The sequence below is a fragment of the Vanellus vanellus genome, assembly GCF_965231255.1.
Source record: "Vanellus vanellus genome assembly, chromosome: 11".
Taxonomy (NCBI): domain Eukaryota; kingdom Metazoa; phylum Chordata; class Aves; order Charadriiformes; family Charadriidae; genus Vanellus; species Vanellus vanellus.
The window spans coordinates 5892780-6036958 of record NC_138916.1 but is presented as its reverse complement, the minus strand read 5'-3'; the positions used below and the strand labels follow the sequence as shown (position 1 = coordinate 6036958).

The 144179-nt window shown below is 37.2% G+C and overlaps 1 protein-coding gene across 1 annotated transcript; it reads right to left on the bottom strand.

Annotated features, from left to right (window-relative positions):
- Positions 1 to 28623: 28623 nt before the first annotated feature.
- Positions 28624 to 129508, bottom strand: VPS13C (vacuolar protein sorting 13 homolog C). The gene is made up of 85 exons (XM_082488820.1): positions 129325 to 129508; positions 127470 to 127513; positions 123405 to 123447; positions 122561 to 122656; positions 121723 to 121824; positions 119496 to 119558; positions 117339 to 117404; positions 115076 to 115185; positions 114163 to 114222; positions 113489 to 113548; positions 112685 to 112765; positions 108439 to 108496; positions 107986 to 108113; positions 107003 to 107109; positions 106139 to 106310; positions 105627 to 105689; positions 104312 to 104447; positions 103641 to 103735; positions 101291 to 101433; positions 99792 to 99984; positions 99525 to 99639; positions 99067 to 99203; positions 98223 to 98349; positions 97462 to 97579; positions 96976 to 97105; positions 96518 to 96596; positions 95017 to 95153; positions 94271 to 94424; positions 93765 to 93841; positions 93553 to 93612; positions 91695 to 91848; positions 90247 to 90363; positions 88855 to 88958; positions 88377 to 88544; positions 87279 to 87583; positions 86819 to 86966; positions 85870 to 85978; positions 85301 to 85434; positions 83893 to 84049; positions 83084 to 83163; positions 82170 to 82229; positions 80881 to 81046; positions 79789 to 79905; positions 79144 to 79247; positions 78534 to 78701; positions 77789 to 78093; positions 77259 to 77403; positions 75965 to 76121; positions 74924 to 75051; positions 73172 to 73341; positions 72389 to 72627; positions 70653 to 70882; positions 69863 to 69955; positions 68538 to 68903; positions 67174 to 67263; positions 66591 to 66746; positions 65303 to 65567; positions 64309 to 64469; positions 63717 to 63838; positions 63177 to 63471; positions 61525 to 61914; positions 60390 to 60494; positions 59431 to 59595; positions 58936 to 59064; positions 57680 to 57813; positions 57190 to 57316; positions 55516 to 55751; positions 55054 to 55204; positions 53642 to 53782; positions 52506 to 52587; positions 52337 to 52406; positions 51117 to 51228; positions 49980 to 50093; positions 48188 to 48324; positions 47854 to 47935; positions 47351 to 47464; positions 47023 to 47098; positions 46216 to 46379; positions 44938 to 44983; positions 43778 to 43901; positions 42971 to 43085; positions 34828 to 34919; positions 33680 to 33803; positions 33338 to 33421; positions 28624 to 30374 (listed from the first exon to the last, which is right to left on the bottom strand). Exons 1-85 carry the CDS (start codon positions 129422 to 129424, stop codon positions 30273 to 30275), a joined length of 11283 nt encoding a protein of 3760 aa, XP_082344946.1. The 5' UTR covers positions 129425 to 129508; the 3' UTR covers positions 28624 to 30272.
- Positions 129509 to 144179: the final 14671 nt, after the last annotated feature.

The following is a 144179-nucleotide window of genomic DNA, read 5'->3' as shown; positions in this document are numbered from 1 at the left end:
GACTTTGCACCCTCAAGGTACGAAACAAATTTTGTCTTCTAGGAGCTCAAGCAGTGTGACTGTTACAAGCCTGTCAAGTAAACAATGCCTGAACAGGGCATTAAAGTTTTATGTTTCATGCAAAAGTTGCTCAACTAGTTTAGCTCACAATAGTATGTCAAAAGAAAACAGTGTCCTTTTAACTAGATTTTCTATTTTAACCAAATGCTCCGTGAACACAAAAGAAATACACTATATGAAGAGTCACTACCACTTCCAGCTTACATGGAAGAACTTATTTAATTTGTCATTTCTGAAAAGAGATCGGTTCTTCTACTGATTCTAACCTCCCATTTTTACCAGGACTTTTTTCTTTTTTGAACAATTTTGACAAGAAGTTTGAGATAGCTGGAATCTGTGGTGCAGGTATTTCCTTGACCTCCATCAGTTTGTTTCAGGATTCAAAATGCAGTACAGAAGCTATGCTATGAGATAAAAACCTTTTCTGGATGAATTATTGCTTCCATCCAAATTACACAATATTTGCTAGTGTCTCTAGGAGAAGGAAGATGCATCCTTCCATCTCCACAAATTTGTGTACCTCTGTAAGCTGTTTTTGAGACCACTGTTCCTGCCCACTTCACTGGTAAACCTGTAGTCCACTGCAGGAAAAACACAGGAGAGATTCCAGACCTGTTTTAGTACCTCGGAAGAAGTGGTATTCCAAAGCACAAGGAGGCCAAGTGACAGCTGACAGCTCAAGTGTCTACAATTCCTAGTTCTACCTTTCTCACACTCTAATCAACTGGAGAGGTAAAGAGCATATCAAGACTGCAAAGGCAAATAGAAGAGAAAGGCTGAGAAGTAAGTACTCAGAGAAGTATTCAAGGAGTGTAACTTCAGCCAAGGGTGGCTCACCAACCTAATGCCACTTCTGTAATCAGTGCAGTTCCCTCCTGAGGCCAGCAGGTTATAACAGACACAGTTGATCCAATTCATTAGGACCAAGTAGCTGAAATCATACCTAGGTTCTTCACTATTCATCAAAATCCACCTGCAGAGAGCCTGCTCCTTTTCACAGCTGCCTCTTCTGCCCCACGCCCACCACTAGGCTCTGGTCACTCGGCAGTCCTACCTCAGGTTCAGAGCCTGTAGAACACAGCATGTTGACAGCTCCAAAACCTTCCTGCGAGGATGCCACAGGTCCTGCCAAAGTTGGATCATACTGAAGGACAACACACCCTTGAGGAACAGCTGCTTTCCTTCTTTGTATCACTATCAGTTGGATTTCTTCATCAGCTATAGAAGAAACCTAAGGAGACAGCTTCTCGAGCCTAAACAGCCTTTGTGAATACCTCCATAAATATCTTTGCATTGGCTCAATGGAAACCACATCTGGTAGCCTGCAGAACACCCTGCAACATGCACACCCGTTCTCCAGCTTCACTTGGAAGAAGCCTTTGGCTGATATGCTTTAGGAGAATAGACTCCAGCATAGGGGCTTTTTACAGAAACGTAGGCAGAGATGACCTTGCATTAGGATCCCCTGCTGTTTGCAGCCATCACTTAGAAACGGCACTTTTAAAATTATGTGGCAACATGGCACACTAAATGCAGCTGAAAAGGAAAGATCATTTATTTAATTTAGTTTATTTACTTAAGTTGACCTGCTGAGGGATGCAGTGGGACAGGGAGAAATGAAAGAAGGAAATGGCAATGACCTTGTATTAATGAAGATCACACTCTACTGGAAAAATAGCCAGCATTAGTAGGGGCTTTGCTCTAAGGAAACCTGCAGCTGCTGAGGCTCACCAATACTAATGACTGTCATTATGCCCATTTGTGAAAATAAGCCAAATTTTAGACAAATGAATGAAAGTAGATGGGGCAGAGAGATTTGGGATGTAATCATAATATGCCAGACAGAGTTAAGACGAAATGTCACCTCAGTATCACAGTTAGCAACCACTGCTAAAAAAACTCTGACAAAAAAAAAACAGCTCCGACAAAAAATTCCTCTGTTATCGTGATTAAAAGGCAGATGCCAGATGGCTCAACATAGCAGAATCCAACACAACAGCCCAGGTAAGGAAATCAGTTTGGGTTTGGTGTTTTGGGGGGAGGGGCAGTTGAGTTTTGGTTTGGGCTTTTTTGGTCAACACCACTGGACAAGACCTGCTAATTTAGCATTCTACTTAAGAAACTCTCACTCAGATTGTCTATGCCCATCAGCTGACCTAGAGGTAGATAAAATATCCCAAGTCAGAAATAACTATGCAAATGACACGCCAGCCAGGCTGCGAGTCCCTTACAGTGAGCGTGCAGCCTTATTGATTGGGAAATCTATTTCAGCATTACTAGGAAAACTTGGGATAGTCACAAACAATTAAAAGTTTATACCTAGCCCAATCACAGCGTATAGAAATGTTTTAGCATTAACACGGCAAAACCCTTGAAAACCATGCTCCTTGAGTAACATAAAATTTTGGACAGTCTTCAAGCTAGAGGCTAAGCCAAAGGCAAATAAATTTGCTGTGGGCATTATTCAATACAGATTTACAGCTTTTGTTAAAGCCAAAGTAGAGCAGATGTTTAATTTATTGCATCTGAAAATTCAAAATATATCTGGGAGAAAACTGTACAGTAATGATTACAGTAGTGACTGAAGTCACCGAGAGTATTTTTACCTAAGATTCTCAATCATGAAGCATAAAGCTTGGGTAAGCCGTTTCCCATGCAATTTAATATACTGCCATCCTACAGTAGAGAAAAGGCTTCTGGGTATTCTACATGAAAAGACAACTTGTGAGATAAGAAATTAGAAGTTTTAAAACTCCTCATATATCCTGTCTATTTCCACTTTTTAACAATATTTCTTGAGACAAACCAATGATAACTCTTGCAGAGAAAGTTAGCCTACTTGCAAGTTAAAAATTCAAAGCCACACAGTCAATTAAATTATTTTTCTATTTTACTCCATTTTTACACCACTGGTCCCTCACATTAAAGAATGACACTTAAGATATGAAACCGCTTTGAATCAGAGACAAACTAACGCTTTTCTTCTAAGAACTGTAATTATTATAATTATAAAAATAATCGGTAAAGTGAGGACTGAAACTTCTTCAGTTTTGATATCTGATAATATTTTCATTCACTTTTAAAATATAAGTACAGATTCACACAGAGAATTGTTAGTTTAACAAACACCCCAGAAATCTAAGTAACACATTGCTAGATGGTAGCAATATTCACGTATTTTTAGATCTCAGTCCAAGATCTTTTCATAATAAAACATTCTACAGGTAGTTTGCCCATGAAGAGATTCCTGTAATCAGGCTGCAAGGATTTTTATTTAAATTAAACATAAAAGAAAGAAGTAACAATATTGAGGGTTGATTAATCTCAGCTCTGAATTACTATTCTGGACTAGTGCTCTTCCCTGAAAGTGGTGATGTTTGAGGACTTCTTTAAAATTACTTTCTTGGTTAATTCTCACTCCTATCTTTTGCAACTACACTAGCGACAACTTTTGACATACCTTACAAATACTTCTGAGCTTACAGGCTCAGGCCATCTCCTGTTTCTCGTTACTTCAGCATACCAGGCAAATACGCCCCCTCGGTGTGTTTGCATGATACAAGTTCACAGAAACTTCTATTTGGGACTGTTTCTGTCAGTTGGAAGAGATCCCTGCCTCCCTCCCCAGGGCTCCTAGCAACACCTCCTGGATCAACTGTATTACTGCAGCGAATGCATCCGTACAGCTGCCTGCCATATGACAGCAAACAGCAAGGAGCAACTCCAACAGCTTAGAAAAAAGTTTATCTCTAACTTCAAAACAGAATTTCATAGGATGCTTGCTACTTCTGGCATGCAATTTTGCAGTGCAGGTTAATTCTAATGTGCATGAGTAGGCAGCAAGCAGTATCACTTCATACTTTGGTTTTCAGTTTAATCGAATCACTGGTTCTTCTGCGTGTGGGTTATAACATCCCTCACAGACAGCCAAGTTCACTTCAATATCTGTATCAGGCCAGCGCAGCTCCTCAGGAGCTTTGCTTCTTTGATTTTAAGATTGGCACAACTATGAGAAAAATCAGGCCCTAGGACACAGTGTGCTCTGCCCTCCTCCACTTCCAGAAACCACTTTTCTCCCTCCAGTTGTGCAACTGAAGTAAGAGATGTCTTTCAAATTGTGTTTGGAAGAACACTGTATTAACAGTCACTAATAAATACTTCATTTATAACATCTTATTGTCTTCAAACATTATGTGGCTGGTCATAATAAGTCATTGAACATGTTTTAATGTAAAAAAATATATATATATATATATACCAGGCCATAGCAGCACCATCACTAGCGAATGCAGTCCTTACTGAATTGGATTCCTTTGCTCAAGCAAGTAGAATCGTATACGTTATTTGTAAACAAATAAGAGCATATCAAAGAAATGTCTGACAGCATTGCTACTTTGTCTTGCTCATCAGAAATGCAAAGAGAGACTGCATTTTGCTTAAATCCCCATCTGGGGAGAGAAAGAAAGGAAAGCCTCACGACACATACCTCAGATGTGCGCAAAGCAGCCTTCCCCTTGTGTTCTATGGCTCTGTTTCTTTTCAGAAAAGGGAACATTGTGTAAAGCTACCTGCAGTCTGAATGCAAGGACAGGTCTATGCCTTCCGCTGACCTGTCTGTATCCAAGTCTGCTTCCCTCATGTACATGCAGAGGCACAGAATTGAGTTTAGGCTCCAAACTAGGTTTAAAATATTAGCTTGTGTGTGAGCACTAAGACACCAGGACAACTATTTTTTCCAGCCTTTCTTGATTTTTCATGTAACTCCTATTAGCAGTAATCGAGAGTGCATGCACACTGACAAGATGCTTAGCCACTATATGGCTAGTTAAGGTTTAATCTTGGTGTTGCGTGGCACATAAGATGGCATCATTTATTCCCCAAAAGACCATAAATAGATTACCAGCTCTCTGCCACAGTAACGTATTTGGGCTCACATTTTTAATACCTATCTTTATAAGGTTATACTCATATAGGAGCTTTGCATCACCTCATTTATGGGATATTAGCTGTGAAACAAGTCAATCCTTTGGATACCTTTTGGTAGGGGATGGTCGTTCCTTGTTCTTGTTTGTAACTGTCTCTAGTCATCATGACAAATTCATACCATTCGGTATCACTATGGGGTAACGACTTCCACTGGGGGTGGATTACGGTTGGGTGACTGAAGCTGTACCTCTGCCACGGGTTCCTGTCACAACAGCAGTAATAAAATCAATTCTCATTTGGTAAAGTACCATTCACCAACATCTCCCCACTAGACTCTGAAAACAAATTGCGTCAGTTTGCTTGCTTTCTCACTAGCATCTAAACTACAGCACAATAAAGACAGCTGAAAATAGCCCTTGTCAGCTTAACAGATTCTGAGCATCCGACATAGTACTGTAAAACCCTATTAACGAAATAACTTTTAAACAGAGAAGGTAGAAGAGTGTTTATGCTACATCTTCAGCAGCCTTTTTGCTGCTCGTGGAGACAAGCAGAAAAGGAGCAGAGAGGACAACTGATGACAGTAACAGCTACAGTCATCTGAATTTGATTTGCTGCTGAACACAGAAAAAAAATATAGTCTTACTTTTTCAGTAGATAGCCAAACATGAATTATGGCACAGGTATGACCACGCTACAAGTGAGCAAGGCTAAAATTCATTGGGATCACACCATTGCATAAGACCTTCACTACGTGCATCAATTCTGCATGTACACAAATAGCTGGAATATGAGAAGTAATAATCAAGAAGCTGGAATATGAGTTAAGTAATAGATTACTACAGCTACAAATCATGCTGTTTCCAAGTTATTCACCTCTGTCATCCTATCAATCTAATTTAAATATATATTTCAAATGTGTATTTTCAGTTTAATCAGAAATCAGACATGTCTCTTGCCAGTTTCCACACCAGAGTGCGCAAAAAAAATATCTGAGGCAAGTTTCCTCCAAGAAATTGTGTGTTAGACAGGCAATTGGGTGTGTTGTGACCACAGATGATTAGTCTTCATCCTACTGTCGTCTTACATTCCTCCATCCTGTCAACAGCTATATTATCTTTTGTCTTACTTTACAGACCAGTTAGAAGATGTTACCATTGGTGCTCTTCAGCTTTGGTTTACAGTGGGTTTGGACTTACTGGAATTGTCAACGCTGTTGAATATGATATTTATGGCATACTTCAAGCCTATGCAAAAAAAATAACAAGTCATGGCAAGTTCTGCCTGTCTTATTATTTACACTGATGCATATTCATCTCAACTTGTACAGGAATGCATCAATTTGCAGGGGCAAAATTCGTATTTCTTTGCCACAAAAGGTGCAACATATTGCAAATTTTCACACTGCAAAATGCAGTATTTTTTTGTGGGTAGAAACATCATGGTTTGGCTTCCCTGGTGTCTCTGTATCTACTAAAATACTTTCAGTTCATTGACTAGATCCTTACGTTTCCAGACATATTTTTTTGGGCTCTTTTCTCCAGTTTCTTGCTTTAATTAGTTTTGGGGGTCTTGCAGTCTGTTCCCACTAGGAGAGAACAAGAGCGAATCTGGTATTTCTCTAATATATGAGATCACTTACAAAAAAAAAAAAATTATATATATATATATATATATATATATATATATATATATATACACACACACAGTACCTGTGTTCCTAATTATGGCTGATTAGGAAAACAACTCATCACATACCAGAAAGTACCTTTGTACACAAACCAAAACACTTTAACAGGTCGTGCTTAAGGTACGCTTCCAGACACCATTTTCATAGCCATACTGGCTTAAGGGTTTCCAACTGGCTGCTTGCTTCTGCCCTCAGGCTGCCCATTTGGTTGTGCTGCTACAACTGTCTGCAAGACCAGACTGTGCATCGGATACGAACATTGACCCAGGTTAAAAAGTACTTATTTCTTTTTAACACTCACTTACTTTGTTCACAAGCATAGCTGCATAAACAGCGGTGCTGCCTCAACCAAACAAATAATGTGGGAAAACATTTAGCTAGCATCAGCAGCAGGATAATTACTGAAGCAATCGTAGTGTTAACTCACATGGCCCTTCGCGTACCAGTGACTGGCATATTTGGTAATTGCCAGGTATCTGCTATCAATTCAAACTTTCCTGCGAAGTTGCTGGGGTTTTTTAGTGTATTACTGCCACTGACAACTAACAAAATAGCTAGTGGATACCGGTGAAGCTGAGAATGAAGCAATGTCCAAGAAGGACAGTAGGAAATAGAAAAGTGGCAAAACTACGAATAGAAAGCAGAAGAAATGTGCAGCAAAAGCAGCCTGCAAGGACCAAGGAAAGTCGATTCTTTATAATTATACAAAGTACAAAGAACATGCTGACCCAACTCATACTGACCTGCTACTGACACTAAAGCAGCTGTGAATTTTGAATCTCAGGTTCTTACCTATAACAACGCAATCAGATTCCAGTTTAAGCATTATGCCTGTCTTACATCCTTCCTCTCTACCATGAAAACAACACTAGCAGTGCAGTTACAGATCTCAGACTGAGATCAGCTTATGGTAGCTCAAAGTGCCAGTGGGCAGCACGGTGGGGGGGGAAAAAAAAAAAAAAAAAAAAAAAAAAAGTGTTTGCATTTAGTTCAACAACCTTCAAGGGCTTCAGCAGCACTGCGAGACATTCAAGTTTGGTCAGCTATTGAGTATATGTCTACACATCCCTTCATAATTAATGAGATCATTCTGGAAACTGCTATAGCACCCTTTTTCACTTTTATCCAAACCCATGACTACCTTTTGCATCAAGCTGTAAACATTTTGGGTGAAAAAAAAAATTGGGTGAAAGTCCAACATGTCACAAATGTGGAACCTGGCATTTTAATGTCTCCCATACAAGTAGTTTGGAGGTCCTCAAAACCAGTGAAAATTCTGACCATTTACTTTTCTCAGCTGCGATAACAGAAAATTCAGAAGTTCTTTCTGAAGCAGATTAAGCATCAGCTAATACTGAAACCTTTTATGAAATTTAAGTAGAGCATTTGATTTACTACTTAAACACTCCAGTCATGTTTCTAGTGACTTGTAAAGATTTGTACAGTGATGAATGTATACTCATACCTAACCTGGTGCAGTGTCACAGCTCTGATGTGCTCGGTGTACATGAAGGACTTGCTGTCTTCCTAGAAAGATTTCTCTTTTCTCTTTTTTTAAACTATATCTTGCTCACCAGAAACAGAGTAATTATTCACAAAGAAAAGTGTTTTTAAAGTTCAACTCCATTTTAAGTAACGAAATCTCCAAACCAGTGCATGCTCCTGTTACACAAAATTCAGCTGCCACCACTGTAACAAAGAATGGTTTATAAGCCATTCTTGCAGAATTGGCTCTTGAAATAGGGAAATTCTTTATGGGTTTTTAAAAGCTCATATTCACAAGAGCCCAGTCAGTATGCAGTCCTGCTTTCACAGATTTGCTATAAAACTTACTGTTCATTTCACTGAGATCAAATTGTTACAGTCTACTAATTAGGCTCCATGAAATAAACATGAAGATTAAAAAAAAATGAACCAAACAAACAAACAAAAAAAAAACCAAACCAGAACTTAATTCCTCAATCCCTGTAAATGGCACCTTATTGCTAGCTCCTCTCCTGTGGCTGATCCAGGATGCAGCCCGGAAGGTATTTCCTACAAACAGATCTTTCCATGTAGAATAGTCTCTCTAAGACACCTTGCATCCTTGCTGCTTATACTCAACCCAATTGTTGACCTTCACAAATAGTAATGTATTATTTCACATCACTTCACATAAAATGATGACAAATATTTCTTAAACCAACTAGGTAGTGCTTTGCCTAAATCCAAAGTATCAGCCAACTCCACCGTACTCATAGAATAATATAGGATAAGGGATTTTACCGTAGCAAACTCAATACAAGCCTTCTCAAAAGGTCTGTGTAAAGCACGCAGCATCTCAAAATTTTCAGCAAATGAGCTTGCATGAAAGTTATTGTTTCTGCTGTAGTACAATGAAGGATGAATTAAATTTACTATGATTTGAATAAGAGGCTTTATTAGCCATCTTCTCCAGATAAACTCCAGAACAGGCAAGTTAAAAATATTTTTTCTAAAGAATTCTGCTATAAATTCACTAATAGAAAAAGAGAAGAAAAAACTCAACTTAAAAAAAAACAGCCTCTTCAATTAAGTTAAAGTTATATAAGCAGCAGCTTAGTTGTGTTCCTCAGCATGAAAGCTAATGGGAATCCCTCTCTCTGACATTACTAATGGACAACAAACTGAAGAAATTATTTACTGGGCTAATAAGCAGTAATAAAATAAGCCTCAGAGTCAAAAAGAGGGACATTTAAATATGCTTTACTTTATATTTGCCAAGAAAAGAAACATAGAATGGCTGTGTAAGTATAAATAGAATACACCAATAATACAGCAGTCCTAAAGAGTTTCCAGGAATCAATTTTCTAGAATTAAGATGGGAGTGTTTACTGTATCTTCATTTAAAAACCCAGCAGGTGGCAGTGTCACTGACAGGTAGTATTGAGAAAATGAGTATTAGCAAGAAAGCAGGAAAACTTTCCTGCAATCCAACATTTACCTAACCACAATGTGGACAGTTACGTATCTAGCCTTTATTTAAATGCCCTTACTTGAATCCTCACTAACAAAGAAGTTCTGACAAGAAAAGGTTTTGTTCATTTTGAAGTGGATATGTGTTATAAAATAGATGTTCTTCAGAAAAGGTCACACACTACAGGGACTCGATCAAATTGATTTGGTTTTTTTTTTCTGTTTGTTTTTTTTTGTTTGTTTTTTTTGTTTGTTTGTTTGTTTGTTTTTTTTAAGAGAGATACAGATACAACAACATCCCAGACATATACACACAAAAACCTTTTGTGGGCCTTTTCCAGCTGTTCCATGAGCATTCACTGATTTAACCAAAGTGTGCTCACCCACACACGTGAAAGATCACAGGCGTCACATAGCAACGCTCCATTCCACCCCAAAGGATCTACCATTGGATCAGTACAAAGCGAGGTGAGGCCAGCTGCCTTTTTCCAGGTCACTGCAGCATTATTGGTAACACATGCTTCCTGCAGCATTCATTAATGCAACCAACACACACAGGCCTCAACACAGGAAAGCAAGATTTCCTCTCCAAACCATCCTCAATCCTTCTATCTGGTTTTGCACACTTTCTGGCCCCTGGGCTCCAAAGCAGTTGCTAACCTCCGTCTTTGACAAATATGTCATTGCATTTACCCTGCAAGCTCTTTGAAAATACGCAGACCCAACCATTTTTGTACGCATTGTATTACTACCAGGTCTGTACAATATAAAAATGCGCGCCACGCCCGTAGAAACCACGGCACGCATCTTTTCTCCTGAGACTCTGACTTCCTATGCACTAACGCTGGTCACTGGATTTAGTCAGTGCGTGACTTGAGTCACCATGTTAGAAAAACTGATATAAATCACTTGGAGGAGGAGGATCTTAACTTTTCAAAATATTCATTTTGACTGACAGGCCAGAACTATTCAATCACACAACTGCGTATTAACATCCTCTCATAGTTACAGAAATCTTTAGGGTTTCAACTAGTTGTTTAGAGAATAGTGCAGGAAATGACAGGTTATAACAACAATACAGGCCTTTTACTAAAGTCTGTAGGCATTGTTGTAACGGTTCCAACAAGTTCTACTTCATCTTTCCCCAGAACATCCACTAGAAGAGAAAGAGTTCATGTAATGGTAGATAAACAAGAAAGGAATGAAAGAAAAGTGAATAAAATGGGGCCACTGCAAACAACCTTAAGGAATAGCCTCAATTTTTCATTGTAGTCTGTAAACAATGTTTTAATGTTTTCCATGAAAAGAAACAGCTGTATGTTAAACATACCATTATTCATCTCTTACTGCTTCAGACTAGGCACTTGGTGGGGTTTATTGTTTTGGTTTGGGGGGGTGTGTGGTGTGTGTGTGTGTATGTGTTTTGGGTTGTTTCTTTTTTTCTTTCAGAAAAAAAAAAAAACAAACCTCCCATATTATATTGGTACCAACGATCTTGTTTTAATTATTAGGCAGGAAAAAGGAAAAAAAGTGAAATGAAATTCAAAATTACAAGGCCAAAACCACATGTAATTAAAAAGGACACATAAATTAAGTGTTTAAGAAAGAAGTAGTGAACATCCTTTTCAGACGAGAAGTGGAAGCTTCCAGGTCTTGGCACAGCCCTCCTATTTAGTTCTATAGCCTTAGAAACCTGGTTTTCAGCAATCTTAGAGAACACCCGATCTCATTTACGTAAACCTACCTATGTGTTTGTTCCTCTGCTTCATTGCTTTCTTCAAATATATAGAATTTACATTCTAAGGAACACATTCGCTCATCAGAATCACTATGGCAAAAATAACTACTCAGCAGTTGCTTCTCTACGGTACTTAAATTTTAAATAAAGATAGGCCAGAAGGAAAGACAACTGTGTGCTTTCTCAGTGCTTCTGGATTTCCTTAGATGAGCCACTGCCAAGACATTGTGGTCTAGAGTAGAATACAAATAGAATACAAGAATCTTCTCTGTAGGAATTTAACACCAAGCCAAGGAAAACTTCTTTTTAAAATAATTTATTATCAGGTATCAGCCTCTCCATAGGCTTGTTCGGGGCAAGAAAGTTTTAGTTTCTTGCAAGATAGTTACAACTTAACATCACAAGTTCTTTCTTAGAACTGCCAGTGCTGATACTCCCTAGATTCTAAACCACTGAAAAACACCTACGTGGTCAACAAGAAAAATAAACACTGTGTACAAAATTAGCTTCAGCCCAAAGGAGAACCGGACCCAGGACTAATTGTTCAGACTTTGCTGCACATATAACCTGTTTGGACAAAAAACCCAACAGCAACTGTCAGCTACCATCGATCATTTACATTATGTTTGGAGTGAATCTTAAATCATTGTCTCTTTGCAAAGAAAGAGAAAATTGAGATAGATACTGAACTGTCAAAAGCAGAAAGCTTTGTAATTGAGGGCCTTTCACAAAAACTTTGAAGTCAACCAGGGGCTATGGAAGCTATTGAGCTTTTAAACATCCTGATGACTCACTAATGAGCACATATCTGTAGAAACCCTACACAAGACAAATGCCATAAACTTCACAGTGAACTAGAAATAAGAGTCTTGGGAAATCTATGCCTAATCAGAGCAAAAGCCAATTTTGTTATATTATGTATTAAATAAATGCCTTAGAAGGTGAATTTCAGCAAGTAGAATCTGATTTGAGGTATTATAGACAGTGCTTACTGCTTCAGCACTGACAACAGTGAAGATATAGAAATGTAATAAGTAATTTGGCAAAAATTTTGCTTCAGCTAAAATGAATGTGTGCTCGCTATGGCTTCAGCTAAGATGGGTGCGTGCTTGCTATGCGTTTGGAAAAGGGATAGTGTTAAATAGGATATCAGATAAAAGCAACAGTTAGAACTACCGATAATTTGCAGAACAAAGGGTGGTGTAGTTAGCTAAGATAACCACAGGAGTGTAAAGAATGAAGAAGCCACAAGAAGGACATGGGCATAAAGACTTCAAGCCTCCCTCCAACGACTACCAGGAAGACCCCCGAAGAAGCATAACACCTGCACCACTAGAAGGGAGGGGGCGTGCTCAGGGGTGGGTTGCATTCCAAGAACTCATTGATTATGCAATTGAGGGTGGGTTGTGTTCTGAAAACTCATTGATTATGCAAATTATGTTCCAAGAAGAAACATGAATAAGTATAAGGAATACAAAATAAAAACAAGCGTTTGTAAAGGAAAAATGAGCCACAGGAGGAAAAATCCCCTGTGTAACTCCCAGCGCTGTAATAAATATTCTTTGCTCCACCGAATTTGCCCCGGACTAAAATTCAATAGAGTGAGCGCGTTTCTCACAGAAACAAGTAAAACACAGAGGATCAGCTTATTTTTGTTTTGCAAAGTTTAAGGCTTTTTTTAAACTTTGTGGAAAATCTTTGAGGAATTTACTTATAGTAGAGCTACCATTTTAACTAACTCAACGCAGAGTTCAGAACGCACAAAGTACATACTTCTCAATTTAAATATAACCTAAAAATATTCGCTCCTTTTATTCACAAACCTTCTAAAGTTCTTAGGAAAACTCTCCAGATAAGCATAATATATTTTGTAAGAAGGAACAGCTAGCCATCTGAATTTCCTCTGTAGATTAGAACTCTGGTTTAATTCTCAGGATTTATAGAAATATCTCGCAAAGAAGAAAACAAAGTTAAGCAGTTTCCTGTCCCTACAGATGGCCAATTCAAATGCTCAAACACCCACATAGGAGAAATATAGCTCCAGCCTCTCTAGAATACTGATATCTCGAGAAGAAGTCAGCATTGTCTTGTGTTCTCCGTTCCACAGTACTATGAGAGGTCTGATGTCCTCAGCAGACATTTTTTTTTCCCCTCAGGCTTAACAGGACAACATAGCAGTACCAAGTTGAATTTTAAATCCAGGTTAGATTCACAGCTATGAGAAAAATCTGATTTCCTGTTCCACTAGCACCTTTTCCACTTTTTCCTTCATCACCCATTAGGACAAAACCACTAAGTTTTGAAGGTTTCATGATACAATCAAAGAAAGGAAAAAGTTTCATCAGCATATGTTTACCTGGAATGTGGGAGACTGGTGCTCACACCACCATGTTACTATTCTTAGCAGAGGGAAGAGGAGGGAGAAGTCTCTTGTTTTGATTTCAGTTTTTAACTGAATCTGAGCAACTTCCCTTCAAGTCAGTACGTGTCAAAATATTTATGCTTTTAATTAATCTGCTTTCCCTCCCATTAACAAAATACTCTGTTTATGAAAATTCAACAATAACTCTTTTTCCTAAACTTTTTTGTATAACATTATTCAGAAGGCTAACAAGCCAGTATGTTTAATTTGTGTGCTCTCAGAGTTTTGGCTCAATGCATTCATTCGATTGTACAAGAAATTCTTAAGTTGTAAACATCTGTTTTCACTAGGATTGAAAACACATTTCAAAAAAATGTTTAAGAATAGTGTGCTGCTGTAATAGGCAACTAGATCTCATCAAGCAATGAGTAGGAGGGCTGGATAGCAAAGGATCAGTCTGTCTGTAAACCCATTTCTTATAAAAAAAAAATTAATTCATGTTTGACATAATCCAGCGATTAAGGTTTCAGTGAATCGATACATTTTGATTAAAATATTGTTCAGCAATTCCTATTGTATTTTTCCAGTGCCCCACAAGAACTCTCCAAGTAATTGCTACAGAAGTGAAAAGCTAGGTGTACAAAGAGGTAGACAGAATTTATTTGGCATGCTTTAGTTTAGAAGCATCAGCCAAAATGAATGTGTGTAAAGGGATTAATATTTTCTGATGTTTATAAAACATCAAAGGACCACCAGAAATCTATCACACTTTGTTACTGACAGACTTGCACTGTCAATGCCTAGAATCACTTAAACAGAGATTTATCTTCAGTTACCAGTTTTAAATAATTATATTTGATTACTTGACAATTTTAAAAACATCAAATATCAGCCAGTTACAAAAGCACTGCAATCCTATTTGCCAGATAGGAAACTGGAGTGTGGATGCTTTAAAAAGCACATAAGAATTCGATTGCAACACACACTAGAAATATGGGACAGTGTTAGTAACTGCACAACAACCCCAAACTACAACTGCAATCCCCAGCTCATCCTTCCTCAATGAACAGCAAATGCCTTGGTGAACCAGCTGTGAAAGGAAACTTTAAATTATTTTTATCAGTGTATACAATATTGCTCCTAAAGTGGCTAAGATACCTTTAAATGACCATCACTTCCGTGTGTTTTGTTGCAGAAGTCTGCTACTCTCACAGCATTCCCATGTTCCAAGCGGAAAATGTTTTTTATGCTCCATAATAGACTATTCTTGTCAGCACTTCTTTGGAGATCTCGGCTAACTCATCCAGTACATCACTTAGCTCGTACAAGCTGATAGGATTGTAAAAGACATAAAATTCACTTAATTTCATATTCTAACACTATCCCTATATTCTAATACAGACCATACAAGTAGTACTCACTAGCATACAGCACCTTCATCACGCACGCAAACGATCTTTTAACATTTAAAAGGTTCATCATAAAAGTAATTTCCTCTATGATCCACTCTTACAATACTCATTGTAACTTTGTTGAAGAAATGCAAGACTATATTGGGCTTTTTTTTGCCCTCCTCCTTCCCAGTTTTAGTCCAGACTGAATGCTGGAAGCAGGGTTTGTAATCACCTTAATTATAAAGGTTTTTCCCAAATGGGAATGCATTGTTCCTGAAGACTTTATTTCCTAGGCCTTATCACCCGTAATAGAATAGGCCTAGTGGAAGAGTGGAATGATATATTATGCATGCACTCACTTATGCTATGATCTCTATCTGGATGTTTAAAAGAAGCATCTTTTTTCTTCAGAAAAACTGCTAGTAGAAACATTCATCTGTGTTGAAAGGGCAATGCTTTCATTCTGCCCTGCATTGCTTTGTATCTCATGAACTGAATCTATTTCAGGTTCCACCGAAAATGCACACTAAGGCTCTTGTCTGAACTGCTAGAAATTCAGGTGGCCCCAGTTCAGACACACGCTGTGCTCTCGCACCATTTTCCTTGTGTATTTATAAACTTGAAATGTTAAGAGGTCTTTCTTCCCAAAACTCCTTGGAAAGCACTATATTCTTGTGGCAAGTGGATAGCTGCCCTGATCCCAAACACGTAGGTATGCTCGCACCTTTGATGGACTTCATCCTGCAAAGCTTTTATTTCAATTTATCTTCACTACGTACGCTGGTGACTGGATCCTAAATCATGCCCTACTTATTGCACGCTGGCATCTGTTTGACTCATGTTGTTGGAAGGATTTGGAAATTTAACTGCCTACTTGTTGCTCATCTGGCATAGCCCCTTGAAAACATCACACACTTGTGTATCTATTGGTGGATTAATCAATTGCCTGCCTGCCTGCCAACAGCCTCTCTTCTAGAGTGCACACTCCCTTCTTTGCTTTGTGCCTCTGGGTTTGGGGCATTTTGTTGACTCCACTCTGCCAACGTGAGCATTATTCATGTGCTCCAGAAACAAGCCACAGACCCCAGCACACAGAAAAGAAGAGGTGATGAAGCCACTGCTAACTTTTGGGATGAAGCTGAGCCAACCTAACAGCTTGTCATCATCCAAAGGGCACAATTACTCCCCTTCTTCCCCTTTCCTTCCCTGCTCTGGGTACTCAGCTGACTGTTAACCTGGCAGAAAGTTAATCCAGCATAGGAAAAGTGCAATATGCCTTTACTAAACTAATCCACGCCAGATAATTTTGTTGATTGTGTTTAGGTATTGGTATCACAGTACTTAATATATAGGCAGAGAGTAATGTTTAAACATGTATTTCCCACCTTTCCATTGTCTGTTTGATCTCAAAGTTACTAAGACAATTGGTACCGTTTTAGTTTCTTCCCAACATTGAATCACATCACTCATTTGAATTTATAAGCAATCTGTGTTTGAACAAGCAACATCTATGTTCCCTATAGGGTACAAGAAGCTGAAGAACAGCTAAAGCACAAGTCTTCTATAGCTGTCCTCTGATTAATCAAATATAGGCCGTGTCAAGCACACCAATGTCTACTGGATTGTAACCATGCAGCGGTACACACTATACACATATACCATGTAGTGATATATGAATTTTGGTGCAACTTTTGCCGAGGTGAGAAACGCAGGGCTGCCTTCTATTTTGCTGAACCAAAACAGAGAAAAGCAATCATTTAGCACATAGACACTTTGACTGCTGCAAATGATTGAAAGAGAGGAGGAAGGTTGTCAATGTGTTGTTAACTACTGTATTGCAGTAACCAAAATCCTGAAATACATGGATAACTGAGTAGTTAAAAACTCCAAGTTCTCATTTTGATGTACATAAGTATGACGTGTCAGAAGAGCAAGCACAAAACAAGAGCTACTTAGGCTAAGTTTGTGATTTGATGCTACAAATCATTTGGTGACAATCTCACTACTTCCAACTGCTCAGTCCCACCACTGACAGGTTTCACTGGTGTTAAGCCATGTGAGTTTCCTGATCTAATTTAGAGTTCGGTTTGACGGACAGCTGGATTTACTCAACGGAAGGCATGGCACAGAAACAGGAATGAGTGGCTTGGATTGCCTTTGAACTTGCCAAGCCAATAATGTTGCTAAGTGCTTCATATTGTCACACAAGGGCCTGTTCCACGTGCCACAGTCCACAGAAGGGTCAAAACAAACAGTAAGGCAGACCCATGATGAATATCAGTGCCTCCCCTTGCCAGAACTGCAGCACTGGTAAGACTGCCTGCCTAACTGGCTTTAATACTACTTTAGCCACATTGTTTAATGCTTATTACTTGCATACATGTCCCTAAATGTGCTTTCAGCTAAGATATATTTTCCAGGTCTACAAGCTTGCTTAAGTCCTTAGATTAGGGAGGGCTCCGACATATGCCTCCATATAGGAGGGCATACAAGAGAATAGATGGTTAGCTTTGGAAATGAAGTTTTGAGCTCACCAAAAAACCCCCAAACTCTATCTTGTTAGTAGCCCTTTGAGTACTTCCACGTATTCTTATATGTTAGATCTATTTTCAAAGAGGTGTGCAAATAGTTCTGAAGACTTGAAACTGATAACCTGCAAAATCAAGAATGTGGGTGCTATATACAGGTACAATTTATAATTAAAATTGCAAATTTGCAAATAGAAAAGAAACAACTATTAGTGGCAGAACGTATTATAAGACATCTACAGAGGAAACTTCAAGAAATCCTCCACTTACTCTTATCTAAGACAAGAATCAGTGTTATCTCAATCTAAGAAAACTTTTAAAGAACTCCTTACAAGTCAAACATAAGTGTTATGACAGCTAAGTTACACAAGGATTTTAAACTTTGTGACTACAGATCACAGGAAGCAAGTACTGGAGTCAGAACATGATTCTCAAGTTTCCCAGCCTATGCGGGTTTCTCCATTCCACTTTTTATTCCCCATTCTTCCTTTGCTCTAAGCTCCTAAATCCTTCAAATACCTCTACATTAGTCAGGCAGGTGCCACAAAAATGACTAGAAAGACTTGAGAGGCCATCCAGAATTTGTTACTCAGCATATCTGAAGTGTGTCAGTGCCACCGCAGCCAGCTCAGTTTGCCCTTCATGCCAATGGAAGCCAGGAACCCTCCCCTGAAAAAGGCTAGGTATTAACCCAGGACAATGTCTAGCAGAATTCCAAGAATAAAAAGGCTAAATTGGGAACTAAAAACCAATCCATGGATTGTTGGATGATCCATCCAGTGAGGAGCCCAGTGCTAGGCACTCACCCCGCCGCCTCAGGTCTTCCTCAACCAAGAAAGAAAGGAAGGGAATTGTGGTAGGTGACTCCTTTCTGAGGGGAACAGAGGGCCCTATCTGTAGGCCGGACCCATCCCACAGGGAAGTCAGCTGCCTCCCTGGGGCCAGAATTAAGGACATAAGGAGAAAACTCCCTTCCCTGGTTAAGACATCAGATTACTACCCACTACCGATATTTCAGGTAGGTGGTGATGAGGTAGGTACCAGAAGGCTAAGGGCAATGAAGAATGACTTTAGGGCCCTGGGACGGCTGGTTAAGGGACCGGGAGCACAAACAGTGTTCTCCTCTATCCCACCATTTGCAGGGGTTGACGAGGGGATAAATAGGAGGAGTAAGGAAATTAACTCCTGGCTCCGAGACTGGTGTATCCGGCAGAACTTTAGCTTTTTTGATCATGGGCTCATCTACAGGAAACCAGGCATGCTGGCAACAGGTGGAGGAAGCCTAACCCGAAGGGGAAGAAAGATCCTGGGACAAGAGCTAGCAGGGCTCATCTATAGGGCTTTAAACTAGGTTTGAAGGGGGATGGGGATGAAACCAGGATTACAAAAGTGGTGCCTGGGAGAAGCGTACCAGTGCTTCTGGGTAAAAGTGTTAGCAAGGTCTTGCAGCCTGTCCCAGTGATGGTGGGGGATGGTGAATTGTGTGACAGCAAAGACATGAGGGGTAGTGATAATTTGGTAGCTACAGTAGTGTCTGAGTATGATCAGGTGTGAATTAGGGCTTGTCCCCCCAAGAAAGTGGCAGGACAATTAGCCCAGCTGAAGTGCATCTATACTAATGCACGCAGCATGGGGAATAAACAGGAGGAGCTGGAGGCCATTGTACAGCAAGGAAACTATGATATAGTTGCCATCACAGAAACGTGGTGGGAGGACACACACAAGTGGAGTGCTGTAATTGATGGCTACCAACTCTTCAAAAAGGATAGGCAAGGAAGGAGAGATGGTGGGGTGGCCCTCTATGTTAGGGGCAGTTTTGAATGTCTGGAACTTAACAGTGTGGATGACAGTGTTGAGTGTGTATGGATAAGAATTAAGGGGAAGGCCAATAAGGCAGACATCGTGATGGGAGTTTGTTATAGACCTCCCAATCAGGATGTAGAAGCCGATGAAGTATTCTATAAGCAACTGGCAGAGGTCTCACGATCATCTGCCCTTATTCTTGTGGGGGACTTCAACTTCCCAGATGTCTGCTGGAAATACTACGCAGCAGAGAGGGAACAGTCATGGAGGTTCCTGGAGTGTGTGTAAGACAACTTCCTAACACAGCTGGTGAAGGAACCAACTAGGGGAAGTGCCCTACTGGACCTACTGTTTGTTAACAGAGAAGGTCTTGTGGGGGATGTAAAGGTTGGAGGTCGCCTTGGGCAGAGTGATCACGAAATGATAGAATTTTCAATTCTTGATCACGTAAGGCGGGGAGCCAGCAGAACTGCCACCTTGGATTTCTGAAGGGCAGACTTTAGCCTGTTTAGGAGCATGGTCGAGAGTGTCCCTTGGGAAGCAGTTTTGAAGAGCAAAGGTGCCCAGGAAGGCTGGGCATACTTCAAGCAGGTGCTCTTAAAAGCGCAGGAGAAGGCCATCCCCTTGTCTCGAAAAACAAGCAGACGGGGAAGACGACCAGCCTGGCTAAATAGAGAACTTTGGCTGGACCTCAGGAAAAAAAGGAAAGTTTACATTCTCTGGAAAAGGGGGTTGGCAACTTATGAGGACTATCAAGATATAACAAAGCTATGTAGGGGGAAAATGAGAAGGGCCAAAGCTCAATCAGAACTCAGCTTGGCCACTGCAGTTAAAGACAATAAGAAGAGATTCTTTGAGTACATCAATAGAAAAAGGAAGACTAGGGAAAATGTAGGCCCACTGGTGAATGAGACAGGTGCCCTAGTGGTGGAAGACACAGAGAAGGCAGAGTTACTGAATGCCTTCTTTTCTTCGGTCTTCACTGCTAAAGCTGTCCCTCATGAATCCCATACTCTGAAGGCAAAGGGGAAGGTCTGGAGAGAAGAAGATTTTCCCTCAGTTGAGGAGGACCGTGTCAGAGACCACTTAGCCAAGCTGGACATTCACAAGTCCATGGGCCCTGATGGCATGCACCCACGAGTGCTGAGAGAGCTGGCGGATGTTATTGCTAGACCACTCTCCATCATCTTTGAACGGTCATGGAGAACAGGAGAGGTGCCTGAGGACTGGAGGAAGGCTGACATCACTCCGATCTTCAAAAAAGGCAAGAAGGAGGACCCAGGGAACTACAGACCAGTTAGTCTCACCTCTGTCCCTGGGAAGGTAATGGAGCGACTCATTCTGGATGTCATCTCCAGACACGTTGAGGAACAGGAAGTTATTGGAAGTGGTCAACATGGATTTACCAAGGGTAAATCATGCTTGACCAATCTGATAGCTTTCTGTGATGTTATAACTGGTTGGCTGGATGAGGGGAGAGTCATGGATGTTATCTACCTTGACTTTAGCAAGGCTTTTGACACTGTCTCCCATGACATCCTCATTAGGAAGCTGAGGAAGTATGGGCTAGATGAGGTGACAGTGAGGTGGATTGAGAGTTGGCTGCGGGACAGGACTCAGAGGGTTGTGGTCAGCGGCACAGAGTCTAGTTGGAGGCCTGTAACCAGTGGTGTCCCCCAGGGGTCAATACTCGGTCCAATTTTGTTTAATATTTTCATTAATGACCTGGATGAGGGGACAGAGTGTATCCTCAGCAAGTTTGCTGATGATACCAAACTGGGTGGAGTGGCTGACACCCCAGAGGGCCGTGCTGCCATCCAGCGTGACCTGGACAGGCTGGAGAGCTGGGCAGAGAAGAACCTAATGAGGTTCAACAAAAGCAAGTGCAAGGTCCTGCACCTGGGGAGGAAGAATGCTAGGTACCAGTATAGGTTAGGGGCGGACCTGCTGGGAAGTAGCTTGGGGGAGAAGGATCTGGGGGTCGTGGTAGACAGTAAATTATCCATGGCCCAGCAATGTGCCCTTGTTGCCAAAAAGGCCAATGGAATCCTGGGCTGCATAGGGAAGAGTGTGGCCAGTAGGTCGAGGGAGGTCATTCTCCCCCTCTACTCTGCACTGGTGAGGCCACAACTGGAATACTGTGTCCAGTTTTGGGCTCCCCAGTTCAAGAGGGACAGGGAACTGCTGGAGCGAGTCCAGCGAAGGGCAACTAAGATGATTAAGGGCTTGGAGCATCTGCCTTATGAGGAAAGGCTGAGAGAGCTGGGACTCTTTAGCCTGGAGAAGAGAAGGCTGAGGGGAGACCTTATTATGACGTACAAGTATCTCAAGGGTGGGTTGAAGGAGGATGGAGCCAGGCTCTTTTCAATGGTTCCTTCCAAGTGACAGGACGAGGGGTAATGGGTACAAGCTAGAACACAGGAAGTTCCGTTCAAATACACGGAAAAGCTTCTTTACAGTGAGGGTGCCAGAGCACTGGAACAGGCTGCCCAGGGAGGTTGTGGAGTCCCCTTCTCTGAAGATTTTCAAGACTCGCCCGGATGCAGTCCTGAGTAATGTGCTCTGGGCAATCCTGCTTTAGCAGGGGAGTTGGACTAGATGATGTCTAGAGGTCCCTTCCAACTCTGAAAATTCTGTGATTCTGTGAATCCATGTATTACTTACTGGCTACCCAGGATGTACTAGATGGGACAGAAAGTCACAAGATCTTGTCTTCTCCTGGATAGGATGAGAGTAGCTAGGCAGAAACTAGAAAAGGAGTAAGGCAGCAACGTTGTTACAAGCGCTGGCAGTAAGGAAGCGCCTTTGCTCCCTCTTTCCTTTCTTCTCCTCATGTCTCAGGCCCTGCCTGCGTGCCCTAGATGCTACAGGGTTAGGAAATTGTGAGGGATGGCAGGAGGAACTGAGCAGCCCTCAGAAGCTTGCACAGAGCACTCTATGCCTGATTATACTAGAAACAACCTGTTCTAAAAGTATTGAATTCCCCTACAATGAAGATTGTCTTTTCTCCCATATGCCCTCCCAGCATAGATTTCTGTCATTAAATATTTTTTGCCAGTAAAAAGATATGGCCAATTTATTATTTTTAAACATTTAGACAGCATTACCTACTTCCTGTTTTAGGTATTTCTTTCCATAGAATTGGCAAGAGAATCTTTAGAAAGCAGGAATTGGAAAGGATCCTAAAAGCAGACAAAGAAAACACTTGCAACCAGCAATACAGACAGAAAAAGAGCAAATGGGCTAATACATCTTCAACTCTTGCACACTGCAAAGGAACATACATGATATTCTGCAGAGTTCTGGAAGCTCACAAGTGTAAGAATGGCTCCTACAACTTGACTATGGAAGTTGCATGAAGACTAGTTCTCTTTAGCAGCAGCTCATAGTGGCAATTTCTAAAGTAAGAAGTGGCAGTCATGACCCAAATATAGAACAGTATTGCTTATTTTTTTAATTTTCACTTTTTTTGCCAGTCTTAGATAGTTTTTAAGTACTATTTGAAATAGGTATAATATCCACCATAATCTTTCCTGTTTAGAAACATTAGATTTTTATTAACTTTAGCTAAACAGGTGCAAGAAAAAGTACACAATCCCATTAAACAGTTCTGAGATGGCTTCTTGATCTGCCTCAGATCTCTCTGAATTTATTAGATACACAGAAGAAAAACAGGACATACCTTATATCACACTGTTACACAGCCATCTTCAGATCAATTTCTGCAATTCAACAGTAGCATTAGCAGAATAAACACTTGAGTAAAAACCACACAGAAAGACTTTTACTCTAAAAAATTACCGACTAAAGAAATTTGTGCACATGGCAATCTGCACCAATTCCTATAACACTATGTACAAGCAAGAAATAACATGTGAAAGATCATTGTAGTCTATTTTTTCCAACGCTTTTAAAAGTCCAGGCTTGGATCTACAGTTTGTATAGCTTCTGACAGCCTCTGATTTATAGCTCTATGCTCTGCATTGACCATATCAACTAGATGATTTTAGCAGTATGGTATCCAGGCAGGAGGAGGGTGGGCACGAAAGCTGTAAGACAACAGCAGTAAAATACAAAGATTCATTCCCCCACCTTGTGGGTAACTACTGAAACAACAATTCACAGTAGCATCTCATCATTTGCAACCTAGACACTATAAAATTTCACACATGGATTTCTGCTATACCACAGTGGGTCAAACTTAAAAAAATCTTTGCAGTTAACTCAAAGTCGAAGTAATATGCTCTGTTTTATTTTCAAAATTCCTCAGAAACTTAAGAGAATGTCTACTCTTTTGGTGCTTATCAGCATCAGTAATCAATTACTCAAGGTTGGTGTGCTCTGTTGAAGTGTGAAGACTGTCTTAACAGTGTACAGAAAAAAAGGTAGCTAACTGGGGTTTAAATTTAAGAGAAAAGTTTCTCCAGGACTGTCCCTGTGACAAGCCTACTGATACTATTCGAATTTAAAAACAATTGTACAATTGTTCCCCAACACGTTTGTCAGAATGTCATTATACTACACTTTCATTTTCTCTTGTTATTTGATTACGTATCTTTGAAGACAGGATGAGGTCTAAAACTGGGTTGCTTAAGTATAAGTTACTGACTTCATGATACTTTCTGTTCTGCTTTTACTGATAATTAACCTGCAACGTTCTTATGGGATCAGTTGCAGAAGTCTTTTTGGACTCCTTAAGAGCATCTTAGCCCAATGTCATAGCTTTTTAAAAGTCAACAGCAAATTTCTTTCCAGCAGGGAAATGGAAAGTGCAGCCAAAGGCGAAGACGACAATAAACACAAGAGGAAGCTTTATAAGCACAATACAGTCCTCATACATCAACTAAGTCAAGGGCGGATTCAGGGCCACATTTATCAGAGCAGAGACTAGGACCTGCACTGTTCAGTGATTTACCTATAAAGCTTTGATTATGTATGAGAGGAATTTATGTCATACCCGATGGGGAAATGTTTCAAACCCCTAGAGGTATGCTACATTATACAGTGTATAAGCAGCTTCCCTATTTTTCAAGTCTTTGTTTTGGACAAGCATTTTTCAGAATTATACATACTTACTGTGCTTACCTTTGATAAACAGCAGAGTCCAGAAGCAACGTGGACACAACACAAGATGAACAGTGGAATGCGAGTGTTGTCAAATTACCAATAAAGAGAATTTTCAGTGTTTGATCCAGTGCTGAATCCAGTAAAGTGCCTGGTAATGGCTCTTGCCTCCCTGACAGAAATCCAAACAAAAATTTCTTCTCCTTGTTTAAAACTCAACACAGTTATTGCTTTCAAGTAGCACAGTTTGTCTTCATAACTAGAGGTATTTTCCCAGTTATTGATATAAAAGGAATTTGTGGCAGGATTTCAATATATCAAATTAACTGTTTAGCAATTTTTTTTTACTTCCACTGTTAACTGTTTTACAGATATATCACCATCCTGCTTTCACTTTCCTTCATTCCCAACCTACAACGCCAATATTACAGGGTTCCTCCCACCTCCCTCTCCCCCCTGCCCCAACGCAATCTGAAGACTAGATCAGGATAGACAATGAAAATTGTCACTCTAAAACAAATAACAAAGAATATAAAATAGCTTCAAAGTAGAAGTTTACCTGTTGACCTGTAGGAAGGGCAAGGATACAATGGACTGAATCAAGTTTTAAATTCACATGTTCCTTTGATAGGTCAACTCTTTCCTTCTTAGAGTTACTTCTTTCATACTTCAGCTTTGCTCCTTCAGACAAGTCAGGTGACTAGATTAAGCTACCATTTTAGCTGCTGACAAATATCTTGAAAACTCCAGAACAGGACCAAATTGCAGCACAGATAAATGCTAAAGTCTGGAGATCTGTGTATTTGCATCATTGTTACTTTTGCAAATCACATTCATAATCCAAGGCAGGCAATTGCATCAGGATCATTAGTAAACTGAACAATATTCATATACTTGGAACAAATTTTATTTTACATCTAGATGTCTAAATTTTTTTTTCCTTCAATCTGCCCTTAGTGTGCTGTGTGGCGTCATCTTTTTAACTGATAACTGCCCTCTCCCTCAAAAGCATACCTTTGTCGAGGAAACTTTAATAAAGCGACTAAAGCTTTGATTTTTCCAATGGAACCTTAAGTTGTATACGCTGATTCTCAAATCCCTCCACTTGTTTCTTATATTAAGATTTCTCTTGAAGTGGTCAGTCCACTGGCATCTATTCCAAATTAAGTCTTCATACTCAGGTTTGACTAAATGCGACTTTATAAGCTGTCAAAAGAATTATTTTGTCAAACAAATGCTAGCTAGTTTCAAAAGATTTCATAAGTCAGTTTCCACTTTTAAAATTAAATCCTTTTTATTTTACTTTTAAATACTCTGAGTAACCCCTTACAAAAATACTCCTTGTTGTCAACCAAAGACCAAGATTAGGATATACCAAGTGTAATCACTGTGTTGCTCTACTACAACAAAAGCATATTTACTGCCACAATGGTAGTGGTACCATTAAAATAAAATATTGGTACCTTGATTGTTAAAGCTGAATTAATTTATCCCCTCCTTCAGCTTCACAATTAATCCCCTCTAAAACTATTTAATCTCATACTACTAAACCACTCCCTATTCGGTGTCTATAATAAACCAAACATTCTTTCAGACTATGCAACTGTTGAGGAAATGGTTAACATGATGGTGAAACGTGTAATGTTCTTTTGATGGGTATAATTTAAATTAACCCAGGAAACGCAGAACCTTACAACTTTGGGTTTTTTCTTTCTTTTTTTTGGGGAAGAGGGGAGTATTTTAGATTTCTTGTTGAAAAAAAAAAGAAAAAAATCACATAACAGCTGGGGGAGGAAAATACCTGTTGAAGATTGCACAGTCCAACCAGTCAGCTAGAGCAGGTTGTTCAGGACCATGCCAACTCAGGTTGTTAATCTCTACAAGGATGGAGATTCCAGTCTGAGTGTTTTTAAGAGTGTTGGGTGGGGTGGTAGTGGTATTTGCTACTTTTAAAAGTTCACTTTAGTTTTAAGTCACTGGCTTATTGTAATTCTGTATAGAATGACTGGTAGTGTAAACTTAATGAATATAGGGTCCTTTTAAGAGGAAAAAGTCTGAATTCAAACAAATTAAATTTTCCATTGAAAGAGATCCTAAAAAATCCCTCTTAACAGTTAACGCAAAATGGACCAAGCTCGTGCAGTAAGTTAGTCAAGAAGCTGATTGTATTTTCAAAATACAACATTTCAGCATGTGAAGACTTACTAGTCTCTAGATTGGACAGTAATTCAATGAAAATTATCACAGTAAAACACTCCCTAAAAAAAAGCCCACATTGCAGTGGAATTGTTAGCACCACCCTGTAAAGAACCACATATACCCATTATCTAATTCCATAAATCCTCATGTCTTTCTCTTTCTTTTTTAAGGCATTAGATGGTTCTCAAATCATAAGCAAAAGCATATTAACTTGTTTTTACATGAAAGAGTTTGACTTTATCATTTGCTGCTACTGTCCTTCAAAAATGTTACTAGGTTGCGATAGATCTCCATTGAGGAAAGACATACCATTCCCTACCTAGGAAGCAACTGAGCATGCCGAGGGAGGGATGGCATGACAGAAAGGACTGAAGAAGTTTCAGAAAGGAGGCCACAGCTCAAGCAAGAGAGTGAGAAAACAGTTGCAAGGACTAAACATGCATCAAGGTCTCAAAAAAAAAAAAAAAAAACAAAAAAAAAAACACACCAACCAAAAAAAACCCCAAAACAACTTAAAAATGCTTTTGAAGAGCCAGAGAAACCTACGGTGAGCCAGAAAGCAACGGAGTAACTGAAGCAAAGCAAGGACCCAGGCCCAACCAAAATGCTTGGAGTTCTAATTAACAAGCTAGCATTCCATGTCTTACATTCAGTAAAATTTGGCTTTTGGAGAAAGCAAAAACTTCTGGGAGATTATTGTAAGGAAAGGTCTAGGAAGATCCCAACAGTTTGGCCAACTTGTGTGCTCAGTAATACTGAAACTCTAGAGAAACTCATAGAAACATACAATCTTAATGGTATGGGAAATCACTTTGTTGTGACACAATTAAAAAAAAAAAAAAAAAAGGAAACAAAAGCCAAAATCCTTGAAAAAGATCTTCCACTTTATATTGCAGCACATAGCTGAAATTCATCACTAAAGACTGTCAGAAAATGCACTCTACCCCAACAACGCCTCATCTACAGATCATCTAAAGAGGACGTAATGCTGCAGTTGTTCAATACTGCTGGATATATACTTAGGGGCTAGACAAGAGACCCTCCTTGTCCCTTAAGTCCCTCGGCCAGCACTTCAAGAAGATGCACTAGCTTAAGCAAAAGAGCAGAAAGGGAACCAGAAAGTTGCCAAAGTCAGAGAGCAAAGCCTAGGTACAGCAAATGGCAACTGCAACCAGAGAGAATGCAGCACTGCAAAAGGCTGGATAAAAAACAAGAGCAAAAAACCAAGGTAAAACGGAATGGAACACTTGAGGAAAGCAGGACAAGCACTGGAAACCTATTGGTCCTGAACATCTATCTTCATTTAAGCAAGAAACGGAATTCCTTAGCGAATGATCTCTCTCATGTTCTCTTGAGTGTTGATCCAAGTGGTAAAGAAGGTCATTCGTTACTTCTTCAGCCAGAATTTTAGTGCCATCTACCAGTTCAAATTCAGCTAGCAACCCAAACTGCAAAGACATGCATTTCAAGATAAAAAATTGTTCTATAGAAGCCTACTACTTCTTCAGACTATTTTAAATATGAAGCTACTTCATTGTACCTAATGACATATAAAGTGAGAAAATAAAATATCCACTGTTTATAATTCCAGCCAGAAAGTTTACAAATAAAAATGAGGAAGTACAGAACTGAATCAAGCAGAGGATTGGAGTCAGAAATGTCATCAGAACTGCTTTAAGCGCCAGTTTTCCATCTAGGAGACCAAATAGGCACCTACCGAATAGGCACATGGTCTCATCTAAACATGGCCTGAGAGTAGACCAAAATGAAATCTGTTTTAAACTATAAATTGAGAGGCAATACACATACAACTATCTCTTACATGCCAGAAACGAAACTGAAAGAAAAACTGGGCTGTAGAAAGCTCTTCTGCAGTATGCTAGTACTGCAATAAACAACATTTCAAATCATAGCAGAAATAATTGCATATAAAAATTTATTGTCTTTTTTTTATTTTTAAATACAGGCTTGAAATACATACAACCTAGACAGCTAACTTAGTTAACGTTGAGCAGAACTTTCTGGAAAATAGGCACTATCAAAGAATTAAAGTTGAACCACATTTTTTCCATTGTAGCAAACCAGATTAATAGCATACAGTAGCAATAAAACCATGTTTGCAGATGCTCTCTAAAAGGTCTGTGTTTGGCAGCTTACTTTCAAATATCTTAAGCTTTCTATCTTTGCTGAGATCACAGGTACAGGTTAAGAGTACGTTTATAGAATCCACCAGCCCTTAAGTATAAAGAGAGTTTAAAAAAGCCAGGCCTAGTTCTCACGATTGCTCCACTTACTGAATAGATCTATGCAAGAATATTGCCATTTTTATTCATTGAGTGAGTTCATATCTATAGCTATTATCTGGTACAAAATTAAATAAAAAAAGAAACAGAAATCATTCTTTCCAAGTGAAGTAAGTTGGAAAGAGCAATTTTTCACAAGTAAGTATTTGCAAGGTCACTTTATATCTTGTTCGAGAGCCAAAGAATGACAGCAAGAGCTCTTAGTTCACTGATCACTGAACTCAAATCTGTTTGCTCATATAGTCCTTGACCCAGACACTTATGTATATGCCTGGTCTTAAGAACGGAACTTGTCTCAATGAAGTTCATGGGATTATTCATACTATTAAGAACTAGGCATATACGTTAAAATTGCTTAAATGTCTTACTAAACTGCAGGCTAAGAGTCTTCAGGAAGAGAAACTGCAACAAAAATATTTTAATCAGGAGTGACTTTTAGCCTGATGAGGTGGCATTCTTCCAGTGGAGCAACTATAAACTGAAGTACAGAAAGCTAATTACTTTGATTTAAGCTTTTGCCATACAATGCTGTCTAAAACCAGCGTGCTTTTCCTGCTGGAGAAGTCTTTAAGCTACAGTGAAACAACCAAAACCACATACATGCATATGATAGGTGAATAATATTTTCCATTTTTAAAGTGCAGATTTTCATTTACAGTATAAGCAACAACATTCCAAAGTAAGCATTTCCAGACAACAGCCGCCTATGTCTTTCATACACATTCATTCTTATGTTGCTCCAGTGCAGTATTTTCTAATACTGAATAGACAAGGATGAAATTATAATAGCTAAATTGGGTACACTTATTTTTTAATTCAAAGAGAATGCTGCCTAAAATAGAAAGAGTTTTTAATCAGTTTCAATCAGTAACATAAGTACTTTATTCTGCAAAACACTAGAACCACAATTACTACAACCTGTCTGTAAACCATAAACTTATGAGTGCAAATCAGATAACCCCTTTATTTTAGAACTCATTTACAAAAACTCCTGACATGAAGAAGAGTAGAAAAGAAAATTTCAGAGTGGGAAAACATTTTCGCAAAAGTTGCAATTTGTAAACTTAAATGCATATTTTAGAATAATAAAATCTATAGTTTTAGAAATAGGCATAGCTTCTTAAAATAAAGCATTTATGGCTGTTAACTTTGAAGGAAGCCCTCAGATATTTCATCTTTACTTTCTGCACAATGTTTCCATGTGCTGCTTCTAATCAATTTTAGTGATAAAATTGCATACCAAAGGTTAAACTCGATAAGTCCTGCCATTATCAAGATAGCATTTGCGGTTTCTTCAACTGCAATGATGCTTGTTTCACCAACTTCTGTTGTTTTCTTGTTGCCTGGGCTTCCTGAATGGCACAACAAATCCTCTGTAGAGCAACATATTGAAAAAAAGATAATTAAAGCACGCAATCTGCAGTTTTCTTCCATAAGATGCTACTAAAAATAGTTAATTCAACCAGCATTAAAACCTACATATACACCGGCTAGTTTATGAGCCTTAAGTTAGATACATAGCTTCTGATTCACATGCATAATATTCAACCCAGAAAAAGCTTCAGTGATATTGTCAACCTACTCCACATTTTCAAGTTGATGATGTTATTCACACTTAACTAGATAAACTCTCCTCAGGCAGCACCCCAATACAAGTGATCTAATTTTAAATAAGCAAATGAAATTTCCAATACTATAAGCTCTGGAGGCTTTCAAAGTCAGGCCATTTAAACAGCCAGCATTAAACTCATGTCCAATCAGCCTACACAGCTGGGAACTACAGCCTGGACTGTTAACACATATACACTGTAAAACAGCAGTTAGCATTTAAATAGCCATTTCACGTAAGTAACATTCAGTAACACAAATGTAAGGACGCATTCCTTGTGTCTTTGCTGAATTTTCAATATTATGGGATCAAAGGTCTCTTAAATTAATATACTGATCAAGTACTGCAACATACTAGATCCATTAATCAGCACACATCAACTCTTGACATCCTCTGTTCCTGCTGCTGCACATTTTTTAGCAAAAGTTTAAATGCAGTAAGTATAAGGTGTTTTGAGGAAAATTTAGTATCAGATCAAATTAAGATTTTTTTTCTCTTCTAAAATTGATAGAAAAGTCTTGAGAGTCTACAACTACAAGATTCAGCCTGAAGTAAAGTCCCTCAGAAGAGGACTACCTTCAGTCCAAACAAGCAAGAGGTTTGCATTATCTGGAAATATAAGTGAATCAGTCACGATAATTAAAAGACGATAGGAATGACAGCAGGCATTTTTGAAAATATTTACAATGAAAAGCACTCGCAAACTGGATAGGTAGTTGAAATCAACAAAAGGATAAATTAAAATAGAACATAACAGTAATTCTCAAATTAGGAACAACTTAACTGAACAAAGCAGTGCAACTAAACCAGTCATTTTTATTTCATTCCTGAATCCAAACAATCTAATAGTTAAATCAACCCCACGTCTCAACTATCTAACATTAGACACATTGTACATTATGCATAAATTGTGCATACATAATATTAACACAGTGATACATCTCTAGTCTGAGAAAATTAACATCAATGTGATACGTGTAAATAGCTAGGGGAAAAAAAAAAACACCAAAACATACTGGGGTAGCTGGGATGGTCACTCCGATTTTACTTGAGTAATTCCAGGATACAGTGAGAGCTGAAGTGTTTGAAATGCTTGTGAGGGCTTTCTTTTATCCATGATTTCATTAAAACTAATTTATACAACAATGAATATTAAAATAAGGAATAACTTATGCATGGCATTTCTCCATCCAGTTTCAGGTGTACTTGAAGTATTTCAAACACTTATGGATTTCTGATAACCCATGGAGGCTGGAGAAAGACTCAGAGGACTAAAGAGGGACAAACCTAAATGCCTCGTTTGTTTTTTAGGGGAGACAGAAAGAACAAGGAAGCTACAGATAACTTTAACCTGATCCTAAAAGACATTTGTTTCACGCACATACAAAGGGCACCACAGAAGTGATTATTTGTGAAGCGTACTTTTTTTTGTGTCTTCCTATCAAATTGGTATAGCTTTACAAGTGGGATCTATGCAAAGAAGGAAGATGCAAAATAAAGAGTAATATTGATAAACTCAAGAAACAGAAATCCACGGAAGGTAAATGGGTAGTGTTGCACTTCAGGACAGAAAAAATTATTTTCAATGTATACATACTAGCATAAACACTAGCAAAGGAGCATGCAGTCAGGCAATAACAGAAAAAGAGAATTAAACACAAAGTATCCTTCTAGGGTAGCCTTTGTGCTTTGTACAATGTTCCAGCTTTGGCCATGACACTAAGATACAGAAAAACTGCAAGGATTTAAATTAGTTAACTAAAAGTGTGATTTGGAAGACATGCTGTAAGAAAAAGCTGAAGGAACATTTTCTTTAGACAGCAGACAGTAAAGAAATAATATAGACTTCTAGTAGATAAAAAAAAGTGCCTCAAAGCAACAGCAATTTTTTTTTTCTCTTCCTAGTCTAACCCATTCTTTTAGAATGCTTGATCAATGTAACAGACGCAATTTGGCCCCTATTCTGATTCTAACTGCTGACTTGCCATTTACTGGAGCTCCGGTTTCAAGTACACTTCCAGGATGCTGTGGATCTAATTGATTTCACTTTTGGTGTCAGGGAGAACTCCTCTTTCATCATCTGATACAAAACTACAGCAAGACACGTGGTTTCGTAAGTAAATTTTACTATTGTTGAAGCACCTTGGAATTCATACAAAATTCTTAGTTCAGCTTATACGAGTTAGCTACGAGACGCAACCATCCAACAGAATAAAAGCTTCAAAAATAAATCAGCCTCTCCAGCTTCAATATGAATATTTAGAGATAAGTGGTAGAAAACCCAAGTGCAGGGAGGGGGGAAGAATCTAAGTAAGCTTTTTCACACAAGGTACACTTCTTGGGTTAGTCCAGTGATCTTGAAATAATGAGAAAGTAGCAAAATTCAGAGGTATGTTGAATCCTGCAGACAATAATGAACTTAGCCTAGTACTTCAGGTATTTGAATTATTTTCCTTTAATGAGTTTTAATATACAAAACATAAGACCATGCAACCTCAACCTTAAATTTCTGCTAGTTTTTGTCTCTGGAATGCTTTAGACTATCTTCTCTCATTCTCCTGGTTAAACTCATTTTTAACATGAAAGTATCATAAACAGTCCTCAGGCACAGCAGTCTATTCTAGACTGGGTCTCTGAACATTCCCATCTTTTTTTACATGCTGAGTTTCAGCAACTGTTAACAATATCATAAAGAAAGATGATGAAAGAATAAAAAAAAGAATATACCCTTGCTGTAGTTTCATCCTGAAGCTGAACTGTCTTTACACATTCATGACCTGTACTGTCCTTCCTTTGGAACATCCTTTGATCCTGTTGCAGAGGGGAACAAAAAGGTTCAGATGACTCACAAAACAAGAAATCAGAATCTGATACTTAAATGGCTTGAATGTCAACTTCAGGTTAGATTTCAATGTGGCCCCTGTCCAAAACAACTCATACTTTCAAGAAATTTTAAGTAAATGCCATCTCATAGTCCCACAGTTTGCAGTTAGAACCATAAATAAGTTAAGAGCATGTTTGGACCTCTTAAGAGTGTTAAATAAAAAAAACTTTTCAAGTTATTCTTACCAAACCAGCTATTTTTAAAATATTTCCTTCGTAGGAGGGACAGCGTGTGAAGTCTTCAAATAAGTAATCCCACTCTGTGGTTAAATGGCCTAAGATTTCTACTTCTTTTACATATATCACTCTCCTGTTCAGAAAAAAAAAAAAAAAAAAGAGTTAATAATTTCTCTGTGGGACTGGAACTTTGCCAGAATAACAAAACAAAGAGATTTGTTTGAGAAGGCATTTTCAACATATCCACTCAGTCACAGTGGAACCATGTTGCGTTAACATATATTCCAAGATAATCACTTTGTCCCTAAGACTCCAAGATGATCTATGATATCACATAGTATACGCAGCCCAATTTAATCAAAACCCACCCAGCCCTCCAAATCCAAACATTTTACTAGAGTTAGATACTAGAGGGTCATCGGTTAATTCAAACCAGTTCCTCAGAGCCAGTCTTAACATTAACAGGCTTTTTCAGGATCTTGAAAACGCTTGTTCAGCTGCAGTCTGAATTTTGAGGTGTGCTAGTCTTTATAAAACAAACATGGTGGAACGCCTCCTATGGTGTCATTATGGATAAGCCTATCTCATATACTCAGGCAAGGTGGAAATTGGTGACATTTGGGATGTGGAGATGATAATCCATGTGTTCCTTCTCATTATCTAAATTTATTTAGAAATTTTTGAGTGCTCAAACTGTGTACCAAAACTAGCAACATCTTGCATTCTAAAATTTTTCTGATGAGTTTAATATTAATTTTCATACTCATACAAAAACTTAAGAATCCATTTAGAGTATCTTTTAATAAACAAGATTGCAAACATGTGCATTATCAAAATGCTGGTTTGACTGCAAACACTTATCATCGGCTAATTCGAAAAATTAGAAACAGAGGGAAAAAAAGAATATTTCCCACTAGTATGATGAAAAGGTCACTGACCTCAGAGCACACTGTCTTCCTAAAGTAGTAACTGGTATTGACATCATTACTATATTACATTTTTCATGAAGGAAACAAAATAAACTATAAAAAAAAAATCAAGAACAAAATGCACAAGGAAAGTACATATGCAGAGAATAGCAATCAGGTTAGACTTAGACATCTAATCCCCAAGTTGAACCCAAGACAAGCCCTTAGAAAGCCTTCAAAACTTAATACCTATTGGTAACAATAAGGTTTGCTCTTCTGCCTCTTGGAAGTGCACAGTGGTATTGATACCTCTCGTTTTCCAGCTTTCTGATGTGCAATTTCTGAAACAGAAATAGAAAATAATTTTGGGGTTGTGAAAAGAAAACTCAAAGCAGTGTTTTCATTCAAAAGACTTTTTAAAAGTTACCTCATTGAACTAGTTCTTTAAAGGCAGGTTCTCACAGTGTTCTCACTCCTGAAGCTGAGTCACTGAAAGGTCTGATCCGTTCCACTCGAGAGGTGGAACAGTGACACTGCAGTATCAGACTATTTCTTTAACTTCAATTTCCTTTCTGTGCTAATAATTGTTTAGTAATGTTCATTCTGTTACACCCCATGCTGCAGACTTGATTCAAGAGTGAAAATCCTGTAACAATACCTTTGAAAGCGGCAGCACATGACCCAAACCCTTAGAAACAACTATCAAGTTACAAATACTCAAGGCACCTCAAGGTCAGGCTTCTGAAGCATTGAACATGCCTACTCAATATCCAAAATAAGAAGGTATATAAAAGGTGAAGAGTAATTTGATCTTCAATTTCTTCTATCACGTTTCTGGTAGACAACTGCAACTCAAGTGATAAACTATGAATAGAGAGGTTAAAAAAAGTCTCAAAATAAAGTACTGAAGTGCTTCCTAGTGCCTTTTTTTTTTTTTTCTAGTTCTTGATTATTTTTTTGGTTACATATTTTTCAGATTTCCTATTCTGTACATGGTGTTTAACTGAAGTATAACATTTTCTAAACCACGTCACCAGGTTTGCAATATTCCATCAACTCCAAAGAGCAGCAGGGAAGATAGTCTCCCTAATCAAGTGAGACTTGATTAGTCTCCCTAAATCAAGCTCACAACAACACTGGCTTAAAGGCAACAAAATTCACAGAGCAAGACATCAAAGTATTTAAGGGAAATGGATACTCATCAAAACATCATGTACAAAAAGATAAAATTGTGAATTGAATAACGTACTACCAAAATGAACTCAACCTCAAATTGGTTATGAGAATAAATCAGTGCCAACCACTGGTTCTCCTGCTATGAATTTGTCAGAAAGCAGGTAATCTGTTTCTGTCCACCCTACTTTGCCTCCTGCTTGATTAACTAACATAACACATTAACTATGTGTTACAGGTAAATGTAGTTCATAGAATCATAGAATGGTTTAGGTTGGAAAGGACCTTTAAGATCATTCAGTTCCAACCCCCCTGCCATAGGGCAGGGACACCTCCCACTAGACCAGGTTGCCCAAGGCCACGTCCAGCCTGGCCTTGAACACCTCCAGGTATGGGGCCTCAACAACCTCTCTGGACAACCTGTTCCAGTGCCTCACCACCCTCAAAGGGAAAAACTTCTTCCTAATGTTCAATCTGAACCTGCCTCTTCCAGTTTAAAGCCATTCCCCCTCGTCCTATCACTACATGCCCTAGTAAAAAGTCCTTCCCCATCTGTCCTGTTAGGCCCCCTTTAGGTACTGGAAGGCCGCAATAAGATCTCCCCAGAGCCTTCTCTTCCCCAGGCTGAGCAGCCCCAACTCTTTCAGCCTCTCCTCATAGGAAAGGTGCTTCAGCCCTCGGATCATCCTTGTGGCTCTCCTCTGGACACACTCCAGCAGGTCCATGTCCTTCTTCTGTTGGGGACTCCAGAGCTGGATGCAGTACCCCAGGTGGGGTCTCACGAGAGTGGAGTAGAGGGGCAGAATCACCTCCCTTGACCTGCTGGCCACACTGCCTTTGATGCAGCCCAGGATACGGTTGGCCTTCTGGGCTGCCATCACACATTGCTCGCTCATGTTGAGCGTCTCGTCAATCAGCACACCCAGGTCCCTCTCCTCAGGGCTGCTCTCCAGCCATTCCCTGCCGAGCCTGTATTTGTGCTTGGGATTGCCTCGACCCAGATGCATGACCTTGCACTTGGCCTTGTTGATCTGCATGAGGTTGGCTTGGGCCCACCTCTCCAGCCTGTCCAGGTCCCTCTGGATGGCATCCCTCCTATCTAGCATGTCTACCTCACCAAAGAGCTTGGTATCATTGGCAAACTTGCTGAGGGTGCACTTGACCCCACTGTCCATGTCGCCGACAAAGATGTTGAACAGTACACGCCCCAGTACCAACCCCTGAGGAACACCTGAGGAAGTTGGGTTACTTGTTTGAACGAATGTTAGTTTTCAGGACAGAAGTGGTCTGCTAGAATTAAATACATGTTTCCTGTTATAATCCTGTACATATTTAGTAGCTGCAAGGTTGCTAGAATTCATGTTTAGTCTGTAATTACCATGTACATGGTAAATATGTAATTGTTACTGAAGGACGTAATTGTTACTAGAGAACCTTACCTGTAGACAGCTTGTATTAAATGCAGAGATCGCAAATTCTCTGGGTAGCAAACCTACCATAGTAACAGTGTCATATCAGACAACTTATCTAAAACCAACTACCAGCAGAACACTCCAATGGGAAGCTCCTAAAATACCCATGCCTACTGTTCTCTTTGGGGAAGCCGTACGTTGTTACATTTAAAGATGAAAACTCTTGGCATGGAAAAAAAAATGAAACAAGGAAAATACATATCAGGTTTAAAGCTAGTTCTGCATTTATTTTAGACTGCAAAGCTAAGTATAGTTGTAATATGCAATACATACATTCCTATACCTCAATCATCTCACATCTCTGAACCTGCAAACCAAAGTGCCACTGATGTTGGAATTCTGCAAAGTTATTCATAAGCAGCTAGACCATGTTTAGAAGCCAGCAATACTGGTAATCGTAGAGCAATTGGATTAGGTAGCCTGAACCTTGGAAACAAGTGTTGGAAAGAGGGTGTGCATACCCAGGACTTTGCCCTAAGACTCTAGCCAGCAAAAGCATATGGGTTTCATTTATACTCAAGAAGCTTCTAACAAACATAGGGCTCCAGCACAGTAGTCAGAAAAGCCTGGTCAGGGACACTAACCTAGTTATGTTCTTTGACAACCATAAGCTGTTTATATTTAAAAATTATGGTGGTCATCAATTGAGGAATTCACAGAAACTCCAATTACTGCAGTCTATGTCACAAAATAAAACTTACCATTTATTGCTAGGATCAAAAGCTTTTGACAGTCACCACAGAGAAAAGTCAACTGAAAAGCTGAAATTCAACCTATAGTGCATGCATCTCAAACACCTACTCTACCCTCTACCACTAAGAATGTTAAGTCAGTGTAAAAAGTCTTTTATAAAATACACATTCCATTTGTAAATAATGTTTACTTTGTAAAAATGAATGAAGACTGTTCATATGCATAATGTCAATGCATGTTAGCTTTGTACTCCCTGAGCCAGTACAACCGCCTTTTTTATCACACAACCTGTTTTAATGGAAAATGTGCAGCTCCTGTGGAGGAACATGAGGAAACATAAGGAAGAATGAAAGCCATATATGCTCTGTCTGGATGCAGAATCCATGCACCTCAGATCAGAGTTTAGCAAGTGCCTGCAACTGGATGCCTCAAGATTGGTTGGATGTTCTTCGTAACAAAATAAGATGACCTTCAGTTCCTTTTACAGCTGTTACTGTGGAATTCAGCCTCTGTATAACAGCAAGTTTCTCCAGTTATTTCCAACAAACTAGTGAGAACAAATTAAGGAGGGAGGACTAAAAATTCAGTATGTGTTTAGTAATTCCTTGTACAGATACGTTTCCTTCTGCATTTCCATGGCTGGATCTATAAAACTGGTAAAATGACAAGAGAGGTAAACTTGACTCCACATTTATCTGTCTATGATCAACCACACAGGCTAAGAACTCTATATAGTTTAAGTAACCAAAATGAAAAGATCCTGTGTCAACTTATCTTAAATCAGAATCAATTAATAAAGGCTTCAACATTTATTTATAGTTGCATTTTATTTTCATCTAGTTAAGAAGTTCAACAAATGTCTTAAAATATCATCATACATTGCAACTGACCCCAAAAATCCTTTAAGCTCAAGAGTGGCTTACTATTCAAGAGTTTAAGTCAACAGCATAGTGTTTTCCTGGATTTTCTCCTAGTGATGTGATGCTTTGAAAAACATTTTAATTTGGCCTTTTCCACCAACTGAAAATATAAGGTCTACATCTTTTATAAAAAAATATCACTTTCTGACCATCTTAAAGATTTCTGAAACTGTGAAACATACATGAAAAGAAGAAAATGCCAGAAAGACTGCTTATATCTCAAAGTCTTTTCAAAACATCAGAAGAAAGATGGCAGTGTAGGACTAAAATCAAAATACGAACTCACATTTTATACCTAAACCATAGCTATTTTAAAAACAAGAAACAATTCTAGAAATACAAAACCCACCACCATGTAAGACTGCAATTCAAAGGCTGCAATCCATAGTCTGAATCCTTTTGTTGGCTATGCAGAAATGAGACATGCCACATATTTAAACAGATTTATTCATAAACACGTTCCTCTATTTAGACTCAAAGCTTTGGAGAGAAAGCTTGTTTCTCGTAACTTCAGAAGCAATCCTAATAGTATTTCTAGATTTTACATGCAATATATTACTAAAGTAAGGGTTCCCACTGAGCTCTGTGCCTCCAAGATGCAATATTTCTCAGAGCTATTCTCAATACACCTGATAGACATCAGCACAACGGTGGTGGCATTATGCAAAAAGGGGGTTGCACTTACTCCATGATCTGCACACTCTTAAAACTCGGGCATTTTTATAAAAGCTTTTATTTTTATGAGAATACTAGAGCCCTTTAAAGTTCAATTAATTCTTCTTTTATGTGGAAATGAAAGAACCAACGCAAATTTACACAGCAGAACACTGACTCAACTAGGAATAGAATCTGCAGTTTCTTGAAACCTAGCATAGTATTTTCTCTGCCACACACTGTCTCACCACCATGTCTCAATTATTCATGGAGTGTTCTGCATTCTTTATAAAGCTCCATGCTTTAACTGGGAAATGAAACAAAGTAAAGCCATAGACACTGAATAATGTATAACTGGCATCATGTCAGACCCTAAGTGCTGGGGTTAGAAGACAGTCTCCTCACCAGAAAAGGCAGCATATTAAGTACCTGCATATTAAAAGGCAAAGACTAACAAGGCCAAAAGCATTCATCACCTGTTTTAGCCAATCAACTACAAACAGTCCTCATATAAAGATTAAAATTCACGAGAACTTATTCCTTGGAAAAGAATTCTCATAAAGATGCCCTATTTGCTCTTTGATTTCTCCAGCTATATATACTGTGCATTTATGTTTCACAAAACACATCCTGTACTACTAATCCTGACTGCATAAGCTAGAGACATGGCCTGCAAGACATCAAATCTGACTTTCCAGGTTTTGAATTGATTGAGCAGATTCCTATATAGTCTGTATAAATTAGATCCAGCACTTCTGGGAAAATGCAACATGTAAACAGGTTTACACAAGTGAACTGATCTACTCCATCTGGCTACTGTCCTCACTCTGCACAAAAAAAACCCTTCCGAGAAGAAAACAGTCACTTGCCTTTTAAGACCTACATATACGCTCCTCCTAAGCTGCGCTCTAATGTTTACCAATGTCTATATTTCATATACAAGTGAGTATTTAAGTGAAACGTTTTTTTTTGTCCAAGCACTGGACAGTATTGAGGCATCCATTCCTCAATGTAACTTTCAAGGTTTCAAACTTGTACCCGTATATTTGTTTTAAAGGGACATACTAATTAAAGTTAGTTAAAAGATGAGAGGGTGGGGATTCTGGTTGAACTACTTGTAAGGCTGGTTCAAAACTGGATCCAAAAATAAACAGCACTAGTACCTATAAGTTGAGTTGTTTGCAATTAAATTTGTAAATGCATATAAAAGTGACTTTCTGACTCATCTTCCTTGTTAAATATCCTGTTTCCTGTGAAGATACTGTCCCCCTCTTGCTTCTAATTTACTTTAGAAAACAAAACCTTCCCAACACTAACCTCTAGCATTATAATCAAAATCAATTAGTTAAAAAACACCAAACAAACAAACGAAACACAAAAGCACCCTGTATTCATTTAACCGACTTCTGAAAGGAAGAAACCCTATTTAGTGAACTATACAGAGGATTCACTCCTGGTTAGTATACAATTCCAATTTACAGAATTTAGATCTAAGAAAAACACAAATATTAGCTGTGCAGGAACTGCATAATAGCCAGTATTCAGTGTTAATTGCACTACCTTTTCCTCTTAGATAGATGGAAAAAAATATAGTGAAAAAAAAATCTGATTACATGAAGAAATTTGGTTTGCTTAATTAGTTAAAAATTCACTAAATGTTTTATTCTTTTAAGTTTTAAATTAAATAAGCTGACTACTGACTACTAAATTCTAAAAAGGCATTAGCAGCAGAGAGACATCTCTGTTCAATGTTTTTTTTCATGTACGATAGGCAATTTGCTCTGAGAAAAGCTTGTTAAGCTTAGCTTGTTAACTTATGAGATTCTGTATTAGAAACTAAATTTATGGCATCACTTAATTTAGAAATATATATATTTATATATTTATGTAAATTCATGTTAACAGCTGAAAGTTTACATTTAAGTATGTTGAACAGCAAAGCCCCAGAAGATTCTGTAGAATGAAATCAGAGTCAATTGGCCTGGCTATATTTTTTAATTGATAAAATTTTCATAAAGAAGTAGTAGGAGTAACTTGAAGCGATAGTGGTTCATGAGATGTGTGACAGGCCTATGGCATATTACAATAACCACAAATACAGGTTTTCTCAGCATTTATATGGAAACAGTTTTTCTATAACATGAAATTGTAAGCATTTTCACAGAAGACAATTCCATTCAATATCGCTGTTTTAAATTTTGCACTAGTATCAAAATGTTGCTTTCTCCCTTCTTCCCAGCCCTAGCTCTAAGAGAACATTAATGAGTAAATGAACTCTGCATCTACCCTACCATGATTTATTTTTCTTCCAAGTGCCTTCTGTTGCTGCCATTCATAAGGAGTTAAGCATCCTTAGAAAAACAAATGTACAGGAAACAAGCCTTCCCTGTCTCTCTCATCTTACTCACTGATCTAATCTTACTGAAGATGCTTATTCAAGTTTGTTTGTTTTCTTAGCCTGGACAACACGAAACACTGTTTTATTCAACTGCAACACAGAGAAGATATGAATGGGGAGAGGACATGTTAAATGCTAATTTAAATACTTAAGGCAGATAAAAAGACCGCGACAGAGAAGAAATATGGAAAATGTTTACTCCGTTATTCCAGTTCTTGCTGCGTATGCGAGGAGAGAAAGAGAAATAAGAGAAGCATTAGAAATAAAATAGGAATTGTGGATCAGAAGAATATCTAGAAAGAAGTAGCACATATGCAAGTTTGTCTTGAGATGTTAATGTAGACCGTTATTTTACTTTAACTTTTTAGCAACAAAAGCAGCACTTTAGGGTAAGTTTTAAGAATGTGAAGACTGAAATACAAATTAAACTGGATTCTGATTATCTAGGACTTGAAAACAACTGTTATTCATCCTCCATATGTTAGCCACATCCAGATGTAGAAGCAGGCTAAACGTCCACAATGCCTGTAGCTATGACATATTGATATTAACAACAACATAAGGAAATACCAAATCGTGGTATTTGGAGAATTAATGCAGTTTTTTCAACTGCTGATACCACCAAAAAAAAAAAAAAAAAAAAGAAAAGAAAAGGAATTTCAGTAAATGTTTTATATGCCAAACAATTCCTCTATTCCTATTTAAAAGTTGCTTACTTTGTAAACCAGCCTCAGCTTTGTTATTAAGAACATTAGAACCAAGCATCAAAGTGTTTTCCTTGTTTCCAAATATTCAAATCTTAATCCTACTAATTCTTAATCCTACAACCTCCTTCCAGAGCATGAGATAATCAATTATGGAACATGACATCCAGAAGATCATTTAACAGCAATGTCACATTCAGCTTACTACAAGCACTGGGTCTCCTCTGCTATACAGGCTTGCCTTATGAAATAGGCTGGGACAAACTTTTTCTACAGGTGACAACTGCCACGGATCCCTGGCAGCTTTTTTGTAACATAATCCTTTATGCAACCCAGTAGGTTAGCGAATTTTAACTGTATTCACAATGCAAGTCATACCTCAAATAAATCATAACCCTCGGCTTCCACCCTATCGTACGGCCGGATGATGCCATCTTCGTGAATGAAACGCGGAGGACGGAGATTAGATACTTCTTCAGTTGATTCTGCCACCCTGCCATAAACAGTGGAACAGTATTCTGGTAAGCTTACTACAATTCTGAGTTTCACCAATATAACTTTAAAAAGTCACGCTTTCACTTCCCACGTATCCCACTGACACTTCCTGGGTACTCTACAGATGTAGATAGTAAAGACTGCTAGTAATAAATCCAAAGTAACATTAGCCAATTAGACAGCTACAGAATAACTAGGGAGAAATCTACTCCCATCTGTGGGTAATTTACTAAGGGTTCTCATGTTTATTAACTCGCTTTCCAAAGGTCCCCTTGAAACACAAGAAGCCCCTGTTGTGCACTGCTAACTGAATTTCAAACTGGCAAGTTTTTCTCTGAAAATTTCAATGGTCTATTTTTTACAGTAAGTTTAAATGACATTTAGATTTGCATTCAACAGTACACAAACATAACTCAAAAGTAAAATTTGCACAATCTTTTAATTACTTTCTAATCAAATTGAAAGGAGAAAATGGACTCGTTATCATCTACCTGAACTACAACACAGCAATTTCCAGAGCTCATCATAAAACACACTGATTTCATTACAGGCTACTAGGTATGTCTTAACCCCATATATCCTGCTGCATATTGTATTTAACACAAGTAATTGTGTGTCACTACTGGACCACTTTATCACCTGGTATCCAACATACAGAGAGTACTTCAGTACTTCCTCTTGACATTTTACCTTTGAATTCCCTGGAAGGTACTGCTTGCCATATCTACGATGCCACCTGTCGGGCGGGCTACCACTCCTACAAGCCCCTTTCCAATTCCTTTAAAGAATCCAGCTGCACCTTCTTTTTTAGCCCCTTTAAAAGAAAGGGTACAGAAAAGGAAAGTTTTAATGACTCACCTGAAGACACTAACCACAGAATTAAGCCATTAATGCTCCAGGCTGCACTAGAACTGCTTCGTATTGGAAAGAGCCCACAGAAATTGATTATGTACAATCCACTTATTAAAAAATGTTCTCTATGAAGAGTCAGACATTGCTTCCTTGCCTGTTCAGACATGTTGCAGTTCACTCAACACCTTACCAGTCTCCAAAGCCAGCATAACTGAGATATTAACAAGAGTCTCCTTCTCACACTTTCAGTCTGGACTGTAGGTCAATATATCAGTTTTTATAGGTTGATAGTAATAACAAAATAACCTGAAGACTCAAAGTTGCACAAATATAAGGGAAATTACCTATTTCTACCTCAAAATGACATGTTTCTGGTTATACAGAACTCTGCAAGAGCTAAGACAGCGTTTAGAAAGCACATGAGTTCATCCATCAACGAGTGAAGGACTACACCTCAAAGTATCTGCCGGTAACCCATAAAATACACCACAGTAACAACTTCCAACATTTAAATCACTGTTACATGAATTTTAATAAGAGGCATTTTATCTTGGATTTGTTCATCATCTATCATGCTGATAAAGTGACAGTCTTCACAAAAACAAATATTGATCTCGGGCATAAAAACAAATTTGCTTTTTGGGATTTCTCCAACTTTTGGAGTCCCAAAAACTTTTTCAATTGCTGCTTTTTAATTTATTATTTTTAGTATCTTTATTCTGGCTTTAAACAATAAATCAGGTACTACTGCAGGCTTAAAATACATCATGAAGACAAACATTCCTTAATTCATACAAAGGCTGAAAAGTTGGTAACCCGATAACAGCTACAAATATATTTGAGTAAATCATCATATAAGGTCACATTTGAATTAGAAATATAAAAATAATCTTGCTTAGCCTTCGCATCACCACACTTTGTAATTTTAAGAAATATCAAATTGAATTGTAAAGTATGAGGAAACCATTTAAACAGTGCAGTACAATCGTGGTGTTTACCTTCTACAGGTTTAGTGATTATGCCTGTCACACCTCCAACGACACCCTAAAAAGAAGAAGAAAATTAAATTCCTACTTAGAAACAGGAATGTTACAATCTAACTGGACAACAAGTTGTCTCTCATCCTTCATTTTAAAACTTTATAATGAAGTTCGCTATTGGAAACACTTTGGCTGGAGCTTTTTGGGTTTGTTTGGTTTTCTTACTTTAAATTTTTAAGAAAATAACTGAGGGAAAGAAGTGGGGGGGAACCTAAGATGGCTGAAGAAACATTTGTACTGGCAAGACAGACTAACAAATCTTTTGTAATCAGTCTTGTAATAATTAAGAATGTCTCTATTCCATTACTAACAGGAAGCTGAGAGAATTCCCAATCATGAGTGAGCAATACCAAGTATTCAAGATGAATTGACATCAAATAACTCTCTGGAAGACTTTAAAGGTCAAGTAGTTCAATGACACTAAGGCAGAGGAATAAAAATCCACTGAAGTAACTTCCAAATTTTCAGCAAATGGTATCAGAAACAACTCTACAATGTTTATTACTTACAATTACTTAGAAATATGTTCACTGTTTTTATTTTGAGTGGAAAGTGATAGAATACAGATCTCTTAGTAATGGTTTACACGAGGTTTGTTTCATACTTAACACTTTAACTAGAAATAGACATGGTCTTCCAGCAACCAGAAAAGATTCCTGATTTTAGATTATAAAAAAAATATAAGGGTCACGCAGCTTCTACTTCAGAAAAATCTATCCAGCCTAATGCAGTACTTACTTTTATACACATTCTACTTGCTTTATGTTCACATTCTTTTAAGTCAAGAAAACCCAGCAGCTTTTATAAGACCTCAGCATATAGAAAGCCATTTCTACTATGCAGCACATGGCCTGAGTTCATAATTCACTGGTTTTAACGACAGAATTGACTGCGAGGTAAAATAAGGGCCCAGTTACTTTAATTAGATAACACATTTGTTGAACATGAGTATTTGTTTATTTGCATAATTCACAGGAAAAAAAAAAAAAAAAAATGTTACTTCCTACACTTTTCCTTTCCCTCTTTCCCTTCAACCTTCAGTTACTCAGGGTGGCCAAAAAGATGACCTCAAACACTGAAGCTGATACACTATACTGAATCTCCTATAAACCAACTGCCTGTTTGTCTCTTCTGTTTAGTTCATGAACTGATAAAGATGACAACAAACATGCGTGCACATATTTTTTGAGCATGCATTAAGAGTTGCACATCATACCGTCAACTTCAAGTCCATACCCGTAACAAGCCTTTTCCTCCTTTGGCCAGACTGTCACCAAAGTCTTTTGGCTGCCGACCCATTTCCTCTCTCCGTTTCTGCTGAAATTCTTTATCCATGGTAATAGCAGCCAAGCCTTTTCCAACAGAACCAGTGATCCTAGACACCACCCCTGCTGCACCACCTGATGGAACAGGACAGAAAGCAAAAGTTACTGTTCTTTCACAATTTAACAGCAGACAACACACAATAAGCCACAAAGTTCATAACAATTTCCTTTCATATTCAGTTTAGATATTACGAATTTACACAGTGTGACTACCATGTTGTCCATGAGAAAACTCTGGAATCTGGCCTGAAGAGTTACCTGAAAGGTAACTCTTAAATCACTTCGGTACATGTTATATAGCATATTGGATGGAATCGTATTCTCTGTAATTACTGTAACACATAGCTAAACAAAAATCTAAGGTAACTGTAACATTAACAGGTCCTAAGAACACTTCTCAGGCCTCTCTAGACATTTTAGGACCTTCATTATTATTTTCCTTATTCATCCACGGCATGTTACAAATTCAAGTATACATGCAATGTAGACTGAGCAAGCAAACTGAGAAACAAAACAGACATTTAGATGGTCTCAAGTAAGCTAGGTATGAATGATCTGTATCTCGAATACCGGCAATAGTATCTGACAAACTTGTTCAAGAATTACCCTGTAGATATTTTAAAATTATAACTTCCCCTTCAAAATAATAAGAAAAAAAATCTAAATGCAGTCCATGAGTTAACCTAGTTTATTAAAACGGTAATGATATGATACATACCCACTGTGTGTCCGAGAAGACTTTTAACACCAATTACAAAGCCTTCAGCAAATTCTTCAGGTCCTTGAACAGCACCCTAAAAATGAAGCTTATTATCAATACCAGAAAACTATCTATTTATGCATCCATTTCAAGAAAAACTAGCAATTCCTTTACTTTCATCAGTGTAAGGCCATTTGAATATGTTATTTCTTCAAAGTTAACATAAAAAATTACTGCTTGCTTAACTGTTCAGGGTGTAGAGTACAGTGACAACAAAACTACAACCTTACCGGTATATTCAATGAGCCTACTATTCACACACAGTTGAAGAATCGGGAAGCCATACCTGGAATGGCTCATAGAAGAAAGCTTCAACTCCCTCAGACAAGCCTCTGATTAAGCCGAATGGATTTCCAAGAACGTCTAACCCAAGCACAAGAACATACATCTGTTTCAGGAGCTAAATAACAAGGCCGGGGTGGGGTGGGAAAAAACAAGGTTGGCAAATTTTTTATTTTACTAAAGTAAGGTGTTAAGGTACTCAGCTAAGTATTCCTACTAGAATAAAGACAGGCTCAGGCAAAAGATGCAGTATATGTATAGATAACTACTAGAATGCTTTGGAGAAGAAAAACAAATAAGAACAGAAGCAATCACTTAAAATTCTTAACACACATTTTCAGAACACTTTTGTATCTACATTTTCATAATGTGCCATCAGATCCCTACTTCAGTGTTATGAAATAAAAAATTAGTAGCTTTTAGAGGTATTCAACCTTTTCTTTCCCATTTTCTGCAGTCTGTAAGATACTCAAAATTTTACACAAAGGCTTAACTAAATAAGCTTACCTGTTCACTATAATGTCTAACAACTCTCTTCATCAGTTGGTCTCTCTTGTAGAACTGATATTTAATTTCAAAGAAAGCAAGTCTGAAAGACAAGTAATTACACTTTAGTTATAGATATCCTTCCTCCTTCTAAACATCCTTCAGATAGCCCTGAAGGGTTCTCTTAAAAAGGAGCCCAAAGCCCATCTTCCCTCCATTCCTCCCTTTCCCCAAAGGCTGATTACATTTATAATAGAGTCAGTCAGCAAAGTTTACCATGGACCTGATTATTAAATGCATAGTAGCTTTATTCAAAATATTTTAAAAAAAAAAAAAAAAATCTTTATTAGCTTACTTGAAAATAAGATCATCCACATCTGTCAGAGTAGCTCCAATACTCTTCAACAGCAAATTCAGAGAATGGATGGCTATCATTTCTCCCCCCTTATCTGATGCTTCTCCACCAGAAGCCAGAGACAAACTCAAATGCAACTATCAAGACAGAATTAGTAAAACAACACAAATCAAGACAAAAAGAGACACACACCAGACAGGCTGTGCGGTGCACCTGTAAACAAACCAGTGGTGAAACAGCAGTAAGCATATTTTTACTCACTTTGAAAAAATATATGATTTAAACAAGCTTGCTCAAACTCACATTGGTATTACTTTGGTAACATATCTATTTATTCATATTTCCATATAGAGAAGTGTCAAATTGCCCTAGACATTTAACTTTTGTTATGTCTACATCTGTAAACTTCTGTGTAAAGTAAGAGAAATAACATGTTAAGTAGGCGGAGCTTAATTCCCAGTACAAGTTAAATTTCATGTTCTGATTTACTTAACTAGCTCGTGTGTATTTTTGCAACTAGTCACTCTTTTGGGGAAATGCATGAACATTAGAGAACTGTCATTAACACTGTAAAATGGGACTGTTTAGTGTTGATAAAACACTTGAAGAAATCCACACACTTTTTTTCTTAAGGGTGGAGAGGGCAACAGAAGATTATTTGCCTTTTCCCTTGTTCACCACCATAACTAATATCACTCCCTTCCACGTGCTTAAAAGAGTGCATAGCAGTTAACCTGTATGATTTGACTTTCTCAAGATTCCCAATTTTCGTTTTTGGTTGTTTTGGGGGTTTTTTTTGTTTGTTTGTTTTCACCAAAAGGCCACACAGCCATTTTCATGGTCTTCCCACCTTCCAGTGGTTTAAAATATTGAGATGAGTCCCTGAAGCAAGGTGAAAAAAAATGGGAGAGAAAAAGCAGCCCTTTCCTGTACTGAACAGACAGCACGTCTAGACATTTCAAATAAAGATGCAAGAGAGACTTATAATATAATATATAAGGTTATAATTTTAACCGTTTTTCCAACAACTTTAACCAGACTAGCTAGAGGATAATGTTAAAACATCACAATAGTGCCTTGTTCCTCTAGTGTTTTCCCTGGCTTCACATTCATATAAGTTTATAAGCACAATCATATTAGGGGGAAAAAAAAAAAAAAAAAAAAAAGATTCTGAGAACCAAAGTGTACCCTAACAGGTACCTAGTGAAATAAGTAAAAAGTTGAAGTAAGTGCCAGAATTTAAGCACTTGTATTGGGGTTTATGTCCATCTTTTTTATTCAGTGGTTCGATGAGAAATAGAAAGTAATTTTTTTTTCCTCTAAATTCTTATTCAATCTGATAGCCTTCGGGCAGCATTCTGTTGATTCAGAATAATGTATAATTACTGACGATCTTTCTTGCCTTGTTCCGAAAAATCTGACTGGTTCAGGAGAGACATGAAGACAAGCCCTTGAAAGTGTATTTATTACAATTTGTCACGCATTACTTGGATACCTTCAGGTTTTAATTTTTATATATATTTTATCTAGCTTTCCTCATTATTATACCCATTGACTCTTCCCCCTTAGCAATGGTTAAGGGTCTGTTTGCACTCATGGGCAACACGGGCAACTAAGAAAGTTTTCCAACAAGGTATTAAGTTCTAGAGAACATTAAAAAAAGCCCCATTAGGAAGACAGCATGAAGACCTCAATTACACAGAAGGTTGATCCGGGGATTTATTTAATATAAGGAATTAAGACATCACTGATATCAAGTAGCTCATTAACCAAAAGTATCTCTATTACGTACCTTAATTGGAGAAATATGGAAATGCTCAAAGAAGCTTAGCATTGACAGGTCTGTTAGGGAAGCCTCCATTAGCTCAGTGTTAAGTGCATCCACATCTTGCTGAATTAATTTAGTCTGGTTTTGTTAAAAAAAAAAGAAAAAATAGAACAGAAGTTTATCTCATCAGCATATATGTAATATAATTAATAATATTATATAGAAACACATGTAAAAAAATATACATATAAATAAACAGCACAAATAATAAACATAGTCAAATGTAATAAAACAGTTAACTGGTTAAATAGCCAACACCTCCAAAACTGGAAATAGATTAATTTTGCATACCAGATTATAACTGTGCTAATACATTTCTTTAATCAAGGGTAAAAAAAAAAAAAAAAAAAAAAAAAAAAAAAACACCAAAACACACAAAACACCCAAAACAAAAAACTCCAAACACAAACCACAACAATTTCTGGTGACTTGTCCATTCATTTTATGCTATCACTTGGTATTGCCTTAGATTCCTCAATCACTTAAGGTATCACTTCTAAATTAATTTAGAAATATCGGTAAAATAACTAACTTCCTGAGGTTCTTTGCAGTTCTGTATTTCCTCACAAAATCAGAATTTTTACATAGTACATCTGAAGATATAATTTTTAAGAAAAAGCAACTTGTAAGAATGACTCTCCTAATGCACACTAGAACCAAACGTGATCTTTCTGAATACTATCCAACTATATAAGATTTAAATTAGAGCCATGAAAATCTGCTCCTTCTGCACTCTAAAGGCAAGTGACTGTAGACTAACAGACAATTAAAAGTCCACTCTATAAACCCTAACCTTATTTTGTCTACCACCCTTAACAATTCATACCCACGGTTGAAACAATTGTGCCATCAATGAATGAATCATTAAAAAAGCAGAGGAGTTACACATACCCAAGTATCAGTTACTCAACCTTGTCAATTAGTAATGCTCACAGCCAACGTTAACAGAAATATCATTGTTTCACTGAAAATTACCTTACCATGTCCATTTATTTGCTGTTGTCTAATGCAGTATTCACTCATTTAAACTGAAATATTCAGCAAATCACAACACTTATAAAGGCCCTGTTCTTGCAAAAATCATTTTGTCTCATACATTACCCTTTGTTTTTCAGCTTCTGGGTCTGTAGATGGAGTGAAAAGTTCACTAAGTGCTCCCAAAAATCCTTGATCAATTTTCAGTGCCATTTCCTGGATTAGAACCATGAAGTATCTAAAATGGGAAAACCAAACCGTGTATACTTGTAGAAGTTAAATATCACATGCTTACCCTACATAATTGCAGTTTTGTTATGTAACGTTGCATATTAAGACTTACAATCTACAATATCAACTGCCTATTTACAGTTAGAAGGGCTTACCACCCTCAAAGCTATACATTATTGTAATGTTGTAAATAAACTACAAGTAAACTTGTAGTTTATTCATATCTTAACACTTTCAAAATTTACCTAAAAATATTAACCATCACCAAATATTTTTTATATTCGTACATTATGATTCCACATGCACCATGGATGATATCACCTAAACAACATATTATTCCTCTGATCCAAGTGCCTCTCTCCAAAAGTCACATTATTGAATATTTATTTTATTAAAATTCACCATCCTCAAATATATCCACATTCATAGGGTACAGATACTTGCATTAGAAACCATCAGTGTAATGTTTTTTTCTCATTTTTAGTACAAAAACTCAAGACAGACTTATCAACTAAAGGACATACATTTCACAATACATGAGCTGTCTGTTGTTAGAGCACCAAATAAACCCAGTAGTCTAGAGCAAACAGGCAGACATGCAACTCCGATGTTGTATTATAAGAGGGAAATAACACTGATTACTAAGGAATTTGCATAATAGTCCCTTCATGTGGTTAGTCCTTACTTTCTAAAATTAAGATTCCTTTAGAATGATGATTTTTCACTGGAGATGTTTAAAAATTCAATCCAAAGTCAAAACTGTTTGGATAGGAGAACATGAACTTTAAAACAAAGTTCACAAGAGGTAACGGGCACAAACTTGAACATAGGAAGTTCCATCTTAACACAAGGAGGAATTTCTTTACTTTGAGGGTGGCAGAGCACTGGCACAGGCTGCCCAGAGAGGTGGTGGAGTCTCCCACTCTGGAGACATTCAAAACCCGCCTGGATGCCGTCCTGTGCAACTTGCCATAGGTGACCCTGCTCTGTCAGGGGGGTTGGACTAGATGATCTCCAGAGGTCCCTTCCAACCCTGACCATTCTGTGATTCTATGATTCACTTCTAACATGTATTAAATCTTCGAAATTTTATTACAACACACTGTTAAACTCACTTGAATTGCAGTACTTTGCTGTATTCGTTGAACCTAGTGATAACGCTGATGTCAATGAAGGGTTTTGGTTCTAAATAGAAAAAAAAATTAAGTATATGTAAAAAAGAAATTGCCAAGTTACTACTTTCAAGGCTGAATAAATCTGGTATTACTAAAGGCCTTCTCTTACCTGAATCCAAAGCAATCGACTTGGGAGGGGCTACAGGGTGAAATACAACAGGAAACATCGATCCTGGTAACTGATTATCAACCTAAAAAAATTATTGCATAATCAAAGACCATTTCCATTTTAGAAGGCTTGAGAAGCTTTTTTTATAGATTATGTTTAAGGAGAACGGGGAAGGAGAAAAGAGGAAGAGAATTACTCTGATACTATTTTGGAATGTTATCTATTTAGTTACAAAAGATCAGATGGTTGGAAGTATTGCACAAGGGATGCTTCCACAGGTTCACAGTCACAAAGATTCGTTTAGAGGGTCTGCAGCTGATGGCATACATTGACTGTAATAGTGAAAACTACCTTCAGGAAAAAATAAAAACAGAACACCAAAGATAAAAGGAAAGAGGAAACTTCCCCACCACTTAGTCAGGAAAAGCATGAAGAGGGTCCTCAATGAGCGCCATCCCCTGGGGGACTCTGAAGCCCAGCAAATGCAGATGAAGATGGCAATGATGATAATGATTTCTCACCATTTTTTTCCTCTAGTGCTAAACGCTTCTCACTAGTACCCGCTCAAGCGCTCTATTGGTTAATTTAGGAACACTAATTGTACTGACTGGAGTATGCTAATCAGTTGCAAGTGCTGCACATTCATTCACTGTTGAACTTTCAGGCTGATATATTATTGCATACTGGTTTTGAATATTTACATGTTTAATACCTACTTCCGATTAGACAGGTAGGTTTGTACTAAAGATCTCTGAACCTTTAGACACACTCTCTTGAATAATATGTTACATGACTATATGCAAACAGTAGTAAACAAATTTTGAAAGAGCTTGAGGGTTTTGTTTCTTTGTTTTAAAACATCCAAACACCTCTTTTTGGAAATAAACTTCCCACCATAGCACCCTACTTTACATTAACCCACGATTTTGTGGAATTTTTTCCATACTACTTGCAAAATCCTGGGATGGCAGTTCTGCAGTACTTTTCCATCAGTGAAGCATTCATAGCACTTCTGTTACTCTGATGTAGTGAGCAGAGTACCACATATATAAGTTTTGGAGCTTCTTCATATAAATGAATAAAACAAAAGCCTTAAAGTGTGCATTTACTTTATAGAACATGATGAAAGATGGTACCTGCAGCCAATACAATTGAGCTCGTAAGCTTCTTTGGTGAGGTGACTGTTTGAATTCAACCTGAATTCCTGACAGAAAGTTGCGTCGGATGCTGCATCTGACTGGGAGACGCATTTCCATTGGAATCTTACTAAAATTCACCTGGAAATGCAAGAAAGCAGAGCTAACTTACAGTTTAATTAGAGAAATAATAAAACGTTATGTTACTAGTTAACAGACTAGCAAATAAAACTTGCATTTCTTCCTGTTTCATGATCACAGGGCTATTGAATTACTTAATCCAATTATCTGCATGTAAAGTAACAAAAACCACAAGTTAGTCTGATAAGCATATTGCATTGCAACTTCAGTTGCCCCAAGCGGGAACCACTGTGTCATCAGAGTAACTATTTCTTCATGAGTTATACATTACACTGGCATAATTAAAGATATTTACGTGCAGCTGATTACTTTTCCAGCTGATGCTTTTACCCTGATCCTGAAACATTTAAGTTATGAGAAGCAAAAGGAAAAAGCTCTTCCTTATTCAGAGTCAAATGTAAAGACTTACAGATACAAGTTTTTGATACCAGCTACTTTAAATGCACTACTGCAATGTACAATACCTAAGTATTCACTCAGCTGAGGGCATGTATGTTTTTCAAATGAAAGGCTGATATAGAAAACAAGCCTGGTTATGGTACTACAAAATGCCTGTATTTTGCTTAGCCATTTCACCACATTAAATGTGCATGTGGAATACAGGTATGTATAATTACTGTCTGAAAAAAACTTCTTCTCAGTGAGGGTGACAGAGCACTGGAACAGGCTGCCCAGGGAGGTTGTGGAGTCTCCTTCTCTGGAGACATTCAAAACTCGCCTGGACGCCTTCCTGTGCAACCTCATCTAGGTGTTCCTGCTCCGACAGGGGGATTGGACTAGATGATCTTTTGAGGTCCCTTCCAATCCCTAGCATACAAATAAAAAAAATAAAAAAAAAAAAAAAAAAGCTCAGGTAAGTGAATTAATTTTGACTGCTACAGGCTCCTTTATCATATCAAGTCATGGGAACTGCAGCTTACTAAGAAGTTAAAACCAAGATTTCTGCAAACAATTTAAGTTACATCAACAAGACTATGTTTGTAACTAACATGCAGACACCAAGCAGTCTTTTCTACCACAGAAAAGTAAAATCCTTTGAGATTCTTACTTCATAATACAAGTCTGGAGACTACCTCAGTACTGCCTCAGCATTACCTCAATACAAAAACCTTCTACTGCATAAAATGTGAAAGTATTAAAAAAAAAAAAAGCTTGCTTTTTGTTTGTTTCTCTTAACACAGCATTTATCCTTACTCAGAAAAACAGAAGTCTGTTTTAACTGTTGCTTATATTCTGCAATCAATTTAAAACACTGAAACCTCAAAACATACCTCAGTATTGCTGTCTAGTTTATGCCAACCTGGACCTTGGAAGGCACTCTTAGAAAGATACTTTTGATAGGCTTGTTCCAACAGGTTTATTTGCTTTTGATTAAATGGTTTCCATTTTTGCCTTGGTTTCAGTTCCCAAACAACACCAGAACTGCAAGACAAAAAACTAAGTTAACAATTTAAAAGTACTCAAAGATATCTTATACATGCAAACCATGTAAAAAACATCTCAAAAAAAAGGTTTTTTTTTTTAATACAAGCTAAGAAAGGAGGCAGTTAAATCCTATTTATTCAAATTGCACAATAGGAATAAAGGCAGAACTTAATTTTACTTTAAAAGGTTTCACTTATGTTAATTTCATTTGAAAGATGTCCCCTTCAACTCAACTGTATTGCTAAAACTATACTATGCTGTCAAATTTCGATTATTCAAAGGAATATTTTGGCTTCCATGTGCATTACCTAGTAATTCCTATATAAGAGATTTCTTTTTTATTTTCATTGTTAACAAGAGAAAGTCCAAGACTATGGATCGACAAGTTTATTTCCTGATCAGGTTGCTCCAGCTCCTCTGCTTGCCGTGCTTTAGAAACTAATGCAACGTCATCTGTGAAAAGTAGCACTCGTTGACGTCCATCCAAGAAAGACACCCAGTGTATTTGAGTATTTGCATTGTAAGGGAATTGGCCACATTCATCCTGTGTTGAAGGGAAAAAAGAAAAGTAGGTAAGTATATTACAGGAGTAAATCCATGATGTTCCTGTATGTTTATATGCAAATTTAATGGCACACATAAGAAAAATACTGAGTTCTGGTTTCTGTTTGTTCAGCTTACTGCATCGTACTGATTTGGTGGCGCCTTGTATCCCAACATGGGAAAGAAGTTGAGGGTTGGGATTTATTTTTTTTCCTCATTTTGAAAAGTAGGCATTCCAACAATATTTGTGGGTGAGAATAATATTGGAAATCATTAGGAAACAAAGGCTTTCCCAGCAAAAGAAAAGAAAAGATTTAGAAACGTAGGTGATGGGGGAAGCATTAAATCATGAACCACAAAACAGTAAAATGAGACAATGGTTAAGACCTCTGCTCTTATTTGTTATTCCTTATTTGTGAGTTTGTGAGACAAAACTGAGATAGTTAAAGCCCAAAATGATCATGAACGTAACCATAATTAAATACTAAGGAAATCAGTTTCAAACTGATTGTTAAATGTAAAAATTTTGACCCAAGGAAGTGCTTATACAGTAAACCACACTGTAATTGGTTAACTGTCAAGAGCTCAGCTGTGAGAAAATAAATCCATTCCCAGTGTAATTGAATCACAAACTTGCTTTCCTGTCCCTACTGTTAGCTACTAATTTTTTTTTGTTTTCTTATCTTAACTCTATGCCTAGTCAACAGAAAAACCAAGCCACTTCTGAAGAATTCAGACTTTAGTAAAAGGTGCAAGAGGGCTGCTATTTAGAGACAGACACATAAGACTTTACTCCGGCTTCATACCAGTAAGGTGAGAAAAATCTTCCTCCATCAATGCGTGCTTCCACATTCTTTAATGAAATTCTTGCCCAGTCTTTTCCTAGATTTGCCTCTGCTTCTAGTTATAGTTTCCCTCTTTCCCCAACTCACTTTCCATCTTGATCATTGTTATTTTGCTCCCAGTTCACACATTTTCCTATTTTAATATTGCATGAGTTACAAACACCAAAATTGCTCTTAGTGAGCAACTCAGAATTTTCTGCTCCATGCAAACATTTCCCATAGGAAGCGAGAGTCACAACAGTCAGAGGTTTTCTCCATCTTTAGGGAGATACTTAAGCCCAACGCAGCACTGACAGAAAACTGGTGAATTGTTCATCCTCTGTACTATTCAGATACGTCCACAGCTCATACACTTAATTTTCCTTCTTTCATATCCAAGAAAACCATAGAGAAAATGCAGGTTGGAGTTTGTGTCCAATCCTCCCATTATATTAATCTAAACATCTAAAATCTTGCTACTTGAGAGTAGGCTGAAAAGTCTCTTACAGGAAAAGACAGATGCAAAGTTACTGAAAAAGCTTTCTCCCAGATAATTTTAATCTTGTGATAGTCCTGGATTGGTTCAGCATTTACTTCTCTCCTTCTGAAATTTACCTTAAGCAGGTCGTGTTCACCAAAATTTTGGGAGTAGCCCCAAATCAATTTTCTTGTTTTAGTTGGATCTGTCCATGCAAACAGGCATACTTGGTTTGGTTTCAACTCCATTTCCTCTTGTAATCCACTGTGGGTTAAAAGATACGGAGTAAAATGACAGCATTCACTGGCTAAGATCACTGATTGAAGTGGTGCAAGCAGACCACGGTGCTACATACTCCACCCCTCCAGCAGTGAGGCAAGAAGGGCCAAGGCTATCCGCTCCAAACTAGTCCAGCTGTAGCTAGGCTCTTGGTGAACAAAGATCTACACTCCCACTTTATCCTCTCCACTATGAAGACTGATTAAAGTAGACAAATACTTCATTAAAAGAATATGATAAAGAAAAGGGGGTTTTCTGTTTTTCAAGGTACAATAAAAGAGAACTATTTCCTTCACAAAGGATATCCCCTGGTTAAACAACCAACAGTGAATTGCTTCTTTCACATACCTCTGTTTAAATCTGAGAGAGTCCCATGGAGTATGGTTAACAATAAGAGCTGGAGCAGCTCCCTCATGGTAATCCGAGAAGCTTATAACAGTAGAATGCTCAGAAACATTCACATCTACCAGCAAGCCCCCATTCTGGAAAGGAAGTTAGACAGAAAGTTCAATATTTGTTCTATGCATAAATTAAAGTTAGAACAGACTAAATTGTTATTTTTAGATTAGACTTTCATCGGCCTCTTACAAATGAAAAAAGGAAGTGTACTTTACATTATCTAGTAACGGTAAACTCAAACACATTGGTCACTGGCTTACGGCAGACATCAGTAGCATTCACAAACTATTTGCTGATTTAATTTAATGGAAAAATTATATTCAAACTACAACATTTGAAAGAATTACTTTATTTGCCTAAGTTCAGTAAAAAGTATTGGCAAGCATTCCTTTCACTTCCTGTTACAAAACTTAAAGTTATATATAAAAACTGCAATTTCCTGCATACTCCTTAAAAATCTGAAAGGCTACTCTAGAAAAATGTACTAAAGTTTGTAAAGGTATGACAAATACAGTAATAGCGTATTAGCAAACTCATCACTGAGCAGAAAAGTTATGTTGATTAAACCTCTGAACAAATCATTACGCCTTTCTTCTAATGGCTTTCAAGGTCCTGCTTTCTTCCAATATATTTGCAAGATATTTCTGAGATACGTTAAGCACAATTTTTCTCATGTGCTTATACAAAGGGAGCACCTCATGCTTTTCCTTTTAGATGGTATCTTCAGATAGCTTTCTCAAATGCTTGTCTAACAAGATAAATTGATGGTTTTGCTATGCTGTAATGTCTGGCGAAGAGATGGGAGGGGACACATCTACCTTTGAAAAAGAAAATTTTAACAGATTCTCCAGCTCACATCAGAGGAATGGGAGAAATCACGTTTAGCACTCTACACAGTAGTAGTAAAAACTCACTACATACAAGACTAGAAAGGATTGTCTTGCAAAGCTGAGCCATCTGATATCTTAGAACAGTGAAGCTGTTCAGCTTCCTATAAGCTTATAAAAACTAAGTCAACTTGAACACCACTGTGAAAGCACTTGATTTATAACCTTTTTTACGCAACAGAATTGAAGTGCAGTGCACCAACACCTTAAGGCACAAGGTTTCAATCTTGATGATCTTGGGGAGTCAAGCTTTCCTAAGTTCAATACCATAAGGCTAAAATGGAATATTAGGAACAGATCACACAAAGTCAGTCTCACCAATTCTTCCAGCCTCAGCAGAGTACCATTATCCTGGGTTTTATAAAGGAAGGGTTTGGATGAGCTTTCATAGCCAACTACTCTTACACAAAGTTCACCAGATGAGTTTTCAGGCCAAAATGGAAGACACTGTAAAATAAGAAATACGCATGACTTTAACAGTTCATATATGTTCAATATACTAAGTCAGCAGTAAAACAGTCTTGTGGGACGAAAATGATTTCAAATGCCTTAGTTCTTACCCCAGTATCTACTGATGAACGTCCCATCTACGTTTAGTAAATTATCTAAACTGAAGTACTTGATTAATTTACCAACAAATGCAACCTGTGCTGTTCAAGTTGTCCTGAAATGTGAACTATCCACGTCATGCCATCAGACACCATAGAGCTTCTAAGAGAACTGCTTTTTCCTTAAGCGACAGCTAGAGACAGCTTGTCTACAGTAATATCCAAAGGAAAAAAAAAAAAAAAAACAAAAACCACAAAACTTTACCTCTGAAGCTGAGATATAATTCCATTTATTAGTTGGAAAAGAGCCATTAGGACCAATTTCTCCAACTTCTAGTTCCAGAGAAGATTTGTTTGCTATTGTGTAGAATGGAGTGAAGGTAACTATCCTGGTAAGGTTAAAACTGCTCATTTTGATGCTAACTCCAACCTGTTGAACAAGGACAATTTGAGCAAACAATCAACAACAAATTCAAGAGAAAAGTCAGGGTGGAAAAAATGAAAAGTTAACATTACTGTAATTACAAAGGCTAGCACACAACACTCCTGTTCTGAACATCTGCAATGAAAGAACCAAACAGCATGCTGTAAAAAATCAGCTAACTACACAGCAATTAACACAAAGGTAAAGCGACAGTTGTAGCTGTACCATTTTGTAGCTGTACCATTTGCGGGGAAAATCCAACAGGAATCCCGCTACAGTAAATAAAGAAACCCTAAAATGATCTTATCAGATATCAGTTAAAGAGTACATGGAAACACAACTCCCTATATATCTGCTTATTATAAAGTGTATTATTTATTCTGCTTAGTTGTGGAAATGTAGGCTTAGACAAGGCTGCTGAGTGAAGATCTAAACACTTGCAAACAATTATGAATTTTGAATGCGAACTCTGATCTCCATTATGCGAGTTCACCATGGTATTTCTCAACAGCCTAGTACTACACATTTGTTATATAAGCCACATCTATGAATTACACTGGAACTTCTGTAGGCTGGAAGTTCTGTTGTTCTCTTGGAAACTACTCGTTGCCAGGTGCAGACTTGAATAGCTGGGGCATAAAACTTATTACCCTAGATGTTAATTTTTTAAATGTTAAACGTTTAAATATTTCCATGATTTAAAAGCAGCATAAGTAGTGAAACAAAGGCCTTAATGAGAAAAAGAAGTCAAGCCAAAAGAACCCCAAGAAAGCTCCACAGAACACAGAAACCTTTCTTACCAGATAATCCATGTTATTAGCTGAACATCTGACACATCCATAGCTTCCTACAGTATCAAGGGAAAAGCTACTGGACCAAGTGCTAGTTGAAATACATAACTGGATCTACACACAAAAAAAGAATATAGAAAGTACTTTAATAGGTTAACTTTAATTTTATAGTTCACGCATTATGGATTGCAATTATATCATATATAGCAGTATAAAGACAACACTTAAGCGCTTTTAAAACCTTCTATAAGTTAAGATAAGCTTAAGAATGTAGTATCACTCTTCATATTCTGATTTATTAGTCTGTTCCTGAGTTCTGGGAATGAAGTTACAGTAAAAGGCAGCAAAATAGAGGAGTCCTCATTGACTCATGTTCATGACAGCACACGCATAGACAGGAAAAAAGTTACAATTCTATGTTGCTACACAAACTTGAAGAGGGGGGAGGAAATAATCAAAAGAACACCTTGTCACAACTGTTTCTTTAACCATCTCTTCAACTGTTGTTGGGTGAAAAAAAGATATTTAAAAGGAGGATTTTTTCTGAAGTGGCCCTTCTTTCTACTATAGTACTCTTCATTTGACCACATAAATATCACATCAAAACAAAATAAAAACAAAAGAAATATGCTTAACATAGAACAAAATCTTTACATTGTGCATTTTAAATGCCAAAGTACCTAGTTGTGTAAAACACAAGCCTGTGATTTCTCATTATTCAGTGCAAAATGCCTCCACAGGAAGATTCAGCACAGCCTTCCTTTTCACTATAAAGGGAGTCCACACTCTTAATGTACGTATCTACAATAAATTCCTTTCCCAAGGAAAAAGTTTTCTGGTAGGGTACCCACTGGGTTTTCGGGACATAAACTCTATACTATCAGCCAGCTTCTGGTCAGGATGAAAGTTAGGCAATAGGATGCAGTGCAAGACATGGGAAAAGTTGCAATAGACTTTTTGTCTACCTGCCTTCCCTTTTACTTATAATTAACAAGAAGAAAGCAGCAGCCAAATGAAAGCCTACAGATTTAAATACTACCAAAAAAAAATCCTTAGACAAAATATGCATCTGTGTGTGGTTGTTCCCCCTTAGAGCAGGATTTTAAAACACTATCACAACAACCACCACCTAAAATAAGCATACCTTATTTTTACTAAAAATATTTTTCTTTTTAAAGGAGAACAAAACAATATCTCTGTAGTCTGCTGGATGCTTCACATGAGTGTCTTCAGCTTGATACTGGAGAATACGGGACGTCTTGTTTATTATCCAATAAGGACTGAACACAGACAGGATCATACGACTTGCAATTCGCCTAGTATGTATGCAAATATCCACTGTCATCACTTTTGCAGAATGGGATGTGAAACACACAGAAAAAAATTCAGGCATCCCATCACGAATTTTAAGATGCCCATTCCAGTCTTTGCCTTGATATTTTATCAACACAAGCTCCATTATTTCTCCATTGATTCTGGAATGAAAAACATCCGCAGCACTCCCTTCTGTCAATTCACGGGCTTCTGCTGTTCCCTGTAGCAAAATTAAAAGGGGCAAATTAAGTTCTTAATATATACAATTTAAGTATTCAAAGAACAGCATTTTATTCTCCTCTTGCAGAATGCACACGTTTCAGATATCTCAGGTACCACATGTCCCAATCTCCAATCACTTTCATTTGAGCCCGATCCTATGAAAAATTTGATATCAACTGCATTTTTCTTGCAGGACAGTAAAGACTGCTTAATTCTGGATTTCAAAGCAGCAAACTAGTTCCACTGTATCCCCTGTCCCTGTTTCCTCCCTCCCTCATAATTTCCAGTGGATTTTGGCAATGAGTTCTTGTCCATATACTTACAATACTGGATGCAAAACTGAACTGGGACCGTGCTGCAGATGTACATCCCAGACTTTTCACATTAAAGAACACCCAAGGCAGAAAGCCAGCAGCTGTGCCATACTGTTTGGTAGCACAGCTTTCCTCGGGCAGTAGCATCCCACAACAAAAGCTTTCCTATTTTTTACTGAGAAACAGTGTATTTTACTGTATTGAATAATGGCCAGGCTTGATTAGTCAAGCAATGTGAAGACAATAAGCACATAACCATCTACAGGTACAGTGACTTCAGAAATAGATTTGAATTACTAGTTTCTAGCTCCTCGGTCAAGGCAATGGCACTCTGTTCTACATTCTGAGTAGAAACTCGGAGTGACTCTGAGTACTGCAGTACAGTGAAGGTAAGGAAAACTGGAAATAGTGCCATTGGGATGTAAGACATAAGTGAAAGAAAGACCTAAATGAATGCCACAGCCAGTTATGTGAGTAGGACAAAACAGAACACATTAGGATGATGGTTCTAAATCCTCACACCTTTTCTATTTACTAAAAATCACTCAGCTTTCATGAAGAAATACTAGATAGTGAAAACACTGAAAGAAGCAGAAAAAAGTCTGCGTAGCATCCTGCAAAGAAGTCTTCCTATTTGTGCAAGGGAGACCTCACAATAGCCCTCAGTAAAGAATTGTGTTTTCTACATAGAAGAACAGCTCCAGAAATTTCAAATGCTTTCTCTCACACCTCTCACTGTGAAACAAAAGATACCTTGCAAAACACAGGATCTCAGAAGAATGTAAAAGAGAAAGACCAACCCAATACAGGATTCATATTGAAGCAGCAAGGCAGAACTGGCCAGGTATACCCAAATTAAATCCATATAGTCCACCCAGAATCAATCCATATAGTCTTACTTAAAATCAAGTAAAGCATTTACAAATAAAACCACAAAATAACTTACCTCAAGTAGATACCTCAAGGAGTATGGTAAAAGATTCCTCACAGTCAGTGTCGGGTGAAGGTGGATAATGTAGGCAGGATCCCACTCCTCTCCATAAGTTGAAATAAAATTCAGTTCATCAGGTATAGCTGTTGAGCTGATTATTAGAGGCAAGAAATTTGTCTCAATGGCTGGGCACTGTAACAAGCACTTCACTTCATTGCTCCTATGCAGCTCTTCCCTCCAGGCAATGTAAGTTGTGGACTCTTTAAACTGACCCTCAAACATTCCTGTTGGTCGAACATATAGATGACACCTACGGGAAGAAGAGAGGTAATGGTACACAATAGCTTTCCATTGACAGCTAACTTCACCCGTTTTTAAATTAATTGCTAACATTCTGAAGGGGTTTTGCAGCACACTAATTGCCAAATAAAGGTAGCATTTTGGTTTTTAGCCCAGTCGGGAAGAGTTCCAAGTGCAAATTTAAGCATCCACACTAATGCTGTATTTGTGCATCAGTCTCACAAAGATTAGCCCTACAGAACAGAAAGAGCGTACCTGTATGAATGTAAAGGAACATGGAATTCCTCTTCTGGCTTGGATATGCCAATTGGCTCCAGTGACTTGGAGTCTCTAGCCAGTTTATAGATTATAAATGGGATTGAGAAATGGTTCTTTATCTACGATCAAAATGCATAGTTTTCATTACACTTCTATGATACAATTTTCTAAAGGAATAATTATGAATACTAACAAGGAAAAATAACATAGTAAATCTGGATAAATAACACAGTAAGAGAACACATGTGAGTAACACGTGAGAAAATTATGCTACTTTTAAGTTCCATGAATTGAAAAACATGCTTAAAATGCCAAGTCACATAAAAATTATATATTCCAGCCTCAACATTGAAGATACTAGAAAGACAAAAGTTAAAAGTAAAAACCAAATTTTTCATTTATCAGGAAGACACACCAATCAGAACACAGACAAAAATTCATGTAACAGAGTAAAATACTTAATAATTTGCATTTAAGTAACTCTTTGAAAAAGTATGATCTCAAAAACTGCAATAAGGAAGAAAATTGAAGTCACTCAGAGAAGAGCACTTCTTTCAGGCTTTTGGTCTGTCTCGTTGGTTTTTGTTACCTGCAGAGGAGATCGTAGAGTAATAATCTTATTTCCTTCTGTAGCATCTATCTGTACAATGACCGAGTCTGAACGATCAACAAGAAGGTTTCTTATGTTATACAGTCGTCGACCTGGTTTGGTTATGGGAATGTTTACCACTTCTTTATATCCTTGAAGTTCTAATTCATAAAAAAATACAAAATTCTTAGTTAGGCAAAACAAATCACATCACCGTTTTCTATTGGAACAATACTTTAGCATCTCTAAACTCAGCAACAACCAGAATCAAAGCACTGTGGCAAAAGCAGCTTGAAATGGTATTCAAGCACCACTGAAGGAAAGCTTTAAGGTCAGAATATTCTTGAAGACCATAACTCGAGAATATGATTTATACATAGCCCAATAAATACGATGAACAAAGGTATTTGTTTGGTCAGTTAACAAAATGCAACACAGAACATGATTTATCACGGACGAGTACCTTAAGATGGGATGGGATGGAAAGGTAAAAAACAGATTAGGTAATTAGTAGTTACTATATCCTATTCATCTAGAACTATTTTCTGGCAAAGCTCAAAAAACAGAAAATTTGTAACTGCTCTCAAGTAACAGGGTAACTACATAAAGCCGAATGGTAGTAGGGATATGAGTAATGAGGTCCTGCTTAACAGGAGGTGGAACCCACAGAACTATGTCCCAAGGGTTTATCAACAGACATTGATAGACCATCTGATCTATCAATGACTCCACTAGAACGTCCTCCTCTTCTTCCCAATGGGGAGAAAAAATATTGTACTTTTCACTCTCTGAAAAACTAGACAGAAAGAATTTTACATCTTTTTAAGAAGTCTAGTAGCTGCTTTAGTTTTTTTTAATTGCCATCAGTATTCAAAAGTAGTTTCAACACAATGTACTTCACCTGAATTTTGATCACATTGAATTTAACCGTGTTCACTCCCCCATCTTCCCCTTCTCAACACTTCACAATGCACAGCGATCCCTAGCATAATACCTAAATTTAAAGAGAAGACGGAGCTTTCTTGTCGGTACAATGCAGACAACTTTCCTCGTTGGGGCGTTTCAAAAACAGAGTATTCCAGTTCCATGTTCTGACCAATTTCTACATCATTTACATTTTCTTTTTCACCTGAACCAACGATCTGAAAATTGGAGCTAGGAAGCACTTTGAGAGGAACACCTAGGGCATTTTTCACTATGAAAGGTGCTGTCTCTTTAAAGGAATAGTCAAACGTGGATGCAGTCCCTTCTGAAAATGCCTGTAATTAATAACAGATATAATAAATCATACATAAATAGCCACAATAACATATATAAAGGCTTTAAAAGACAGTTCCCAGCAACTACCATTTTAAAGAAAAGAAGAAAAAAAGAATATATATAGCAATACCTATGCTATTATTCCAGAAAAATTCATTATTACTCTGTAATTTGCAGCAAATGTTGATGCTACAATTAGCATTCATGCTTCTCATAACGGAATTTTTACAGTTGTTGGGTTGTACGAGAAAAATAAGATCTTGGGACAGAAGTCCCAAGCACATTCACCATGTACATACTTCACATTCAACCACAACTTATGCTTATAGACATTTGTTTGACTACCTAAAAGCCATGGTAACTGACTGCCAATATAGGCTTACAGGATAATTGAGTACTAACTTTCAGAACTGTTGCTCATTTAGAATCAAAAAATAAATATGCTTAAGTCACATTCTGTAAAAATAGATTGATTTAGTAAGCAGAATTTCTTCCACCCCATAAAAAAGGCAGGAAAAAGACTAGGACATTCATAAGCACACCAACTATCACAAGAAAAATAGGGAAAAAATATTTTTCAACACAATGGACGTTGTACTTCTACAGTTTGAAGGCCAATCCTAAAATGCATGCTTTGCTCAGTATTCTATTAAGGAGAAAAGGTGGAAGGGAAGTAAATTTCTCTCTTAATATTTCAGAAAAAGAATTGTAGGAAATAGTTGTGTTTATTGGAGAAGTTTATTTTCATTAAGCCCGCCTGGAGGGCTATTCCTTAAGTCCTGCATAAGCACATTTGTTCTTCTAACACAGTAATTGGCTCATTCAAAAGCTAGCACCACTTTTTTGTTAATCCTAAAGGACTAATCACAGTAAAACTCCTCAGCCCTGCTAGATAACATTTATTAGGGCTGCAGAACAGTCATTGGCTTGTGACTGGCAGCGCTGAAAGTTCTTTGAAAAAAAAAAAAGTAGAACTTTCTACAGAACCACATAATTCGGCACCTTCTGCCTGTTAGAACTACCTTAGCTAAATTACTGAAAACAGCAAGACAACATTTGGATATTGTTATATTCATTGTATCCTTCGAAGAGATGTTAACTGCAGTTTGTGGCTCAGGAAGAATAACGAAATCATCCCCAGGCAGCAAACTTCTCTCTTGGACAGGGTTAGTCTTCATCTAAAACAAACAAAAAAAAAAATCATTAAGCAATTATGAACACGTAGATTACTTTCTCCTATGTTATAACAGGGAAAAACTTGACCTACACTTGACAATTTCAGCAAGCAAAGGAAAACCTACTTTACCTTGTAAATCTTAGATACCTTACATAAACACAGAAATTTTATAACAACATTAAAGGCAAGCAAGTTATTTTCTTTCCTCTCTGTATGTGTGGTTACACCCTACATTTTGCCTGTGCAATGGACAATTAACATTCTTCAGAAAAACCTTGAGATGTCTAAAGACTGATGGTTTTTTCATGTGAAATTGCATAGTTCCCTCAAAGCAACAGCATTCAAAAGGTCACTGTTCTGTCACATAACATTTTTAAGAAATAGCTGTCTATCCAAACTATTTCAGAGTTTCAAGTATGTTTACATACTTCCAGCTTTAAACTCCATTGCTTCTTTCCTCCTTCAATTCTTTCAATAAGCGGCTCCCACACTGCGTAGCTTTCATTGTAATAATGAATCTAAAGAAAGAATCAAATTAAATCAGGCATCTAAAAATAAAGGTCAGAGTTCCTTCCAATAGCATTTAGTATGAAAAATATTAATAAGAAAACAATCTTAATCTAAAACTTTGGAGCTCTAGCATTAATTTTTAATGGCTTTGAAATCTAATACACAGAAGTGTAACATATCACACATTTTTCATAAGTGACAACATTTTTGAAGAACTGACTACCTGGTTTGCTTTTAGAGCAACCAGAGAGCCTGGTAACTCCGTATCTTTTTAACATCTTCACTTAATATAATGCAGTCTCTATCTTCTCCTACACTGTTTGAAAGAATGACTTTGAGATCAAAAACTTCAACGCTGCAAGTACTTCATTGTACTATGAAATAACAATTAGTCTGAGCAAACTTTAGTCTGAATCTGGTCTACTAGAATATTTCATCTAACTCATAGCCTACAGCAAGTTTCTACTTGCCTTCAGCCATGGCAAACCTGAACAGAAGGTGTGGACCAAATAGCTCTAGACACTCCCCCTTTCAGCTATCTTCCTCATTCCTCCCCCTTTCTGAAACCACAGTGTCTTGCCCCAGTTGTATATTATTAGGCATGCATCTTCCATACTCTATTACAAAATGCACATCTAGCAGTGAAAGAAGGCTACTTCTATATCTGGTACAGAACAGAGTAAGAGGCACATTTGGTAAACCGACAAAAGGTAACTAAGATGTAGTTAACCTATTGCACAGTGCAGCTGCACATCCAGTTGTATGACATTTTAACATGCTGCCTCTGTAAGAGACTTACACCATCTTGGAATTTACCATATCTTGGGGAAAAGAGTTGCAATGGCTGGCAAAACAAATATGGTGTGATTACAATCCAAGATTCAGAGAAGATTTTGAGAAAACAGTTCAACTTCTATCTTACCAATAAACACAATGCTAGAGAAACAAAAAAAGGTGGGCAATACAAGTTAAATATGAATATTCAACTAAGCCAAGCTCATTGTTCACACAGAAAAAAATGAACATGCAAAAATAACAGAGAAACAGAGAGTAGTAGATGATTTCACAGCAGCAATTCCCATTAAAATCTACTATTGACTGCAAAGTATCTGTGAAAACCACGTTATGCTTAGTCATACTTGCCTGACTACTAAAGAAACAAGAGCGTTACAATTTAAACCTATTATTAATTTAGCACATAGAAAGTGTACTAAAAAGTTACTTGAACTTTATGAAATGCACAGAAGTGTTTTTCAGCTGCTAACAATTTGATTCTACATACCTCCAGTGACATGTCAGCAGTGACCTCCATCAGTGAGGACCAGTTCTTAAGGACACCTGAAAACACAGATTCTACTAATAATAGAGGGACAGTACGATGTCCCAGACCACACTCCAAAGTGATCTGAACTGATTTCACTACAATGTCAAATTTCTCTTGTTTCAGAACATGTTCACGGTCCTTAAAAGTTTCTGTTGCTTCTGTGGCTACATCAACACCAAGAAACCAAGCACTGCACTGATCTATAGGCTTCACTTGCCACAAATTCTCAGAAATTTCAGTTGGTCCTCTAGAATCCTCCTCTGTTGTTTTGGGGTTTATGGCAGCCATAATGGTCACCACAGTGTTCAGAATTATTGGTGAGATCTTGAACAAAACAAAAGAAAAGATCCTTTAGAGCTTAAAACATTTTAAAACTGATTAACATATAAAATACATGACAAATGGAAATGGCAAGTAACTCTTGAGTTCCTCATACAGATACACAGCATTAAAGGCCCTTGTGAGAGATACAACTTAAATTCTAAGATAAAGAAACAGAATCCGTTCATGGAGCTCCTCTTATTGTCCTTTCCTACAAAGTTTCCCAGTTCCTCCCCCACAACCCCACAGGCTCAAGAACAAAATTCTCAGATTGGAATTTTTACTGATATGTGGTACTCCCTTAACAGCAGTCAATATCAACCTTTTCCCCACCACATTGTAAAACATAAATTTATTTTTTAAATCTTCACGGTGTTCAACAGAGCGCATTTGCAAAGTTATGTACACCACCATTTCAATTAGCAGTACATCTGTCAAAACCTTTATGCTTTATGAACAATGTACTACAGCTTACAAATGCAAATTTATTAACTTTTTATAGGAGAATTAGCAAACTATATTCAGAAAGACCTTTACTACAGATGCAATTATTAATTTCCCTATTAAGAACAGGGTATTTCACATTGTATATCATTCTGGAAATCATGGTAACAGCCTTAAGTTTACATGCACTTGTGTGCGTGCTCCTGCTTATAAGTATCTCTGAAGAGAAAAACAGTGGTGGTGGCGGCAGGGGGAAAGATCGTTTCATAAATTTGTAAGAAACTGGTAGGAAGAATCCTAGTATCTGAAGCATTTAAATTAAACCTTTTGTGCCAAGAGATGGCCAAAACAAGGAACATGTAATGATTTTTCCCAACACAGAGCAGCTCTAAAAAGGATTAATGCTTATTTTTGTATTTAAACTAATGGGGAAAACATAAGTTTTAAATAGCAATATATAAATTAAAAAACCCCAAGCTACAACTCGAGAAACACACATGTTTTTCCAAAAATCTTACCTTTATAGTAAGTTCTTCTATTGTTACTACCACAGTTTGTAACCCTGAGACATGCATCATATTTTCCATGACTAAAGAACATGGCCGTAACACCTGAGTGAAAAATATGATTTGATTATTAAGGTAACTCCTGGAATCTAACATCTTCAAATGGACTTGTATTTTTTTAATCTCATAGGCCAAAGGGATGCTGATCCCATAAAACAACATGCATCAGAGTAATGGCATTCTTTCCATAGCATTACTGTGCTTCATTCCAGTATCCAAGTTTACACAAGAGCAATTTTGTACTGGAAGGTTAAAAGTTAGTGAAATAAAAGCTTTTCACATGAGGCTTAAAACACAGACAAAACAAAAACCCTAAACACAGATGGGCTGATGCTATAGTCAAAAAAAAACATGAATCCTTAAGAAAACTAAATGCATAAGGAAAGATACCATGTGTGAGATGAACCACACAGTCCACCTTTGCGGCTCAATGCTCCCTTCCAGAAATGAGAAGTTCCAGACAACACGCTCATCAGCACACTCTACTGCAATAAGTAAACTGACAGGCAGTAAACAAAGTTGCAGAGAGGTACTCATAGTCTTCAAAACCCCACATATCATTTCTTCACTAAGAAACTTTTACTTTACAAATGCACTACACAGGTTTTAGACAGCCTTGCACCTACTGATGAAAACTGAATTTTGAATGTTATGTATATGCCAACTAAAGGACATACCAACTAAAGGACATGCCTACCAACAATTCAACGCTTTTTTCTTTATGAAAAACAAGTTTTCTTACCGTAGTAACACTCTTGTCTTGTTTTTCTTTGAGAAAGGCACAGGCCAACACTTTGAAACCCTTCACTTGAGCAGTCATCCTTTGTGCAAGCTTTCCAGATGTCAGAGAAAAGTCACATTGGAAGGAGACTTTCAAGGCGGGGGCATCAGCATTGGTCAAATTAGCAACAAATACAATTTCTGGATCCATGATCACAGCTTTTACTGTCATATTTGGCCGTACAGATATTTCTGTGAAAATAAGTGAAAAAACACCCTTGAATAGAAAAGGTCTGAATGCATTATTATGTACAAAATACCTAAACCATGCACAAAAATTGCTACATGATTTTAGAGGTACAAATTTAACAAATAACGTCTCAATTTTTACAGGAATACTTTGCTGAAACACATCACACAGCATCCAGAAATCAGCAGCAAACTGGCCAGAAGTTTTCTTTTGAAGAAACTGTTTCAATAGTGTAAAAGAAGACAGTACTAGCTCTATATACCATAGTCAACCTAAGCACCAGCTCTACAAAGCCAAGTTGGAAATTGTTATCTTCTGGCTCGATACCAAAAGTAACTAACTTCTTTAGAGTGAAGATCTACTAACTGAAACCACATTAACAATATACAGTTTCTTGTCTGAATGCCCACTCAGTCTCCAAATTGAGAGAATCATTAAAACCAAGACTCTCTAACCTAGCAATGGATCAAGTCATTTTGGTTCTCAATGACAGGCAGTACAGTAGTGTGTGACCCTCCTGCACACTAGGACTCAATATATGGGTTACTTGTGCCTAACAGTTGCTGGAAATACTGGAGTATCACACCTATGCAGTGGAACAGGTGCCAAGTTGAGGCTCGGTGCAGGACAGGAAAAGCAAAGCAAGGCAGGCATCATGGGTTGCAGCCAGCAACACGTTTGGGTAGTCCTGAGCAGCCCCTGCAAGTGCCATTTTTCTGGAGTGTGTACCACCCCTCCCTCATCACAGGACTTGTGCATATCTCCAACAAGGGAAGAGGAGAGGAAGTGAACTGCTGACACCACTGGGACAATTCATAAAACCTAAGGCTCACTCCTAGCACTCTGCCAAGTTCCCCAAAAGAAAGGGAGGGCTCTTGGGAACCAGTTAGACAACACAACCCACAGATTAGGCCTGACCACAATGCAGGCAAGCCTAGCAATCACTTAAAAACAACCAAAAACAAAACCCCCAAAACAACTCAGAAGTGGTCTTTCTTGTCCTTGTTTCATCACGCTTTACCTTCAGCCTTCAACCAAGAAGAGGAAAGCTATTCATCAAACACTTTGTTTTCCATATCTGAGCTGAAATAATAATATACAGTTTCAAAATACACGGCTTGCAGAAATAAGTGTAAGACATTCTTTGCCGCTCACCTTTAAAGAGCAAGTTGTTCTTTTTACTTCCTTAACTACTATCTACATGGCACTTTTTACCCTAAGGATGCTTCCTTTGCAATATTACATAGGTAAAAATCCTGTTTAGCATGACTTGATTTTCAATATTTAGCTATGCCGGAGAGGGCAACTCCACTGCTTAACACAGCAGTTTTAAAACTACTACTGCTTGCAACAATCTATAGTATCAGTGGCCAATTTACACATTGTGAAGAATAAACTCATTTCTTAAGTCTGATACCAAGATAGCATCTTGAAAACTTTTGGGTGATTTCTTTTCAGTATGAAATCTGTAAAGAAGGGGAGTTGGGATGGAAATCAGTTTTACAGACCTGTTTCTGGCTTGGATTTTCCAGAAGCACCATGCTTAAATTGGAACTGTGCAGATCTTTCAGTTGAGGACACTGGCATTGAGTTAATGAAAAAATCTGCTACTGCCAACAAAAACTCCATACTGGCACATACATACAGCTTGTCAAGGACAGCAATGACTTCAGTTCCATTTTCATCCTGCTTGTAGCTTATATCTATCATAGAACTGTCATTTGAGTCATCTTTCTTGTCTATCATTCTGGAAAACAAGTTTAATAAGAAATATTTCAAACATCATCACATGTTGATATAGGAAAACAAGGATGCATAAGCAGTGCCATTTTTTCCTCCCCGTGACATTTATAATACAAGCAATCAGTGTTTCCTCCAGAAATAACAGAAGACTAATTTCAATTTAAAGTTTGTGTGCTACAGTTTTGGAACTATGTATGCAGCATTTAACAATCAGACTAAATTTCCAGTGTATAGAACTGTCTAGGTGACACTGGTTGCTCTCTACTCAGCTGTCCCTACACAGTTTACTGTAATACTCAAGACTCTGAGGTGTTTGGGGTTTTTTGTTGTTTGTTTTGGATAATATGGGAAATCAACATATAAGAGAAGAAACTTACTTAACATTATCAAATCATAGAACTCACTGTTTTTGTGCACAGTGTGACAGCCAACAACTGACAGCCCTACTAAGTTTTTGCAATCCTACATGAAGCAAAGTATAGAACAAGGAAACAGTCTTCCTCACAAGCTGCATGGAGTTTTTTCATTTCTGATGCACTCAAACTTACCTTGCAGTCACATTCTGAATTCCTTCTCTGAGATCATCCAGGGTACACGCCTTGAGTTTAACATTAATATCCATTGAGCCATCTGAAAACATCTTCACCGATGATGCCATTAGATGCAGTCGGAGTTCACCAAGGCGTAATTTGTCACTATGCAGCGAAAGCAGAGATTTCTACATAATGAGAAATTGTAGAACTAGTTACCATAGAACAAAGTCATAAGCATGTTTCCCTTGCTGCTAGTCACATGCATTTTGATGCATGATTTGAAGGATCTGATTAGCCTGTTGCTGTCATCAGTCCTTCAATCATAGAAATTAGTCCAAGAAATTCACTGAGAAAACAGAAGAAACAAGTTGGGTTGTAGTAAAATTTCTTCAACACATTTCTAGCAGTTGTTCAGAATGCATGACCAAAGGATAATCCATCTGTACCTCATACCAGAAGATCTCTGCTCCCATCACACTAACTCATTTACAACCAGGGCCTCAGCAATAAGCAGAGAGGATATCAAGAAAAAGTTAAAATAAAATCCCATTACATGTTTTTTCCCCTTGAAACTCATTTCACAATAACTTTTTTAAATAATACACCCATCATACAAAAAGCACCACAAATTCCTGCCTTATAGTTATTTTAAATGCAAAGTTACCCCATGTTCACTATATACCAAGACTTATGAAACAAGCACCTTCACATGTGGACAAAGCATATTAAGTCATAAAAACAAAGCAATATTACACATCTTTCTCTTCTGATTTCAACACAGGCAGGATGCTCATTATTGCTCACACTCACGGATATGTAAGAGGGACCTATGGGTCATGTACACCTTGGGTCTGCTTACTAACTATACAGGCACCATGCATAGAACTAGTATCATTTACGCTAGTAATTCCTGCTTTTCAAATTTTCATTTTTATTTTGGATATACTGGAATCAAAGGTTTGAATGACCAGATCAAATGGTGGGTGGTTTTTGTTGGTCAGTTTATTTTTTTTTTACTGTGAATTTTAGAAATGCACTTATGTCCTTCAAATTAAGGACATTCTCTGCCCATAAAACCTCTGAGTTCCAGGATAAATTGCATAAGCTCCTGTCCTGGTTTCAGCTGGGATCAAGCTAATTTTCTTTCTAGTGGTTGCTGTGTTTCAGATTTGGTATGCAAAGAATGTCAATAATGTGTATTGTTTTAGTTGTTGCCAGGTGGTTTATATTAGTCAAGGACTCTTTTCAGCTTCCTGTAGAAGCTGAGAGCAAGCATAGACAGAATAAGTTGACCAACAGAATATTCCATACCGTAGACATCGTGCTCAGTATATAAATAGGGGTTGCCTGGAGGGCCAGGGATCCACAACTGATGCTTGGGGTGGGATGGGCAACCGATCTCCAGGTTGTGAGAGCTACTTGTGTTGCATTACTTTATTTCATATTTTCTTCTACTATTATTGTTATTTTCCTTTTCCCTCATTGTTCTATTAAACTATCGCTATCTCAACCCATGAGGTGGGGTTGTTTTCCCCTTTCCCCTCTTTTCTCCCTCTTCTCCCTACACTTGGGGTGGGGTGTAGAAGTAAGTGAGCAGCTGCGTGGTCCTAATTGCCAGCTGGGGTTAAACCATGACAACCCCCCATAAGGCAAGCATTACAAAGCCAACACAATCGATGAAACTCTTCCTTTTATTATCCTGAGTTCTGTCCATGTGAGAAGCCTATGTTACACACCCATCCATATGGTAAAATCTTTGTCACAAACCTGGTTCATATCACTATTGTAGAGAGTTACTGAAAGTGACTCAAAATTAAAGTCAAATTTAAGCGTTGCATAACATTCCTCAGAAGACTGAACCGTAGAAACTTTTTCTTGTCCAAATGCGAGAGGACCTGCCAGTGAAAAGAAAGTAATTTTATATTTCTTTAGAACACTGGGCTTGGGGTGGTTTTCTGGATTTGGGGTTGGGGTTTTTGTTGTGGGGTTTTTGTTTTGTTTGTTGTTTTTGTTTTTTCTTTGGGGTTTTTTAATTGAGATCAGAAAGTCACAAAAAGAGGAAAGCTCTAAATCAGGAAGACTACTCAAAAATTCACATTTTCATTTATTCAACATCACTTTGTCCTATTCAATGCATGCTAAAATTACCTAGCACAGAGTGGTTTAAGAACCTTAAAAAAAGCTGTCATTAATTTACTGCAGTTCTTCATTCATTTTAATGAAGAACCAGAGGAAGTATGAAGACTGTTGAAGGAGTTTGCAATACTCTTCCTTCAAGTTACTTCTCATACTGTAGTAATTCAACTATCAGTTGAACAGGAATTTTTTGTCATTGAGAATGTTAAGTTTTGGACAAAAAGGGTTTATCCAAACCAAAAAAATTTTGGCAAAGGGTTAACAATATTTCATCCAGAGACATACACTGTTTACATTAACACACTATTTGAATACTAATAATGTCCTAGATGGTTATTATTGTGCATTAATATTCTAGGGAAGTTGGTCTGGCTTTTTTCTTTTTTAAACCACCTGCAACTTGTAAGTTGCACTGATACAGACTGAAGAATACTATCCTATAAAAGATGAATCACAAAAAACACTACAAAAACCTTTGATTATCAACAGCTCACACAACATTTTTTGTTTGTGTGTACATTCTTATCTGTAACTTTTCCTGTACACAAAACATATGTTTAAATTAAGAAAAACAATTTATTTACACACATTGGAGTGCTTCAGATAAATACGACATTTGAATTTCCACATAGACCCCTGCCTAAACATACTCAGCTTTTGATTTGAACATACCCTCACAGAAATCAGATTCATTTGGAACTTTCCCTTTTTTAAGTATCTGCATATCTTCAATGTTCTGTTGCACAGTATTTGGCTGGGAAGTAGCTCCTCCAAGGTTTTCAAGTAAAATTTTCATGATAACAGTTAGATCCTCTTCACTGAGTGCAATCTGTAAAGTGATAAACCCACAACTTCATTTTTGGTGACAGTATTTCTTTCCAACAAACCCCCCTCTCTTTATCAATAGTATGCAAATGTTGAGGAAAAACAACATGCTGCTTCCACCGTAAACAAGCTGTCTAGTCAAAATGATCCTGGCCAAAACACCATAAGTAATTTGCCCATTTTTCCTGAAATATCATTTGTTAAGAACAGAAGTTACAACAAGAACTAACAGTCTGCGTGATAAACACTGTCTAGTCTTGTAAAGGCTCTTCGTCTGCTAAAAATATGAGTAAATGATGATCATGAGCACTTGTTAACAATTCAGTAATCCAGAAATGTAGCCAGATAACATTAAAGCCAAGACTTACATTGTAGACACTAAAGCAACTGTCATTCAGTACGCTTTTAAAGAGTTAAGGAATCTGAATCCAGTTATAACATGACATGATTGTGAAAAAAACAAGCACTAAGTGACAAAACGCAGTCACTTAACCCATAGTCTTACAATATTTTTCTCTAAATTTATTTTTTTTTTACTGGTACTCCTCAAATATCTTATTGTGTGGCTACATTTGGCCACAGCACAGACACAGAAATGAAACAGGGCTCACAAACAACTAAAAGGCCCCTCAGTTTTTTTTTTACCCACTTACATCCATATGGTTAATGTAGGAAAAGAGAAAGTAAAGCACTCACTCTGCAAAGATATCAACTATAATTTTGAACTGTTGTATATTAGAGATCCACATCTAGACTTTTAATCTCTAATAAATCTACTAAACACTCAAATAACCTGAACGTTACAAATCAAACAATTTAAAACCTTAAATCTAGGTTTTAAATGCTAACTCAACAGATAACCTCAATAACTTTACTGGCTGTTGAATCAAAAGATAGGTCCAATAGACCCTCGGAAAAATAAAAATGGGTTTTATTCCATTTGTATGCAGCTACACAAGAACTATTCATTATGCAATAGCAAAACTCTACCAGATCTATAAACTGGACAGTCAAGCTGGAAGTCTTAACATTGCCTAAAGAATACAAATTGCAAGGAGTTTACAAGCTCTTTAACTAGGCTAAGTACTACTCTGAGAATATACATAACTTTTGAAGTAGCTCTGACTTGCCATGATATTACCTGCATTGGTTTTAGGTCTCCTTTGATACCAATTGTTGGGGTTTTATGATACCAAGTTGCAGCTAAATTTCTCTGGACCAGTAAAGTCAAACTAACAGGACGGAGAATTTCAGAATCTGGTTGAGATTCTGTGGATATAATACACCTACAAAAGAGAGTGGAAGTAGCAAGGAAAAAATATTTAGTAGTTGCAGAATCCCAAAGAACGTCATACTAACCTAGCAGAATTATGGGTGTACTTATTTTTAAATTGATAACAATGTGTGCTTACATGCACTTATGCACAGGTACGCACTTGATGAACTCAGTTACTGTCCTATTGTTCCTTTCTTTCCAAGAGTGTTTTAGAGATTGTGGACATGTGTCCTTATCTAAAAGCACTCCTAAACTTGCTTTAAGGTGTTTTTTGTTTGGTTTTAGTATGTTTTCATTGCCTATCATCTTTAAATAATAGAACAATGTTGCATATAGAACATGGACTCAATTTCGTTACGAACACTTTTCAACTCAGAGGAAAATTCCATGTATACCTTGATAATTTCAAATGAGTTAGCTGCACATCCATGTTGTCAATGACTGGAGGAAGAGAAGATTCATCTGAAGACACCAGCTTGAATTCATTCTGAACTCTGATTAAGCCAAGATCAGCTACCAAAGCATTATTTGAAGTTGAAGATTCAGGAACAACTATAACTGGAGCTTTCAAGTTGACATCCATTAAGAGGCGGAAGCTTTTTTTAGCAAAGTCTTTCATGCTGGAAGCTGCCATTTCAGCTGCCTGGACAGTGACTGCAGTCAGGGCTTCTTGTGCCGTTTGGAAATTGTTTAGGAAGTTCTATTGATAGGTAGTGAAAAAACGTAAGAGTTCTATGAGAGCAAATAAGCCTCACAAAAAAGGCAAGCCCCAGTCAAAATGTAAATTTAAGTAAAATAGTACAGCTGTGGTAGAAATATGAAACTTCTAATTCACCCATTCTAGTTTTGAAAGAGAAAAAGCTTAAAATCATAGACAATCTAAGACATTTCTTACCTATTTAATTTTAAGATATTATTAAAGCTATCAAGTCAATTCTTTACTTGTTTTGTCATCCTTATTTGTCATTCTTCTATAAAGCAATCCCCTGCTTTAAGTGACACTTCATCAGCAAAATAGTTCTACGTGCTTGTACATCAGCTCACCACAAGGTACAAGTCAAAGAGCTGATTCCTTTTTTTTTTTTTTTTTTAATTAAAAAACTTTTTATGTCAAGAAAAGAACTGAAACTATTGTCTTACCAAGAGAGACATAAAGAACGTATGTAGGTAAATAATTTGGATGCAGCCCACTTTCAGAGACATTTTACCATCCACCCTTGACATATCAGCGTAGGCTTCCCCTGCAGTAGCATCCGGATAAAGTGACATGTGAAATCTAAACACTTCATCTCCCATTATGGAGACAGCCTAGAAGATTAAGTCCATATAGTTAATACTCCCAGGCTGTAATCTCTGATAGAATTCTTGCTTAAGTTATCAAACAAGAAATACCTCCACAAAAACATCAACTACAACTTATCAGCAATACTTGGACACATATACGCTAGGCACAAAAGGAAGTCAAATGACCTGGTTTATGGTATGTCTCACTTGGTTATCTACAGTCCATTTTATATTTAATCCATGCTACTCAGAATTAAAAACATCAATGCAACCATGATTAAAAAGAATTAAATATTGAATGGAAGCATGTTTTGCTCCCCTGAAATAAAGGAAATTAACCAATGAAGTTTTTCTTAATATTTGGTGCATTACATTGTACTTAGCGTTATACAACACAGGAAGCCAACTACAGCACTAAGTAACTTAAAGACCTAGGTCTCTGTTTACAATCTGTACAACACATCACCTTTTTATGGAGTGTTTTTGGATCAACATTTGTAATTACGATATCCTCAAGCCTGGAGAACACTTTAATCTTTTTTGTTTTCATAGCTACAAATGCATCCATTCCTGATTTGAGACAAAAGGAAAAAGATAATTAATGCACTTTAACAAATTGCTAAGTAAACACTTCTTAAAAAAGAAGCATTATTTATTACTGAATATTAAGAATATGAATAGCTTAGAATCCAGCATTCTACAACCAATGCTTAGCCCAAGACAAAAGTCATGACCTTACTACACATGACAAATTTGCCAACAGAAATGGACTCTAAGGCTAGAGTAAAAATTCCCAGCACTATCTAGGATCTAGCTATTAAAATATGGAAGCTTGTGTTATTTATAATGTACTGCCTTCATTTCTTTTAATTTTACTCCACTTAGAAATTAATTGCCTTCTTTTTCAAAGTCAAATATTTTCTTCTCTCACAGGCATTTAGGCTCTTAAAATACTTAACCACAACCATATCATACAATCAAAATGTATTCAAACATATGTTACAGAGACATCGACAGTGCACACGCTAGCCTTTCAGAAAAGAATGAATGGAGGGGAATAAAATATTTCTTCCTATGATCAACTGATCTAATTAAAATTAAAACCCCTTACCTTGTATTCTAATGTCTGCAATGCTACAGGTCTGATCACACACTGTAATATTGAATGCATTTAGCTTTGCAGTGAGTTTTAATTCACAGGTATCATCATCTGCTGCATTACTAGACACTGGACAGGAAACAAAAGACATACAAGAACTTCATTATAAGTCTTTTTTTAAAACACGTTAGATTATTTGTTTTGTACATATATGAACTATTCAGAAAGCAACGTGCAGTTATTCCCTTAAACTTACTACTAATTATTAGTCAAGACATGAACGAAGTCTTTTATTAACACAGTTTTCTTCTGGCACAAGAACAGTCACCAACCAACAGGGGCAAACAGCAATCTAGATGTTTTTTCTCATTAATATCTACTTTTCATGCAACAGTATGCTGAATACAGCGTGCATTTTGTTAATTGAAACACTCTCACATGAGAAATACTCATTTCTGTATAGAGTAACAAGGCAAATTTAGGCATAGTAGGTGAAAAAAAATTCTGCAGTAAAATTTAAATTGCCCGCAGAACACAAAATGCAACAACCAGCCACTGTTAACTCAGTCCCAATAGATTTAGGATTAGAAAACCCTGCATTTACCAAACAACACTACAAACACAAGAATCAACCACACAGGACCTGACAAAACATTCTGAAGGAGTTTTCACACAAAAACTCTATTTCAAGGTTAGTTAGAGATACCAATTATTAAAATAAGCACAACACCCTTCAGTTCAGAACTTCTCTTTGCTTCTCCAGGGCTCAAGAATGTTTATTTTTAGCAATGTAAGCACTCTTTAGAGCCTTCAGATTGGAAAGCAACACAGTTGTGACACTGATGCTTTGGAAAGGCTGTGGTACTGTTCACTGCAATATCATTTATTTGACTGTTACTACACCAGTCAGACCACTATCTAGGAAAGAGTTATATTGAGTAAGGAGAATTTGTAAAATTAAGCAATAGCAAAAATATCTGGCTTTTAAATGAGATTTTCTCCCCACGTAGTTGTGCAATGCTGTCACCTGAAATGGTATCCTTTGAAACCAAAGGCCAGCCGCTGTTAAGCGACAAAATTATGGCCTTTCTAATACCCCATTACCTGGTTTAAGAGTACTTTCTTTTTCTTGTTCTTTTACTTGAGGCTTGTGGTCCGATGCTTTATTGGTACTGGGAAGACCACTTGATGGAACACTGAATGTGAGAAAACTCATGATGGAAAGCAAAGCCTCTGTGTGAAGTACTATATTCAAACATGAAAAGATGACCTAAAATGAGGGCAAGACGACAAAGTAACATCGTTATTTAATACCGGTCCATTGTATAACAACTCAGAGTTCCTGTCACAGAATTGAGAAAAAGCGCCTTGCTGAATTTTGCCAGTATCTCACCCCTTCTACGTCCTTCAACTTAACACCACACAAGCTCCAGAACAGATGAGGGAGTTGTGGAAGGACAGCTTAAAACAGCCACAGAGGAACTGTGCCAATCTAAAAACTGACGCTTCATGTGGTTATGCTTTTTCAGTAAGCACTCTTAGTTCTGATGCATGTCGTTGTGGACTACATAGCACCTTGGTTGACATCTTTCAGAACCATGTATAGAGATATTTTGGTATGTATGACACAACAAAACAAGATTAAAAATTAGCAATCAGAACAGAAAGTAAAAGAGTAGCAACTACTGTAGCCAATATTACTTAGCGAAACCTAGCATCAGCTAGCCAACTTTTCCCAGCCCAAAGCAAGTCTTGGTAGATACTGGTTTTACTGATACATTACCGGATGTCGGCTTTCTTGACTCTAAAGTAGTCCAGCCACTTCAAATTCCACATACGGCTGTCAAGAAGCAAACTCCACCCACCACTACTACTTTAAAGGAAACATTTTAAAAGCAAAATGACCTGCTTACTTTTGAAATAACTGAAGCCATGAAAAACTAAACATAAATAGTTGCTTTCCAGTGAAGTAAAAAAAAGGACTGATTGAACACAAGACCCCTAAGAAGGCTTGTTTGACATTTCACCTTACATCTCAATTTCACTGTTACAAACTTTCAAGCTCTGAACACAAGGCCTTCCTTTCACACTGCTTAGTGTGTCTCTCCAGAAACAAAACACATCCAACAGGCCTCAGTTAGAAATATGTCCTTATAAATTTTAACTAGCTAAACAAGTACAGCTCCTAGTTAAAAAAAAATTAATACACTAAATACTTCTGTAAAAATATAAAGCAGTAATGTTTAATGATTAGAGAGCCAGGGGGTAGGTTTTCTTTTTTTTGTTTGTTTTTATTTCTCTTCAATAACAAGAGAGAAAGTGAGCAACTAACATGTTTACATAGCTGTTACTATTTGAGAAGCGTAAAAAAATTAAATACACCCAATACTTACATTGATGTTTTGCTTGATGCTTCTATAAGTAGTAGCAAAATCTGGTCCATCAGCATCAGCCTAAAGGAAGGGGAAAAAAAAAACAACAGCCCAAGCAGACAGTCAGTGTCTATTGAATTAACTGAATTAATTGAATTTACCACACACCAGGGTTACTCCCATTGCAAAAGAAAACAAAGGAAAATAGTGAAGCCTGAAAAAAAGTTCTCTAAATAAAGCACACAATCAAGGCAACCAGAATGGGGTACTCGCTATAATCTGCTCAGTGGCATTTAATAGCACATTTTCTGGAAGTTCAACGGACCAGTTACAAAACTTTCTCTTACCAAGGATCTATTTACACTGGATCAATTTATGCTTAGTACTTTGTCAGAACAAATCAACTTGTTTTTCTCCATAAAAATTATATCCTTATAGGTAAGAGCATGAGTGGTCCACTGGTTCTACAACCTATCAGATTCCCAAGTATTCATGCAGTTTTTGAAGGGTGCTTTTTTTTTTTTTTTTAAATAAAAGCTCAAGAACTCTAGCTACCAACATATCACTCCTCAAAGGCTAGTTTTACCACCTGTAGAGAGGCACCAATCACTTACATAGGCAAAGACTATCTCACCTATTAAGTTTCACAAGGGTACTAATCTGTATTGTTCACAGAGAAGAATGTATACAAACATTAGGCTTCACCAGTGATTTCAGTAATTGTGTTGACTAATGAAACAAGCCCTTTTTGGAAGTGGCGGGGAGTTAAATGCAAAAGTAAGTTGAAAAATGGGTATTTGGGAGCAGACCTAAACAAGTTTTAGATAAATCCTACAGGTTTTAAGCCAAGCCCCCCCAAAAAAAGTCTAGCACAGGCTAGAGTACGGAAGCCTTATTTTACTCCCCATATAACCTTAGTTAAAAGGTATTGAAACCTTGATGTATTCCATTTTCAGAAGATGCTCGTCTGTTTCACTTGAAGAATTAATAATGCAAAGAGGCTCTCCTTTTGAGTCTGCAAATAAAGAAATAAAACTATGAAGTAGTTCCACTCAAGCTTTACTCCACCTATGGAATACCTCCATGCTAATTCTTAATTATATACTACTTATATACTATTGTTGCTGAAATAGAGAAGATAAAAATCTCTTTTCACTGAGAAGCTGGAGAATAGGTGTTACTTTGTGAAAAGCTGCATTCACTTTTTTTTTTAATTAAACTTGTCAAAATTAACTTATCTTGGTCCTGAAAGAAGATTCAAAATTGGTAAGTTATTTGCATTCCTCAATTAGTTCTGCATTCCTATCTTTAGATTTTTCTATTAAAAGCCATAGTTTTCTATTTTGAATACATGGATATTTCAGTTATTACTTCAGCATCGCTTCAAATTGTTACCTGACCAATCAAGGAAGCATGCTGGATATCCAGTGCTGCCAGAACCAGTCATAAAGTGCAGATTCAGAAGCTCATCAAAACACTCTGAACAGACAGAATACTTCTCAAGAATGACCACTCCTACTTAAAGTAGGCAACTAACTCAAATAAATTAACTCAAGCTAACTCTAGCAACAGGAGTAAAACTTGGTGTCAGGTAAAACAGATTACTTAAGTGCATCATTAAGTGAATTTGGCCTTCCCCCTCCCCCGCCCCCATTATTATTATTTCTGACCATGCTATCTTCTTGCTACAAAAGCTAACTGCACACACTGTACTGACTGCATACCAGTTTTCTAGAAGACTTACCATTTATTTCAATGCATCTCATCATAATTTTTTTGAGATATGCTGCTGCAGTCAATTCATGATTTCTAATTTTGGTTTCGGTCCCAAGCTGTAGCACAGTTAGAATATGTAACGGATATCTCTCCTTCTGAACCTGCTTCATCAAGGTTATTACAACCTTGAATACAGAAAGGGAAATAAGTTCACTATTTCAGTAAAGCTGTCCAGATACTATGACATGCAGTTATAACTGCATATTATCTCCTCAGCTAAGCTTCAAAAATAGTATTAATCTAGACATTTTGCCTTTTTACAAAGAGAAACTACAACACCAGTTTTTGCCCCCTTCCCTCTCTGTTCCTCTTGGCCAAACAACCAATCACTTAAGTCATTCAACAACAAAACAAAAATCTCAAGTCTGTTAGTTTGGCTAGAATTTATTTTTGTTGGCCTAGCAGTATATCTTTACCTTGTCAAGCTATGCTGTAGTTTTGTCATCAGACACTACAGTGCTACATACAGAGTCTGAATATGGAAAAAACAGTTACTGTAAGTGGTACTGGTCTGGAATGAAGGGCAGAGAACAAATAGCAATGTGAATCAATCTGAGTATCTGATGCTATGCGAATTATAATTAAGGACACAGAATGTTTCAACATTACAATTCTTTATATAGAGAAGATCTACACTGATTAGAATGCTGAAAGTGAGAAAAAATTTGTGTTTCTAAATGTAGTTGAAAATTAAAGTAGAAGAACTAGACATAGTTATTAATGAACAATGTTAATTTCAATGCAATTATTTCACGAGGCAACTACCTCCCATTCTTGGGAACTCAACCTGTTTGCCACACAAAGAATTTAAAGAATTCAAGTTTGTCAATACTTTGTCTGCATCATTATGTGGCATACTCTTTGTACACTAACAACTTAGCATCTTATCATTGATCACCCAACATAAACAGTCCCCAAAGTGGCCGCTACCTTAGTAAAAAATTTCCGTGTGTAAAACTGTATTAAACAAGACAGAGTTGTTCATAAGATATATTAAATAAGACAACATGAAGCATTAGAGGCTAGCCTGTAATACGCACCAGTCCCAACATTAAAAAAATATTCTTTACAGCCAAGACAGCAAATCTGAAAGTTAGAAGCTGCCAAAAGGTACTAGTTCTAGCTTAACTATTTCAGCTGGTGTGTTATTACAAGAATCATATGCCGTGTTATGAAGGATTAAGGCTAGGTGAATGTAGAACATCTAAAAGAAGTCTAGTTTTCCCTGTTAGATGTATTGTGTATGTTAAATATTCTATAAGTACAATCTCTTATAATACAAACAAAATAAAACAGACAAAGAAACAGCTGAAGAATCTGGGTTCTGGGGCTTCAGTAACAAAAAATTTTACAGATAGATACAGACAGATACATACCTCTTTGATTTCAAAATTAAGTAGCATATTGATTACATCTTCATTTAATGTTCTTTTTCCTTTTTCAGACAGCATTCCTTCTGGAACACTCTTACCCTGCATCAAAAACGATTTCTCCATTTCTTTGGTTTTATCTGAAACATTCAATACATTGGTTAGCTTTTGAAATTGCCACCATTTGCTTAGCTCAAGAAACATATCCAATTCTTTTATTCATTTAGATGGCTTACATTCACCTAAGGTAAGATAGCAACATTTCCACAAGCAGAGCCTTTAACTTCAGAGCACGCAAAGGAAGCGGAAACATGTTCTGGCACTAAGACTATTCTGACATCTCCATGCCTTGCTACTTCTGTGACAATTTGGCTAACACTATCACCAAATTTTGTCTTCTAATGTTTCCATTTTTTTAAGTATTAAAGTATGAACACTATCCTTGCAAAATTATAAAGAGTTTATCACTTACACATCATACTCTCAGATCTAAGCTTGCTTTCCAGATAATAAATGCTTTTCATTATTCCTCAAAGTTAACACACTTAATATTCATTACAAATCCCATCTCTGACCTTCCTTTTGCAGTGCTGATTTTGCACCAGTTTGTGTTTCTTCTGCTTCACCAAGGTTTTCCGCCAACACTTTGAGAAAGACATTTAAATCCTCTTGACTTAACAGGACCTACAATATTGCACATGAGAGTTCTCAGGAAAAACACATTGTTCTTTAAACTTATCACTAGCTAGCAAAGCAGAACAATATTTCCCGGCAAGAAGAGTGCTTATTTACAGGTATTTTGTCAGCAGCATTGTCCCTTAAATAACACAGTGAAATTTTTTTAACTGCTTACTGTTAAAGGATTAGAAGATTAAAGAAGGTTATGACTTGTAAAGCTGTTTATTTAGCATATCTATGCTTTTAATACTTTCCTGTAAATGACATGCTACTTCATGATATTTTAATTCCAGTTTCACTCAAGAGTACCTGGTATTTTCTTTCACAGTCTATGAATTGCCACAAGAAACAACATTCAAGAAAGACATGAAGTTACAAAGCTAGTGTTACTAAGGCAAATATCTGCATAAATTTAAATTCCTCTCAAGAAGATTCTGGTTTTTGGTTTTTTGGTTTTGTTTGTTTATTCAGTGCTTTTAAAAAAAAAAAAAAAAAAAAAAACCAACAAAGACTCGCTCAGAGAACTGATCCCAAAAACATTCAATTTAAGTTGATCTTGCCAACTTAACAGTGAATAAACAAGGCTCCTTGACATCCCTTTCAGTTTTCTCTTTTCTTTCTCTCAGTTTAATGAATGTACACTGCAATTTGAGTGTTTTAGATGACACTTTCAAAACTCTACATTCACGCAGGTAGGTTAAATCCTGTTGACATCCCTGAAACTCACTCCACAACTACTACAAATTTGCAGCTTGTTGCACCTTTGTGTCCAGAAATAACATAAAGGTTAGTCTTACATTAAGTATTAACATGAGCTTCTCACTACCTCCTCTTCACAAGACTTACATTCATTGTATCCAGATAACCCGTGACCTCCAATACCGGTAATTTGTGAAACCAAGCTGCAGACAGATTTCGTTTCACAGATAGGCTTAAATTAATAGGGTTTAGTATCTGAATGTCTGGATGCGACAAACCTGTCTCCATAGTGGTCCTTAAAACAAAGGGGAAAAAAACAAAACAAAACACATGGCGAGGAAGTTAGAAGTTAAGTAATATGTTACACTTTCGAAGTAACATCTTAAAATCTCAAGTGTAATATCTCTTTAGCCTTAAACGGCTTATTGAGCAGAACAGTATCTTATTTTACTACTGATTTATTTGCTCTTAAGAAAACAGGTTAGTATTTTAACACCAAATATTTGACACTGTCACCAACCATGGTTTCTGAGCAAGTAGATTAATATCCTACAGAGTTTTAATATTACCAATTAGCTAAAGCATTACTTAGTAAAGTGCACTTTACCTAGATAGTTTCAGCTTTGTCAGCTGCACATCCATTTTATCAATGACTGGAGGGAGCGAACTGCCTTCTGGAGACACCAAGCTAAACTGGTTCTGAACCTTAATCAAGCCAAGATCTATTACTACAGCATTGGGGGAAACTGAGGACTGAGGAATGACAATAACTGGTGCTTTCAAGTGAATGTCCATTGCAAGTCGAAAACTCCTTTGAGCCAGGTCTTTTACACTGGTAGCAGCCTTTTCTGCAGCTTGGACTGTAGCAGCACTCAGTGCCTCCTTAGCTGTCTGAAAGTTGTTCAAGAAGGTCTAGAATAAGCAATTGAAGAGAAAGGAGAAATGTCTGTAAACAGGTTTTTAATCTAACTTTCTCTCATTTTACAACAACAGCTACAACCAACATCAAACACCAATTATGCCGCCTACTGCGTAAAATTTTTCCTGGGGAAAGATAACTGAGTGCCTTATGTGATGACTTCTAATAGAGAGTCAAAAATGTACTAACCCGTACAATCCACTCATTTTCAACCCATCTCTAATTTTTCTTCCTTCATTACCTACAAGATTCCTTTACCTCATTAGCTTTTGGGGAAACACATCATTTTTAGAGCCCCTCTTTACCCCCAGTGAACACTATTCAAGCCAGACTGAATGACAGAAAACCCACTAGTGCTTTACTGAAAAAGCCAACATTAGGCTACTTGACGGAGGCAAAAATATTTACAGTGATTAATTTTACAGTCCTCATACCATCTCACCTTGCAGAAAGTTTTGCCTCTAATCTTAGCTCAGGTATGCTTGTAATGAACTCAGGTTTTTGCCAGAGTGGAGAGTGCAGTGAACGCAAAACCGGTGAAATACCTTAATAGCACCGAGCTTTTCTCAATTTCCAAACCAAAGGGTGGAAAGTGACCCACTTGCCTTGTGTTAATTTTTTGAAATTCAAGCCAGTTAAAACTAAAAGTTTCTTAACAGTACACATGAAAAATTAAGTCTATCCTTCCTCTTTCAGAAACTTAAGTTATCCCTTGCAATGAGGACATAAGCAAGGAAGATAAATTTGAGAATGCAGCAGAAACATACAAAGGAAAAAAAGACTTACCAGAAGAGACATGAGAAATTTGTGAAGGTATACTATTTGAATACAGCCTACTTTCAAAGATACAGTACCATCCACTTTTGACATGTCAGTGTAGGCTTCTCCCTCAGTAGCATATGGATCTAACGTCAGATTGAAACTGAAAACTTCATCTCCTACTATAGACACAGCCTAGAAAGAGAGAAAGAGTAGCACCAGCCATCAGCAGCTTCTAAAAAGGTACTTAACACATAGAAGAACAAAATATATTGTCAGCCTATCAGATGTAAAAGTTCGATATGTTTCTTTTATAAAATATTTTTGGGCATCCACTTTTCTAATCTGAAAACTATGCTTTACCATGTATCTTATTTGAAACAAGGTATTCATGACAAATAAAATACTTTTAGAAGAGTGAAACAGAATATGTATTACATTTCACTTTTATACACACAAAACTAACCACGAATCAAGTAAAACAAAAAATCTTGTAGTTGAGTACTTTTTTATGAAGGGTCCTTGAATCAACATCTGTGACAACTATGTCTTTAAGTCGGGCAAAGAATACAGTGTGACTTGGCTGAAGGAGAAGAGATGAGTCAAGACCTGTAAAGTATAAAGAGAGAAACTAGCATTGCATAACAGAAATTAGTACTCGTTTTCAGGGTGGGGACACAGGACACCAGTAGGGGAAAGTAAGAAAAGTTACAGAAATGATACATTCCAACAAACAATTATTTTGTTAATAGTTTGTTAAATTCAACAACAATTTAAAATACCCACAAAAAATAAACATACTTGATCCTCTCCTCTGTTTCTAAATTAAATAAGTCAGTTACCACATCCCTTGCCCAAGGGACTGTAATGAAAGAACTCTATTCAATCCAAGGCATTTTAGTCTCCCTGTATCCAAATCCAAATAATTAGAAGTTATTCCCCAACTACTGTAACTGCTCCAAAATAAAAAAAAGTATTGTAAATTCTGGCAATAGAGACTTGTTGCATTTTATGAGTCAGACACAGAAGATAAGTATGTTTTCAAGAGTTCAAACCCAAGTCCATACACTAAGTTGTCTGTTATCAAGCTTTGAGAATGTGACCGTACTACAGCTTTGAACAAAACAAAAGAGAAATTTCTAAATTTCTCAATATCAATTATCTCTGGAAAGAAATGAGCTAAAAAATACTCAAGCAATAATCTGTCTCTTAATAACCAATCTACTGAGTAAGTTTACTAAGATTTTCTAACAAAAAAAAATGTTACTATACTGTACTTGAATGCAACACTTTTGCATACAAAATCTTGTGTGAATACATCATATGACTCAGAGACTGGCACAAGAGACTTTTTACGACCTGTATTACATACTCTTGTATATCACACATTATGAAATATTCATACTAAGAGAGAGTTTGGACAGCTATTAGGATGGCAGCTATCACCCAACTTGGAAGTGAAACTTCCCCCTGGACACAGAATTATTGATAGCCCCTTTGAAGGGTAAAAAAGAATCAAGAAAACAAAACCAAAATAAAGAACCCAAACAAAGCCTAAATGAAAGAAAACAGTTTTAAGGGTTTTTACCATAAATCATTCAGGTATAGCAGAAAAATATCCAAAGCTTAGTACAACATGAAAAGCCACCCATAATCAAACTCCTTCAAAACATGAACCTAATTACCTGAAAAATAATATATCATGCTTTTCTAGCTGGAGGCCAAAACATTGACAGACTAATAGACTGACTTAGAAAACAATACCACAAGCCATGTTTGTACAGATAACACTAGAAGTCAGATGCTGCAAATTAACACCTTAAATATCTTTTAGTCCAAATATTAGCAGCTGCTTTAAACTAAACTACTAGATCAGTTACTACTGACAATTTTATACCTTGTATCTTGATCTCTGCAATGTTCTTTTTTTCATCACAAATATTTAAACAGAAGGCATCCAGCTTGGCAGAAAGCTTGAAGTCAAAGACATCCTTATCCTTGGAAGGTCTAGCCACTAGAAATGAGAGAAGGGGGGATTTTCAAGATACATATAATTCATATTTTCACTTGAACTCCTGAGACTATGAGAGTTGTTTCGGTCTAGGGGTTTTTTTTGGTATTCAGATGACTTCGTTTTGTTTCCTATAGTTTCTTGCATCACTACTACCATAATTAAGTCTTTAACTTAGAGCAAGTCTTCCTCTGAAGGCAACTCTACTGATAAGAGTAAAACATGTCAGCATTTGCTTGTAATTTTATGTCTGATATTACTTGCATCTAGTGATGACTCTGTTGGAACAAGTTTACTTTTTTTAAATGAAGGGTAATTGCTGGGTTAAGAGGAAATAAATTGCACAGTACACTTATTTTTAAACTTAAGTCAATAATTCAATAGGTTCTCAGTCGTGGTTTTTTTCAGGTTACCTAATATTTCTTAGTCCATGATCATAATATAGGAAGTTTTCTCTTAAACATCAAGCTTATAAGACATGGCAAACCTTGGAAGCCTATTTCAGGAAGCCAACACCCAGGTTTTACAAGAGCAAGTGTTAAGAGTGAGGACAATAAGGTGAAGTCACACACCAGTGTCAAAAACTACCTATGGGGGAAGACCAAAAGCCATCAGACCTCACTCACGGTCTACACAATCACTAACCAAGAATAGCAAAGTGTTAATCCGGCTCAAATATCTATGGGCTTTGTTAAACTGTACACAGCAGCAGCTTCTTTTTCAGCTTGCAGATTGAAACCCAGGCCATTTAAAGTTATAAGTGATTCTAAACTTTCTTCACTAGACACCTCATTTCCAGCTCACTGGATGCCTGAGTTTTGCACTTAGTATTAAAGACACTGCAGCTGCTCCTCTCTGAGCCTATTTTGAGATAAATTCATTTTTTGTTTCAGTGCTACAGGAAGAGCAAGATTTTCATTAGGCTAGCAAAGGACTTGACTATTTATTCAAAAGTACACTTAAATTGCCTAGATCAATAATATAGCATAATCAAAGTACCACCTGTCTCCTTTATTTTACCATGAACACTAAGATCATGCTGCTGTTCGAGTCGTCTAAGCTCGCAGAAATCTCATTTATTCAAATTCAAGTATATTTGTGAAATGGCAAGGAAACACAAGAATAGAAAGTTCACCTGAAGACCCCATTTATGATCACAATCATTGTTTCATGTATTATTTTTTTGAAATCGGTCCTCCAGCCTGGTGAGCCGCAGTCACATGAGCTCTGATCTTCACCCCACACTACAAAGCTAATCAGGTTTCTCTGGATTTGATTGTTTTGCCAGCAAACAGATCATTTCAGAACCATCATTTTGACAAACACAACTGTACCTTTCTTCCATTTAGTGTCATCTTCTTGCTTTTCACCTTTAGTTGATGTCTTTCCACTACTTTCACTGCCTGATGGACTAACAGCTGTCAGAAAACTGACAACAGACATAAGGGCCTCTGTATGCAGTAGCAGGTTCAATGATGAAAAAGCTACCTGTTGAAAACACAAGACTCCATATGATGAAAAAATGACTTACAAGTGTGAGAGTTGGACTGACATGCAAAAGCACTCAATGGAATACAAGAATTTCTTAGAAATAGAAAAGCTGCATGTGTTACTAGCAACAGATCATAAAGGAAAAAAAGCTTTCTGTAAAGCAGAAAAGTAGTAAGCTTAGAAAATAAGAAAGCCTAACACCACAACAGCTGTGACTGTTAACCTATAACCTCCTCAGTACAAAAGCAAGTGAAACAAAATTAATTTAGAAGCATTAAATGAGTGAAAAACTGCATTAAAAAAATGGATAACTCAATCAGATGACTAAGAGAGATACACCTGGAGTAAGGTAGTCTAACCTAAACCAGGATTCAGTTTTCTCAAGCAATGTGTTCTGTCAAACACAGACTCACTCTTGAATGCTCCTGCAATAACACAATACTACATGAAAGGTAAGGGGTAGGTGGTTGCCATTTAGATACTTAGTATAAAGGTATTTCTCAACAAATATGCTAACGGAGTCCAAAAGGCAGATAAGTGCCTGCTGTGTAGTTTAGTGAAAGTTATCTGCTTGAATGGGCTTGAAATTGGAAAAAGAGCCCAAATGCCTGGGACACAGACATCCCATTGAAGAGTTGCAAGGCAATGCCAGATGATGTATAGAAAGGTGAGTTCTCTTAACATCAGTGTTATCCCACAGCATGAAGTCAGTCAACTCAGTATGTATATTCACCTGAGTAGCACTGGAGCAGTGGAACTGACACCCCCTGTTGCGGCTTCAGGAACCTTTTCTTGGCAAAAAAATTCCAGTAGTAACTAGACTTGTCTGATGAAATCTATAGATGCTCCAAAACTATTAGGTGGCAAGTAAAATATCTCAGTCTTCACACCAAACAATGGCAGGCAAAATAATGCCATAAAGTTATAAAGGGAGGGAAGTACTTATCAGAGAACACTGACAGCCCTTTGTAGTTTATAGTTTATTTTGAGAATTCCTCAGGACACTGTTTTTCCTTAGATTGAAATCTCCGACTCAAAAATACACCATTAGTACAATGGACAGAACTTAAGAAGTTAGGTATTTGATGTCTAAAAAACATTTCCCTATATTGCAATAATTTTTAACAGATCAAATTCTCATTCTAGAGGCTATGACAAAGGTGATGGAGAGGAAAATGTAGTATCGCAAGAAGCTCCCAAGTCATGTATCAGAGCGAAGAATTAGAACATACTCCCTTCTGCCCTCCCCCCTATCAAAAAAAAAGCAACCAAAAACAAACACTCATAAATGGATTTAGACTTCGACGTCAATTTAGTCAGAGTGCTGATTATGTGGCACTTACAATACAAACAGATTATTTGACAGGAAACAAAGAATTCTAGACCCCACTACATTTTCCCATACTGGGCATTTGAACTTCATGATCTCTTATGCATGAGAAGATGCATTCTTACGTTATTTTGAATTTTATCTGCATGAGCTAGCTAGACAGTTTTTCATCATATTTAAGATACAAGACTAACATATTAGTCTTACATTATGTTGTATAAAAACTTTCAAGTACATTTTTACTCTTCAAATTTCCCTGCTTCAAGGCCAGGGTTGGGAGGAAACAGGAAAGGCAAAAAACCCTTATTGATTCCTCCCTTCTAAGCAAGCAAGCCAAAAGAAAAGAAGCAATAAAATCTGCAAGCACTCACTTGAACCATCTGTTCAGTGTTGTCAAAAATTGTCTGAAAGTGTGGCCCGTTTCTGTCAGCCTGAAAATAACGATTCACGTGAAGGTTAATATTAATTCCAATCAGTCACTGTGCTCTTCAGAAAACACAAAACAATCCACTAGCTCTGAATAGTAGGTTTAAGACTTTTATATATTACAAAGTGGTTTAAAAATAAAGAGCTTTATGTATACCTTGATATATTCCACCTTCAGAAGGTCCAAGCCAGGTTTATCTGAGGAACTAATCAGATGAATGGGTGCTTTTTTACCTGTAACATACCACATGAAATACACAAGAGTTAGGATAATTTCTGCTCTGTTAGAGAACAAAAGAATTTGTGCCTTTAAGATAGAGATTAACTTTCAATACCATTTGTTAAAATACATAGCACCACCAAATATGAATCGTTGGTTTCCCTCCGTTAAGTCCAAAATGGCAAGCGTGTACCCCTTCTCCATCCAAAGATGGAGCACTAAGCTAATTATTTATCTAACAAGCATTACGGGGGGAGTCCAGAGCTTATCACCTGCACCAACACAAGCAGCACTGCCAATGGACAGTTGCAGACTAAGTATTCTAACTGGAAAACTAGAGCAACATTTGAATTTCAGAGAGCACAAGAGACAGGAGAGCCACAGTTTCAGACTAACTTCTATATACACACACACTGGTATACTTTTCTTCCATTGCTTATTACCTCCAATTTCATAGTAATCCAAGTTTATTTTCTTTAAATAAGATACAGCTGCTAAATTATAGGTTTTGACAGTAGCTTCTGTCCCAAGATGCATTACATCAAATATAAGTATCGTTTCCTCAGATTTCTTTTGCCTGGTGAGTTCTACTAAAACCTGGATGAACAAGAAGTACACAGTTATACCATCATTTCGCATGTAGTAATCTCACCACTCAAACCAACAACGAAAAAAAGTGCAAAATTAACACCTTGCCTGCTTTAGTGGAAGTATTAATTTTGTTACAGAGTTAAAGTGTAAAAATAGAAAAAATTATTATTTTGTTGATGGTGAGAGATATAAATATCACAGAAATATTTTGGGATTTGCTTTTTGCAAGTGCCATGCCTGGGTATTTACTTTGTTCTTCCAGTGCAAATTTTCCCCCCAAATTATGACTTGGTACTATTATTTTCTACTAAAAATAAGCGTCTTTTTTTGCTGATTTTTTTTTTTAATACATATGCATACTTCATTTGTGTGTACGTGTTTTATTTATACACATACCATATATTAAAAAACCCTTATATGCATACCATATATGAATAACTCGCACATAAAAATACGTATGTATATACATGTGTATTTTTTTGTTTGGTGGCTATGTTTTTGCATCCACTAAATCTGGAGAACACTGGTAATAGAATACCGCATATTTTTTTTTAACGTTCTTTATGTAGAAGGTAAAAATAGAATTAAGGAGACATACCTCTTTAATTTCAAACTTCAACTGAAGATCTGTCAGTTCCTCTTTAGCAGGCTCATTTCTTATTTCTTCTCCTTTAATTAGTGACCTGTCAGTTGGTTCAGCACTTTCCTCAAAATCAAAATATTCTTCTTCAGAGTCTACAACACAGAAGTGATTGCCTCCTCAGTAAACTTCCTCCAGAAACAGAGGTAAATATCCCATCCACTCTTTCCCATTCCAATGGAATTTTAAACTGTATGAGCAGTTAAAACCTAATCTGACAAGGTATACTTTTTAGATCTATACGGCTTTCTTACCCATTGGATGAAAAGTGAAGAAAATTAAAGCCCTGTTAAGGAAAGCACTAGAGTTCAGCTGTATGATTATACATTCCAGAACACATATAAGGAAAACCACTTAAAAGTAAGCTCCAGGAAACAAGTTTTCCCAGGTTCCACTGTAGGAAAGTTCTTCTCTAGAACTCATTTGCTCAGAAACAAATGCTCAAATCCACAGTGTCGATACAGTAATTTGCTGTTTGTTATTCCAGTTCTGCATTTTCAGAAAAATGAAAGCTATGCTAATGCAACACACTCAGGACAGTACACGTTATGTTTGTAACAGTCTATTTTTGCCACATGTTGGCTGCTTAATGCAAGCATACGCATCCTTTAGACATGTTACCTTTTTTATGTGCCCACCCCAAAGTATGTGTCCTGAAGTAGCAGCAGCAGATTAGTATTGGACTAAATCTGTTTTTAGTCAATTCTAACGTAATAGGTTCCTCAATACTCTCTGCTAAAAAGTTGTCTCTTGACATCTGTCGTGGTTTGGCCTCAGCCAGCAACAGAGAACCACGCAGCCGCTCGCACGACTCCCACAGCCGTGGGAAAAATCAGCAGAAAAGGGCAAAACTCGTGGGTTGAAATATTATAATTTAACAGAACAGACAAAGGGAAAAAGAAAGAAAGAAAAACAATAACACCGGTAAAGGAATACAAGAACGCGATTACAGTACCGCCGCGAAGCGCACCGACCGGACCCGCACCGCCGCAACCCGCCCCCGAGTGGCGACTGACTCCCCCGCCCCGGCTAGCTCCTTTTATAGCTGGGCATGGGTCACGTGGTATGGAATACGTGCCTCCCCTGCCGGCTCCTTGGAAATTAACCCCATCCTTGCCGGAACCAGGACAACATCTGAATAATTGAATTGGTTTGCTAATGACATCCTAATACAGTTGTTGTTAATGGTTCACCTTTGAAGAGGTTGCTTATGCATAATATTAATTAATCCCCAAAAAGGTGGGTTTTTTTTCTTTTTTAAAAAACTAAGTTTGTTATTCTGAGGTAGCATCAGCATCTTAACCAAATCTTCTTGTGCACTTGAAGTTAGAAAAGATAAATCATACTCATCTCTACTGCACTTGCAACACATTTTAAGATCAATGGCAGCCTGAAAATGTTAGTTATTCCATAAGTTATAGCCTTCTACTTTTACAAAGGTGTTTCTGTAGCTTCTTACCTGACACTATTTCTGCTAACAACTGGGGTGTATTAAGTAACCCTTTACTAACAACAGGAATTGTGGGAATAGCCAGTACCTAGAGGGAGGGAAAAAAAGAAAAAAGGAAAAAAATCACATTTTTAAAGTTTGAATAACTTGGTATGTTCAGTCATATGTCCTACTGATGATACATGTTTCACGTTGCCTCCCCAATAGTACTTAAAAAGGTCATTTTTGCGAATACTTATATTGAAACCAGCAGACAATGACAAAGGTTATGCTAGCCTTGTTTGAATAAGCCCAGCATGTTCTGATGGTAAGTCATAATGAAGATGCTTTGCCTAACTCAGCTTGGCAACAGGTCTCTCATATCAAGTGAAAAAAACCACAGACATTAGCAGGAATTCACACTTAGAATGGTCACTTTAGTTATGTCATTTTTTTAATTTCAGTTTTCTTTATTATAGTCAGCTTACCTTTGTGCTTGGAATGGACACGGATGACTTCTGAGGCAATGGAATGCTATCAATTAGATCAAAAATTGCCTTGATTTTCTGGTCTGAGAGTCTAACGTGCACCAAAGGAAGTCCTCCTGACACTTTAAACCTTTTTTAAAAAAAAAATTATTAAACTCCAGGACAAAAAAAAAGTGCATACCAATTCTTGATTTAAAATCTTACCAATATCTATACTTATATATAAAGATCACATCACAGTAAAGCTAGTGATTCTGCATTAAAAACAGGTCTTGGACTCAGTTTAAACAGTATAGTTTGTAACCAGTGAAGATGACCAGGGAACTACTAGCCAAAAGAGGTTTCATATGAAGTAAGAAACTACTTCTATTTCCTAAGTTAATACCTTCAAATTATAAAGAGTAACTGAACCTTTGGGGAAAATAGTTGTCTTTTCTGTAAGTACACAGTAATTAAAAAGAAGTTCTTTCAACATTAATGTATTACTTTGCCATCCTGGTATCTCTTTCCACCATCGATTTTGCCAACTGTACATGAATATCCATAGGCTGTAATATGTGTAAAGTTGATGGATGTTGAAAACGAGCCTTCTTCCAGTCTTCACCTGCAAACAGTCAGTAGATTTAGATGAAAAAACATTGGTTCCTAACTGCTTTAATTAAGGTATCATTAAAGTAATCAAATGGCATCACTAGGAAAGGATAAAGAACTCACCACAAAGTAGAAAAGCCTAGAACAATTTGGGTAAAGCACTTTAAGAGCTTTTAAATTAGTTTTCAATAGTTCTTAACACTATATTGCCTTAGCAGCCTTGAAGCCAAATTCTACACTGAAAGATGTATTTGAACATAGAACCCTGAAAAAATAGACAGATGGATAGATAAATATAAAACAGTAACCTAGCATTTTGTTGACTACACAAATTTATATCCAAATTAAGGATTAAGGTAAATTTTAGCTGTATTTTCCTGCATATGTTGGAAAACATAATAGTTCTATGCGTTTACCTTGCCTGCTGGCATCAAAGTAAAGTAGTGACACACAAGCCCAAACAAAAAGCAAGCAGCTGTTTGAAGAGAAACTAACAAATCTTTTCAGATTAACACCAGGCATGTATTATAATCTATCTTTTAGTTAACTACTGGCTTTGGTTTGCCTTTTTTCTTTAAAAAAAACGTATTTTAGCATCACAGGTAGGTAGCCTTTATCTATCTTTTGAGTAAACTGCAACTCTGTTGGTTTGTTACCTGTTCTTCCAAAAAGAAGTTGCACGTTTTTTATTTCCACGTCAAACTTGTCATAAGCTTTGTCCATAATCTCCTCTAAAGATGAAAAGCTAGACGCTTGACTACAGCCTTGATTTATGCTGTTCAGCTAAACACATAAAGGACAAGAAAAAGTTAAGTCTAAACACTCATGCGCTATTAATTCTAGTGAAGATGAAAAAGATGATTCACAGGAGTTTGATTGAAATTTGGACGCTTACAGAGAAGTGATCTTAATTCATTTCACACTTCATGTATAAGTAGATTTTTTTTTTATTACTTCTATCAATGTACTTAGTTCAAGTTATGCAAAAAGAATTTTTCATATTAGTCTTCAGGTTTACTGCTGGAGTTCAACTAAAATAAATATTTAATTAGTCAGCTAAAATCAAATTAAATTATTGTAGTCTTTCAATTTTATAGGAACAAGGGAATCAACTCTCAAACTCCAAGAAAAATTATATTCTCTTCTATTACTAAAAGGCTATCATAAAATGCTTTTTGTAAATGAAAAGGAAACAAATATTCATATGTTTTGCTGAATAAATGAAAGATATTAAATAAGCTATTACAATCACAATTACAAAATGAAAATGTTTCTTGGGGAGATTAACTAGTATAAGTATGTCAAAGACAACTTAATAGCTCTGAACATTGATCAAATTGCTGGCCCAAATTTATTTGGTAAGAAATACAGTAACTTAAAACACATTCACACAGATTATCATCTTTGCCTTCTGAAAACAAGATACTTTAAGATGACAGCTATGTTCAGAGAAAAGAATATTTTCTTCCTCTGACCTTATAAGAGAGGTCATTTATATACCTGAAATGTACCAAAGTCCAAAATCAGCAAATCTGATTTTTCGTGGTAGAAACCCGTCTGTGGAATCACAAGGTAGGAAGGTTTCAGATTAATCTTCAAGTCAAGGACTTTCCGCATTTCAATAATATGAACTAATCCTTAAATAAAAAGGAAGGGACATTAAAATTGAAATGCTATTCACAAGTGATACGTTTGTGCCAGTCAACATATAGAGATGCCATCTATCTGAAAGATAATGCATCTTGAGTAAAATCTTACTTTTGTAGCATTCTACTGATTTCTCACTAAACTCAATGCTCCCCCCCCAAAACATCCTCCAAGTCAAAAACTCAAGGCAAAAAACCCAATCATACTATTTGGCCAGCAATCAAAACATAAGCAAAGTGTTTAGAAAATCATATTGAAACATTTTGAGACATTCAAGGGTTCACCTCAGTAGAGATTTGTTATTATCTTACCTGTAGCAGTTCTTTCCTTGATTTCTTCCAGCTTCATTAATGTAGCCGATGTCAATCTTTCAAGATCCATTCCCTTACTTGTCTGAAAGAATTCTACCATTGCATTTACTGTTCTCTTTCAAAAAAAGAAAAAAAAAAAAGCATTATCAATATACACAGAAGTCACTCAGTAAAAACCTAAAAATAGATCTTGACAGAGCAAAGAGAATAATGGCGGAGAAAGGAGAATCAGAAAAAGAGGTGAGAGTTGTTTTGGTTACTACTCACTGCATCATATTTTATTTCCACAGGCTGTGATTCAATAGTAAGACTCTGGTCAGCAGTACTATCCTCTGGGTTAACATTAAACTCTATCTGAAGTAGAGAAGACTTGCTATCCCCTATGGAAGCCACAAGAGATGGTACAATGTTTTCTTGTCTTAGGCCTGTAACATACCAGTTTTCAAGCTTTGCTTCAACCCTAAAAATGAAAAGTTGAATATACTTTACTAGAATACAGAACAGTTCCATCTAGGAAAGACAACCAAGATGAGAAAGTCTTTGCTAAAGCCAAACATGACTAGCATCACAGGACTAACATACCACGCAGTTAAGAAATTGTTACGTTAATAAATTGGAAAAGTAAATAGGAGACAAGCTGTTCACAGTGACGCAAACATGATTTTTCTTTTCACCTTCTGTTATATGCAAGGTGGACTGAATATAACTTCCAGCTCATGTTTATCAAGAGAATCAGTTGTGAGAGAAAAGAAAGGCAGAATATTTATGCTACAGGTAAAAAAGAGCTAACCAAGAGTTGACTTCAAAATCAGTTACAGACTTGGTTTGGTGCAAACGGGCATTCTTTACTGACAGCTTCCCTGACAATAATGTTAAGTGGAGTCAGTAGAAAAATGCCTCTGAAAGAAAGCCATGTGAACACCACCAATCCACACAAACTTCATTTATCCTTAAAAATACCTATTAGATATGAAACTGATTCTCAGGTCCTGGGTCTCTACCATTAGAAACACTCACTTCGGGAGGCAACACAGTTTGGGCATAGTCAGTCTCAAGCCTGGCTCCATCAAGAAACCCTAATTACATTTTTCCAGAAACTTAAAATCAACTAAATTATATGGCATGCATTTATGTAAAATATTCCCCAAACTCTTTTTAATTTTGTGCAGAATTCAGGCTGCACCTTCAATATTCCCCAAAATGGTTTTTAGCAAAAATATTTCAGGAGTCATAAGCTGAGTTAGTGATCTTACGCATAATGTCAGAAGACAAAGGAACTGCAAATGAAAGCATGAAAAACGCAGACTCATTTTCCAGACACTGAAAATCTTATTCATTGACTGTATAACCCACTACTTTCTGTTCAATATTTCTGGTGCACCCTCTCTTAAAACACAGGAAGGACTCCATTTCCTACATGCTGGTCCATCTCCTACCCACAGCACACAGACATAGCTTTTTGTTTCTGTAGAAGTCAGCAACACATTCAGTAGCTTGGCTGGAGTGTGTTAGCCAGACCATTTCATACTGCTCAGGTATCACTTCCCAGAAGTAATATTCAGCACTTCAACGTCTGGATTCAAGAAAGACCTTATTATTGTTTATGAAGACTAAGAAATAGTATTCCTTTCTTCATTCCATTCTACATTATTTATTACATCCATAAATTTTCAAGTCAATATAAAACATAATGTACTACCCAAGAAAAGATGTAAAGAGTCAGGGGAAAGGGCATGGGGGGAGGGAGAAAATATCAATCCAATTACTTTATGGCTTGTGCTCCTGGGCGCTGTGATATTTTGGTACTCAGATCAATTATCTGTACTTTAAGAGTTTCTGCCACATTCTTATCTTCTTTAATTATAAGAGAAGTACTTAACAGCTTCAGTGTCACAACATGGGCAACATACTAGAGAGGAAGACAGAGAAAACTGAAATTAGTCATCCTGATATGAAAAATTTTTCAGAACTCTTAATTTCAACCAGTCTAATGAAATGAGGTATTTAAAGCTATTCCAGTCGACTAAAGTAAGAAACATAACCCTATGTAGGAAGGGAAATCCAGAGTCTTTGCCTTCTTTCAACCTTTATCAGTCATTTCTTTAACATCAAACAGTGTACTTCAACAAATACAGAGCAAACACAGTCTGTATCTCTTTTCAGGATTCATGCAAGTTTTTTTAAACCATAAAAGCAAGTGTAGCTCAACTACACTCAGTAGAGAGCTAGCAAGATCAACAAACAAAATCATAATCCCATCAAATAACTACATTTTAGAAAACACTGCATGTATGCCTTTCTTGTTCTTGCTGCTGAATGTCATCTCTCAACCTTGTCAAGACAGGATTTTGGCTTCCTGACATGTACCATTTTATGACGGCGTTAATCAGCAACTTAGGAAGAATCAAATAATACTTCTTATGCAAATTTGAAGGCTGCACCTTTCTTCAGGGTATTGAGAGACATGAAAGCATGTCTACATTCAATTTCTCCAAATTAAAAATGGAAGTTTTTCCACACAGGTAAGCAAGGAAAGCATGAAACAAAGCGGGGGGGGGGAAAAGCACCGGTACTGGGCAATGTTTGGGCTGTGTCTCTTCTTTGTTGGTAAGAGATGCTTGCTGCTGCTGTACTCTTTTCAGTTTGACAGGAACACAAGTTCATAGACTAGCACACAGGCCTCCATGCTGCCACTCAAGCAATTCTGAACTTTGCCATGTGAGGCACATGTAAGCTTACAAATAATTAAATTTAACAAAAATACACAAGGTTGGAAAGTTGAAGGGTTGGGGAGAAGAGACAACATCCTCCTTGAAGGAAATATCTTAATATAAAAAGTGCTTCTGTAAGTGATGAGCAACTTAAAGCAGCACCACCAGTCACATTAAGATCTAAAACAACGTAATAGTGGTCACAGAAAATAAGTATACCGAGAGAAACCTTACCATTTCACATTTTCTTAGTTGTCTACTTTCTAGCTTTCTTCCTATAAGACCTCTCAAGAATACTATACCTGTAAAGTTTCAACTTTTATTCCTTTGCTTAAGAAGCCAAAAAATATCTGTGACAAACATTTTTTAATTTCAACCTTTTCTTTGTGCAGTAGAAAAAAAGTACTACAATTGAAATCTCCTAATATTAGTCATTAGGACAAATATTTGAATAGAAACATAACACAATCCTTCTAACAAAAGCATCCCTGGAAGTTATAAACATTGGGTCAAACAGGAAATAATCGCATGCTAATGTTTATATAAACAACAAGTATTCAATTACCAGAATCAAACTGATTTTGGATTTAAAAAAAAAAAAAAAACCACACTCCACCACAAAAAAAAAAAAACCCACACCACCAAAAAAAAAAAAAACACCAAACCAAAAAGACCATAGTTTTCACCACAACAGGTAGCAAGAAACAGATGCAATGAAAAAGCTAACATGTTATCTTTTTTCATTTACAGTTAGCTTTTTTTCATTCCCTTCCAAGTTGCAAATAGGTTTCTGTTTCCTGTTAGTTCTAAATCACTCCAGATTAGAACTGTGCACAAAGCAGAAGACCAAAGAAAAATATTACACATACTTTGTGTTTTCTGAATAAACTTTTTTTTTTTTGTATCTTCTTTGTACATTCAACATAGATTTGACTTGCACTGACACACATTCTACTGCTTATCTTAAGGCTAACATGCCCGGAGAAGAGAAGGCTCTGGGGAGACCTTAGAGCAGTCTTTCAGTACTTAAAAGGGCCTACAGAAAAGATGAGGAGGAACTCTATCAGGGAGTGTAGCAAATAGGATGAGGGGAAACAGTTTTACACTGAAAGAGGGTAGATTTAGATTAGATATTAGGAAGAAATTCTTTACTGTGAGGGTGGTGAGACACTGGGAAAGGTTGCCCAGGGAAGTTGCGGATGCCCCATTCCTGGAAGTGTTCAAGGCCAGGTTGGATGAGGCTTTAAGCAACCTGGTCTAGTGGGAGGTGTCCCTGCCCATGGCAGGGGGGTTGGAACTAGATGATCGTTAAAGGTCCCTTCCAACTCCAACCATTCTATGGTTCTATGCATCAGAAAGGTTTGTTTGTTTGCTTTTCAAACCATCCGCATAAGAAGTTGCTTACCTGCTTTGGTAAGGAAAGGTTATGGGAGCTGTCACTATATCCAATAGCAGTGAAAAGCTTAGCTTTCTCTTCTGGTGTCATTAGTTCATCAATAGCTAAAAACCGAAAGCCCACAAAAAAATTGCACTTTAATTAGTAACGATAAGCATTTTTCTTGCCATTTGTTTTCTATTGTACTTAAGTTCTGTTCTGACTCATTTCTTTGAATCTTCACATTGTACTAAGTACCATATCATGAAAATTTACACAGAAGCATCGTATATAATGTTACATACGTAGCACAGAAATCAATATAATTTGTATTACAAGAGTACCCATAATTCCCAGTGATGAAAATAGCTTTGAGGAGTACTATTAGAACAAATTCGTTCCAGAGAGCAAACCACCAGAATATAGTATTCCAGTCATCACCTATTACACTACAGCTATAAGCTCCATACTCTTCTCCTTGCCAGGGTTCTGAAATGGCTATTTCAGAAGTATGCCTTATTTGCCAGCTCAATATTCACTAACAGCAAGTGATACTATAAAATAGATCAATGCTGCATTGCACTGTTTATGCCATACTCTCTTCTTCCGTATAATAGGAAGGAAAACATACTATAACTTTCTCAATGTATATAAAAATGTAAAGCCTCTGTAGATATTAGTGCATTACAGTCTACACGTACTTTCAGGAACCGGTGATTCTTCATCTTCCTTTTTCCTAGATTCTCTTTTACCCCAGAAACCACCAAACCATCCTCCACTTTTTTTTTCTGCTTCAGTGGTTTTCTTCTTCAGTAGTTTTTGTCCTGATCTTATCGTCTAAAAACCAGACATTAAGATACATAATTAGATTTACTATATATTTTTTCTGTAAGTAATGCATATTGAACAGACATTTAATTGGTGGACAGCAACACTACCCCACAAAGGATTAAGAGCACTTTGACTCACCAGACAGAAGCAAAAAGAGGATTGGGGTGAGGGGCACGTGTGTGTGCGCACACACACGTGGAAACAAGCATGTGTTACTTCTACTTTGGGCAGCCTTTTTCCTACATATTCCATTAGCATTTAGACTACAAAAAGGCAGGAACCACATGAAAAGACAGTATTTAAGAGGATACAAGAAGTAATTACATTCCTTAAATCTAGTAGTAACAAAGCTGAAGACTGATCCTGTACCATCACACGTATTTAAAACTTTTAAAATGCGAAGTGAAAGCCTGAGCGTAAATTTAAAATCAAGGTCTGACCACAAATATCTCAAAAACAAAAAACATCATTATTATTTTTTCATCTTCATTTTACATACATTCTGCATGTGTAGACAAACAGAGGCTACATTAACATGAACAGTTATTATACAATGCAACTACAGAGGTTTGTTTTCATGTTAGGCAAATAGCTACCAGTAGCATGCTTTTCACAAGACAGCTATTCTGAGCTTGCCCCCAGTGTGCTAGGTGGTTTTGATCTTAACTGCAGATACAACACTTTTCACCATGTTAAAATATGCAACTCCTTGTTAAGTGTCACAAATGATTTCCAAAATAAAATGCAGCTAGAAAATTCATCTACCTTTTAACAATTCTCTCAGAGTTGTCTTAATTAGGTTGCCTGTCCCCTAAAATGAGGGCACCTAAAGGTGTAGGTAGGATGGAAACAGCTGTACATGTTCAATCTTGAACAGCTGCAGAACCAGTCTTGAAACAACAGAAGTCAAAGGAAAAAATAAGTATCAGTAAATTCTCACCATTAGACAATTGCCTGAATGGTACAATGTGGGTAGCAGTGACACTGTGCACACACACTGGTAGGGTTTTGGAACTGGTTTCCAGTTTGGAAGTTTATTTATTCTTGTCCTGGAAGGATAGGAAACTTGCCTTCACACCTCCCTATCCAATCATACTCCTCACCACAATTTTTTCAAGATACTATCATGACAAAACCATCCTATTTGAAGCGTTAAGACATTAATGACCAAAAGTTATTTCTTACCTCAACTTGTGCTTGTTGTCTTGCTAAGATTATATTGAAAACATCAAGCTTTCTTTCTAGGTCCTGTAAAAATGTGATATAATTATTTATCTCAAACACATCTAGGAAAGACTCACTACTACAATTTTTTTACCAGCTCCTTTGTATTTACACTACACTTTTTTTCAAGGGTATACACCCCATGCTGCTTCCCCTGAAGTTCACTAGAAGATGAAACCTGATGTTAGGCAGTCCACTTTTTTTTTTTTAAAAAAAAAAAGATTAATCTTTCACTTCACTAAATGTATCCAAGTTCGTTAATCAGCAACCAAAAAGTGTTTATTTAAATGGCACTTTACTAGATTTTCCTTCTTTCTACAACAGGTTACATGGAACTTTAGATTAAAATGCTATTTCCACAGAACTCTTGTGCTCTTGTAAAACCACCAACCTTGATTATGGTCATGTATATTTAAAGAATTATTTAATAAAGGGACCAAAACATACTTTCTCCAAGGAGAAAAAACACCTACCTGAATTTGCCTCTGTGTTTCTTCTGACAGTTTACTCTGTGTCAGCTTGTTCTTGTATATATTTTTATAACTCTTCAGAAGCTGCCTGTGTTGTTTTATGTTACTCCATGACCACATTCGAGTACGCCTTTTGATGTGAACTTCAAGAACACTGTTACCTGCATATTTCCACCTACAATAATTTCACAGTTGTGAGCAATTTCCCATTTCATTTGTGCATTACAACTTAAAAATTGCAGACGTAGCTTATTGACATGCAAACGCTTTGTTTACCACTTGACATTTGAGTAACTTTGTTTACAAAAAATTTAATGGTTTCAACATCACTTTTCAAAAATGGACTGAGGGCTTATATTTAATGCCTGTAGACCTATAAATCTGTATTCTCTATTGATTTCTGCATGTTTGCAAATTCAGGCTGTAACAGTATTAAGTACACTTAAGTAAAGTACTCTGATAATTAGCATCAGTTAGTACTTAGGGAAAAAAAAAAAAAAGCACAAAAATGTGTATCAGCCCAAAACTTTAAAAATTACAGTTGACATAAATGTTCCCCTTGTAATGCATTCAGTAATTTTTTTCTTTAGTCTTTCTAAAATTATATTCTAACCTCTAGAGAGAACATAGGCATTTTGTTCAGAGATTCTGGGGACCAGGGTTAGCTTTGTAAGTCAGATTTTCATCACTTGGTTCTTTCACACGTTCTCTTCTGCAAGCCTTTTCTACTTGGCTAAGCAAAGCTCTGTGGAAGTCATCAGATATATGCAATGTAGTTTTAAAACTACATTTAACCACAAAGGAGAATGAAGAGACTGGAAAGAACTCCAGCAGCTCCCAAAGAACACACAAACGTACACAGCTTACCATTGTCTAGCATTTTTATGGAGAGATACATTTGGCCTAAATCTTCTGTACGGTGCATTGCGAACCATGTAATCTATGGACTCCAGAAGGTCTATCATGCTGAGGTACTAGACACAGAAAAACATGTTTCTTAGCAGAGGTTCAGATTTTGTTGCAAGCAGTGCTTAAAGTACATGCATGCCATGGTCTTCAGTATTCCCCAAACTATACTGAAATTTAAGCCTACATATTTTCATTAGTATGTAAAAGTGGACCAACTAAACCCATTGCTCTCAAAGGACACCACTGTATGAACTTTTGGTTTCCTTGAAGAACAAAAACAATTTGCATTTCTCTTTCCCAGCTCAGCACAGTCTCATGCTTTCTCAAACTAACCGCATTCCCCTCACTTTCCCCAATTTTACAACTGCCTTTGCATTAGCTAGCCTTATTGTTACCATTCTGAACTCAGATTACACCCTGACACCAATAAGAGCTAAAAAGCTATCTAGCAAACTAACTGTAAATTATCACTGAATAAAAGAAAATACTCACTAACATTGCTGGGGATCTATCTAAATGAGTTCCTTGATACTTCAGCAGGCTTTCTTGCCAAAGCCAGCATACTCCATTCATTCCCCCCCTTGCTTGTATTTTGGCACCTCTGCAGTTATAATGTTGGCTTATTGTTTTACAAGATAAGGGCTAGTCAAAAGAATTATTTCATTCTCTATGTGAAAGGAATGCTGTTGGAAGGGCTGAATACACATCAGATGGTCCCCAGAGTGACCACAGATAACAGTGTTGGGACCTAGCACCAGGAAGTGACTGTTACACAAAGGGAAAACGATCCTACACTTTTCCCACAGCTACTGCTAAACAGTTTAGACAGTCTATTTGCATATAAGCAGAAAATTCCCAAAGAAGAATGCTTTCCAACAAAAAAATCCTACAGTTCATCACAAACACCAAAATAGGTGATAGTGTACACCAAGGAAACTTACCTGTGGCTTAGTGAATTCAACGACAATTCTCTGTACTTCCACGTTACAATCAAGCTTGGGAGTTTTTAGTTCTACTTCTGCATATGGGTTGATATACAGTCTTGCAGAGGCTGATACTGGTCTAAAAACTTAAAGATAAAAAATTGATATTAATTTTATGTTTACAATTAAAGTGTGGGAGATGATCTTAAAGTATTTATTTCCACTGCCCGATGTATCAACCACTCTGTACTGATGATGTGTATGTTCAAGACCCACAAAATCAGAATGCAATTCTTACCGAAAACTGATAGCCCAGCAGTAGTCAAAAAGCACAGAAGCACTAATATGTTCTATTACGTTTAGGTTTTTGTAAAATAAAGTTAGTACGGGCATGCCTGCATGATCAGGTCAGGCTGTTATATACTAACATGTTCAGAACAGCTTATATTCACTCATTCCTAGCTTACTTACTATACTGGTAGTCTTGTGGCTGGTTACCACTACAGGGAATTCCTCTTTTCAGCTGATCCTGTAAAGGAATAAGACACTGTCTAGCAATTGCTGAAGAGCATTACTTGTTTACAGTTCCCTAAACTTTGAGTAAACCAACTTAAGTTCACATGTATTTTGCAAGGGCCTCCTCCCCCTACATGGGAAAGCTAATACAGCAGAAGCACATAAGAGTGAAAGGTTTAAATGCACCAGATTAAAAAGAATTCTAAATTTCTCATATCAAGTGGGAGGTTAGTGCAGGTTTTATTCAAGTCCTGTCTAAATCTTGCAATAACAACTAATGTATGTTAATTTAGAAACACATAGCTCATGTGTACACTCAAACACACAGCATACTAGATCAAGCATTTGTTTTTAAGCTCCTTAAAGGTACCAGGAATATCTATTCACATTCTACCCTTCCTCATTTTTAGCACATAAGGATGCCACTTGAGCCTTCTGGTATTCTCCAGGTATGAAAGGAATTAAACACAGAAAGAAATCAGGAAAATAACAGAACAGCCCAAGAGGTCTGAGAAATAGCATGCCAGAACCAAGTCTTAATTAAAAGTGAGGTCTGTCCGATGCTATAATTCTTCAGCAATTTATTGAGAATACTATATTCATGCCCAAACATTTTATCTTTCAGAATTGCAATGCCACAATCAGTTAAAGCAGGAGACCTGCTTTTAGGAAGATGTACATATTAGCTATAACATGAAGGCAGATGAAGTACCTGTTCCCACTATATTTTATAAAGACTATCAATATGAAGAGTTGTTTTTAAAAACAAAATATTCTGTACCTACAAATTTCTTCAACCTAATCCTTTTCCTAGTTCCTTATTTAAAAACTGGTTTGTATTTTATAAGAGGTACACTTTCTCATTTAAAGTATTTGCATTTCAACCTATTTCCTGTCTGCTGGTCTATGTTAATGAAAGCTAAATTTCAATGAGATTAAGTACAAAACAGCTAATCTCACGACCAGCCATATACTCATGTTATTTAAATACAAAGAGTGTGGTACGAAAGTAACAGATTGCTACAGATTACACAGCTTATTTTCACTAAAACATAGACCAATTAGCTACTATGATAAATCTGATTTCCTGATAACGCTGCTTAAAATGAAGACCAAAACAGCCTGTCTGGATGGAAGACCCAGCTTTGCAGGAAACAAGCTACACTAAAAGTTACATATAAAATGTATTCAGGTTCAGTTTTAAAATTCTGAAGCATAGAGGACTTAACAAGTGGGAAAGATTTACACAAATAATCATGCCCATGATGAATTCCATTCTTTCCCTGTGCTTCTCTAAGTCTCCTCAGATGTGTTCTGATCTTATTCCTACTCTCCCTCTCTTCCCCTTTTAGACACAAGGACACAAAATGGACTAATCATAATTGATAAATGTAAACTAACAGAAGTCACCGAACAGTCAAAAGATGCAAAAAATCCAAATAATTTAAATGATGCCAGTACGCAAAGTGATACTAGTATACAGCACCAGAACTGCTAAGGATTTCAAGAACAGAAAAAAATACAAGTGTTGAGATGCTTCAGGTTAATAGATGGTCAGAATACTGGATACTATTTGCTATGCTGGAACTGCTCTGCCTCAGCACTCAAAAAAGTTTAAATGCAGGACATGCCAGAGGCTTTAGAAACAGGCAACTTAACTTCATAGGCATGGAGGGCAAAATTCCCAATTCTTTCAATAAGAACCTGTTAAAAACTTGCTTGATGACGGAATAGAAAGTGGCACTTCCTGATACATAAAACTTAAGTTCAATAAAACCACACCAGCATCTTCACTTGCAGCTTAGTTGATAGCAAGTTGAAGTCTCCTTGAAAAGGACTGAGATCTAAGCTGCCAGACAGTGTCAGGTAAGCCCACAAAGCCATCCATCCGCAAGCATGTCAAGGACTGATTCACAACCGATCTTACCAACAGTGCTGGAATGACACATAGGAAGCACCAAGACTTTTGCTGCTGTCAGTTCAAACTGTGTATTGGTTTGCGTTTACATTTCACTTCAGACTGAGATATAACAGAGAAAACATCCACAGAGAGGTAATTCTGAAGGCTCCCATAGCTAAAGTAACTTGGTTATTATTAAAACTATGTAAGCATTTTTGCTAAACTAAAAAGACAGAAGTGGTAGTGGTCTGAGAAAATTTAGCTATTTAAAGAACAAAGCAAGAGACTGCAGACAGGAAGATAAATCAATGTATTCATAACATCTTTTACATACAGTGAATTTACACATCAATTTTGAGACAATAAACAGTGCACTACAAGAGGAACCAGAACAAAAATAAAAGGATGAGGGTTTCGAGTTCCACATAACAGACAAGATTCAAAGAACATTAAAAAAATCAGCTTGTTTTAAGCACTTCACAGCTTTGATTCAACCTTCCATACAAGTACCAAGCTCACTAGGTTAAGGTTATAATTTGTTAAGGAAAGAATAAAACAAAAATAAAGATACCTGTAAAAGATGAGCACAAAAGTAAAAAGGAAACAAGTAGTATTGTATTGTACAAGGACACACAGAACACTTGTATAACCTTTATATGGGTCAAAAATGCAACATATTTACAAAGTACACTTATTCACACCAGAAATATAATGCAGATAACACAGACAACGTACATTGCACATCTGACCTTCTCCACAGTAAAACGAAATGAGATTCAAACAAATTAATAACAGTAATCAGATGTCCACTATTCCAAGCAAAGTGACTTGTTTTGAGAACCCATTTTAGAGTTTACTTTCAGAACCTAAAATATTCAGTAGTGTACTACCCAAAAGGTCACTAGAATAACCAACTGTTTCTCATTACCTAAAAATAAGCTCTTTAAACCACATGAATGAAGTGGCCATCTGAAATAAACTTAATAATAATGGTGCTTTTGCAACTCAGAAGTCCTCAGCTATCATAAAGAAAGAGGATGTGTGCCCTCAGCCACAATTTACGTCTATATAACTGCCCTATTCATACTGCCAAAGTTCCCTGTTTCTCTTCTGGGAAGTAAGACTTAGAGGATAAAGCAGCAATGAAACGAAAGCAAAACTAGTACTTCACACACAGTATTACAAGTTGTAGTATTCCACTACTCATCTAGCTAACAGCAACTCAAAACATAAATGAATCAGAAAAAAAAAAAAAAATAGACATAGCCTCCAGGAAGCCCACACACACAAATTTGAATTTATTCTTTCCCTGCAATTACCATTTTGAGATATTTGCTTCTTGTTCCATCTTAATTTACCCTCACTGCCCTCATGCTGCCTCACCTTCTGCTCTGGAGCATCATCGTCTGTTTCTCTAGTCTCTATACCACCTGAGTTAGCTTCATCAAGTTGAATAAAGTATTTCCAGTATCATCTTTTTCACATAGTCTACCTTAATTATGTTCCACCCAACCTCATTTTCAAAAGTCTTCATTATTCAGTCCTATTGTGCATTCCACATTGAAAGCTGTGACCCTCTTCTGTCTTTCAAGCATAGCATACTCATTCACCCATCTATATAACTTATTCTACTAAAGTTTTTCAAGGTTTTGCCAAAGCTACTTCCTGTAATAAGGGTTGCTATTTTAAAGAACTACTACATTAGCCCCTCCAAAATTTTTTTGTGTCTTTGTTTAGGTCAGACAATGGATACCTACCTAAGCTTTGGTTTATTAAAAAGCAAATAAACCTTTTTGTTTTAACATCTTGTTCTTCTATCTGGCTTCAGTCTATTGGCTAATTTCAGTCATGCAATTTAGGTAATCTGCCTAACATGCAATACAAGTTCCTGTTCTGATAAAGATCTAATGCCTTGAATTTTTATTAATTCTGTGCTCATTTACTATCTCAATATTGCCTTTTTCATTACAGTAGCTATGTAATAGCTTATACAGCCCGGATATTTAGTAAACACTACTCGGTCAACAGCATGAAGTCAAGATGAATATGCCAATAGAACACAATTTTACAGACGCAGTTTCTGACCTTTTCTAAAACCCATAGGCATTGATAACATATGAAGTTCACCAAAAAAAAAAAACCACACTGGTTCTCAATGGTGCAATGCAATCTATGACCCTGGTATCAGAATAGAGATGACTATAAGCATGAGGAGCAGGGTGGAAATTAGTATGGTGTACTTTTGAATACTACAACAGCTGTAAAATATTGTAGTGCTTAATGCATCTTCTTCTACGTTACCAGTATTTGTTCACGGGATCCATGATAATACATTTTGCTGTGTACGTTCCAATAAGCACTGAGGCTGTCCAGGCACAAAAGCTGCACAGGAAAGAAAACATTCAACAGATTTCACGCTCAGTATTCAACCCATTATATGAACTTAGCTTTCCAGCTGTGAAAACAGAAAACAAGTGAAAGCAGACCAGACAGCAAATCCACCGTTAGCATTGAGATTTATTTAAATTTCTAATACTATATTTGAAGGGAAAATTGAATTGCTAAAAAGTTCTTAAAGCACACAAGTTCATGCACATCCATTAAATGACTCTGGATTGCAGGAGCGAGGGTGCACAAAAACAACATTTGGCCTAATAAAGAAGCCAGGACTATTAAACCCTTCTTATATCATTCCTATAATTAGATCTTTGCATACTCCTTTCAGCATGGGTTTGGGTATCAGGGAGAACAGAGAGACTGCTTAGCTACCAGAATCCCAATTATATTAGGCACACAAACTAGAGTAGGAAGTGGCAACTTGACAACCTATTTGAAATCATAGTTACCATGCAGACTTGCTGTATAATGCATTTAATGAGGCGATCAGTGATTGCATTTAAGGGAAATTATTTCAGTCATGGAGTTGAAAGTTATGTCTTACATAAAGCCAGTTATTTGTGCTCTACTTCTGTTTAAACACAGCAAAATTAAGAAAAACATGAGAATTTGCAAAGCAAACTATTTTTCCAATTTTTATTTAGAACCCCAGATTATTTCTCTCCAAGCTGTCTTCACTTGTGTAGAAAAGAAAACCCACCACATTACCTTGTATATTATTTTTGCAGCTTCATTCAGAATAGAAGGCTTCCAGTTCTCGTTTGTTGTCTAAAAGTTCAAAGTGATAAAAGTCATTCTGTGCATCTTATTTAACACATTGGGGGTTTTATCCTATACTTTAAAGCACAGAATACACCATTGTGGTGCTATGTGATTACAGAAGCCAGTTTCTCTGGACTGGATACACACAAGTCAAAAATCCAACCTACAATTTGTCAGCTTATTTTGATTTTCACCTCCTTATCTTACTCATAAAATCCTTAACCTTCTAAGGAAAACCAGGGTTAGCTGAAACTTTCTTCCCCCATTTCTCAAAACGCCTGGCAAAATAGCACATTCTTTATCATTGTGATGTAATGTTTGCCCTAATTTTTTTATTAGTCCTGGAAATAACCTGCCCTATGAAAGTCAACATATTCAGTTTTAAAGATCACTTGGATCATAAGAACAAATCACTGCTCTCAGAAAGTGTGATGTTCCTCAATTGTCTTCCCTTCTGCTTGCACAAACTTCAACTACTATTTGCATGAATAAAAGATCATCTTCGCTTCCAGCTGCATGCATACTTTCATACTACTGTATTAATATGTTACTTTTCCTTTCCGCTACTTCAAAGGCAAGTAAATTGAAAACACAAGAACCTGCATTCACATACACATTACCAGTAAACTAAGCTCGCCCAACGTCATTCCCAAGGAAACTGGACACTGTGGATCCGTGATCTACAAAAACAGAAAAATAATAGCTATTTTATTTCTCTTGCTGCAAACAGATGTATCATTTAAAGTTGATTGAAATCCTGAGCTGTTTTGAGGCTCTTCCTCTGCTTAATTATTCTAGATGAAGTATTCTCAGAACCCCCTAAGTTGGGCCAAAACTAATACGGCAGTAAAGACTTACAATTTCAATTCAAGCTGAAAATTTCCCTTTGGCTTCTAAAATCTTCATACAGGAAAGAACTAAGGACTACAGAGCACCACATCTCAGTCAGCTATATCATTTTATGACTGCCATTCCTCCTACCTTTTTAAATTTAGTCTCTGAAAATAGTCCCAAAATAGGTTTGAGAGATGGTCTCTATCCAATGCTTTTCTTTTACATTCAATTATCTCATCACAAACTGCTTTATCATTTTCCTAAAGGAAGCTGGAAGCAGGATAGAATAATACCGGCTTGGTTCATATAAACATTCTCATTTATCAGTTAAGTATTTTCGACTATTTGCCTTCCGACTCATCTGTAACCCCACCAGTTTCTGCCATTCTGGACTTCTGGACCCAGGACACTGAAAAGTTTTGTGCGTCAGTTGCACACACTAACACATGATGAACAGCTACCATCCACATTTAGCGAGCAAGGCACCACTGGACAAGGCAAAAGAGAGGGTATCTATTTCACATATCCAAAATATCTCTGGCTGTCACTCATACCTGGGGTACTCTATTTGAAGAGGTGCAGAAGAAACCACAGCAACCTTTTCAAGGTGGCAGATAACAGTTTCTCTCAATGGACTAGACAATCATGACTGCACTGGAGTCCAATGTAAAACAAAGAGAATATGTTCCAGATACTTACATCATCTTCGTATTTAACATGAATGCCCGTGATTTTGACTTGCACATTTTTTATAACTTGAGTTGCAAGTTTTTCCAAGAAAGTATCTTTCTTCTCCTCCTTCGGTTTGTCTAAAACAATTTTTAAAAAGTCAGCATTCAGTGTAGAAATTGCATCTTGAGCTTAACCACACCAACAGCTATACTAATGTAAATTTAACGTTTACTCTAATGTGAATACTTAACATTTAAGTTTTCACTTATTTAGATTATATTTGCATTTTTTTTCATTTCCTGTACATCCATACTCTGAAGATGTGATGTTAGCTGTCTGTGCACAACACAACCATAAGAAAATTTATGTCTAAGTTTCAGTCAAAACAAGCAAGTTCTTGTTTAATATACTTATCCCCACTCCTTCCAAGGTAAAAGGTTCTCTCCTAAAAATCCTTTAGCAATTAACTAGGGGGTTAAACAACCAAATAGGTAAGACAGTATCATTCAGCACAAAATACCCTTGAATAACCAGATGAAGATGATACTTGCACAGCAAGAGACCAGTCCATTAGAGCCTTTCATACAACACTGCCTGAGAAAACTAAAAAGCTGGCATACCATAAGTGAAAATGAACAATTACTCTGAAATATTCCATTTCTTCCATATTGGACTTCTATCATATTGGACTTCTACCGTGACCATTTAAGGTAGGTCTGTATCAGACTTTGCTATGCCATATAGTGATACTTGAGCTTATGCTGAACAAGATACGGTAGCAAAAGTTGCATTACCACACAAGTTCAGCATTCCACCCAAGACAAACGGACACATGCCAAGGTGGCAGGAGAGGGGAGAAAAATTTACAGTCCCTCAATTACTTAATGACATAACTCTGAAAATATTATCTCAGGCTGAGCATCTTAACATTTTACCTAAAATATGGCTTGATGAGCTACTTGTTCTCTAGGTATCTTTATGGGCTACCTTGTGTTGTTCAGTATCCACCTTACAAAGAGGCTATCCCGGTGAAGTGCCACTAAACAGCCTAGCAAGCTTGTATGTTTTTGTTGGAATGCTACAGATGGCTCAAGTTGAAGAAACCGTTATGGTTATCCAAGTAGAGAGAAATAAGGACTACAGGTTTTGACTAGGTTTAGGGTTGCACTCCCAAGTTTCACTTCTTGGCTTACTTTAACTGCTTGTAACTTTTTAAATATGCAATGCACGCTGAACACCACAGATATAAAACTTTGTACATCTTGCTACAAAAAATAGGATATTTTTTAAAGTTTTGAGAGAGGTTCAGAAAATTCATTTAAAAATGAAAATACTTCGCTATTGAACATGATATAACACCATTTTCGTCAAGAGAGCATTTGATTTCAAGTAAAAAAATTAGTCGGGAACTCAGAAGAAACCAAAACCTTATACCACTTTTACATGCAACTCACATTTCCTCCTACTAATCATTTCTTCACAACTCCCACTCCCTATGAACAGAAACCAACACAATATTGACTAAAAAAAATAAAAAGGCTGAAGCGCTTATCAAAGCTTCATGACCTTCAAGTGCAAGCAGGCAACCCATTAACATTTTTCCAGCCAGATGCAGCTAACAGCAGCAATAAAAGTTTGATATCTCACAAAGCTTATCTAGGGTCCCCACAAAGTTTTCATGCCAATTACAAGTTTATGCTGCAGCTTCCTCCAAGATCAATTACACAACATTACAACTACATGGGCTATGGCAAGCCATTCTTAGTCACATGCTAATACTGAAGACCTGCATGGTTTGGTACTTATGGACAATGATTATCCTCTTGGGGAAAAACATCAAACTCATTGCTGTCAAAATATCAGTCATAACACTATGCCATCTATTTAGAACGGAAGCTAAAAGGTCCTGACAGACTGTTTACTGCTATATCATGACTATAGTATTAGATTTACTTTACATAGCTGTCACTGGAATATTACAAAAACTAGACAGACAGGTATTTCTTTCACATGCAGTTTTTCCAATGGTCATACTGAAGTGCCACTAATCAGCTTAACAAATGTGTACATTTTTTGTTGGAAATGCGACAGAGTTCAAGTTGAAGAAACAGGCACAGCTATACAAGTAGAGAGACAGCAAAAGAAAGCCCTCTCTAATTTACATCCTCTCAAACAGGAGAGAAAAAAAAAAAAAAAGATATCAGCGGATGGATATCCATGATTAAGGAAAACTAATCCAAACAAAGCACAAAAGTCTTTAAAAAAGTTAAGAGCCATAACATTTACCCACCTTTTGAGTGACCATGACCTTTAAATGGTCTCTTAAAATGCTTTTTATACTTTTTACGCTTACGTCCTTTTTCAGTGCAAGCAATTTTTTGGGAAAAGGATAAAATTCAAGTTAGTAAAGCAGAAATGTAAGAAAGCATAAGAAAGCATATAAAAAGAGCTTATTTTAAAGCAGAATGTCTTAGTAAGGTCTCATTCAAAGCTTTCAACGAATTTCAGATCTGTTAAGGAAGCAATCAGCTACTTCTCATAGCACAGAGGACTATGCATAATTTATGCATAACTACATTCACTTTCAGGGAAGCAACTGAAGACTTGGTATTTGTTTAATTTTTAAGTCATTGAAGTTCAAAGCCCAAGTAAAATAAGCAGCCAGTAAAAACTTCAGATTAACTATCCAGATTTCTACTGGATCAATTGTCCCGCCAACTGTAAGGTCAAGGCATTTGATTCAACTTTCATATATTCCTTATACAGCTTCTCAAAATTTCGAGGAATAACAAATAATCACCAGGCTTCTCTGCAAATACATACCCAGACTTCTTCATGAATGCATTGCATAACATAATTCCAGATCACTTATATACAGAAGAGAGCTAAAAAGAGCCATGACTGCTGTTTAGATACTCTGGTGAATAAGTTTTTCTGTAATCCAAGTGTTTGATTTTTTATTTAATGCTCTCAGGCAAAAGCATAACTGTTGTAAGTGAACAGTTAATATACACACATGGGGGGCAAAAAACTCATGGAAGTTTGAATTCGGAAGAGGCTTCTGCCATATAACGGCATAGCTTCCAAGTTATTTGAGATGTATGTGGAAACCCAAAAAGCACTTTTCTATGATTCTCATGATAATCAACAGTATGATATGAAAGCAATCTGAAAGAATAACAGTAACTGCAAAAGAGGCATACAAAAAAGATGACTCTTTAAAAGCTTTATATTAAATTAAATTCTATTATTTACACACAAATTATGACCCACACAATCACATTTAATGAAGTAAATTAATGCTCGCATTTTTCCACATTTCTAAAGAAAACCAGTTTGGTGAGTTGCATTGTTTCTTTCCTGTCTCTGGCCACATAGATTAAAAGAACTTAGTGATAGGGTTGCCTGTGCTTTAAGAGATTGTAGCATGAGAAGGGTGTATCCCAACAAAAGCAAGAAGGAAGCAAGTGCAACAGTGTATAACTGTGGGGAACAACTTTATTTTTATTTAATGTCCACGCCTGTTCAAACACAGGAGAAAGGGCCTGCCAAGATTTCAATCTGTCTTGCAGGTAAGGTGATCGCTCTAAAAGAAAACTATGTGAGATAGAAACGTTTTCTTTTAGATAGTTCCTTTTAACAGTACAAGTAATACTCCATAAATGATATCCTAAAAAGATAGCTTCCTTCATTTACTATTGAATTTGCAGTTCTCAGGCTTTCACACCCATGTATGACAAAACTAAGGCAACATGATTTTCCTCTTGATTACCCGTATCCATTACCACGAAGAAACTAAATGTACTATTTTCAGCTCATTCTAAACCTGCATTCAGATAAAAACCCACTAAGTAATTTTGGCTCCAAATAAATTTCTGAAAATCTGGTTCAAGAAGATAGAAATAGAGCAGGTACAACATAACAGTTCCTCCAAATTTCAACAGAAATTGTTTCCCTGCCTAACTTGAGAGCAATCCAAATAAACAGAACCAGGGAAAAGTATGCCAAATGCCTTCAATCTGCTACGGTTCATTTTGCCTGTCCACGGTTCCAAGACAGCCTGAACTTCCAATATCTTAAGCTCAGACACTTTAAGTAAGGGTAATTATTCTTTAGTCTCAAAACACCTAACCATATTGTTTTAAAAATACAGCAGAACGTTGTCAGCATTTTATAACATTCTTGAGCTCAACATGGCTGATGGAAATCTTTCTAAATGGTCGTCTTGAACAGCCACTCAATTAAGACAGGACTAGTCGTTGCAAGTTTCCACTTGAATCCACAGTCATTAAAATCTTATTTCCAGAACCACCAATATGTGGATGCTTACCAAACAAGTATTGTTTTCTCATTTCTACATTTGGCTGCTTTGCGGGGGTGCAAGGTTTTTAAAAATGTAAGCTGCATACCCATCATGCATCTGCAAAATTTAACCATGCATACCCACCAGGCTTAGTGTCCTTGTAAATTAGACTCTCCAACCCATATAACGAATCTTGTGAATGAGTGCCTTGGTCCACACGGCAGCAAATAACCAAAAAAATGCATTTTGTTTAAAAGAATGAAATCAACTCCTGATTTAATTTCAAGTTTACAAAACTCATATGACATGTTAGTATTTCCATTACAGGATCTGACAGCCAGAGTCACTTCAGAACATCTAGTTTCAAAGATTACCTACACAGGCAAACTATGCAATTTTCATTTTACTTATAACCAGCAAAAGACAAGAGCTGCAAGCTTTGGTCTCCATATATGAGTTTTGATACCGATAGATTTTAATAGCTTAGAAAACAGAAAATAATGTTTTGTCAGCTTGTGTCAGCAGAGCTTATCACTTCCCCATAACACTACCCTAACCACACAGAAAGAGCTGAATTTCTTAGAAGTTAATATTTCTGTATCTAGCAAGAGCAAGAGCTACACAAGTCCTCCTGAGTACAATATTCTAGTACAATGCCAGAAACACAAATAGCTACCACTGAGATACGATCACAGAATCATAGAATATCTCAAATTGGAAGGGACCCATAAGGGTTATGTTGCGCTATGACTAAGAGGATAATTTCAGTTTAAAATAATCCCATTCAAATGTTCCTCTAGCTTTTCCTTCACAGGGCTGAAAGCTTAAAACTGCAAAACATGACTAAATCTAATTCTAGTTCTTTTTATAAGGAGTTGAACTTCTGAGGTATGATTTTTTTTTTCTTCAAAACCCTTACAAGTGCTGGACACAGTTACTTTCAAAAAAAAAAAAAAAAGATGACTGTTGCAGGTGCACAGAGTCACTCTTAATTATATGAAGTTCCAGAACCGGAGTTCCTCAAGCAGTGCCCATTAGGTTAAATTCTTCTTGTTATATTATTCTTTCATCCCATTGCAATTGGTGCAAAGAATAATGGCTGAAACACTGCTGCTTTACAGTATCCAAGTCCTACACAACCAAGGTTAAACCTCTACAAACATTCCTTTGCTCCAATACAAAGTAATGGCTGCAAAATTTATTCACTGAAGTTGTCTTAGCTCTCATATAGTTTCTGGCATATTAAAGACAAGAACTAAACCAAGGCTTTTCTTCACTGTATACAGATTGCCAGATTGCTGTTTGAAGGACACTGCACATGTATACATCTCAAGCTAGCAAAACAGGAACAAGGCAGTAGAGAGTCCTGTAACTGGAAAATTAAATAAGTAAAGAGATTACAATTGAACTTTTTCCAAGTGTTCTAAGCACCACTTCATTTTCAGTAACTTTTCCAAGACAAATGACTTGCAGCATTGCAGGTATCCCAGAGATGCATCTTCAGAACAATTATACTGCCCACATACAGGTCTCACTTCAGTAATAACTCTTTCCTCTACCATATCCAGTTACCTGCCATTGGTTTGGAGCTTGGTTTCTGTCCAAACGCAGCTAATTTATACCACAATTTTTTAAAGATACTTGTTACAACAAACAAACAAAACAAACCTACAACAAACAAACAAAAAAAAAAACCCAACACAAATCTGGTTAACTGGACTGAAATGATCATTTTAAAAAAATTTAAACTTTCAATTATTAATTAATGACCTAGATCAAAAAGTTTAAGTAACGTTTCCTATGTTCCTGATCAATTGTTTTCTTGTGTCACGAATTATTTCCTGCTCAATAGAGTCTCATTTCTCAAACCAGTCAAAACACAGTACATCATAGAAGCACTGCAGAAACTGAAACAAAAGCATTACTGTTGAAGTAAAACTTTACAAGCCTTACCACTCCTTAAAGTTTCCTTTAAACAAGAACAACCTGTCACATGCACCTCTAAAACATATTATTAAACACCTATTACTGAAGCTTTAAAGCAAGATAACAACATTAGCCTCATGCAATGGTCCTGTTCCCCTAGAGTTTTAAGAAAAAAGAAAAAAAAAAAAGAAAAGAAAGAGAGACATACCAGATTATCAAATTCCCATTTCCAATAGAAGCTGACTGGATAAATGAACAGTAAACAGAAGAAGTAACATTTCTTTCAAACTTTAGAGGAAAAAGGCTTTTCAAAGCACCACAGTCAGGTTAGCTAGACACTTGAAAACACAAAATTTGTTAAGTCAATCACAGAACAAGACTGTGCTATGAAAGCAAAGTCCAAGTCCTCAAATTCCAACGGAGATTTGTATTATTCACCCGGTACCTTTTTCTGCTGCTTTCTGCAAGGCTTCTTCAATTCTTGACAGTTCCTTTTGTTTATTATCCTGCAAGTACTTTTCTTCCTTCTCTGCATCATATTTAATGCCTGTAAACCAAGTTGGGACAGCTTTAATCCTAAATTTCAAGTTATAGAAATGCATAATCGAGCAATGCACACCATATTCAGCATTATGTTGCAAAACATCTTGTTTGAGATTGAAAGCTGCATCCAGCCTCTGCAATTTTTATTTTTACACAGCAAGATACAAAAGGATCATATCAACATTTAATCATTACTTCATAAGAGAACATTTCCATGGAAATCCAGACCCTTAAATGTGGTCTGTTCCATATAAAACGGGTTTGAAAGATCTACTACACATATATTTGACACTCTAGAAACTTTCAAGTTTTCTTAATGCTTCAGGGGTTCTGATTTCAGAGAAAACTAACCAAGTTCTCTGATCCTAAAAACAATTCTAATGGACTTACTACATTCGATTGTTGTCAGTTAGAAGCAGATGAACTATATCATGGAACAGCCAAAAGATCTAAACCATGCCAGAAAAGTGGATTGAGGATAAGCATACTTCAGAGGAAACTTGGCTGTTGAATTAAACTTGGAATGGACACAACCAAGGATTTACATAAAAGCAACAGGTGCTGTTTTCTCCCACCCTTCTTCCACTAACTTGCCAGCATTTGTCTCAAAATTTCCCTGATGAAACATAATGTAAAAACAGCAGCTTACGTGAACTACTTGCTATTATATACTCAATTACACAATACCCTTAGATATTTTTCTCTTCCATTTTTTAACCGTTATTGAAGATTTTACGTACTTGCTCCAGGAACTATTAGAAGATACAAGCCCTCTAGAGTTGCAACAACTGCCTCGCCATAGAGATTCTTCCAAGGAATCTTCAGAGTAAGTTTATCTAAACAAAGCAGATACAGTTACATCAAAACAAAAATCTATGCTGTGCTTAGTCCAAACAGCACCTCAGGCATCTAAGAACATTAGCCCTATGTCTTGATGCCCTAAACACCTTAGAAGGAGAAACCATATGGGCCTAAATGTTTTATAAAGCCCTTGAGGTGATAAAACACATGCAGAGAAAATATAAGCCTTAGATTTAAGCAAGAAGATGCAGTTTGAGTCAGAAGAGCTCCAATCAAAACCTGAGATCATGACTGGAGTTCAATTTTCCCCGGGAAGTAGAAGAAATGCAACACACATTCATCTCCAACAAATGCTTCACTTGAAAAAGCAATGCTGACCACCAGGAAAAGGAATTCGTAAAAAAGCATAACAGTTCTTAAACCCTTGGCATTTTTGCCAGTTTCAAGAGTCTTACTTAAATTCTCCACATTCCTAACCTGCCCTTTAAAAAGCCACACATATTCTGCCTATGCTAAACAGTTCCCTTGATCATCCACGTATCTGTAAAGAACCTCCATACATGTTTTTCATACCAGCCTGTAAAGTTACACAAACAGGATTTGCCAGATAACATTTTATTATTTATCCAGGGCAGTCACATTAGACCTCTATGCTAGTTTCAACAGTGAGTACAATTACAAAGACCTTATTAAAGCTTGATAAAAGAAATTCAGAGGCAGGACTGACCTTAAGGCCTGTACTAGAATTTTCATTTCAATACTTACACCGAAATAAAAACTTACCTATCTGACCAACTTTTATTCTAAAAGGTACATCCAGTTCACTCTGTAAAGAAAAAAGAAAAAAAAGGCATTAAACAGATCCACGTATATTAAAGATAAGCTGTTTTTTCAGCAAAATTATCATCTTTGCTTCTGGTCAAACTATTTTCCCAGAACTGAAGTTCCAGAGCAGAAACAGTTCTCCATATGACAGAGATTTCATTATTTAGCAATACTCACATGAACTTAGGAATCCATAAATATGATTAGGCTTGTTTAGAAAGCCTTAAAAGAAAACATTTACACATTTCTGGCAATTCTCTCCCACAAGCATGAAAATGCCTTGTTCCAAAGGTTACTAAAGAGTAAAATTTTATCTAGGTACAAGAATTTAATTTTACATTTTTATTAATTTGCCGTATAGGTCTTTTCTTTCTGATAATAGCACTCAGTATTTACAAACATAAAAATCCTTACTAACAGTATTGAAGAGTTCTTTGCAAAATGTCTGCCAAACATCAAGAACAAGATTGGCTCATAAAGATGAGGAACATGTGACAAGTGAACAATTACTACCAGCAATTAAAACCTCACAGTGTCTCTCTCCTATATAGCGTACAGCAAAACCAGGAATATAACCCCAGGAATATCAAGAACATAAGAGGGACAAAGTAAAGAGGAAGCAGGAGAAAATAAACAAATAAAATCAAAGACTAAAAGAAAATTAAGTTAAAAAAAAATAATCAAGATTCCAGAACTGTCTTCCACTTCAGTATTCTTCTCAAATAAGTTAACCACAATTCCAAGACCTGAAGAGAAGCCTTAATCTCAAAGATTATAGAAAGCAAACCCATTTTCCCAAATAAGACAGATATTAACCACTTCTCTCTTCCCATGTACTAGAAAACAACCTTGACCACGACTTTTCCAAGAACTTAAAAATATTTAACAGGGCTGCTCCAGAATAGAAGATTAACATCCAAATTAACATCTTTGCCAGATTTCTGCAGTTTTTAAAAAGCATTGAGCTGCAATTAGGATCTTAACATCAAGCAACTTTAATTGACTAAACTAGTGACAATATTTCTGTGGCTTGAACGTTTTTAGCACCTTGAAGAAACAACTGAACAGCAAGAGCTATGGAACATTTTAACCCTTTTCTGGTTACAACTGCATAGTCCTAGAAACTTTTCCTAACACTTTAAATTCTTCCTGGTGACAACTGGTCTTCAGCACCTACCGAATATTTCTTCCTGCAGGCTGCTGCATGTTAAAAATCTGGTCCATATGCTTAACTGAAAGCTTTCTTCTCAGTTTTTATTTTTCATTGAAATATAGCAGGAGAGAAAGAGAAAATAGACTCACTTAAAATAGTTTGATCTCCAAACTTTGTTTTTAGTAGAAAGAATATGCAGAAGAGGAGGTCGACACAAATTGTGAGAAAAGAGATCTCTGCTCTTAAAGCCAGCAGCTGCCACATAGAAGCAGACACCAGCAACCAAATCCACCCCATTTAATACTGCATTTATGAGCCACAGCTGAATTTTAAGGGGAACCAGCCGAGTTTGGCCAGCTGAAAGCACAGGACCAAGACTTTGACCTTGAAAAATTAGTTTTCAGAAGATTAAATTGTGGGGCCAGGGGTGGGGGGAAATTAAGGAAAAGCTAGAAATTAAAGATGTTTTAAAGTTGTTGAGTAAAAACAACAGATTAATATAAATTAAAAACCGTGGGAGCATTGGGGTTTGACCTTAACATGAAAAAAGATGGTTTACTGAAAATACTTCAACATTCTAAGTGAGAAGGAACCAGAAGTATTAGCTTTGAAGATTAAGAGCTGTGACCAATTAGATACTGGACACAAATTCACAAGCAAAGAAGCTCAGAGTTCAAGCTTTTTGATGGTAATGACTCTAATAATATAAGCTGAGAAATATAGTAACAGGTTGCTAAAGAGCTTAGATCATAGTTTGTCATCAGTCATTTTTCATTATGATTGAAAAATAGGATAAAGCTAAAGAATTCCATCAGAAAGATTTAATTACTATCACTACTACAAGTTTTTAACAAAGTAAAAAAGGAACATTAAGAGCAGCTGCCCCTTTATACTTCTGTATTTTTATAGCTGAAGTCACACAAAACTAAACAACAGCCTCAAAAGATCAAAGTACAGATTTCACAGAATGATACTCCAGCACTCTGTGTCAGCGAACTCACTCTCTACCGTGTTTTGGGAAAAAAATGGTTACATTTTCAAGGTGACTAAGAATTCATTTGTAAAATAATTTTGTACAATTTTATTTTAGAAATTTTACACTAATAATCTTAAGTTTACTTTGCATGAGCTGGAGCCTAAGTTTTGACTGAGGTCTGACAAACTTTCATTTTAATGAAATGCTCTTTCACTATGACTAAGGGAAAAATGGACTTAGCAAGTGTAACACTAAAAATAACTATTTGCTTGTCTTCATTTTCCTAAGGGCTTTCTTTTCTTACATTTGTAAAGTATTGTATCTATATACAGAAATTAAAAGCTAGTTATTTTCTGGTGGAAAACCTTAAGAGGAAAACAAAAAAAATCCAGACAGCAGCAGACAGGCAAACTAGAAAAGAAAAAGCTGAACCATATCACATTCCTTTAATCCCTTCTTTTTTAAAGAAGTAGACTACACCTTCTTGAAAACGGTATTCAATATCAACCTTCCTTTAACTACTTTTGCAGAGATATCTAAACATATTGAAATTGTAAAGCAATCAGAAACATTCCTTGTTTTCAGTTCTTGATTTTATTTTAGCTCTCTTTCAGCTCTGGTCAGTCACATACATGACTATACATTTTTCTAAGTCAGAACTGCTAGAACCGTAATCAACCTTGCTATTATCATAAGAAGGAAAGATGGGTGCAAAGTAGATAATGCTTTCTTTCTTCCTTTTTTAACTATCAGATTACAAAGATATTTGTATCAGAAGTTTTAAAGTACAACAAAGTTATCAGGAACGGATGAAATTGGTAGGTAAAATATGAAACTTCAGAACTATGAAGAGAAAACAATGATTAGGTCATACAAAGATCCAACATGTTTTGGATCAATTCACACAAGAGTAACAGTTCTCTTTAGTGAAGTTTGAAGAACACTAAAGACAACAGTAAGATTCTCTCAGTAGCATAGGTGTTCATTAGCTCAATTAAAGAACATAAAAATCAACCAAGTTTCTTTCAAACAAGAACTTAATGCAAGTTATTTCTTGTTTTTCCTTCACTCCTATTTCAAAAGGAACAGAATGGAGCATTTGAATAACTGTATTTACTTTCAGAGAGTACACATCTTAAAAATGTCTTCCCTGCCAGTTTTAAATAAGCACCAATTTACACAGAAATTACCTAAACATAAGCTTCAATCCTATCAACTGTTGTATAAGGATCGACTTTTTCCCCCTTCACCCCCACACCAACAACTGAGAAATGACTAGTTTTTCAGAAGATTTCAATGAGATCAATAAATTTGCAGGAGTCAGGCCTTGAAAATCCATTTATTCAACCAAAGCTGGAAAAATAAAAAAAGAATACATCGGCCTTCGCAAACCCATTAGATATAGTAAATCGCTCAGAAGCATACTAACATCTACTGCACAGACATACAAGTGAGGAAAAACCCTATGACCTAACAGAAGTATGATTACACAGTAGCAGTCACAGCAGAAGTTAAATCCTTTAAGTTGTATCGGATGACCAAATGATAACAGAAATGCACCCATATCTCATTTCAAGTTTTACCATTTCAAGCCTCAAACACTAGGACAGGTTGCATATGCATATATGCATAAAACACTGGGAAACTTACTTCAAAACCCCACTGCTAACTTCCCAGAAGTTATTTTCCTCTTCTGAAGGAGCACACTTACCTTTTCACCCATAGCTTCTTTCTGCTCCAGTAACATGAGCAAAATTAGAAGCAGTTAACCAAGGACCTACTCCCAATAATCAGTAAAAAAGGCATATTGTGTAATGTAAGACTACAGTGACATTTTAAATTTTTTTATGGGTCTAAAGACTAAATCATAGGATAAAATTATTAGAATACTTACTAATGCATTCTCCTTTATCTGTAAATTGTCAAGTGCCACATTACCTATTTAGAAGAAAGAGAGAGGTACAGAACAAGTGACTTCAACTATTATGTAAGGTGGAACAAGGAACACAACTACAACCCTTGCAAGTACACATGGATCAAATCTGAAAAGCTTACTCCAGTTACAGAATGGCACAATAAATGTTTAATTTGTAGGAGTCATTACACACTGATTATTCAGCCAAAATTTTATGGTGGAAGAGACATCTGCATGTTTCTACTCTATGAAATACACCTGCAATAGTAGGAAATCTTTCCTATTATTCACTTTGTTGTGAATGATAATTACAGATCTATCAAGGTAGGGTAGACTAGGAAAATTATATCTTGTTTTTCATGATTTTACATTAACAGAAAAGTCATCAATCTTAGAGCCACAAAACACATGCCTATTTTCACAAACATGTTAACTTTTCCTGACGCAGGCAACATAATAGGATTTCCAAAGGGAATGCCGGCACACAGAACTGCAACTGAGGAAAGCACATATACTATACCTCATAGTGCTTTAATACCAGATTCCTTAGAGCTATACTCCATTTTCAATACAGGTTTTAATAACTTATAAATGTTAAAATACTTACTACCACGGCAAGAGCAAAATTAACATGACGAGAAAAGTCTCATCCCTTACGGAAGGCACGTAAAATAGCCAGCCTTCTCCAGACAGTACTTCAACTGTTTTTTTGCATGCCTACAGGGCAGCAAACGGGAATGTTTTGGTATGTTCACTGAGAATAGCTACTTCACATTATTGCACTACCACGTCTGTTTAACACACATTAATTACACCAGTAAATGAGCAGGCGCAAGACGCAGCTCCCCACACACCCTAACCCAGGCCTCCCCTCCTCCTGGGGCCACCATCCATGAGCCACCCCACGCTCCACCGCGCCGCAGGCAGCCCCGACAGCACACTCGTGCTCCCACCCGGTATATTCTCAGGAAAGAGAACAAAAATTTAAAAAAAAAAAAATCCAAAAACATACTCAAAAAACCCCCAACAACAACAACAACAAAAAAAAAAAAAAAAAAAAAAAACAACAAACCCAAACACCTGCGCCCACGCCTCGCCTCGGCCTCTCGGAGCAAGTGCCACAGCTGGGAATCAACTCAGGTCCCCGCGCCCGGGCCCCCGCCTCGTATGAGAGGAGACCCTAAATTTGCTTTTTCTACCCCCACAACCTGTAATGTCGCCCCCAAGGAGGGGGTCCCCACCTCACGGGCCACAGCCCCCACCCGCCGCCAGGGAGAGCCCGCCGCGGGGCGGGGGGGGCCGCCGCGGGGAGCCGCAGCCTCACAGACCGACCGACGGCCCCTCAGGAGGCGGGAAGGAGGGAGCGGGGGCCGCGGGCACAGAACGACCAGCGGTCCGTCACGGAGGGGAGGCGGGTCCGCGGCCACAGACAGACAGACTGCCTGCCCCCGCCATCACGGGGGGCCGCGGCCCACAGACCGACCGCCCCTCACGGCAGGGAAGGGGAGCGGGGGTCGGTCGGCGGTAGCAGGCTGACCGCAGACCGATCGCCCCTCACGGCGGGGAAAGGGATGGGGTCGGTCGGCGCCCGCAGACTGACCGACCGTCCCTCAGGGAGGGCCGCGGCTCCGCAGCTCGCCCTCTCCTCACAGGGGGCCGCAAACCCACAGACCGCCCACCCCTCAGAGGGGACGGCCGTCCCACAGCCCGCCAACCCCTCACGGGAGGACCGCAGCCAACGAGACCCGCTCCCCGCCGCGGCGCCGGGAAGCGCCCGCCCCCGGCGACAGCGGCGACCCCGCAGCGCGGCGGGAGAGGGAAGGGGGCTCCTTACCCCCCCATATGCCCAGCTTGAGCTGAGACTTGTTCAGGTTCTCCACATAGTCGCCCAGGAAGCGGTTCAGCAGATCCGCCACCACCGACTCCAGCACCATGACGGAAACTGCCCCCACCGCGCAGTCGGGCCGCGGCCCACCGGGAGAGGAGGGGGCGGCGGGGCGCGGCCTCAACCGGCGCCGGGCGCGTCCCCGCTGGTCAGGTGACGGGACGGAGGCGGGGCGTGCGCGGCGAAGGGCGGGGAGCGGCTGTGCGGTGGTCCCAGGGCCTGGACCGACCGACCGACCGATCCACCCGCCGGCGCGTTGCCCGCGGCCGAGGCCCGGAGTGAGACGGGCCGCAGGAGGGGAGGGAGACCCGGGGACGCCTCGCAGCCGCCGTGGCGGGAGGGGGCGGTGCTGCGGCGGCGCGGTGCCTCCCCCGGGGCGCGGCTTCCCCCGGCTCCTCGCGGGCGAAGCGGCCGCCGTGCGCTGAGGGCAGCCACCGAAGTTCTCTGACTGGAGGGCGCGCGGCCTGGTACGCCTGAGGCGATTCCCGCCGAAAGCTGCGTTCGCGCCTGAGGTACAGCCTAATAACTTGTATGTGCAGCCGCCAGGCTTCCCTGAGAGAGTGCCTTTTTTCCTGTTCTGCTCTTTATTTAGGATACCTGCGCGTGCCAAATGCCGCCTGCAGGATGAGCCCCTGTTTGCACATGGCTTGGCTTTACGTTTCATTAGAAAAAACTATAATTTCTGTTAATCTAGCTGTTCAAGTGATGTGAAAACTCACAGGCTCAAGACAAGTGAGAATGTCAACCATAAACCCCGTATTTTTTTAGCGTTAATAGCACTGCAGAGAAAGTCAATAGGAGGATGTTACTCTGAGCGGTGAAGCTGCAGGTAGCGATGTCAGCACGGGAACAAATTTTTAAATGTCAGGGGGACTGATCTCAAACCGCTTATGTCAACTCACAGAGGCGCCATTATTCATGGAAGAACAGCGCTTTGGAGCGCAAAATGACACGTTAAGTCTAAAAATGTGTTCCGGAGAAAGGAAATTAGTATTAGCAATGGGATTCAACCTCAAAAATACATGAAGACACACCAAGGCCACATGAACACGATCAGTGAGAGACTGTTGACAGGGTGAGACAAATATTGCTTTAAATGGCATTCAAGTGTATTGTGGAGCTTAGTGCAAGGTATTGTTACAAAAACATAAATCATTTAAGGAAAATATTAAGTAAACTGATAATGGAAAGGTCTGTCAACGACTGTTACCCCTCTGGTTCCGTTACAGCCTATGTTTTAGGCTTGCAAGCTCCTTCTTGCTGTAGTTGAGGTAAATCCAAAGAGCTCTGCTTGGATCTCTTTTGACTTTATTTGTACAATGGACACACATGTGAGTTCACCCTCAACTGAATAATGATGTGTCGAATGTATTTTCAGTTTTTAAAATATGTGGTAAAGCATAGAGTCCAGTCCAGAGTGTGCAAGCAGCACAAGCAGATTCATCATTTAGCACCTTTTTTCACATTGTCACAGACCAATGCCACACCTGTACCCTGTTACTACTATACCTATATATGCCCACCTTTCCTGCAAACATTTTCCACATCAAAGATTTAATGGATAAAGCAGACCCTTACGCCACAAAGACCAAAGTTCAGTCCTGCAGTGGCTGTTAAACACGATGGTCCGGATGCAGGTTTGACTGAGGAAGTCATATTATTGAGTGCTGGAGAAGCTGGAGTGCTGAAGACCACTACAGTTATGGGTATCTACAGCTAAGGTCTCTACATATCTAACTGTATCCTGCAAACAGTCTACCTAGTGACTTAGCAGTAACATTTGTCACAGATACAAACTTGCACTGGAAGGTTTGTTTCTTTCCAAGTATAACAAGAGGCTTCACTGACTCCTAGAATAAAGCAGCTGTTACCAACACAGCGTTTATTTTATGGAATGGCTTTCATGCCACTTTTTTCTTGTTTTCCAAAGTAAAATTAATTCCTGACAATTTTTTAACCTTAAGATATTAATACAACTTATCTTCTATAATGCCTTAAAAGTTTTTTGCCACTTAATTGATTTCTGCATATCACTGTGTTTGAAGTAGAGGAGTTTTAGTCAAAAACTACTGAATTCTTGTTTTACAATCTATTTAGCTTCAGACAGGAAGACAAATGGCTAATTAGGTATACTATGGAAACTATTGAAAGTGGCAATTTATATTTTATTTGTTTGTTTACTTCTTTTGTGTAATGTTGCCTGTTCTAAGCTGTTCCTATCATAGGGAAGTGGCAATGCAAGAAAACATGACAGGAAATTGCGAACAGAGCTCCCACTGCCATTCTGTTAGGTAACAAACTTTCATTTGTGATTTTTTTAAATGAAGTTTTAAAATGCTTTAGCTTATTATGCTTCTGTATACATAAACCACAGCTGAATAAGAGTAATGGCTAATCAATGTCAGCTCATGCTCTTAGTGTATGTAAATTTAAGAAAAATTGTGCAACTCAATGGTATTAAACGTTCTCTGTAACAATTATACAATATAACCAGGATGATATATCCATTTTCTACTTTGCTTTTCATAACGGTCATAAGTATTTCTGCACAGCAAAAAAACAAAGAAAAGTTAATGACAACTATAAGGGGTATTGAAAAACATATTAAAATAGTTCGTATGTGGTTGAATAATTTCCTCATTGACTAAAGTGTTTACCTAAAGAACTTGAAGAACCCCAGGAATTTTTAAAATCATCTTGTTATAGCATATATTTGAGTAAATTAAATTTGTACTGCTCTTTACAAACATGCTTTCCTGACAAACATAAGTAATGACCTAGTGGATCAAAAAGTTGCTCCTGAAGTAATGTGATTTCACCTGGAAAAGAACCCCAGCAAGCTATATCTGTGTCATATATCCTATTTCAGTAAAGCCTAAAAAGATTTTTTTTTTTAAGAGGAAAATGGAACAGAATTACTGTGAAGGCAGCAGTTTTAATAGATATTTTATCAACTGTATGTGTGGTTACTTTGAGTACTGAGATATTACTTGAAAATAAAGATACATATTTTTGCACGTCTATTACCAAGCAACCCTTTGTTAGTCTTCCTGAGCCTCCCTTGCAGATAGGATGCCACTTAAAAATGACATTAATTCATCTCTGTATGTTGGTAGGCAACATTCCTTGTGTGTTCTCAGTGAAAAAGGTAAACAGTCCAAAACGGGGGGGAACAAACAACAACCCCCCAGAAACCCTCATACATGGTTACACGATGTACAAGTTCTGTATCTAGAAGAACAGATATAGGACAAACAGAAATTTTGGTATTTGCTTACCGTTCATTGAATACACAGATAATGTTCATTCGCCTCAGGGAAAAACCCATGCATTCTGCCGATTTTTCTAAATACCAACATTGAATAGACATGACTGGTTTGATAAATATGAATGGAATCAGTAGTTTCACTCAGCTGAAAGTCATCAAAAACAACGTGTTCTGGTTGACATATAGAGGCTCCATGTGTATTATTGTAACACTTCATTAAATAAGAGCATTTGACGATTCCATCACTGCATAATAGTTTACTAAAAAGAAAACATAAATACAACACTGTAACACCTAACTTTGTGGTTTTGCTATTTATGTGGCAAGATTTGCTCAAACATCGTAGGGAAGCCTTTACAAAAAACAAAGCCTAAAAAACCCAGGAAATCTGCATTGAATGCATCAGTCAAAGCTTCAGTTTTCTGAATAGAAATAAACATTGCAACAACAAATACTTGTTTAGTGTTGCCTGTTACACAATCTTGCATGCATAAATAAATGATAGTCACAGAAATTCTAATGCTAATCTGAGGTGGGTATGTGGATTGCTAGCTCAATAACCAAGCTTTCTTCTCCTTTTTTACTGCATTAATATTACAAAATCTCCAGCCTCTACCATCTGACTGTTGGCAAGTGAACAGATGGCAAATTTTATCCACTGTACCTCACTAAACAGTGTATGCCTGTTAGCAGTTGGGAAGTCAGCCAGATAATGTGGCATCAACTCTATTACAAAGATGAGAGGACTTTGTGATGAGTTGATCAGGTTGCCAAATGCCGTGTTTGGAAAAGCTTTCAAAATCTCCCAAACTGGTTATGCCACAGCCCCTCTGAGCAACCTTTTCCTTATCCACTCTGATCATGAGGGGTCTTTTATTCCTTTTAGCTATTGAGAATTTCCTTTGGTGCAATTTTTGATTGTTGCAGTTTCAGAAGTAACTATATGTTTAAGTTACATATTTTTGGACTTAACAGATGGAAGTGATCAGTATTGATGATTTTGCCATATTGCTTTTTCTAAAGAAAAGTTCAGTATTCTGTGGAAGCAATAGTATTTGATATTGTTTGTAACTTTATTTACTTTTTGATTTTAAATTTTTATAGTAACTTCATTCTTCACTGGTTTTAAGTTTGTTTCTAAGTAGTGCACAGGAGATTTCATTAATGCTGAATGCATTTGCAGAAAAAAAGGGTAAACAAAAGGTGTCTCAACAATTATGTCAAATACTAGAATAAACACCCAAATTACATTACAAGAACTAGAATAGCAGAACAGTTAGAATAAATGCTATTACTTAGCAGTTAGAAAACTGCTAAGTAATAATTATTAAGATCATTCTCAGAAATTTTTGCAACGCTTATCTCAGTCACATTAGCAATAACTAAAACCAATAGATGAAGATATATTAAGATGTCTGAGGCACTAAGAAGATGCCAACAGATAGCATCTGCTTTCCCTTTTCCCCAGTGACAGCTGGAGACTCTCAGTTCTCAGGGGAGAGCCTTGAAGAATTCACATCTGCAAAAAGCTGTGATACTGTTTCAGTGAGTGTCCTCTCTCTCTGTGATGGAACAATAAAATATAAAAGAATTCCCAGGCACAAGTATGTAACAACTAAGTGATACGCAAATGTAAGTGTGTCAGTATATGAAGCCAGTGTTAACTTCAGCTACTAAAACCAAGGCACAGCCATTTTACAAAGGGACAAAGTCGATCTTTATTCATAAAAATAACTTCAATCATCTGGAGAAACACCAGTTTTGTTTCTCAGGATAATTTTAAGACAGATACATTGTCTAAATTTTAACACAATGATTATATTTTTCCCCATAAAAAATGCCACATCTGTTTCTAAATAAATAAAAGTGCACCTTTTCCCCTTATCCTCCAAGACAAACCTTGCATAAAATTATCTTCACTGGCTACTGTGAACAAGTTTTCAGAGAAATCTAGGTAAAAAATGGCATTCCTACTAACTGTTCTTTTGTTAAAAGCCTAGACCTAAAGCTTTTCATAGCTTTCATGTGATGACAAAAACCAAGGACACCGTAGTGTAGATACCACATGGTAAGAAATAATGCTGTATCCACAAATGAGGATAGCTCCATAGATAATCTGACTATGACAGGTGTTTTTCAAGGGGATTTAAAGAATAATTTCTGTTATATACCACACCTTATCTGCACCTAAGAGATTTATTAATTAGAATCTGAATTTCTGCATGGAATTTCTAAGCCAAGAGGCTTAGTCTGTCTGATCTGTATTGATCACATGCATGCCATACCAACTGAGATTTGAAATACAAATTACATTGCTATCTTTTATCCTGAGCCAGGCAATCTTCAAAAAACAGCTAAGTTCTATCATAAGAAGAATCTAACTTAATTTTTCATGAGGGCTTTGTTTGATGATATTTCTGAGAATCATAGCTTTTTTCTTCAGCGGTGTGCTGTGAAGATGAAAAAGACACTAGCTATGCAAGAAAATTGGTTGAAATAAAAATGCACTTGTTTTAATGAATTTGTTGCCCTTGAGTGGGGAAGGAAGCAATAATAGTCTAGTGAGGACCAAACACGTTTGCATTTAAATTATAAGCGTAATTTCATTCACTTGATAAGAACTTGAACTTACTAATTGTGAAAGCACATGTAAATATCTATTAATCCGGAGCCAAGCCATTTCACTTGCTAAAAATTTCATTCATTTGCACATTCACTTGGACATTGGAACAGTCCTCCAGCAAAACGCACGAAGTCATAAATGATAGAATTGTTTGAGATAAATTTTCTGAGTGTCTTTTCTGGAAAAGTACTGACGGATATTGAAGAAATGGCGTGCTGAAAAGTAGCACAATCACTTATTTATTGTCAGCCAAGGATTGATTTGGGAATAGTTAAGAACAGTAAGATGTGACACAGTTACTGTTTACTAACAGAGCTAGTGAATTCCCAGATGTGGAGGTCAGTCTTTAAATAATAAAGAAAAATTCCAAATGTCCCATTTACTTTGAACTCAAAAAAAACAAAAGCAAGAGTTTCTCTCTTCTCACATAAGTCAGATATCTACTTCAGATATTGCTGAACCACAGTTCTACAGTACAGTGTTGCTTTTAGTTAAAAACAAAATTATCTAAGGAACAGGAAATACAAAATTTTTACTGTCTCCTACTTTTTATGGTATCTATCTATAAGATGCCCTACAATTTTCAAAATCTTAGTGGAGGCTGAAAACATTACTATAGATTACCTTATTTACTAATGCATTATGCCAACTGCGCAGTCAGTCAGCAGGTCACCTTGCAAAGCCACCACTTAAGTCACAGGAAAAACTCTGAAAAAAAAGATGTCTGAATAAAGAAGCTAACTGCTAACTGCTTCCAAAATGAATCTTAAACAGCAGGTATTATTCCAAAGAGCTCTTGTCTTCACGTGTCTTCTTGGCAATATTTCTCTCTTATGGGAATGCATGTACATTGCATAAAACAAACACCATGTGTGATTCTTTTGTCTCTTCTGTAAGTTTAAAACTGTATTAACTCTTTTAGAATCAATATAGGTACAATATCCAAAGTCATCATGTGTTAAGAATTATTCCCAGCATTTCGTGTGTCACTGTATTCTTCTGAGCAGTTTGTGGCTTAGACCTCTTGATGTTTACCAAAAAGTGCAAGACAAAAAAAATACATCAATTAGGATGGGTGAGTCAGGAAAAAACAAATGCAGTGTGTAAGTTTTATTAATTTCACATTATCCAAAAAATCAAACAAAGTAAAACAAAACCCTTTCTTGTATATTCCTGAATTGTTGGTGGCAGCTGAGCGTTGCAGCATTTGCGAGACTTCAGAAAAGGTTTTCAGTATACATAAAAGTGTCAATAATATAATTGAAGAGCTGAAGAGCTAGTGAGAAATACCTTTTGTATAAAGTAGGGACTCCTCATATCCAGATGGCATGTACTCGATAGCTCTGGTAGCAGTATTATCAGAGGTAGCACAAGTACACTTGGGAAACACCTTAAAAAAAAGTTCAAGGTATTTCAATTTTCATAAGCTGTATCACAGTCTGGAATTATTGCCTTGTGGGGCTCTGTTTCTTCTGCTGAAAATCCTACGTTCATCTTCTAACATTTTACTTTCTGCGCATATTACATTATCTGTAACGTAAGAAAATGTGAAATTTTGGAGATTCTGACTTTTTCATCCTTTATTGCACAGTATGAATTACATTTATCACAGAAAAATCTATGTGCAGTGTACAGTTAACATGAGTAACAGACATCTAGGTCAAAGCGCTTGCTGTTAACCTAAAAATGAGTAGTCCCACCACAAGGCCCTAATTGTTTCACTCTACTTTGTCCATTTGCATAGATATATCAATACTATTTTATAATGTCCAAGGTAAAAAAAAAAAAAAAACACCACACTTTAATTTTTACCACCCGCAGCAGGTGGCAAGCCCTGGCTTAGAACTGCCAGACACAATAAATTGTTGGAAACAAGGCTAAGGGGGTACTTGCAGCATGTTCCTGTGGCAGGTGACACCTTCTGCAATTGAGGCTGTGCACTGTCAGGAAAATATGTTCTTACCTTCTTATTTTCTGGAGGCCTGCACCAGACTTTGAGAGTTGTCCATCATTGCAACACAAGATGAGACTCTCACAGTAAGACTACCTGGATGCTTATGTCAGTGTTCCTTCCAAATGATATAAGTTGGAAAAGGCTCTCCTTCCAGAAGCGGGCTCCAAAAGAAATAGAATTAGGCACTATGTAAAAAAAAAATTGTTCATTGCCAACAGAAATTGAGTTCTTTATATTTTTCATTTCATTCTAAAAGGCTTGTTAAAAATCAGCATGACAATCAGCAGAAATTAAATGATTGCTGCAGTTTTTTGATAGCCACAATCAGTGTCACAAGAAAAACTTACAGATGTTCCTCTCTGCTCCAAGAGAAACCTGTCAGGTGCCCCTCACCATTTCACTTTACCCATTCAAAGAAAACTTACAATCACAGAATGATTATAAGTTGGAAAAGATCATCTATTTGGAAACATCTAGTCTTACTTCCTGCTCAGTGTGGGACTATCTTCAAAGTGAAATAAGGTTTCTTCAGGCCTTGTCAAGTTCACTTTCAAAAATCTCCGAGGTCAGAGATTGCACGGTGCCTCCGAGCTACCTGTTCCAGTGCTTGACCACTCTCTGTGGAAGTTCTCCTTATATCCACTTGAAATTTCACTTCATTCCATCCATAATTACTTTCATTATGTAGATATTATTTGGGTTTAGATTTTATTTATTTACTATCTTGTTCAAATTGACTAACTCTAAAAATCAGATGTGGAGACCGATCTCAGTTATGCAATGCCGAACTCCACTTCCTTCTGCACCATTAGTCACCACTCATAATTAGGTATGGTAACAGGTAATTTCCCTCTGTCCCAGGCTGCAAGGACCCACCTTTTCTGGGGAGAGTTTTCTGCCTGCACCATAGGAGCGTGCTGATGTGATGCCTGTACAGTCTCAGCAAGGTGTCAGATCTGGTGAATTGGCTAAAGGAAGGTTTTTCCTGTAGGAATAGAGCTGGAAAAGAGCAATGATATATAAGTAGTTAACATTATAGTTACCATAAGGAAAAAACAGCTATTAAGCACTGGAGCAAGAGCAAAAAGTCAGACATGATAATACTGCTTGATAGTCAGACTGCTAGACCGGTAAATTAAAGAGATTACTGGAGTATTTTGCTTCTTCCACGATTTAATTCAGCAAAGCAGTTTTTAATACAATACATCGATTGTACCCATATATATAACAATGTACATAACTTCTTTAATCCTATTACTTTATTGTGTTAACTAATCAAGTAGAAAGTGGTGCTACAATACCTGTTTGTTGCAAGTTCCCCCAAAATTTTGAAAATGTAGTCCACAATGACTTGTTCATGAAAATATACTGAGCCTAGCCACTATGATGCTCCTAAGAAGGGACTGTTTACTGGACAGCTTGTCTGATCTTGGAGACAGCAGGGATTAATAGACATATCAAGAAGACTCTGTATTTGATATTGCTCGTTGTATAAAGAGGCACAGTTTCACCAAAATGTCTTCGAAAGTCCACAAGCAGAAGCCAACAACAACAAAAAGAAGTGCTAGTTACACAACATAGTAAATTCTCAGTTAGGCCACGCTACGTGAGAGGGGGAAGGATATGACCTGATCTCCCACATTTCTATGTGATGATCTAGTTCTAACAACAGGAAAGGAAGGACAGGCAAGCGAGAGGGAAGGGGCAGGGTATGAAAAAAAAAAAAAAAGGATATTTCCATTCAAGAAAAAAGAAAGTTTCCATATCAGTTTGTCCTGGTGGTTGAAGCTTCGACAGCAACAGCAAGAAAGACAGTCAGAAGCCTGCAGAAAATGCCACCTTCAATATAAATTGTGGCAACTTGTTACATCAGCCATTTCAACAAGTTGAGGCACAGGTGCAACACAGGAGGAATCTTGTAATAAATTATAATAGTATTAGTACCAATAGGTTTATTTTTGTGTTTCTTCCATTATTGCAAACCCATGCTTCTTAATGCAAACATGTTCTTTTTCTCATTTACCCTTAATAATGAAGTTAACTCAGGGTTCCTCTTGCACACAGGCTGCGTGCTTCAAGGGATGCAAAGTCCATTATTCAATGCTGAACTTATGCAGACTTCTCCCCGGTGGGTCAAGAGTTCTCCAGACCCTGCAAGGCAATCCATCGCTGCAGTGCAAGGGCATACTCATGAGCAGGTAAGTTTGGAGATACATCTATTTATATTTCCATTTCACTGTTGAGATTAACTATTCATCCAAACTTTTGAGTAGCTTTTTTAAAGCTTATCTAATTTCAGAGTTTATCATATTTAAATATCCATTGAAGATACATACACTTACCATTCCAACTTTATTGTTTTATGTGCATAAGTAAGTGTTCATTATACCAGGATTCTCACATAGGAAGTATGTATGTACATGAATATAAGCGGCAGGTTATCAGTTGTCTCACAAATAAGGCACTTTAAGGTTAGGTGTCAACATATAACATATTCAATACTGTACTTGGACTCAAACACATAATATCTGAGCTTAAAATCTTTATTTTTTAGTTCTTCTCAACTGATAAGGGATACTGAGCAGCTCAAGCCTGGTTTTAAAAGCAAAACTGCCTCAACTTTCACTCTTATATTTGGCCTCTCCCTTTTCTCTACAACTTGGTGTTCTTTGGCTTCTTCTGATATTCAGATACATAAAGTTGTAGCCAAGAATTGCAACTTCTTTCCCCACAGGCAATGCAACAGTCCTGCACTGCCACCACCTAAATAGCAGATCCATGTAAATATTGATACTGTTTTCGTGAAATCTAGACTTCTTTTCCGTTGGAAACTTTAATAGTGATAGTTTATAAAATTGTTGTAGATGTCAGGTTTACTCAGATTGTGCTAAATCGATAGTTTTTCAATGCTATAACGTAATTGTGCCAAATCAGAAAGCAGGACTAGAGCGTAGGTTTATCAAACGTAGATCATGTCATACCAATTGCTATCTTTCTTTGACTGGATAACTAGCTCCACAGACCAGAAGAATTTAGTAGACCTAATCTAGGCAAATATAAGCAGTGCATCTGATACAGTACCCAGTGTCAAATCACTATTTTAAAAATATTATTTAAAGTTTTATTATACTTTCAAAATATTTAAATTATTTTAAAATCTTTGCATCAAAATGGAGAGGACGAGAATACATATAAAGTGTATAAAAAGTGGATAAAAGGAGATTTTAACAGGTTGCATTAAAAGACAAACTATGAAGATGGAAAAAGAATTCATTACATAAATTATAATTTTTCATAGTAAGTGTTCCTCATGGATTTTTGTTGATGTCCACTATGCTTAATATTTAATCATAGGCAGAGCTAAAGTTCCAGAACAACCTTGGTACTTATAAAATCTGCAGATAAGCCAAAGCTGGATGGTATGACCAATACCAGTAATGGCTACTTTATTATTCAGAAAGGATTAGACAACAATGTAGTCTAGGTAGATTGATGTCCTATCTGTACTGAATCTAATTATCAAATATACTAGCACTAACCTGGGTGCTCATCACTGATCCCAATGGTTGTTGTGAGAAAGAAGAGCATGCCAAATGACAGCATCTCCCTGAGCTCTGCCTCAGTGGTCCCAAAAAAGATCATGCACACAATAGCCTCTGCACCCCTCCGTTAATTGCTGGAGTCAGTCCCCTGGTGTGGGGCAAAGCTGTCATATTTCCTCTTTATTATGTGCCTTCAGCATTAAACTACATCACCCTGGCCGGAGGAAAATGAGGGAAACCATCTCCTCTGCCCTGTTCCTTACCTTCATCCTTCTCAGCAGAGGGGCTCCTTATTTGTTACAGCTGTCCTACAAATTAGCGCCAATTCATTTTCCTTGTCCTTGATTACGATATGAATAAAAAGCTTTCCATAGAAACAGAGAAAGAAAGCCCAAAGAATCAAGTTCTTTGGCAGCATCCAATTCAAGTTGATTTTTTTTGCAGTTCTAGCTGTATTCTAGTCTTCCTGACCTCTTAGGCAAAAAAGGAATTGCCCCCACCGCCTCTTGCATCCTGCTCAGGAAGCAGTAAAAGCAACCTGGCTTAGACTACGTAATTTGTTAACTATTTCTAGAAAATATTGGGAAATACAAACACTTCATTTTCAGCATATTCCACAATCCTAAACAGTAGCATTCAATAATAAAGCTATTTATAGATTTAGCCTCATTTCATAAGCTTACCCTTCTCATGAAACGTTAACCCTCTGAACAGGCAGCGTACGTGACTTGGAAAGGCTGAAGTTTATGGATACGAACTGTATTTTAAGTTGTTGTACGTATTGTAAGCTGTCCCTTATCAGAGGAAGTAAAAGCTATTTAATAATACCTAATAAAAATAATAGCATAGCAACTACCTTTTACAGGTGATTGGGTTTTTTAGGTGAAAGGTTGTACTTGACAGATGAGAGAGAAATTAAGAGCCTCTGCTTACCGTGGTTCTACGTCTTTATTTTTGACAGGGGCAAACCATATGTACTTTTTTCCTGTTGTTACTATAACAAAGAAGCATTCGGTTAAATATTAAACATGTACATGAATTAAGCACTCACATGCTGTGCTGCAGAAGTCTGTGCAAATCGGACTATTTGAAAGACAAATCTCTTGGTTTATGCATTTTAAGAATTCAAAGTAGCAATCCTGAACTACAGACACACATTATGCAAAATCCTGGTCACATAAATGGGTTAACTGCATGGGCACAGGGATCCATCTGAATTCCACTGCTAGATTGAAAACCTCTCACATGTTCAAACATTTTAAATACCAAACTAAATGTTTTTGCTCCAGCTGAAACCTCTAAATGATAATCTGCAGCACATCTTGTAGCCTGCCTGCCCGCCCATGCTGCCCTTATTCAACACATTCACCTTTATATTATACTAAATTCTGTCCTGGTTAGATACATGTTTTATCCCAACATTAAACATTTCTCCTGCAACTCTGAGAAACAGATAGTCCTTCTCATTTCTTTTTTCTTTTTTTTTTTTTTTATTTTCTCTAAAATGCACAGGGTAAGATCTACACTGGGTTTAAATTAGACACTTGCTTCAAAAGCATATTCCCCATTAAGTGGGAATCAATTAGTAAGAATAGAACAGCCTGTCCTCGCTTTAAAATCCAAGGACTGACAAACATGGAAGATATCTCCTGATCTTCTGAACTCAAGAAAAGTGTCTTGTGCTCTCTCACAGAGCAGCTGGAATCAGCATGGAGACACACAGCCTCCAAGCAAAATTTAACGTGTGAGCTGGCAAACTCCCTGGTGAGAAAGTGCAGAGAGAGACAATGAGGATCAAGGCAGCTGAGCACACGTAAGTAACATACAATTGCCCACATAATACACGTTCTCTGTAGTTTGTCCGTTATCACTTTATGAGAAGAGAAATGATATGACCACAACAAATACTTGCCATTAGAGCAACTAGCAGACCAGGTTCTGTATTCAGCATTTCAGTATAACAGCACAAGAGTAACACACAAACCACGATTGTGGTGTTGAAATGGTCTGATCTGCAATGAGATTTCTTCCCTGTAGAGGCTGTGGAGCCTGTGAAACTGATAGTTGCTATCAGAAAATTCCCAGGGGTAAAACTGGGAGCTTGAGATTTTTATGTACAAAGTACAGAGCCAATGAGTATATGTAGCTATGATGAGCTGAATTTTGCTAGTGTACTATTTCTGAAACTTCTCACCTGCATGAAATGAAACCCACCTCCAATCTCAAGAGTTTAGAAAGATCCTTCCACTATCCTATACTTTGTATGAACACTCTATGTATACCTCTGCCATTAAAATAGTCAAATCTGAAGATGACACTACTTCTCTTGAGAACAAGAAAAATATTTTAAATCAGTGGAGTCATAACCATTTCCATGACACAATGATTTGGCCCAGAACCACATCACATTTTATCTACTTAGAGAATAGAAAATTTTGAGAAAAGCTGTTTTAAAGTGAAACCCTCTCCAAGGTAGAGCTATCCAGAAGTAAACAAAAATGTTCCTTGTTGGCACTTAGGTACTTAAGGTATTAGGTGCTGAAGTTTCCCATCACCCAAGTCCTTGAACTCTAGCTGGCATTTGTCAACATAGGTATTGTCTGATAGAACCAATATCACCTGATTTCCGATTTCATTATAACAAGACAATCTGTAGGAACAGACGTATTTCTTGCCTAATGCCCTCAGTCAGCTGCTTTTACCACTGAGGTAAAAGTTATGTGGGAAGGAAAACACTGAGCAGATGGGTATGTTTACTAGGCAGTTAAACTGTGTGCAGAAGCACCACTTACAATATTTCTGGGAAGTGGTGTAGTCAGGAAAGGATAAAAGCATATTGTAATTAGTAATGGCATCAGTCAGTGCAATCATAAATTAGTTTTTTAGGATGTGATTGGAAAAATAAAATTTTTCCAATTTTTATCTTTCATAGTTAAATGCTATTAAACTGTATAAAAATGTGTTTGTTCCACTTATGAAATATTTTGAAAAACATTTATTTTTAATGAATATTTAAGAAGTACTAAGAATATATAACCATACAACGTTAGCCCAAGGTCTAAAATGGGTCAAACTGCAAAATACAACCCGTTTACATACTGTGAAGACAAGAGATGACAACTTAGAAAGATACACTTCCAACATTTGAGAATTTTATTTTTTTTTAATGAAAGAAAATGAGTGTTCAGATTACCCAGAAATTGGAAAACATCAGTGGAGGCAGAAGAATGATCTTGAAAAACACATTTGGCACATAAATTATTGTGTCTTCTCAGATGAAATTAAAAAAAATGTTTCCAGTTGTATGATTTCAGTACCTAACCTATAAAATTATAGATGGATCCTCTCTGAGATTTTCTTCTTTAGCATAGAGTGATGAAGATCAGCTCTGAACAGGACTTCAGTTTAAAGATTTCC

Bases quoted from the DNA above. Each gene is read 5' to 3' on its own strand.
- VPS13C (XM_082488820.1), bottom strand. From the start codon at position 129,424: ATGGTGCTGGAGTCGGTGGTGGCGGATCTGCTGAACCGCTTCCTGGGC. The intron at 98,350-99,066 runs GTATATAAATGA...TTATGTGTTTAG, and splicing joins TGGACTTTGGTACATTTCAG to CTGAACAGCATAAATCAAGG. The intron at 52,407-52,505 runs GTAAGAGAAGGC...TTTTCTATTTAG, and splicing joins GTCGATTGCTTTGGATTCAG to AACCAAAACCCTTCATTGAC.